At 40.9% G+C, this 144179-nt stretch overlaps 1 protein-coding gene across 1 annotated transcript; it reads right to left on the reverse strand.

Annotated features, from left to right (window-relative positions):
- Positions 1 to 4455: 4455 nt before the first annotated feature.
- Positions 4456 to 62290, reverse strand: nucks1a (nuclear casein kinase and cyclin-dependent kinase substrate 1a). Its single transcript, XM_080461238.1, has 8 exons — positions 62016 to 62290; positions 49631 to 49677; positions 39330 to 39420; positions 12586 to 12632; positions 12347 to 12499; positions 9792 to 9941; positions 7193 to 7345; positions 4456 to 5658 (listed from the first exon to the last, which is right to left on the reverse strand). Exons 1-8 carry the CDS (start codon positions 62030 to 62032, stop codon positions 5393 to 5395), a joined length of 924 nt encoding a protein of 307 aa, XP_080317364.1. The 5' UTR covers positions 62033 to 62290; the 3' UTR covers positions 4456 to 5392.
- Between the last annotated feature and the right edge of the window lie 81889 nt (positions 62291 to 144179).

Here is a 144179-nt window from a genome sequence, read left to right on the forward strand (position 1 = left end):
CTCTATGATTGCATGGGGGCAGTCAGTATCACTGAGGACAAAAGGGGGGAAGGATTTGCATGGGACTGCAGTGTCTGCGGGACCCCCTGCTGGCCGTGAAGCTCAGGCAGATTCCTGAATCAGACTTACATGATATACATGGCTGTTTATCATGACAAATGAAGATTGTCTTTCCTTAGAAAAGATTCACCTTTTCTGTGGTCTTGTGAGATCCCAACATCACATCGTTTTAGGCAGAGAAGTGGACCACAGTCATATGGCTTAGATTTCAGATCTTCCAGAAGATTTGACAAATGAGACACTGCTATTTTCGATATTGTTAGATTCCAGAGTATTTTGCATTAGAAGGTATTTTTAAAACCTTTTCAAACTGCACATTCTTTCTTAAAGGTATCATATTATGCCAAGTTCACTTTCTTATAGTTTTCTAACAATAATCTCTGTCCCAACAGCCTGTATGAAGCCCAGAAGTGAAGAAAGTCTGTCGTCATCCTTCACTCACTCTACTTATTAGTGAACGTGTGCTCATCCAGACAAATCATATAGTCTGCCTTTGTGACATCATGTAGGGAAGTCACTTTGACCCTCCCACATGAGCTCTGCCCTCTAAAATTATGAGTAGGCACCATTTTTTCTCCATGCAAATGCTACAGGAAAACAGACACGGCTCAAGAGCATTTAAAGGTACAGACAGAGAAACAGCCTGTTCTCAGTAGAGACGCGAGAGGGACTTTTACACTGAAATTCAGGATCAAGGATGGAATTTGGGATGTGAAGTCGTTGGACCTCTGACACCCACAGTGTGAGAAACTGTTGAATAACTAACATGGGACCTTCAAAATTTCTAGCTAGTTCAAGAATTGTTCAAAAAGTTGTTGAAAACGCATTTATCATACAGTAACGCCTAGTTTTAGATAAAACAGAAAATAAGCTGATTTCCATTCTGAGCACTGCTGATTGATTATAAAGTATAGAAGTTTGAAACGTATTTTGGAGTTATTAAAAGAGGACGAGAACTACATTTTGATTTTTTTTACAGCTATCAACAACACAATTACTGAACTGAACACTATGTGAGGGTTACAAGATGTACTCATACTTCTTCTGACAAAACAAATCGAAACCACTGTAGTTATCAGGATAAAGCGGCGCGACATTAGCTAGACGTCATGATGTTGAGCATCACAACAATCTAAATTACAAATACAAACATGTAGCTGTTTTGTTTTCTTGTTTGTTCTTCCAAATAACAGTGCTCTTTCTCTTGTCCCAATGATCAGCTTTCTATTGTCATTTTTGTTTATTTATTTAATTGTTCTGTAACAAGCGGCCACCAGATATGAAAGCATTAGCTTTGGCCATGAAAATGTCTTGATTACTTAGTTGTACAATTTTTGTGTTCATATTGTGATTACAGTAAGTTTGTTTTATTGTGCAGCGGTAATAAGTACTAACAGACCATTATGTATGAATTTACTGACAAACACAATTCAACCATTCAAACTTCAAACATTTGTGACCCTGAAATGAAATAAGTTTAACTTAGTTTCGACTACATTTACTATAAATTCTGTCTGGATTTTTCTTGCTCTTCCATTCAAATACAGGAGCAATGGGGGTTGTTCTGTGGAAATGGAGCAATTTTGTCATACAGTGACATCTGGTGGTAACATGGTATTTACCAATATTTTCTTGATATATAAATCACGACCAGCAAAACAACTAAAAAGGTGTGATCTGTGGTCCAGAAAACATGGTAAATAACAGTTTGAATATATTTTTTTAAAACTAATTTGATATTGGTTTGATGTGAAAATGTTTCACACAACAGCCTGATTTGATTCAACAATAGATTGAAGAGGTTACTAGATTTTTAAAGCTCTGTAAGATGTTATGACAATTTTAACTTAACCTATATCTGTAAATCAGAACTTGGCTCCCCTTAGTGGTGGACTATTTCCGCTGTTGCCCCTCAATACCCACACAGAGCTCAACGTCACAAAACACGTAGTTAATCTGTATCAAAAGTAGGTCGCCTTTATTAGAAGCTGGGAAACCAAATCATCATCAACATTGTCGTCGTAAATCCTTTTTTTTTTTCTTTTTTCTTTTTGTAAGACCACAATATTGCCATTACCAGCATCGTCATCATCATCTTCAACAACAGCATCATCGCTTCGCACTTTTCCACAACATGCAAAAGATATTCAAGAGTTCAGCGTTCCTTTTCCACACAACTGAACAAAAGCTTTTCCAATTGGTCTCCTGTAGGAATCACAACTCAGCTTACATTTACATTGCCAGTACAACTGAAGGTAGATAGGAAAAACCAAAAAAAAGGAATCAAACATCAGAAACAGTACAACAGAAGAACTGGGAAAATTGATAAAAGAGAAATTCACGGCCTTGTGCCATGTGCCTCTTGAGGGGTGATGGAGAGGATCATTGTTTAATGTTTACTGATCTGACTGCAGAACGCCTTATTTTGGTCAAGAAACTTTTTGTCTCCTGAACATTTTTGAATCGGAACCAATTGTCTCCAAATGACAGAATAGATTATGTGCCAATTCAGGACCTGAACGTAGAGAAACAAAACATATTAATGAGGACAATCGGAAATTAATCAAATGTGCTTCTGAATCCAGAACATTGGTTCAAATGTGTCAGTCACAACCGACTCCGATTGCAAACTCAGCATGAAACACATTCCCAAGATAACTTTTTTTCTAATTACGTTTTTTTCTTGCTTTGACATCAAACACATCTCACCAAAAAAAAAGGTAATCTTACAAGTGCTGCACCTGATCTCTGAGTCACGAGTTTTGAGATCATTTATGGCTTTGGACGCTCTGCTGATCGTACCAATTGTTGACTCGTCTCAAGTCTGATCGGCTGCTTGGAGCAAAGACCTAAAACGATGACGACAGATTTACATTCCCAGGCCTCCAGTGATATCGTCAAGAGCTACTGCTGACACTCAACTCAATGGAAATTAAGGCATTAACAGACAAATGAACGCCAGTGACGCGTTAGAACAGCTCGGTGCATTGCGTTTCTACCCAACGTCACGTATAAGAATTCAAACGGGGTTTCTAGAGAATAAATACTTTGCTTCAGAGTGAACTTACATGACTCAAGGATTAAAAAGCGACATTGAACTTCTTGATGTAAATACAGAGCACATTCCGACAAGTGAATCGGTGCTACATCCAATTTTTCAAGTGAATGATTAAATGATACAAATTTAGCTAAAGGCTAACCAACAGCAAAACTTGGAAACAATCACATGATACACCCTTGTTGTTGACCAACGCAACTGAAAAGTTGCCACATTTTGTTTTCCAAACATATAGCGACTTTACAGAAAGAGCACTCTGAACCGTATCATAGTCCCAACCTGCAAAAAAACAGCACTCAGGTTTGTTCACACAGAAAAAGCTACGTAGTTATAATGAAAAAAAAATGGTGAGTTAGCCTCGCGAGTCACGCAAGATAGTATAGTCAATGGCTAAGCACAAAAGAAATGGGAAGAGGAAGTGCAATCGATTTTAATGCGTGATGCGTTCACAGTAAAAGAGCATTGATCTATAATCGCGTGACCCAGAGTTTGACCTGATAGCTAACTTAAGAATTGTCCAGCAGCGCAGCAGCGATCGATCCCATCAAGCTTCAGACTGACGGCTGAGCAGCAAAGACCCAAGAATGTCAAACCGTGTGAAAGCTAAAATCAGCTGTAAAGAATAAGACCTCGAGAAAGCAAAGAAAGCCCATTTACTCGTCGTCAATGGGCTTTCCTTGCTTTCTGTGTAAACATGTACAGAGTACGACTTTTAACCAAGTTAGCGCTTTCAGCTGGCGGTCCGGTAACATTGAAGAGCGCGCCATCAGAATATCAAACATTTTCACAGCTACGTGCTACTTTAATGAATAAAAATGCTGTTAAATTTAAACAATATGTACTTCTATTAACTGCTGCGTATAAATTAACTGAGCAGCATTTATAAACCAACCAACCCTTCTTCCGTCATGCTAAGCTAACGCTTCTTTTCAGTCAGAGCGCAGAAGGAAAAATCTGAGCTTCAGGGGAAGTCTTCTCCGCAGCCTGGTTTTTTTCCACTTGTTAGTTCTGGTACTCAACCAGAAGTTGGTACATGGTGTGAGTGAGACCTGCGACACTTTGAGAGTCGCCGAGTTTTGGCGACATGATAAAGAGAGGGAGGGATCGATCGCTGCGTCACTGTCGTGCAATTCGTAAATTGTCGATTTGGTAGTTAAACCGGAAAACACCGAGCTGCCCACGATAAAATATACTGAGTCTCAGTACGGTGGAATTCTGCAATTAAAAACATTTCCACTTGTGCAAGAAGAAAGAAATGGACATGGATACTGACGGTAAACATTAAGCTAACAGAGGCGAGGGGTAGTGTGGGCGGGGTCAAGCAGAACAGATTGGATAGGGTCGATTTTTTTTCTTTAAAATCAAGATACATTTTTATTTCTTTTCTTAAAAAACAAACATTACAAAAAAAATCTGAATAGAGAATTAGAACAATGAACCAACGGGAGAAAAAACATTCATTTTTTTAACTCTCAAAAGAAAAAACAAAAAAGAACACATCTCTTCTTACATTTTCTTAAAAATGAACAGATTTTAGAGGTGCCTGGCACAAGGGACTGGATGCTGAGGGGGGTCACATAGCATGTCGTTAGAAAGCCTCAGAAAAAGAAAAAGAAACCGTTTCACCAAGGCAGTCGAGTGGACGAGGAAGGGCGCAAAAAAACAACAAGACGAGAGGGTCGCCCTGACTAAACGACTAAAACGCGCACGTCTCACTCGGAAATCCCACGTTGCCGCGGTTAATAAAAACATCACTCCGAGAAGTGACAAGCAAACGACCATATGGCTAAAAAACAATAATGTGAAGGGAGCAAAGCAAAAGTAGCGAGGAGGGGATGACAAAGACTGGTGAAATACAGCACTGTGCTCACAGATTCACACCTGCAGCTGGAAAATAAGATGGGAGTGTTCCGTTAGCTCTCGGGACGGATGATCGCAAGGATTTTAACATGACGAGCTGATTAAAGTACGAACTCCATGAGAGCAAGAAGAGCGCAAACAGGAGAGGTGGGAGAGGGGTTTCACAAACAAGCACATCAGAGTCCAAACCGTTGAGCCAGGACACCACAAGGAAAACAAATCAAATGTTAGAAAAACTCTAAACGCAGAACAAAAAAGAAAACATGGGGGGTGGGCAGAGAGAGAGAGAGAGAGAGAGAGAGAGAGAGAGAGAGAGAGAGAGAGAGAGAGAGAGAGAGAGAGAGAGAGAGAGAGAGAGAGAGAGAGAGAGAGAGAGAGACACGAGGTGGGTGGGCTTCAACCGTGTACCATCTTCTAGTCGTCTCCAGAGGGCACCTCCTCTTCCGAGCCATCCTCATCCTCTTCGTCTTCCTCCTCCTCCTCTGCTCCTGCCTCCTTCTTCGTCGTTTTGGGAGTCGGGGAGGTCTCCTTCTTCTCAGCCTCCTCCTCTTCTTCCTCCAGGGGGCTTTCAGGCTCCTCCTCCTCCTCCTCCTCTTCCTCCTCCTCTTTGGGTGAGCTCTTCTCCACGGTCTTGGTGCTGGGACGCCCCTTCCCCTTCCCCTTCATAGGGCTGGGGGTCACTGGGGGGTTAAAAAAGAGGTTCAGGTCTAAACTTATAAAAACAGCTCTCAGGGTGCAACTAGTTGGAAACAACTTTTTGAAAAGCTGCTCCTGGTCTTGCTCACCACTACTGTAGTAACTAGTCATTGTGCACTTGCCCAGTAGCTGACCAATCAGAACAATGCTTTCTCCATGTTGTCATGACTCCCAGTCCAGATTCTCCTGGACTTGGTAGTTTTATTTTGACAGTCACCATAACAATCCAACTTAGTCACCTGTCCACTAGAATGTCCGTGTACTCCCATTGTTAATGTTTAGAGCCCATTGTTCTCTGCTGCATGTGTGTGTGGTTTCATTACTATAACAAACAGCACCAACTAACGACATGCTAACTACATTGTTTTCAGTTTTTGCCATTTTTGTGAAAAAAGACATTGTTCTTAAAAGGCTGCTTTTATAAAAGAAAACATAAAAACAACGTTTTTCCTTTAAACGTTGTTGTGTAAACGGGGTCTAAGATTCCACTCCTTCCTATCCGCTAGATTGTAGATTTTCAAATATAGGATTTGATGCTAATGTAGTTTTACGAGTCAAAAGGGAGTTCTCTTTCATTCTACATCTGGCTATAATCAGTTTGTGTACTTCTAGTTCTCAAAGATCTCAATAGAAAATTCAATAAATCCTGTCAAAGCATCCAGGTCTTATCCAGTTTTCTAATCACCTTTTGGATTCAGGTTTTATGACTGAATTATTGTCCAGTATACACTCACCAGCCACATCATTAGATGACGAGACAAATAAAGTCTTTAATGGATTGAAAAAAGAGGGGCTTCCAGCCAATATATCTTTTTACTCAGGACAATTACAAAAATGGTTTATTGATGATGTTTGTTTGTTGGTTCCGATTCTTTTGTGTTACTAAATGCATTGTTAGAGCGAGTTGGCCTGTGATTGGCTGAGAGTGGAGAAGGGGGCGGGACAGGTGAGTGCGCAGAGACTGCATCCGTGTGTATCCATTTAGAGGAGAACAAAGGAGCGCCCGGTTCTGTTTAATAATAAAGTGGCTTTGCAGACAAGAAAATGGTCCTGCGGGACGCTACAATAGTAACGCACAGTGACTTGGAGAATTAACTTTAATTTGATTATTGGTTTGGAAATAGTAACGCGTTAGATTACTCATTACTGGAAAAAGTGGTCATATGAGAGTAACGTGTCATTAATTAAGGCATTACCGGAATCACTGATGCCGACATCAATATAGACCAAAATATTTCAGAACGTTTTGGGCTCTTTGTGGAATAGATGCCACAAAGACTGAAGAGTGGAGGGGTCCAAGCTGCGGCTGGTGAGGTGTACCTAATGTTTTGGCTGGTGTATCAACGAGAGCGGAGAGAGCTTAGAGTGACAGCTTTTGTTCACCCTCAGATATAACCTGAAATACAGAAAAGAAATGTTCTTTCCTCTAGTTGCAGCTGCATCTTTAATTTGGAGGCTTGGAAGTTTTCAAGTTAAACACTTTTGAGTAGCAGGGGGCAATCTGACGGGACGTCTCACCTGTGGCCTTTAGTCGGGGTTTGGGGCTCTTCTTCTCCTTCTTGTCCGGCCGTCCCCGCCGACTCACCTTCTTGCCTCTCTTCTTGGACTGACCGTAGTCACTGTCATCGTCATCCTCCACCATGAAGTCCTCGTCGCTGCCGGACTCATCAGCTGAAACAGACACCGAACAGGTAAGGAACTTACATAGAGGCGGACCACGTCTGCAGCCTCAGCATTGACGCTACGTCGCCTTCAACAGCCTTAAGCCGCAGTTTCACCCTAAACGCAGTGCCTCCCGCTCCGTCAAGCAGTACGTGACGGAGCGGGAGGCTACGGTACGGCAAAGCGCACCCAGGCCCAACTCTGTCACGTGGTCCCGCCACAGAAATTACAGTTAAAATGTAGGCAGGGTTGTGAAGGACTCTGGGACGCGTCGAGCGAAGAACACGGAAGCGGCCGGCTTTACCCGGCCACAACTCTGTGGTGGTCAGAGTCGTTCTCTGTGACACAGCACAAACATTCTTATTGTGAACAGCAGCATCCAGCTCCCGTTATGGAGAGAAGCATCTGAACCTCGTTGAAAGACCACCATGTTGTGTCACGCGCCGACGTTTCAATAAACCCAGTTAACAAAACAACCAGTGAGTGCAAAGGGCATGTAAACTTTAACTTTTTGTTTTTGCGCTTTGAGCTTGAAAAGTAGGACAAGAACTTTCTTTTTGATGCAGTTCTATGACTATTGACTTCCTAAGCATATCTAGTCATAACTGACCTGCAGGCAGTGTTGTGAACATTGACTTACCAGCTCTTTGTTAGTTAGCTAGTAACTGATTACCTCCATGATTTCAGAGCACCTAAATAGGCAGCCGTTATAACCGAGCGATAAGTGGTTTGGTCGTTTTTCAAAAGTACAATGGGAAATTTAACTGAGTCAAATGAAGGTTATAAAAGTTCTCTTCATTTAAAGATCAATTGAGTCCTCAGCCGATCCTGGAGTGAGAACACACGAGATCAGAGCGATTCCGATGCATCTAAATTCAAATAGTAAAGAAAGACAAATTGACTTTTCACTGTAGTTAAAAGAAACTGTTTAAAATGACAATCTTACAACTGAGCCTTTTTTCTTGAGGAACTTGTTTAAGGTTTGTAAAAATCTGTTTCATCATGTTCTCTTCCCTTGTCTAAGCACTGAAGAATCCTCCAATAGGTTTGAATCTGTAGAAATATTTTATTGAATAGTTCATCCACATTAAACTCCAAGGAATTGATCGCTCAGCATCTCCATCTTTAAAGAAAAATGTGATAAAACATGAAAGGGTTTTTCGTCATTCTGTGGCGGTGAAAACAGTTTCCAAGTGGATACAACAATTTTTGTCTCTGTGTGGACATGATTTAAAATGAAACTTCTAGGATTTATAAGTTATTATGTCTAGGGATGCACTGATCCACATTTTTTCACTTCCAATCCTAATACCTGAATATTTATCTGCCGATACAGATACTATTTCGATACCAGATCTGTTTGCTTTAATATTGTCATTGTTCCTGATTTTACATGAGGTTGTAAAAAACTGCTCTCTACAGGCAAGTATGAAATGTATGCATGTATGTCCCAAAAGGCAACTTGAGGTAAGTATAAGGTCTGAAAAGGAAGCAGCACTAACAGAATATTTTTCGGCACAGACCAGCACTAGCGCAGAACAAACTAACGAGACTATTTTTGTTCAAATTGGCCAATGCTTGGCGTCATGATCTCATCATAAACTTGTTATATTTTAAAAACCAAGAATCAGAATCACTTCATTAATTCCTTAGGAAATTCTTTAGCAAAGCAGCGCAAATGAATTTTTCCAGCACAAACCAGCACTAGGGACTATTTTCACAGTTTTGTGTGTGTGTGTGTGTGTGTGTGTGTGTGTGTGTGTGTGTGTGTGTGTGTGTGTGTGTGTGTGTGTGTGTGTGTGTGTGTGTGTGGCGGGGGGACGACTTCATTGAGGTCTAAATCGCTGCCGGCAGCATAGAGGAGCATGCTTTTCATTGTTTTAATGCCGCTGTCAGTGCTGTTCTCATAGGTGAGCAGGCGTTATAAAACGGTGATGCCTCTCTGTACAACAGTTTTGTAAACATTGCATGTTGCTGTCTTGCTTTGCGGTGTTTCGAGCATCAAATACATCCAAAAATGTCATGAACAGTTGGATAGCCATAGTGCTGCTCAATGCAAACTGTGGACTGGATTTCCTGAACAGAGGCAGGCCTCATTACTCTGTGTCTCGTTGAGACCCGCCTCTGTTCAGGAAACCCATTCCACATTTTGCCGCCAGCGAGCAGAGCAGCTGGCAGGGAATCACTTGTGGAGTAATTTCAACAGACATTAAAGCACAGACGTGGCTCATAGATCAGAAATCTACGCAGGTAAAATCGGAAATTTCCGATCTGTAAATAAAATTGCTATCAGAATCCCACACAGATATCGGATTGAATCCGCTCCATCCCTAAATATGTCATCGCGTTACGGCTTAGTAAACTTAAACCTAGAGTGTTGAACTTTTTACGAGCTGAGTTGTGAGTGATCTTGCAGAGGTTCCAGACATTTCCTGCAGGTGTGTACTGTACGTACGGTCCATGTATGGCTCTTCTGGGTCTTCGTGCTCCTCATCCTCGCTGCCTCCGTCTCCCAGCAAGATCTCTCTCTGTTTGGACACGGCCTTGGAGGCCGCCTGGCGCACTGTACGCTTTCGACTCACTTCCCTGTCGTCATCGCTGTCATCTAAATGAGAAGACGTGCACAGTTATTGCCGACTTTCAGAGATTTGAAACAGTGCCGTGTTGTTCCTGCTGGCAGAGGGATAACTTGAAGGGGTGTGGCCTATTTTAGGTTGCCAAATGATCCGGATGTGGCTGTCATGTGGACAATTGCAGGCTAATTATTCATTTGAGCGTTGATGAGGTAAGAATAGAGGCAGTTATTTTTAATTCTGATAAATCTCAATACTTACTGGCACCAACCAAACGAAACCCCTAATTAAAAACCTTTATTGTTGAATGAAGAAGTTGTTTCGTTCAGACTAAAAGCTGCCTGAGCAGCATGAGTCAGCTGCCACTCAGAGTGTCGCGGTATCGGGAGGAATCGACTCGATCCGTCTCAGTCAGCTTGAGAAACATGGTCAGAGTACGTTAACCTCCGGTTCTGCCGGTTTCCAGTTAGATATCCTCCAGCTGGACTCAAAACATTTAAAAAGACATAGAACAAACCCTCCACCAACAGTGAAACCCTGAGACCTTGTTGACATTTAAACTATTTATTCAACCTTTTAAAGCTCATTAGTCAACACATTACATCTCATCTGATATGTACTGAAGCTGGATTTCACCTGGGTTTACGCTCCAGGCTGTTTTTGTTCAGGCCCAGCTGCCATGCAACCGGAGCTGAGAGTTTGTCAATCTTCTGATCTGATGGATGTTTTGGAATTTTGACCTGCATCTCTGAGAATCCCTTACTGACATTAGAAAGAGTTATAAACCAGCTTTCACACTTAGAGGGCAAAGAAAGTTAAAGAAAGGGAGCTTTTCTTCCTACTGTCGTATCATTTTTTACGATGATGTTAATGTGTGATGACTATAAGTTTACAATGAAGATAGTCGGTGAGGAATTTGATATGAGTGAAGCGTCTTTCTGTTCATCCCGTTTCTGCTGTGAGTTACTCAAGTGCAGCAGCATTGCAAACTAAAACATCCCAAATTTTGGAGCATTTTACACCAAATGTACGAATAAAATGATTTTCAGAGCAGATCTTTGATGTCACATGATCCTACACTCAATGCAGTTGCTTTCTCTGTATATTTCAGCTTCAGCCAGTGATTATCCTGTGACTGTAACAAGAATGTCATCAAATGTTGTCCAGTGAACCAGATTATCCTAATCAGAACAGAACTTTCCAAAGAATGATCCTTTTTTTTACCGTATTACAAAAAGCTGGAGAGATCATTTCTGTGCATTGCTACACCATCATTCACATTAGATTTGCGAGGCCACGAAAGGAATATGAATAAACCGTAACTGACACAAACTTGTGGAGCCGCACCATCCAACAATCAAAAAAGAACAAACCAACACTTTTTTAGATTGAATATGTGTAGAAAATTCTATCAATAATACATGAGGAACTGGGACAGATGGATGTGCAACCCACTGGACTCAAAATCAACACAATTTGTTCGGATTAAGATCGTTCAGACTTTGTACCTTTTACCCTTAAACAATTTCTCCTGTTTGTCTTGTTGAGTGGTTATTGAGGATGGACCTTTTAAAGGACAAGTACAAGTACTAACATTTACTTGCCAATACGAGTACTGATAAGAATACTTTAAAATGCAATCCATCCATCTATCTTCTTGACCACTTATCCATTTCAGGGTTGCGGGGCACTGGAGCCGATCCCAGCCTCGATAGGTTGCCAGTCCATCACATGCCATAAAGCCTAATTCAAACTCCATACGCAAATGACATGGGCTTTGCGTTGCAGCGAACCGCCTCCACACAGCCTCTGTGTCGATGCTACTTCACATCCAACAGTCTTGAAGGTTTCAGTATATGACTATGCTGTGCAGCATAGCATCTACCTATGCAATGCACTATGTGTGGTGTAGACGAGGGACCAAGGTCGCTGTGTGTCACCACACACTCCAGTTCGCTGTTAATGAGTGTATCAGTCAGACTTTAATCACATGTAAGCATCGCTGTTGTGTGACCCCCAAAACTCTTTAGCATGTTTCACGGCTCGGCGTAAAATCCTCCTGATCCACTGAGCAGTCAAACTCCTGAGAAACATTGGGCTAACTCTGCTGGTCCAAACGTCTCTGGTGATGAAGTTGCTGGTGTTGTACGAACTTTCTTTCTCCTCCCCTTAATATTTTGGCAGAATATAATTTACAGCCCGTCTTAATTTTGTCTTTCTGATTAATATTAAAAAATCTCCAAACCGCAGACATTGCTCTTCCTCTGTTGTCTACCTGCTGCTGACAGATGACATCACGTAACACGGGGAGTATGAGTCACGTAATACCCGATACAGGTATTGGTGCATCACTAGTGTGTATGTCTTGTCCTTCATCACTGTCACTTAAAAATGTAAATAAATGGGTGATAGTTAAAAATTTCCAAGTGATAATTACCTGCGGCCCGTTTCCTCTTTGGCCCCCTCTTGCTGGGCTTCTCCACCTTGGCTTTCTTTCCCTTTTTCCCCTTTTTCTCTTCATAGTCGCTACCACCGTCTTCTTCCTCCTCCTCTCCGAAATCATTGTCCTCCTCGTCGCTGCCAAAGTCGTCTGCAGGCGACAGCAAAAACACAACCCAGTGAGTGAGAGCCCGGCGATCCACTAATGCGACTATGTACAAAGGTGGCAGGGCTTACCTGCTGAATCATTTTTGGATTTGGAAAGTTTGTCATCAGAGTCCTCGCTGCAAAAACAAGGATAGGAAATAAATGTCATTACACCATTTGAGATGATTCATTTCAGTCAAACATATTGATCACAAATAATTCAGAATTTCTCACTTTCACACCTTTTCATTGAACTCCGATCAAAGAGTGATTACGTACCATTGAGGACCATCCATACTATTTTCAAATGCAAAAAGCACTCTCAATATGACTAACTCCAAGTGTGAAAACCTGATTACAAGTAGAAGATGCAATGCCAGAACAAGAAAGTGAAACATACCAACAACACCAACGTTCTCAATGTTTAGCAGAAATAATTCAGTCAAGTATTAAATGATTCCGTTCACACATCGCAGGCTTACTCAGGCCAAGGTATTTAATGGCAACATTAGTAAACATCATGAATAACGTATAACAAGGCAAAAGCTAATAAATATTATAAGTAGGCCTGGGCGATTATATGATCGCGATTAATGATTGTGAAACATTTCAGGTCGATTACGGTGATCAGCTGTGACATATTTACTCGATCACAAGTGGTGGAAATGTCCGTGGTTGCAAGACACATATAATCCAGTAGGCGGCGGTAATGCAAAGAAGAAGAAAGTGGCCATGTGCGTGACAATAGCCAATCAGAATTAAACTTTTCCTGCTCCACTTTCGCTTGTAAGTTGCCGGAGTTGTAAACAGAATGAGCGAACGTGGAAATAAACGAGGAGCTGAGAGAAGCGAAACAGATGTCAGCCATGACTTGGACTTATTCTCCGAAGATGAGGCTATTGTTGAGAAGAAAGGTTACTCAAAGTCGGTTGTGTTGTGGTGATTTGGGTATCTCCAAAATGACGTGGATTTGTTGCATTACTTGTATACCTCCAGAAATACTCACGACTGTAAACTAGTGCACTGTTATATTTTTCTACATTTATTGTACTGTTGAGTGAAAATTGTTCTATTTGTTTGAACTGTTTTTTTGCAAAGGCATTTGATTGTTGTTAAAGATTATGCACATTTGCAAGTGGCAATGATGCTTGATTCCATTTTTCCATTGTCCCCGAGGCGGCAATTTGTTTATTTTGGGTCTTGCATACCTGCAAAAATTACCTGGACGGTAACCTAGTTCCTGTTATTTTATATTTTCCTACCTTTGTTATACTGTCGAGTAATTAAAAAAAACCTTTTTTTTTCTATGTTCATGTTATTTAATATGCTTTGTTATTTACTTTGTATGTTAATAAATTGTTGATGTAATCTCTAGTTTCTTTAGTTTTCAGCTTTAAAACTGGCAGTTTGAAAACAAATAAAAAAATCGGGATAATAATCCGGATCGGACGATAGGAAAAAATAAATTGTGATCTTTTTTTTTTTTTGCCATATCGCCCAGCCCTAATTATAACATTAATGTACACAATGTTTGCAATATTGTTGAAGTTACAATTATCTTGGACAAGGGACTCTTTACATCAGTTTGGAATTTTTATTTTTTTCCAGTTTTTTGCTTCTTACTTCCAATACTTTTTATGCCCCCCTCCCCCGTTTTAATAACAATGCATTTTCACTGTTTTAACCACAGGTCATTATACATTAAAACCACTCCATCAGAATCCAACTGTCATGATATCCCACACTCATATCGGCAGACACACTCCCATGGATAAACAGCCAATCAGAACTAAATATCTTAAAAAAACACACTATTGCAAAAAAATGCACTGATCCACGTTTTTTCACTTCCGATCCCGATACCTCTATTTTGATATCTGCCGATACCGATACTATTCCGATACCAGAGCTCTGTTTGCTTTAAAATGATCATTATTGTTGATTTTATATGAGGCTATAATAACCTCCTCTCTACAGGAAAGTATGAAATGTATGAATGTATGCATGTATGCTCCCAAAAGGCAACTAGAGGTTAGTATAAGGTCAAAAAAGGAAACCCATTCAGGAAATCCTTTCCACAGTTTGCAGCCAGCGAGCAGAGCAGCCACCAGAGCAGCCACCAGAGCAGCCAGCAGGGAAATACTTGTGGAGTCATTTCAGCAACAGTGAAGCACAGCCGCTGCTTCAAGGGTTGGAAATCTCTGGAGGTTGGATAAGAAAATTTCCGATCCATGAATTACGTTGGTATCGGAACCCGATATCGCATTGGCCCCATCCCTACATACTATCAGCACACACGCACACAACAAATGAAACACACCAGAACACACAATCACACGCTATTAGCTACACACAGTCTTGAAAGTCAAAGGGCTTAAAATCTACCATATTTTTTATCCTCTCCCCCGATCCTGATGGACACACACACAAACACACACATTGTGTGTGTGTGAGAGTAAATGGCGGTATGACGTTTGTGAGAATAAAAGTTTACTGCAATAGCAATTGCAGACACGGTTGAGTGGTGACAAAGATCTACAGGATGGATTAGAAGATTAAGAAATGTTTTAGCAAAACAAAGGAAATAACAAGGGGGGGGGGGGGTGTGTGATGCAGGTTTTAAAATGCAAAGTCATTGGTAATCTGACCATGACTATTGGTAATTTAATGGAATGTATAATTATTGAAAATGAGGTAGAAAGTTCGAAAGACACGGTAATTGTATTTATAGAAAACCAGGGTTGTGTATTGATCAATTCAAAAACGAGATTTGTGAAATATGATAAAAATTATATCACTATTTTGGTTTGTGGTGACTTCAGCATTGATTTATTAAGAATGAATGATCATATTAAAAAAGCAGTTTGTTAATATTATGTTTAGCTTTAGTTTTCATCTGTTAATTGTAAGATCTAGCAGAATAGCCAAAGATGCTGCAACACTGACAATATTTTTACGAATGTCACGGAGGTGAAAATATTAAGTGGATTATTAGTAACTGATGTAAGTGATCATTTGCCTGTTTTTGCTGTGTTAGAAATGACAAGGGTAAAAGGAGGAACAACGACACAGACCAGTAATTTCATTAGAATAAAATTGACCAGAAGCAATTATGGCATTCAAGCTAGACTTCATAAATCACGATTGGCTGGAAATTTATGTACACGATACTAATCAATCATGTAATGTATTTTTAGATACATTTTTGTTATTTTATGACAGCCATTGCCCATTGAAAGAACTTTGACAAAATCCAAAAGAGAAGGGAAAAACATGGTTCACAGAAGGGTTGAAAAAAAGCTTGGAAAAAAATAGGCTCTATGTGGAATTTATCACACAACGAACAAAGGATATGAAGGACAAGTACAAAAATATAAGAACAAATTGGCATCTATTATGAGATTGCAGAAAAAAGACCATGCTCAATTGCTGTTAAAACATAAAATAAATAAATAAAAGGAACCTGGGCCCTCATCTATAAAACCTTGCGTATGATTCCTACTAAAAATGTACGTGTGCCCAAAAGCTGAAAATGGCGTATGCCCCAAAAAATTGGCACACCTTCACGTACTTTCCTTTTATAGCTCTCAATCCACCTATAAGGTTGTGCAGTTCAAATCCTGACCTCAACATGCCCACCTTCTACCATAAATGGTCAATCCAAAGTGCCTCGTAAATATCTTTGCATCTAATCAGCTGCTGGCATTTGACGCTAAATCCTGACAGAAAAGACAAGGAAAAGGAATTTTACAGAGAGCAAAATAGTCATGGGAGAGGTGAAGATCAGGAATATGATCTTATTTAGTGGTCACAGTAGTGTCTTCACTTATAAAAGAAACAAGTGATCGGCAGCATGTCGTCACCGCTGTAAATAGTGGAGAGCCAGAGAGAGATCAGTGACTCCAGAGTTGGAGAAGAAGTGGTCTGATCTGAAGGTGGAGGTCAGAGGACAGTGACATCATGGAGGCAGCACCTGAGCTGGACACTAAAACAGCCCCAATGGTTGTGACAGCCACCGTGTGTGGCAGAGTGTTGGAGAGGGAAGGAGACATTTTGGTAGAGACCACAGCGGAGAACGATAAAGTTCAGTTTTATCTGTTTATTAAATGCATAAATTAAATATTGGAACTAGGACTTGTAAAAAGGCTCAGTGGACTTTGTGTTTTATCCTCAGTCACTCAAGAGTTGGAAGCAGTGGGTGACCGGTGCGCTCCGCACCAGTGCTTCCAGGGCTCATGGCGGTGCCAGCGCATCCACAGTGCAGCTTAACACACGGCTGTCAACGCGCTATTTATATGCTTATCCTGAAATTAGACTGATTAATATTGACAAGGTGTATAACAATCAATCAGTTCTATCCACCACTCTCTATCATTAGAACATTAAAGTTGGACATATAAACATGGTGCTGCTGATTCAGTAGTAATGTTCCACTAAAGACACATCTTGAACACTGCAGCTTGGATGTTTATGATTACGTGGATCTGTAAGTCTGATATTTGAAGACATTAAATGTATGAGATGAATCTGGCTTCAATTCTCCACCTCACCATCAGCGCTGCCAGTTTTCCCGTCTCCAAAATGTGTGTGTGCAAGTTCCAAAGTTTGCGTACCGGTATGCACATTCTCCCGCAAAGTTTTTATTTTAGATCACAGGTGGCGTACGCATTTTTCAGGACCTGTTTTGTGCGTACGCAACCTTTATAAATGTGGCCCCTGGAGAGTGCTCAATGATATAATAAAAAAATGGAGTGAAAATGACTTTCCAACAAATCATAAATAATAACAATTCAGTTATTGAAAATTCTCAAGAAACTGTGATCATTTTAATGATTTTTTTTTGTATAAATATCAATATGGGTTTAGGAGTAACCGATCAACATCCTTAGCAGTGATGGAATTTGTGGAAAATACACTCACAGGCCACTTTATTAGGTACACCTGTCCAACTGATAGTTAACGCAAATTTCTAATCAGCCAATCACATGGCAGCAACTCAATGCATTTAGGCATGTAGACATGGTCAAGACAATCTACTGCAGTTCAAACCGAGCATCAGAATGGTCAAGAAAGGTGATTTAAGTGACTTTGAACGTGGCATGGTTGTTGGGCTGGTCTGAGTATTTCAGAAACTGCTGATCTACTGGGATTTTCATGCATGGTCCAAAAAAGACAAAATATCCAGTGAGCAGGAGTTCTGTGGGAGCAAATGCCTTGTTGATGCCAGAAGTCAGAGGAGAATGGCCAGATTGGTTCGAGCTGTTAGAAAGGCAACAGTAACTCAAATAACCACTCGTTACAACCGAGGTATGCAGAAGAGCATCTACGAACACACAACACGTAGAACGTTGAGGCGGATGGGCTACAGTAGCAGAAGACCACATCGGGTCAGCTAAGAACAGGAAACTGAGTCTACAATTCACACAGATTCACCAAAATTGGACAATAGAAGATTGGAAAAACGTTGCCTTGTCTGATGAGTCTCGATTTCTGCTGCGACATTCGGATGGTAGGGTCAGAATTTGGCGTCAACAACATGAAAGCATGGATCCATCCTGCTTTGTATCAACGGTTCAGGCTGGTGGTGGTGGTGTAATGGGGTGGGGGATATTTCCTTGGCAAACTTTGGGCCCCTTAGTACCAATTGAGCATCGTGTCAACGCCACAGCCTACCTGAGTATTGTTGCTAACCATGTCCATCCCTTTATGACCACAGCGTACCCATCTTCTGATGGCTACTTCCAGCAGGATAGCGCCATGTCATAAAGCACGAATCATCTCAGACTGGTTTCTTGAACGTGACAATGAGTTCACTATACGCAAATGGCCTCCACAGTCACCAGATCTCAATCCAATAGAGCCCCTTTGGGATGTGGTGGAACGGGAGATTCGCATCATGAATGTGCAGCCGACAAATCTGCAGCAACTGCGTGATGCTATCATGTCAATATGGACCAAACTCTCTGAGGAATGTTTCCAGTGCCTTGTTGAATCTATGCCATGAAGGACTAAGGCAGTTCTGAAGGCAAAAGGGGGTCCAACCCGGTACTAGCAAGGTGTACCTAATAAAGTGGCCGGTGAGTGTATATCTTCAGCAATAGACAAGAAACAATACTCTGAAGCTGTTTTCATTAATCAACGGAAAGCATTCGACACCATTCCTTACTTCTGCAGTAATTGGATCATTATAGCATAAGAAGTATGAAGAAGTTAATTAGACAATAGGCATCACTACATAAAAATTCATAATACACTTAGGGTTGTACCAATCCACATTTTTTCATTTCTGATCCGATCCCGATAACTGAATTTGGATATCTGCCGATACTGATACTTTTTCGATACCAAAGCTCTGTTTGCTTTAATAATTTTATAATTATTGTTGATTTTATATGAGGCGGTAATAAACTCTCTACATGCAAGCATGAAATGTACAAATTTATGCTCCCAAAAGGCAACTTGAGGTAACTATAAGGTCAGAAAAGGAAGCAGTACAACGTATTTTTGTTCAGTTTGGACAGTGTGGGGGTAGGCCTGGGCGACTAACCAAAAATTTACAGATACTAACATTTACGAAAATTACCGACGTCATTTTGCCCATTTCGGTATATTCGGTGTAATATGCCGATATTGGCAAAATATTGTCGGTATTTTTAGACAGCGGCCGGCACTTAAAAGCGTCCCAATCGCATGCCTTGTTTACGATGATGTGGCGTGACAGCGCATGGGCGCTGAGACCATATCTAGTGAGGGCAGACCTGAAGCTTCATGCCAGTCTTGAATCGTGTTGATAGGCCATTTAAAACCAGATTTATGCTGAAAACAAAACGTGATGTTGTCGGCCATGCTCGGTGAGCGGTTGGAGCCGTTAATAACCGGTTTGTTTCATTAAATTGTGCACGATCTATGATCAATCACAGTTTTTATGCATTCTAAAGACGCATTTCCATATCTCTATATGTAGCTCTATGCTCCCCCCTCCCTCGCCAAATCCCATGTGGCCCACAACCGGCCAATCAAAAATTTTTAAATGGCAGGCATTTCAGGAAATCATGTTTTATTTACGGTCTGAGTATTTCCGCCGATATACATTATGAAGCAGATAACGGCTTTAGAAGTGATCGAAGCAACTCCTCTTTGATCGTTCAATTCTTCCATATTTGTAATCAGCGGGCAGAGTCACAGAGCGCAGAGCGCCACATAGCGACTCCCTGTCCTCGAGGCTGGACGTGAAAAGTCCTTTTACACACAAACTATGTAACTTTTTTCATGAGAATTATATAAGATATGCCTTTTTTCATATAACTGTGGTAAAATTCTGTGTTTTCAGGTGCGGTACAGACTAAGCCATGGGTTTACTCCCCCCCGCCCGAGAGAGGCTGCCGTTCGATGCTCGGTGTGTGGGCACAAGACAGCTCCACTGAATAACTGTTTTCAAATAAAAACCTTTTTTTCAAATAAAAACTAGATTGTATATGTCGTTATTCATGGTACAGCTGAGAAATTCTTGTTCATAAATGTCCGGAGCTGTACAGGCAGAGCCACCAACATGAGCCACCGAGCAGTTTGCATTACACAGCCTGCTAATTTGTTCATTTGCTGATCTTGTGAAAAATTCATTTACACACCACATTTGTAACTGTCTAGTTAGAATTCGATTAGATATGCCTTCTTTCATCTTTTATTTCATGTTTGTGTCTGTCAATATAAAAATCTATTCTTTACCTGCTCATATTTTTTTTTTTTTATTTTGCAATTTTAGGTCTAGTATGTCAAAATGAATAAATAATTTTAGAATGAAATAGGTAAGGTTGTGCTGAAAACAATGATACCAAACACTTGAGTTTTAGCAGCTTCAAATAGTGAAATATGAAGGTAAAAGCAAATGTAGTCAAAACGGTGACTTTACACAGTTGTGTATAAATTGTGTTTATTTTGTTATAGTTATATACATTTTTGCATTGGTTTGTGAAATGAACTACTTGAATATGTTTTCTAAGTTGAGAAACTAGTTTGAGAAACATGCTCTTGTCTCCAACAATGGAAAAAATCCCAAAAAATGAATTCCTTTTTTTGTGTGTGTGTGTGTGATTTTATGTCCTGTGTGTTCATCCAGTGTATCAAAATGAAGAAATTGTAGAATCATGTAGGTGAGGTTGTGCTGAAAAAAGGGACACCAAATGTTCAAGATGAACACTTTAAATTGTGAGATATGAACGTAAAATCAACAGGAATAAATAGGTCCAGGGGAGTCATACTATCAATATAACTGAAACATCTCGTGGCCAAACGTTTTTTTTTTGCGCAGGGGGCGCAGTGGAGTAGTTATCGTCCATTTATCGTTATTGGGGTGAACTGCTCAATATATTGTGATACTGAATTGAGGCCATATCGCCCAGCTCTATGTGGGGGTCTGCGTGACGTCATCATCTCATAATAAACTTGTTATATCTTTAAAACCTCAGAATCACTTTATTAATCTCTGGAGAAAGTCTTAAGCAATGCAGCACAAACAGCCATTTTTTTGGCACTAATACAGCACAAACGATTGGGACTATTTTCACAGAGTTTTGCATTGAGTGGGGGACAGCTTCACAGAGGTCTGAATCGCCTGCTCACAGCATGGAGGACCCGCTTTTCATTGCTTTGATGTCGCTGTCAGTGCTGTTCTCCTCGGTGAGCTGGTATATTAAAACGGTGACGCCTGGCTGCAGAGAGGCCGCTTCACTGTACAACGGCTTTGCAAACATTGCATGTTTCAGCAGACAATAAAGCACAGACGTGGCTCATGGATCGGAAATTTTTTGGTATCGGAACCCGATACGGATATGGGATCGGATCGGCACAGTGGCCTCCATAATCCTTAAATGGAAGAATTTTGGGACGACCAGAACTCTTCCGAGACCTGGCCATCCAGCCAAACTGAGCAATCGTGGGAGAAGAGCCTTGGTGAGCAAGGTAAAGAAGAACCCAAAAATCACTGTGGCTGAGCTCCAGGGAGATGGAAGAAACTTCTACAAAGTCAACCATCACTGCAGCCCTCTACCAGTCGGGGCTTTATGGCAGAGTGGTCCGACGGAAGCCTCTCCTCAGTGCAAGACATATGAAAGCCTGCATAGAGTTAACCAAAAAACCCATGAAGGACTCCCAGACTATGAAAAATAAGATTCTCTGGTCTGATGAGACCAAGATTGATCTTTTTGGCATTAATTCTAAGCGGTATGTGTGGAAAAAACCAGGCACTGCTCATCACCTGCCCAATACAATCCCAAAAGTGAAATATGGTGGTGGCAGCATCATGCTATGGGGGTGTTTTTCAGCTGCAGGGACAGGCAACTGGTTGCAATTGAAGGAAAGATAAATACGGCCAAGTACAGAGATATCCTCGAAGAAAACCTCTTCCAGAGTGCTCAGGACCTCAGACTAGGCCGAAGACAACAAGACAATGACCCCACAGCTAAAATAACAAAGGAGTGGTTTCGGAACAACTCTGTGACCATTCTTGACTCGCCCAGCCAGAGCCCTGACCTAAACCCAATTGAGCATCTCTGGAGAGACCTGAAAATGGCTGTCCACCAATGTTCACCATCCAACCAGACAGAAATGGAGAGGATCTGCAAAGAAGAATGGCAGAGGATCCCAAAATCCAGGTGTGAAGCACTTGTTGCATCATTCCCAAGAAGACTCATGGCTGTACTAGCTCAAAAGGGTGCTTCTACTCAAAACTGAGCAAAGGCCAAACTGACCATGTGATATTTCAGTTTTTCTTTTTTAATAAATTTGCAAAACTTTCTACATTTCTGTTTTTTTCCTGTCAAGATGGGGTACTGAATTTATTAATGAGAAATAAAATGAACTTTTTTGATTTTAGTAAATGGCTGCAATGAAACAAAGTGTGAAAAATTTAAAGGGGTCTGAATACTTTCCGTACCCACTGTATATGTGAGCTGAGCCGTCAATGTGGGCAACCCAATTGTCCCATTTTAAGTTGTATGTGTCAACTTTATTCATGAGCCTGAAAGTTAGGTTTTCCAGTGCTGCCTGATGATCGATTAGACGGAACCACTGGTTATACTGAGGGGGCTCTGGGTGTCTTCCAGTCACACATAATTACTTTGCGCCCCAGCATAGCCACTGTTTGAATCCACTCTGCCTCTGAAGGGTTGATATCTTATAGGAGTGAAGGAGTAGGGAAGTTTGTATCTCTGGATACGATCAATCTGGGAGCTAATTCCCACCAAGAATTCTTTTATCTTAGGGCAGTCCCATAGCATATGCATAAGGGTGCCCCCTCCCACCTGGCATTTCCAACATAAAGGGCTGTCGCTTAGTTTAACTTTAAATAGTTTTAATGAGTCTCGTTTTCCGGTCTCTGGACATTTTTTTAAAGTTTCTCAGCAGCCGGCTCCACCACTCCTCCGTAAAGGCTGTGGACAGGTCAGACACCCACACAAGTTTGAGGGCAGAAGAAAAGTTATCAAAGCAGCGTAGGAGCATAGGGTAGTAGTGAAATAATTCATGTCCCAACCCGAATACCTTGAGTATCTGTCAGGATGTCTACAGTGGGAGGTGTTGTGGAGGGGGATCCAAATATTTGAACGAGGAGATGTCCAATTTGCAGATAACACCAGTACTGATGTACTGAACTCATTTAAATTACTGAAAGACGTGATAGTTCCACCCTTGTACAAATCACCTCATCCCGATTCCATGGTCACAATATCCAGAAAACAGGTGAGTGCCCTATACACAACTAGTGGTTTTGCTAAATGGAGGCCAAGAGAAGACTGTGGCAGTCCAATTTACACATTTTTGTGACTCTATTCCACAACCACTGTAAGTGAGACAGAATTGGGTGGGTTTGCTCATCGGCTGTTAGTCTGTTTGTAACAACGTGGATCGGATTAAGATATTTACACAAGAAGTTCTCGATGCAGTACCAAAGAGGGGCTCGGTCTTGGGGTAGAGACCAGTGTTCCATGTGCCAGAGGCAAAAGGCGAGGTGATATAGCAAGAGGTTTGGTGTGCCTAGTCCTCCCTGGTCAACTGGTCTCTGTAACTTTCTTAATTACAATATGGGGCGTTTATTACCACTCCAGAGAAATATATTGCATAGTCTGTCAAATTCTTTAAAATATTTTATTGGAATATTCATGGGTAAAGACTGGAACAGATAATTACATTTTGGTATAAAATTCATTGAGGATGTTGGCTTTCCCGCAAAGAGAGATGGAGAGGGGTCCATCACTCAATATCATTCTTAAATCTTCCCAGGAGGGGTTCAATGTTGGCACATGCAAAATCTGACAACTGTGGAGGAAACGTGAGACCAAGATACTTGATGCCGTTAGTGGGCCATATGAAGTCACCAGGTGTAAACACATCTTTCAGTAAGCTGAAAGAGGAAGTGCCTTAGTTTTTTCCCAATTCACCTTATACCCTGACAATCTAGAAAAATTACTGATAATAGAAAATATGGATGCGAGAGACCGATCAGGTTCCGTTATAAAGACTAATGTATCATCTGCATACATCATTAATTTATGTGTGGCGTCACCTATATTGATACCCGGAAAGTCGGGGTATTTATGTAAGCCTGCTGCCAGGGGCCAAGTTGAGGGGACTTAATGGGCAGCCTTGTCTCCTACGTCTGCCAAGGAATATGGTTGTGAGAGAACGCCATTAGTTAAAACTGATGCCCTAAGGGTGGGCTTACAGTAGTTTAATCCACTCCACAAATATTGAACCAACCCCGAAGGATTCCAGAGTGGAGAACAGATAATGCCACTCCACCCAGTCAAATGCCTTCTCTGCATCCAAGGAGAGAGCGGCTGCAGGGGAGTGTGTATTGCTGGAGGCCCTCATTATATCATTTAAATGTCTAAAGTTATTGGCTGAGCTACGAGATTGCATGAAGCCGACTTCATCTGGGTGCATCACTGCATTAAGCACTGTATTTTATCAGGCTGCAAGGAGTTTGGCTAGGAGTTTTACTAACACCCTATCAGGCTCAAGGGCCTGTAATATTTGCAGTTATGGGAGTCTTCGTCTTTTTTCAGAATTAAAGAGATGACGGCATCAGACAAAGAGGGACGTAAGCTGCCTGTGTCCATAGCCTTGTGGTAAATAACTAGCAGGAGTGGGGAGAGCTCCTCTATGTAGGTCTTATAAAACTCAGCTGTGAATCCGTCCCCAGGCTTTACTGGATGGGAGATTTTGAATAGCTTCAGCTATTTCTTTCAATTTTCGTGGCTGATCTGGTGAAGTCACCCGATCTTCTGATAGAGAAGGAAGAGTGAGGGGAGTCTGGAAAGGATCAATTTCCTCTTTATTAGCACAGGATTCAGAGGACTAAAGGCTGATAAAAAAAAATCCCTAAATGCACAGTTTATCTCCTCTGGGCCTGTTAACAGTACCTCTCCCTGAACTCTTATGGTTGGAATGGAGCTTAGAGCCTATTTTTGCTTTATGTATCTCTTCAAAGATTTTTTGTCGAGCCCCGAATAGAGCAAATTCAGATTTATGAGTTAATATACTATTCATTTAGTATTTCAGTTTAGTTAACATGGTTAAATTGGAAGACGATGTATTTTGTTTGAAAACGATGTCTGCAGCATAACTTTTTTTCTACAGTTCAAGCTCCTTTGTAATATCAACATTTTTTTGAAGTATGCATGCTGTATAATGTGACCCCTGGTGAATGCCTTTAAGGCTTCCCAGATTGTACCAACAGAGGGCGAAGAGGGTAAATTTGTCTCATTAAAAAGGTTAATTTGAGATCTTAAATATTCTTTGAACTCTAAATCCAGTAGGAGGCTTGAGTTGAGTCTCCACCTGGGGGTATGAGCTGTTTTATTGAAGGGGAGCATACTGAGAAATACAGGGACATGATCTGTAATAAGGACATTACCAATAGTAGAAAATGCTACTGAGGAAATAACAGATTTCGAAATCAGAAAGTAGTCTAATCTTGAGAATGTGCCATGAGGGGATGAATAAAAAGTGTAAGCTCTTACAGAGAGATGTAGCAAACGCCAAACCTCAACAAGCGAGGGGGGGTTACGGTCCAAGATTGGATTTAAAACTAGGTTAAAGCCCCCCCGTGATAACTGGATGGTAAACTAAATTGTTTATCTCAGATTCAAGTTTACCGAAAAATGCTGGCTCATCAGTATTTGGAGCATATGTATTGGCCAGTATTATAGTTTAGCCTTGGATATTGGACAGCAGCGAAGAAAAGCTGTGTCCAGCTGTGTCACTGACTTCTTCCTCTCTTTCAAAATAAAAGCCCCCCCCAGTACGAGGACCCGATCAAGGCTGCTTGCAGCTTTAATTATCATTATTGTTCCGCCACGTCAGTAGACCAAAATTTGACCCCCTCCACACGCTCAAAAGCTCACCGAATTTCGCATGCTCATCAGGACTGGCAAAAAATTTAAGAAATTTAAGAAAATGGAGAAAAAAGACGCCCAGAGTGCCAAAATGTGCTCTCCAGCGCCATGAGAAACACTAAAACGGTCACCACAGACCATAGTTGTACAAAAAACAAAACAAACCAAAGCTCACTTGTTTGTCTCATCAAGACAAAAATCTTACAGAAAGTCAGCAATTTGCCTTTCAAAATAACATTTTTTCCCAAAAAAGGCCTCTGCGCAAGCGCTATCTCCTCTGAGAGCGAATACCGTATCGGCTTCAAAACAGGAGACGCTTCTGCTCAAAACTTCAGAACAACTTATTGACTACTGGAGCAATTTAGATTTTATTAGCTGTCAAAGCTCCCAATGCCGAATACTGCCACCTGCCTCCTCTCATTCAAACACATAGGGGTGTAACAATACATCGATTCATTTATTAATGATACAATTACATCGATGCACAATGACAACATCGATTCACATCGTCATCTTTAAGAAACGCCTTTATTTTGAAATTCACATAGCACGTCTGTGCGACGGTGTCACCATTCCCTGCACGCTCTCGCTGCCTTCACACAACGTGCACAGCGGTGTCATGGCTAGTGCCAGCAGCCCAAAAAGGACAACATACACTCACCTCTTGGAAATAAATCGGCGGTGTGGAAGAATTTCGGATTCAGACGGAAAGACGGCCCAACAGACAAAACTCACGCCATATGCAAACAGTGTCAGTGCGAGTTCAAATACTCACACAGTGAACTCGGCCGGGCACCTAAAGAAGAAACACGGGCTCGACCCACATGCTAGCTACGCTGTAACCGTGTCTGATGTTACAGCACCTTTGACCAGTTTTCCAAAAACGCTGAGCAACAACTCAAAAAGAGTGATGAGTATCACAGGTGCCATTTCATATTTCATTTGTAAAGATATGAGACCTTACAGTGTTTTACTGTTAAATCCCTACTGTTTACACTGTTTATTTATTGCCCGATACCTGAAAGACCTTAGAAATAAAATACTCAAATCATATTTCAGTGGTTTTTTGTGAGTTGATATAAATGTAAATGATTGTGTGAGATGGGCATATGATATCGCATCACATCAATCGCAGGCTTGTGAATCAAATCGAATCGGAATCGTATCGTGACAGACTTTGTGACATCGGCAAACATCGTATCGCCATCCAAACATATCGACATTGTATCGTATCGTGATGAAGCTGGTGATTTATACATCCAGTAACACATGGGGCTATAACTCCATAAAACATGAACTTTTTGATGAGATAGAAGAATGCTGTCATCTTTTGTCATCCCATCCCATTCAAGCGACATTTATCATTGAGTAAGATGAAGCAAAATTGTGCATCTGCGTCAAACTGAGCCTCCTAGTGTTTAAAGTTTACGTCCGACTGCTTTGAAACCCACACAGACTGAAGGACAACACATTTTCCTCTTAAGAAATTGTAATTTTATGAAAACATTTGCTTGAAAACTGTGGATTCTGAGTCTTTTCCAAAATATGTAGAAAAAATCTGTCCTCTAATCCACTCTCAGTGACATCACCAACTGCAGCTGTGTCCATCAGTGTTGCATCATTCGAAACAAGAATTACGCAATACCATGTCAATAAAACTGTGACCACTTAACCTGCATGTCCTGACTGACCAACATGCTAACGTATGCTACGTGAATAAGCTAAAATGCTAATGTGTGGTTTGTGGACTAGCTAACGTGCTAACATGTGCAACATAAACTAGCTAACATGCCAACGTGTGGTCTGTGGAATAGCCCACATGCTAATGTGTGCTACATAAATGAGGTAAAATGCTAATGTGTGGTTTATAGACTACCTAACGTGCTAACGTGTAATACGTGTACTAGCTAACATGCTTACATGTGGTTTGTGGAACTGCTAACATGCTAACATGTGGTTTGTCAAACAGCTGACATGCTAACATGTGGTTTGTGGAACAGCTAACATGCTAACGTGTGGATTGTCAAACAGCTAACATGCTAATGTGTCCTACATAAATGAGCTAAAATGCTAATGTACTAGATGGCATCCCCAACTACAGCTACGTCCATCAGTTTTGCATCATTCATCCAAGAATTACACAATACCATGTCAATCAAACAGACTACTTATCCTGCATGTCCTGACTTTGCAAATAAAAGCTCCAAACGCCTTCGAAATACAAGTTCTTGTTTATTAAAATTTTAAAAAGTCATGAAAATGAATGTTACATTGTTAGCCATGATTGGGCCAACCCCGACGGGCCAGATGCCAGAGTGTGAGGTCCCGATCAAGGCTGCTTGCAGCTTTAATGTTTTTTCTGTTTTTTTTCTTCTTATATCACTGGTGTCCTGGGTAACTTATAATAAGTTATAATAATAAACAGGATACAAACTTATAACAATAAACTGGGCCATAACGTGAAAGCTGTATCGTTTCATCCTGTTCCGACATCGGGGCACTACAATCTAGTTACACCATTACAAAGATATATTAGTCCTGAGCTAGATGTCAAAAGTTCTCCATTTGTAATCCCGCAGTTTTCTTGAAATCAGTGTTTAAAGTCGGTACTACTTTCTTTACTTGCTTAATGATATTGTCATGTGCGCTGCGTTTGAGTCATATGTAAACCTGCTGGTTCAACAAGAGGGCGTAACACATCCAAGATGACCTATATACGATCTTCCAGCAGTTCAGAGGAGAAAAACATGACTAAACCTTTAAAAATCCATCAAGAAATATGCTGTATGGTCCTGATATCGGTAAAAAAAGGAAAAAAAAACATAAGTTTTGGGTAAAATGATGTGAAACGTTCTGAAACTGTGACAAAGGATTGCTTTGTTTGAGAGGTGAGAGCAAGACCATAGCTGAAATTCCTAAACACTGCATCAATATGTACTTTGGCAATGTTCCAGAAGATGCTGGGTTTCATGCAACATGCTACAGACGATTGAAGCACTTGGACTTCGCAGAGAAACATAAAAGAGACCATCCAGATGTTAATGAAACACAGGGAGGCGAAACTTCTGAAACTCTGTGAAGAAACCCTGGTCCACGATGGACCAAGATATTGTTTCCAATGGTCCTGGTCTGCCTGCCTTGTGCATTGTCTGTAAGAAAGTGGATAAATACACCACCGTGTCTGGAAAACGCACAAAGGATCATCTTTCACTGACACGGACCATCAGCAGGTGTGTAAAAAATAATCTGTCTCTAACTCTCTCTTACAATCACACGCAAACACTATAAGTATGTAAGTTTATTCTATTTTGTTTGGAGTTGTGATGATTTTGAATTTATTTCTTTGGGCCATGTTGTAATGGTTATAATATAGGGTACTTGTATATTGTGTTTTCATAGGGTTGTAATTTTGTACGTTATACTTGATGTAAAGCCCACACAAATACAGACAGACACCATGTAATTATCTTCCTTCATTAAAGGTTTGTTGCTGGAAGCTGCTGAGATGAAAGAAGACTCTGGGAAGATAAAAACTGCGTGGTCATGGAAGTTCAATCCCAGAAGTCCTGTTACTGTCAGTTAGGGCTGCCACAAACGATTATTTTGATAGTCGCCAAATCACCGATTATTTTTTAGATTAGTCGACTAATCGGATCATACGTAAATTGAGAGTAAAACATACAGCTTATCGCACCAGCATGAAGCTGCTCTTATATAACCATCATTAGTTTTCAACAATGAGGTAGGCACCTGTAACTAAGGAATTATTAAAGTTTTGGTCTCACTGATTCAAATATAACAAAAGTGCATTTAGTGCTCAGAATAGTTCATGTTTACAGCTATATGAGTAAGTAGTAAGTTAGCTCTCTGTTTACGCTAATATTAGCAGCTAACTAGCCAGTTAGCTAAGCGAGGCAATGGTCCCTCTTCATCATTGTCACAAGCCACAACGTGCTTCCTGTTCAGGTGCTCGTGCATCACAGTTGTGCAGCCGTGGAAGGCAAGTTCTGTCTTGCAGATACTGCATTGCACACCTTTTTCTTTTGTTTTCTTAAAATGCTTCGACACTTTTGAGCTCAGTTGCCGCCGGGTCGCCATGATACCACAGCTCGTCTGGTAAAACTTCCGGTGACATCACGGCTGACCCCGATTACCACTACTGCGCAGGTGTGTCAAGGACAGAAAGGCAAACAGTGGAAGATGCCGCGTCAGTTTTGAGAGGGAAAAAAAAATATTAAAAAAAAAGCAAAAAAAAAAGACGTCAACTATTAAATTAGTTGTCGACAATTTTAATAGTCGACATAATCGTGACTAGTCCACTAATCATGGCAGCCCTAATGTTAGTACACCAGGTTATTGGCCAAGTCCAAAGCAGCTGTTACTGGGACCACAGAAGAAGAAACATAAGACATATTATCTAGTCAGACTGCACATACCTGGAATAATTGTACATACATACGATGCTTGTTGCACAACTTTCTGCATTATTTAAGTCTGTGTTTGTGTGTTTCAGAAATCAAACCTTTGATGTAAGCTACAAGATCTTCTGTGAGCAGATTATCAGGCAAATAATTGTTGTAAACCAAGAGGTGCTGAGGATGAATCAGCTAAGAAGAAAGTTCATCATTATAGTGAAAGAGCATGAGGACGTTGATGTTTCAAACTACAGATAATGGAACTGAAATACCAACATTATCTTTGTCAGCTTTGGAGAGAAAACATTGCAGCAATTCTGAATGATGTATAAATCATTCTCGATAATTTTGAAACAATGTCCTGGCTCATAGTGTTTTTGCCTCTTTAACTATAATGACTGCTTAAATACAGATGCCACGGTGGTAACTATTTCTCCCCAAAAAGTCTGTGATGGTAAATTATCTTGTACTGGTGAAGATATGTATTCCTACTGTAATGAAATATCATTGTATTGATATGTTGCAGGATGGATAGATTGAAGAGGAAACTGACCCTTGATTCCCCTCACCTAGTGTTTCACTCCCCAAGCAAGTCAATATAGGTGATCTGATTTTTGTTGGGCCACATTTCTGCAGAAAAGCTCAGACAGAGGCTACCTCAGCCACCAGGTACAGAATCCACAGGGTGAAGAACAGAGGGAAGACAAGCACAAAGTGACTCTGAAACCAGAGACAGTACAAAAGCTGCTTGGCAAACTAAAGAGGACACGGGAATACTTTATTGTGCAGCACTGATGGCGAGATGCTGAACTTACTATTGTGGGCAAGAAGTTGAGCTTATACATTGCTCATGGAGAAAGGCATCACTGTGCGACTGTAAGAGAGGGTTTGCAGACTGTTAATGCTATTGAAGATCTGACATATGATCATGAGGAATTTGACACCAGGGTGTTTTTACATGCACAACATGTTGCACAGGAACATCACACTGTTATCATGAAGAGCCCTGATACTGATGTGGCAGTCATTGCTTAAATTCTGGAGAAAGATCTACCATGTAGGTTGTACTTTCACACAGGAGTTTCCAACAAGAATCATTGACTTAAGCCAATTTGACCTCACTGCATTTACATATCTGAGTCGAACTTTTTACCTGAACCAGTCTGTCTTTGAAGTACTATGCAAATATGTGTGCCACCTGTCTGGTGAGTCATCTGCTGAAAATGTGAACGATGAAAGATACAAAGCATTCTACATGGCATCTTCAGCTTTGCCAGAACTATCCGTGCTTCCAACATGTGACGCTCTACACCAGGGGTGTCCAAACTCGGTCCTGGAGGGCCGGTGTCCTGCATGTTTTAGTTCTCTCCCTGCTTCAGCATACCTGAATCTAATGATGATGTCATCACCAAGGTTGTGAAAAAGCCAAATAACGAGCCCTTCATTGCAATCAGGTGTGTTGCAACAGGGGGACAGAGATAAATCCTGCAGGACGCCGGCCCTCCAGGACTGAGCTTGGACACCTCTGCTCTACACCAACACTGCAAAAGGACAAACTACCAAGAAGCAATAATGAAACGTTGTCTGAAAGGTATTATGTGTTCACCCTCACCCATTAGTGGTGGATAGCACATTGAAAGTGGGGAGTGAACAGTGACCTGGATGAATACAACTCCCGCTCCTCAAAATGTGTTGCAGTTAATCCACTGCACCTTTCAGCAAGTCAAATGCGATCCAGATAGATGTTCATGTATGTCAACAAGACTGATTTGCACTGATTTGTTGGGTGCCAGCTCTGTGTGAATGTTCTGAAGGAAAGAGAAGACATAGTGACATGAGATGATATTTCTGGCAGTGATGGAGATGAACCATAAAACATCCTCTAAAAAAGTGTCCATTGAACAGAAATAAAAGCTTACGAGGTCTATTAAAACAACATGTAGAGGGGCACTAGTGACCAATCTTTGGCGTAGACGTGCTTTGCAAAGATCTCCGGAACAATCCTACTAAAAAGCGATAAAACAGCACCAACTGGAGGAAACTTTTATTTTTTTATGTTCATTTAAATTGAGTTAAACATTTTTATTGAGTTATCATGGCTGGCAAAGCGCCAAAGACCCGCAGTACCGTGTCTTCTAAACCGAGGCCCAGCACTCCCGGCTCGTCCCCGCGTGGTGGAGACGACACCGTCAGTGCTTGCTACCGACAACTTCAGGTAGGAGTTGCTGGCGTCGCTACGCCAAGACATTGGATACATTGTCGGACAAGAAATAATTGAGGTGCTGGAGAAAGAGATGGCGGGGTTCAGAAATGATGTCCAAGGGTTAGGGTTAGGGTCATCTCCGTCTACCCGGATTACACGACACAAGTGGTCAGCCTACTGTTAGGAGAGGCTGGAGCAACCTGGGACCTACAACAGGTCAGCTCAGGGTTACAAGGCCTTTTTATTTGTTGTTGTTGTATCCTTTTATATAAAGAAAAACACTCACAAGCTTACACTTTTCATTTAACTACTGTAATGGTATTGAGAACATACATCCTGCCTGAGCCAATCCAGCTAGTCACACAGGTACACTCTCATTCATCATGATAGGAACAAATAGAGCTTAGGCTAAATAAGATTCATCAGTTGGAACATCAAAGGGATCCAGCATCCTATGAAGTGCAACAGGGTTCTAATGCGCCTGAAATAATTGGGCTCAGATATCATGTACCTTCAAAAAATTCATCTTCGACACACGGAACATAATAAACTGAAAAAAGGCTGGATTGGGAAAATTTTCCATTCAGAATATGGAGATAGAGCTAGAGGGGCTGCAATTTTAATAAGGAGAGGTATCCCCTTCACACCAATCACTATTACGTCAGACAATCAAGGTCGGTTCATCATAGTGACAGGACAGCTTTATGGTAATTTGGTGGCTCTTGTTAATCTCTATGGTCCCAAATGGGATAACCCTCAGTTCTTCTCTCACCTGATAAAAAAATTACCTGTCTTAAATACACATCTGCTCATACTAGGGGGAGACTTCAACTGTACCTTACAGCCAGCATTAGCAAAATCCAATCCTAAGCAAACCAAGAACGTGTCAAAATCAAGTGCACTAATTCTCTCCTTTATGCAATCTTAGAAACTGTATGACCCTTGGAGACACAACCCTCCACCAAACAGTTTTCATTCTTTTTGCCTGTCCATCTCTCATATACACGAATTGATTTCTTTTTGAATGATCACAGAACACTGTCCTATATGACAGACAGTAGATACCATAGTATAACAATTTCTGACCATTGTCCAGTTCAGTTGGATATGTCATTTCCAAACAGCTACATTCTATGAGCATGGGAGAGGGCAGGAAAGTTATTGTGTCATCAGCTTAAACAAAGAACTATGCAAAATGAATCTCAGAAATCCACACCTCATCTGATTCAACTTCTTCACATCCACAAATCATAAATGACTGTTTCAAAGCATACTACACTGAACTTTATACATCACAGGCCCCTGCAAATACTGCAGATATAACAACGTTTCTAACTGACCTAACACTACCGCAAGTTACTAAAGAGGACAAAAACATGCTTGATGAACCAATAATAACTGAAGACATAGTACAGGCAAAAAGCTCAATGCAAAATGGAAAAAGCCCTCGTCATGATGGATTTCCCATAAAATTTTATAAAACATTTGCAACCAGGTTGGCACCATTCCTATATTTACTGTTAAAGGAAATTACTTCAAACAAAATATTGCCTCCCACTATGACACAGGCATCAATATCTGTCTTTCTTAAAAAAAATGGAGGGACCCTTTGGACTGTGGTTCATATCGTCCAATCAGCCTACTTTTTTTTTGACTACAAAATACTTACAAAAATCCTATCACACCTCTTAGAAATAGCAATCCCCAAGACAATTAATCCAGAACAAACAGGGTTTATACCAGGGAGACAGTCATTCTACAATATGAAACGTCTGTTCAATGTGCTCTATTCTGACTCCTCAACCATACAGGCGGAGGTCGTAATTTCACTTGATGCAGAGAAAGCATTCGACCCAGTCGAGTGGGAGTACTTGTTCATGGTGCTTGACAAATTTGGCTTTGGCCCCTCTTTCACCTCACTTGTTAGGATACTATAACAGGGTATATGCAGGAATCCTGAGGTTAATTTCAAAACCTTTTTAAGACTTTTTAAAAAACCTTTCAAAAGAAATTAAGACCTCATCGCCACTTTAAGTTGTTGTTAGCGACACCTCTTTAACAGTTGTAGTTTACAATTTAACAGAAATGAGGCAAGCTGAGAAGGAATAAAACTTGAAAGAATGAATTAAACTTAAGGCAGGTTTATTGACGTTCCCCTCAGTCACAACAAGTAATAACAGTTACTCAATGCCAACTGGTGGAAAATAAGAACTTATTACAAGACTCGTCGAACAGCAACACAAACGGGTCAGCTTTGTTGGTGCTGTCAATAAGCTGCTGCTTAAAGTACAGTGCTAACCCCAATCTTATGACGTATCCAGTTTTGTCCTTGCCACAGGTGAACGTCTTAGCAATGTCCGAATCCGGAAACATCGACTTAAAAATGTCCGCAATTCCTCCGTTTGAGTTCAATAAGTGGTGATTTGCTACTGTGTTGACACAACAGATAACCTCTGCACACAGCGTTGGTATGCCGCCCATAGCAACCCTTATGTCAGCAGACGATGAAGCAGAGGTCGTGGTCGTAGCTGTGTTGGCTAGCCCACCTGTCACGTTACCAGGTGGTCGTGTTGCTGGTGGACCACAGAAAGATGCTGCCAACACAGTCTTGTGGCTAGTACCTTGCATATGGGACTTTGGGCAAGTGCTTTCAACTTTTTACTTGCCCGGACAACTTTTTACTTGCCCGAAGTTTAATGGAAATCTATAAGCTTGGGTAATGTATGAACATTGTACTATGTTTCTGTAATTGTTTTTTGAATAAACTTGAGGTATATTTGACTCCAATTAAAAATGACGAGAGAGACATAATAGGATTTCACAAATTACTTTTGCAATTTAACTTCTTTCCATAAGAGTATCAATGCAGATTCTGACATAGTACTGAAACATTTAGGCATTTACCCTATCAGAGTTCATTTACATATTTAATTTATTTACACATTAACAGAGTCATTTCAATTAGAATAGTTGAAAACAACTGTCTGTATTATGTATAAGTATGCATTAATGATTTAAAGGGAATAATTAAATTCTTGTGCATACTAGAGAATTATTGACTAGTTTGACAAAAAATGAATAGTAGTATCATACATTAAATTATATTATTCAGTGATTAGAGTACACCAATAAAAAGACACAAAACTGATGCATGACAGAGTACAGTAATGTAGAACACAAACTGACTAAATGTGGATCCAGTTTGTCACTAAAATATTTTGAAAAACAAGTATTGAAGCACAATTCATGAACATTCAAATGTTCTTATTTCAGGTTTCTGATCGAGGGACAGCTTCACGAACTTGCTCAGCTACATTGCAGTAGGGATGCACCGATCCATGTTTTTTCACTTCCGATCCGATCCCGATACCCAAATTTGTATATCTGGTGATACGATTCTGATACCAGAGCTCTGTTTGCTTTAAAATTATTATCATTATTGTTGACTTTATATGAGGCTGTAATAAACGCTCTACAGGCAAGTATGAAATGTACAAATGTATACATGTATTCTCTCAAAAGGCAACTTGAGGTTAGTATAAGGTCAGAAAAGGAAGCAGTACAGACAATTTTTGTTCCATTTGGACAATGTGGGGGTCTGCGTGACGTCATCATCTCATAATAAACTAGTTATATCTTTAAAACCTCAGAATCACTTTATTAATCCCTGGAGAAATTCTTTAGCAACGCAGCACAAACAGAATGTTTACAGCTCTAACGCAGCTCCAACCTTGTGGACCACTTTCAGGGAGTTTTGCGCGAAGTAGGACCCAGCTTCACGGAGGCGTGAATCGCCTGCTCCGGCGAAGGAGCTGCTGTGCATTGTTTTGATGCCGCGGTCAGTACTGTTCTCCTCAAGGAGCTGGCATTGACGTCTGGCGGCAGAGCGACCGCCTCACTGTACAACGGCTTTGCAAACATCCACGTCGATGCTTTGAGCGTACAATAGGTCCAAACAGCAACATGTTGTCATGAAAAGTTGGATAGCACAGTGCTACTTCCATAGCCTGCTCGCTGGCTGCAAACTGTGGAATGGATTTCCTGACTCATTACTCATCTCCCTTCAGGAAATCCAGTCCACAGTTTGCAGGCAGCGAGCAGAGCAGCTGCAGGGAAACACTTGTGGCAAAACATTTACATTTCAATGTGAATTATATACACTTAATTTCACTTCAAAGTGTTAAAACCTGTTTGACAAAAGTAGTCTCAACATAGTTCTCTCAGAAACTTATTCAGAATATCCCAGTCTCCCTTCAAACTAGCGTAACCTTCTGGGTTATTTTTTTCGCCATATCGCTCCCCTGTTAGTTATCCTTTTTTTTTTTTTTTTTTTAAATCCTTTATTTTAAAGCCACACCGAGTTTGCTGCTTCAGTGTGGCTGAACTGAGGGTACATCCACACAATGAAAAAACTCTTTTTTTCTCCCTGGCCTTCTCCCAAAAAACCGCCCACACCTCACTATGAACACGGCTCCACACAAGGCTTCAGGGCATGTAGTACACATGCCAGGCCTTTTAGGGGCGCTGTGACTCACCAAACACAACAAAAATGCAGAAGAAGACAGACCACATAGAAATTTAGAAGTAGACTTCTTCACATAAATACATAAACCACTATATATAACTCTAGTTTTATAGGTCTATGACCCCGCTCCGCCTGCTTCTAGCTTCTGCAGCTCGACCGGAGCTTGTAGTCCGTGATTGTTGTGGTTATTAGGTGATTAGGTGGTTATTTGTGGACCGCGATAGGGGGAAGAGGGGGCAGATTACGTCATCTTTTTTCCACGGATGAACGTCTTTGCTGAGCTTACTCCGCCGCATGTTTACTTTTTAGATGTCTTATCAAATTAGTTGTGTTAAACGAAGCTCTGGTGCTCCACCTCTCGGGACTGTGACGAAGCAAATAGTACAACTGGCTGCTGGACTGGTTTCGTTGTCAACCTTAAAATACCTCCAGACTGCTGACATTTTATCCACTAAATGGCTTTAGGCTGCTAACGTCAGTTTACAGCAGGTCGCAAACGGGGCTCGCTTTACGGCAGCTGATGTGAAAAAGTTTTTTTTTTGTTTTTTTTTAGGATCGGCTGGAGTTGCAGATTCCCGATCACTCACAAATCACCAATATCGGCCCTGATCCGATATCTACCGATCTGATAGGGACATCCCTATGAAAAACAGTAAATAAAGTTCTTAAAAAAAACAAAAAAAACAACATGTACTGTAAAATGACAAACGCAACTATTGATAAAAGAAGAAATTAAACCCTGCACCTGTAAACACTGTAAATTACAAGCAATGCTGTCACAGTGATGTGTGTGTTTGTGTGGCAAGGCTCTCAGTGGTTTAATATATGGCATTTGTTGGAGCGTTTTTCCAAACATTTACAAGAATTCATGGTCTGAATTCACATTTCATGGCAATAATTCATCAAGACTTTTCTAAAATGTTATAAATATGTAACTGTTAATTTGTGAGAGGTTTTGTGTTGCTAAAGTGAAATTTGATAAATAAAAAAAGTATAACAAGTATATCAAGTATAACAGAATTTTCATTTTTTAAATGTATACTTATATAGATTTATGGCTTGTGACAGAGAAAGCTTTTAACCAAAAGTGCATAAGGGTATAGTCTACACAAATATGCATTTAAAAAGTAGTGCCCAGACATGGGAATGAAAAACATTTTCTCGGCACTTTTTCATGGTTCACCTTATGGCCTATTATGGGTTTTTAGGGGATAGGCAAAAATAAACCTCAACTTCAGGCTATATCCATTTCGGCTACAGAAATTAAAAAAAAAAAAGAAAAAACAATACAAAACAAAAAACATGGGTGCGTGATCTTTTAAGCACTATAAACTGAATGCACAAAAGTAAATTTCTGCATTGCAACTGTAACAGAAATAAACCATTCATTCACCATTTCTACCAACATGAGTGAAAGAAGTGAGAGAATGTGTCGCTCTCAGGAGTCCAGTAAATTCCAGCGTGGTGCAGTGTAGGACGCCACCTGTGTAATTAGTCCAGCCGTGAAGTTTCCTCATAATAAACTGTTAGTTGTACTGTAACAAGTGGACGCAGTTGGCGATAACTGCAATTCAGCCACTAAAGCCTTGTTTCCACTGTGCGATATAGCAAAGTGCACCCAGACCCAATTCTGTTGCGTGGTTCCACGGCAGAGTATGGTTAAAATGTAGGTGGGATTGTAAACGGTCGCACAACAACGCATGTATGTGCTATCACGAATCGACAGGAAATGCATGACGATCACATTTGGCGCACCTCTGCTCAGGCATGTTAACATAAATGTCCAAACTTTTAATTGAAATCTGCACGTCTGCCCACAAGATATTTCCCAACTTTTTGTTTCGCGTCTGCTTCTTTGGATTTGCGCTGTTAGCTTTGTTTACTACCCAAAATGCACTGCGCTCTACATCACGTGCTCTCGCCCGGTCCACCGAAAGTCCCTGACGCGTTCACACTGTCCGCAGATCAGACCTCAGTTCACCTGCAACTGATGCGAGACCCACATTTTCAAGTGGACCAGAGTTCATCTCTTTCGTCTGGACCAGAGTCTGGGGGAGTTTTGACACCGGCCCGAACGGCGCGGACTTTCCCTGAAATGAACTCTGGTCCGGACCAAACAGTACTAGTGTGAAAGCACCCTGAGTTGCACTTTTTCAGTCAAGTCGTTTATGACGATAGGTTTTTCCTATGGTGCTGTAGGTTTGCGGTTACCGTGATGAAGACAACAAAGGCGGCTAATCAAGGACTACAAGCGGAGTTGAGTTACATTGCGTGTTATCCATTCTCCATTCAGAACTCACCTGTCTTCTTGTGAGTTCTTTGAGCGCTTGTGCTTGGGCTCACGAGGGGCTGCGCGCACCTTCTTAGGCTTGTTGTCGCCATACTCCTCTTCTGCAGGAAGAGAAAAGACCACCTTTAAAGTCTTTCATGCTTAACAGGCATAAAACAGGAATGAAGACAGTTAGAAAGGTTAGCGGGTTAGTTTTTACTGGTCAGTGTTGAATTAAATTCAATGTCGTCCTTAATGCTTTGACGTGAAATAAACATTTGGAGTTGTGGTTATCTATAGATCACTATGGTGCCATTTTCTTCATCCGGCCCACTTGATGCTGCATCGGTTTTTTTCTTCTTCATGTGAACGTCTTTCAGAAACGTTTTGCGATTACACTGCGCCACTTTGATAACAATGTCCATTTACACAGAAATGACAGAAACACTGCAAAGGACATAGTGAGCATCTCAGGCAGGCGTGGGCAAACTTTTTTGCACAGCTTCCACACTGACTTTTAAAATGTGACAGACAAGCCGGGTCAGAACCAGATGCATGTACAGAGAAGAAAATAAGTATTTGAACACCCTGCTATTTTGCAAGTTCTCCCACTTAGAAATCATGGAGGGGTCTGAAATTTTCATGGTAGGTGCATGTCCACTGTATGAGAGATAACCTAAAAAGAAAAATCCAGAAATCACAATCTCTGATTTTTTAACAATTTATTCGTGTGATACAGCTGAAAATAAGTATTTGAACACCTGTCTATCAGCTAGAATTCTGACCCTCAAAGACCTGTTAGTCCGCCTTTAAATGTCCTCCTCCACTCCACTGTATTATCCTGAATCAGATGCACCTGTGTGAGGTCGTTAGCTGCATAAAGACACCTGTCCACCCCATACAATCAGTAAGACCCAAACATTCAGCATGGCTAAGAGCAAAGAGCTGTCCAAAGACACCAGAGACAAAATTGTACAACTCCACAAGGCTGGAAAGGGCTACGGAGAAATTGCAAAGCAGCTTGGTGAAAAAAGGTCCACTGTTGGAGCAATCATTAGAAAATGGAAGAAGCTAAACATGACGGACAATCTCAATCAGAGTGGAGCCCCATGCAAGATATCACCTCGTGGGGTCTCAATGATGCTAAGAAAGGTGAGGAATCAGCCCAGGACTACACGGCAGGACTTGGTCAATGACCTGAAAAGAGCTGGGACCACTGTTTCCATGGTCACTGTTGGTAATACACTAAGACGTCATGGTTTGAAATCATGCATGGCACGGAAGGTTCCCCTGCTTAAACCAGCACATGTTAAGGCCCGTCTTAAGTTTGCCAATGACCATTTGGATGATCCAGAGGAGTCATGGGAGAAAGTTTTGTGATCAGATGAGACCAAGATTGACCATTTTGGTCATAATTCCACTATGCGTGTTTGGAGGAAGAAGAATGATGCGTACCATCCCAAGAACACCATCCCTACTGTGAAGCATGGGGGTGGTAGCATCATGCTTTGGGGGTGTTTTTCTGCTCATGGGACAGGACGACTGTACTGTATTAAGGAGAGGATGACTGCAGCCATGTATTGTGAGATTTTGGCCAAAAACCTCCTTCCCTCAGTCAGATCATTGAAGATGAGTCGTGGCTGGATCTTCCAACATGACAATGACCCAAAGCACACAGCCAGGAAAAGCAAGGAGTGGCTTCGTAAAAAGCATATCAAGGTTCTGGAGTGGCCTAGCCAGTCTCCAGACCTAAATCCAATTGAAAATCTTTGGAGGGAGCTGAAAGTCCGTGTTACTCAGCGACAGTCCAGAAACCTGACTGATCTAGAGAAGATCTGTGTGGAGGAGTGGGCCAAAATCCCTCCTGCAGTCTGTGCAAACCTGGTGAAGAACTACAGGAAATGTTTGACCTCTGTAATTGCAAACAAAGGCTACTCTACCAAATATTAACGTTGGTGTTCAAATACTTATTTTCAGCTGTATCACACGAATAAATTGTTAAAAAAATCATAGATTGTGATTTCTGGATTTTTCTTTTTAGGTTATCTCTCATACAGTGGGCATGCACCTACCATGAAATTTTCAGACCCCTCCATGATTTCTAAGTGGGAGAACTTGCAAAATAGCAGGGTGTTCAAATACTTATTTTCTTCACTGTATATATCAAACGCAGTGACGGGCCGTCAGGGCCTGCAAGGCCTTCTCTGCAGGCCTAAGAAAATTATCTGACTCAGACTGATTTTGATTATATTTTGTCCATGAATACTTCGGAAAGGTCTGTCCGCTTCCTCGCATAGCTTCTCCCCTGGCTGCGCTGCTTCCAGACATGAATTTCCATATCAAAGCTATTAATCAATCACATTACAACCATCACCTCTTGCCAGGTTAAAGAAATCTGCCTGAGGCCCTCACGTTCAATTATGCAGTCCTCTGCAGTGTATTATAAGTGTCGGTCACCCTGACGCATCAACCAAGATTTTGAGTTGGTGATTCAGGGCCTGCTAGTAAGCCTAGGGCAGGGGTCCTCAATAGGCGGGAGGCAACTGTCTGGTCCGCACCGGCCCATGAGCTTTACACCAACGTGAAATAAAGTGCAATTTGTGGAGGGAAAATGCACTGCTCTAACTTGTTTGGACCTCATCCCACACCGTAGTCGAAGCTGGAGTCCGTGTACGTCTGACGTAATTATGTCAGAGCACGCTCTCCACGGATTTCAATTTCACGACCTGCGAAGTAAGTCAAAATTAAACAGAGAAACAACATTAGCTGCAGCGTGAAAAAAGCGCGGAAAGTCGATCAGGAAAAGCGTCAGTTCAACTCTGACTGGACTGAACAGGTTAGTTTTATATTACCGGCCCATGCTTGATATGCACACAGACCAGAGCTGTGCACTGCGGCGGGCTGCTGTGCGCCGTTGCATATTATATTTTTCTATCAATCTGTCAAGAATGTGGTGAATCGGGAGAATTTGCTATATTCAGCTGGGGATTCTGCTGTGAGAGATGTGCCCAGCCGGCCAGAGCGCACCGCACACGAGAAGAAATGAGAATCACCCCATCGCAGGTGCGTCTTGTGGAGGCCGGGTGTTCACCCAGGGCGTAACACAAGCCAGGTCTGCAACTGGGTATAAAAATGTATGACTTCACACACCCCAGTTATTCTACCAACAGCTAGTGAGCAGTTCACATCCTCCAGATTGCTCAGCATTCAGAGAAATTCCATCAGAGAGGATGCTACAGGGAGCGAATGCTGTAACGCTGTATAACACATCAACACACATCACAACTAATCCACATGCTCAGTTACAAACGTCAGGATTAAAGATTCTTGATTATCTTGGAAGATTAATTGGCAGCCAAAAAGATGTTCCAGGAATATCAGGAATGTATTTGAGAACCATATTCAGGTGCATTACGTCACATAAAGAATGTCAGGAATGTGGCAGGAATGACAGGAAAATTATATTGGTAACTGTTGGATAATACTGCGACAAGAAGAGTGAAGGATTTACCGGAGGAGTGTTCTTCCCCTCTGATCAGTGACTTAAAGAAACAGAATACATACATACATCAAAGGAATTTCCTCATCCCATTGCTGTAACTGATTGGTGAGTGAATTCAATCATTTTTGTTTATTTGACAATCTAACTGGTGTATTATAACAAAAATTACATCAATAGTAATAATAAGTTAATTTATAAAGCAGTTTTTATACTTCAAATGCAAAAGACCACAATTAAAAACAAATGGATGAAATGAGAGAACAGAAACAAATGCAGCACAACAATTATGGAATTTAAAAAGTAACAAACTGGAAATCTCAGTCTGTATTTGTGTATCTGTCTCTCTCAGTGTGTAAATAATTAGATGGTTGGTTTTGCAAGTCCTATTTTGGTTTTACACTTACTGTTTTCAAGAGTGCTTTTTTATGTGACCCGCAACAAAAACTTTGAAAATGCCAGGCTTAAATTATTACTACAACCACCTTGACTACTACTACTATACTAATAATGATGATAACAACAATAATAATAGTAATAATGGTAACATCAGAATAATTGAGGACCCCTGGCCTAGGGTAATGTCAGCGTTTTCATACTTTCTGATTGGATCATCAGAGAGTTCAGTCTCCAGTGCTAGATGACTGCATCTGTAGCAAGCTGCACGAACAAAAATATAGTTGTTTATTTAATAGTGGTTTTGTCAACCTACAATGACTAAAGGAGGAGATAAAGAGATTTGGTTGCAGGTTTATTGTCAAAACCATTTTCAAGATGGACATTTCCAAGAGGCCTTTGAATGCACCGCAGCACTCCAAGAGCACGGAGGTCCGGTGCAATTTACTTGTGCTCACTTCAACTTCCATGGCAGGATTCAGGATTATATTATTTGCCATTATATTGCTTTCAAGATCACGAAAAGCTGACATTCGTCACACTCGACCCCCAGAAGCTTTGATAATAGCATTCGCTTTTTTTATTGCTCTATACTGCATTTCTGCATGACAACATGGTTTTTGTAGACATAAAAAGGTTATTGAGGGGTAGATTGACTCAGACCAAGCACTAGTGAAGGCTTAGGTCTGAAATGCACAGCAGGCCACTGATCAAACATAAACAAAAAAAAAAGCCTTATGGTGTGTTACACGGCTGTATGGCCTCAGTTCCACCTCTGTGTGTGTGTTTAAATGAGCTGTTTGACAGGAGGCGCCCTCACCAACTTCCTCCTCCTCCTGTCCTCACGTGGAGCACTTGGATAGGAGGATGACGGCTGATTGGCTCAGGTCCACCCACAAGCTAATGCTGTTTACAGCTTCAGCAGACTCCTCATGGCGGCTGATGTGGGAAGTGTCCCCTCAGTCTGCCTCAAGAACCTTGGTGTGTGTTTAGAGTAGGAAAATCTGCCTTTTTGTTATATTTAATACACCGTTGTATAGTTAGCCATCAGGTAATGCCCCACCCCTTTCACTTTTTGTTGGGCAGTACTCGTTTTGCCCTCCTTTGTTGTATTGCTGTTGTTGTTGTTGTTGTTGTTGTATGTGTCCTGGGATTCTGTATTGTAAACCTAAGAACTACCAATAAAAGCCTCACCCAAATGCACCAGATGGTTGTTCCTTCCCACACCCACACCTTCTCCTAGCAGAGCCGGGTCGTAAAAGGGTGTTAAAGGTTATGTTTACTTTTAGTGGGAACAGCATTGTTGATCCCACTTTTTTCCAGTACATCAAAGTCTGGTATTACTTTTGTTGTGGCAGTTCTCAGAACAGATCTCAGGCGTTCACTCGTCAAGGATCTGTGGGATAAGTTCTTCCATTAGGGTCTGAGCACTGTCAAAGCATATGACCATACTGAAATCGTTGCGATTATTATTAGGGTCCGATCACTGACAGTACAAAAGCCGTGTTGTTTTCGTCAACGACAACAATGATGAAATTATTTCGTTGACGCCCCTTTTTATCATGACGATAACGAGACCGTGACGAGCTAAACACGTCTCTTTTATGACTAAAACATGACGTTATACACGTGTGAGTTTTCGTTGAAACGACGCGATGGGACTAAAACCTTAGTGTATGGCCTGTCAGACGTTCAAAATGCATGACATTTCCTCCTATTGTTTGTGAAATCTGTCTGTCAAAAGCCTGCAATGCCGCTGCGGCTACTTCGTTGTTTGGTCGAGCCCACCACCTAGCAAGGCAGCACACATTTTCACAACACCACTGAGTTGATTAACGTTAACCTGTTGATGGACCATGGCCGCAGCCTCATCGAAGGGGCCTAGTGGTAGGAGGATACACTTTGGATACACTTCCATTACCATCCATCGGAAATAAAGAGCGAGTGCATTGTAGAGGGAGACGATGGTAAATGTGGCGACAAACTAGGTGGAAAGAACACCACCAATTTGAAGCGGCATCTGAAGGCTTTCCACGCTGATATTTTTTCGAAGGTAAGTTACAACTAGCCCTCTTTACAAAGCATACATAATACATTCTTAATTGCACTGGCAAGTCGACCATCGAAACTGCGGAAAAAAGCGCTCCAGTTTATTTATTTATTTTTTATTGCGCTCTGGTTTCCGAGAGGTGTGAAAAAAACAACCGAGACTGGGTGCACGCGCACTCCGACCCAAGATCCGTAATTGCGCTTCATCCATCCATTTTCTCCCACTTATCCGTTTCGGTGGCAGTGCTCAGACTTCGGTGGCAGCCTGAGCACTGCCACCCAGATCAGATTGCACCGATTAAGAACCTTTCCTGCGGGTGGTGAGCCCACAGGAAGGTGGCGCCTGGCGTGGGACATGAACCCACTACCTTGAAATTGCAAGTCTCATGCTCTATCAACTGAGCTAGCCAGGGGCTTAAATTGTGCTTCATACTTGACCTTATTTACCAACAACATTCCTGGACACAACTTCAAAATAAAAGTCAAACAACGTATTTTCAAAACAATCTTCTCCCAACAGAGCTTGTACTTTGAAAAGAATACCGGATGCGCATGCGTAAATGACATGGCTTTTGCGTCCATGTGAGAGTGCGCATGCGTAACTGACTCAAACAACCCGTGGAAACTCTGTAAAAAGAAATCGAGTGCATCACTAATGGAGCAGCAAAGATCAAGAGTCTGGCAAAATTAGAGGAATACGAGAGAGAGAGATAGAGAGAGATAGAAGGGAAACAATGGCTGCGGCTACATGCACAAGGCCGCAACTGTGTTCTCTTTTTATTTGGGAAAGTATTGAAATACGTAGTGGTATCGGTACCACCGGTAATCTGGTTACGTGAAAACTAGGAATGCCACGATTACACTCTTTTGCCCCCGATACGATCCGATTTTTCCAGAATTGAGTATCGGCCGATATCGATACTTTCCCGATCCGATACTCACATTGCTATTGCAAAGATACTCAATAGTGTATTTTTGGAGCAACTAAGATGCCTGAAGCTAAAAGCACTATTGGCAGAAGCTTTGTTTAGCTAGAAATTATTGTAAAACTCACTTATTGAATCAAAATTCTTCTTTCTCTTTAGTTGTTGTAAACTGAGGGTACATCCACACGACGGAAAAACAATATTTTTTCTCCCTGGCCTTCTCCCAAAAAACCATCCACACCTCACTATGAACACGGCTCAACACGAGGCTTCAGAGCATGTACTACACATGCCAGGCCTTTAGGGGCGCTGTGACTCACCAAACACAATAAAAAAGCAGAAGAAGACAGACCACATAGAAATTTAGAAGTAGACTTTTGCACATAAACACATAAATCACTATATATCACTCTAGTTTTATAGGTCTATGGCCCCGCTCCGCCTGCATCTAGCTTCTGCAGCTCGACCGGAGCTTGTCGTCCGTGATTGTTGTGGTTATTAGGAGAAGTTGTGGACCACGTTCTTTTTTTTTTTTTTTTTTTAAGATCGGCGGGGTGATCGGCTGGATTTGCCGATCCCCGATCACTCACAAATCACTAATATCGGCCCCAATCCGATATCTACCGATCGGATCGGAACATCCCTAGTCAAAACTTTATGGTTCACTGTTGGTTTTCTGAATTGCAACACCTCATACAACCTGTCAACCTTGACTCCAATTTCGAACATTTATTCAAATTAAATTAATGTTAAAAAACAAATACACTAAAAAAAAAAACCTGACTGAAGTTAGACTAAAACCGCTTTGAGTTTTCGTCGACTAAAACTATCACATTTTGAAATAACTAAAATATGACTAAAACTAATAGGCATTTTCGCCCATAAGACTAAGACTAAGACTAAAACTAAGATGGCTGCCAAAAACAACACTGTACAAAAGACTATTGAAACAGTAGGGATTTTTATTATTATTATTATACCGAACGGATGCGTTTTTGAGGGCCTTAGCATACACAACTTTTTGCGGAACTTTGCACACTCGTCAGGTCCTGCGAAAATTTCAATAATTTGGGAGAGTTATACATGTGACTTGATCAACAGCGCCACTTGTAAAATTGGGAAAAAAATAGCCACAAAATTCCATTCCACAGAGGGCTACGAAAATCAGCACACATATGTAACAGGCCAAGATGAACAAAAAACTTTTATTTTATTTTGATTTGATTTGAGATCTTTTCACAATGCACTCAAAAATGACTACAGATTCATATAGATTGTCAAAAGTGTAACTTTATTGCTGTAATTGTACTCAGAGTTAAAATGGATATAAACAATCCAGTGTTTCCTCTAGGGTTTTTTTCAGCAACGGGTTCAGGCTCCTTAAATGGTGCATTCTAATGCAATGTGTACTGCTTAATACTACATTGTGACACGTGATAAATTGTAGGACTAGTTGATATTGAACATGGAAGAAACATTCCTATTTAAAAGCACATAACTGAACCAAAATAAAGATTTATAAACAATATACATATATATATATATATGTGTGTGTGTATATATTTATGTGTGTGTGTATATATTATATATATATATATATATATATATATATATATATATATACATATACACACAATGAGGTATACTAAATAAATATTAAATAAAATGTAACTTCGGAAGCCACATACAGTGCAGTTTCATCTCGAGTGGGCTGGACTGGTAAAGTCACGCTATAAAAACTTTGAATTCACACTTAGTACTATAAATGACAACAATCTCAACATAAAGTACATTTTAATCAAACATTCTGCTGCAAAATACTGTGAAATGTTAAAAAAAAATTTTTTTTATAAATTCTATATAACCACTTGCTTTTTGGTTTCTGGGGCTTTATTTGAGCTTTTTGCGGTCGGTTTTGGTCCACGGGCCTTATGTTTGATTGAAGTAAACTTCACAGCAGCTCCATGCTGCGGGAGGCTGTCCGCTCATTAAGGTAGGTTAACAGTTCAAACCTCTCAGTGCTCGACTATTTGTCCGCTTTTAAGGGGTCCATAGTCCGAGACACATAACAATTTTTTGGGCCGTCTTTTTAGAAGATTGACTGTCCAAATGACATCTGGAGGCTTGCTGACTTAAACTGTGCAGTGAAATGGAGTGGCTGCTACTTAAACTGGCTTTAGCAGACAAAATACTGCCTGTGTTCAGTCTGTTTCACCAAGCGCACCCCACCATCCTATCCTAAGACGAGCTACCGGACCCAGCTTAGGACTGTTGTGAAGGTGGAGAGACTTGCAGTGGTGGTGGATTTGTGTCAATTAAAAAATAATAAAAAAAGATTCAAGATTTAACCCAGGTTTAAGCAAAAGTGCAACGACGGAAACCCTCAAGGATTGGTAGAACAGAATTATGAAAAATGCCTAAAAACGGTAGTGGGTGAGTGGGGTGGGGGGTGCTCAAATTTGCATAATGAAAATCGATTTTAGCTACAAATTCAATAAATCAATTAAATAAATTTTTTTGCCCAGCCCACCAGGTAATTGGATATTTTTAGGGATATGGCTTATTTCTCTGAATCTTTGCCCAAATTCACAAACTTTCTAGAGCAAACTCGTCTCAGGGGGAAACGCCAATCTACTTCAACTTGGGCTCTTTTGATAGAGAAGGGGTTGAAGAGCAAAAGTTATCAAATTCTCTCGCAAAAGTTTTAGTTTAAACTTCGCAAAAGTTTAGTGAGCGTGATTGCGCCACAAAGTTTGTTTTGCCATGGAACAGGAAATACAATGTAAATAGACCGAACGTGATCAGATTGACCTCAAACTTGATACGTTGCATCATAGCCCGGCCATCATCACAATCATCATCATTATATAATGACTCTTAATCGTAACGCCATTCGAGGGCGTGGCTTTGACAACCTTCACCATGGAACAGGAAGTGCAACGTAAATAGATTGAACGGGATCAGGTTGACCTAAAACTTGACAAGCTGCACCAGAGTCCGGCCCTCTTCACAACCAAACAACAATTATGACCATTAGCCATGGCACCACCTGCTGGAAACAGGAAGTGGGGTGTACATGCTCGGATCTGGCTGTAACTTTACACGTTGCTTGAGAGTCCACGTCTGATCACAGCCATGAGATGTTTACATCAATTGGGAATAACGCCACCTGCTGTAACAGGAAGTGGGGAGATGTACACAAAACCTCGACATGCAACACATTCCCACATGCATAGGGGTGCGAGGACCAGTTCAACACTGCTTGCAGGTTTAATTTTATTTATTTTTGGAAACTTTACTTAGTATTAGCTATTTATCTGTACATACTCAGTTCCTTCTTTCTTTTTTATATTTTAGTTAATTATAAGTTGAGGAATCAGCAAAGTAAGCCTGACATTGTAGTGTAAATGTCTATTTATATGTACATCTATATTTTTGTCACGAAGATTAGAAACCTCTTACCTCCATCAGACTCGTTGAATTGTGAGTAATTCACCACTTTCCTGTTCCTGTGAAGAAGAAACACAGAATTACTTCAACGTTTTCATGATATTAAACAAGCCGCCTGGAACTGAAAAGAGCAACACTTCTGATACGTTATGGTCGCTAATGTGAAGAGAAGCTGTAATATTTGACTTTGAATGTATCCTTTGTTACTTGACATTATTTGATTTAGGCAGTGTTGTGAGATATATCTCCTTTCATTTGTTTGATTTTCTGCACTATAGTTCAGAAAATGCACAAAGAAGAAGAAAGAAATACCATTTGCTGTATCCATCTAAGGTACATTGTGATAATGTTAACGCTATGTGTTAATATCATGTCCTGCATTGTCAGGCTTAAAAATATGTTGTCGCTTTAATCTCTGTGTTAATAGCTGTAAAGAAGTGAAGCACAGAAGACGAGAGAGGGGAAGACGAGAGCATGGAGAGAAGAGGGAGTCACTGATGCAGCTGAGAGAGAAAGGAGAAGATTCCAGTGATCTGTTGATCTCCGGTATGAATGGAACAATGTAAGACCTAGTTAGGCTCATGCACAGTATCCCTTCCGACTATATAAATCCCCCCCTCCCATGTGACGCAGGCGAGGGGGTTAAATCCTTAACCCGCCGTTAGCTAACCGACCGTTAATAATGCGTTGTTTAAAACATGGTTAGTCATCCCGTTAGTTGACGTCGCCGTCAAAGTTAACTGTGAGGTTAACAACAGTGGTTAGCATCCGTGACGCCACTCCGCCCACTTTCAAGTCTCAGTGCTTCCATGTTTTGTCTTAAACATTGTGGTGGACACACACACGCGCAGTGTTTTTATCTCGTCTGTAAAACTACCATGAAACATGACAAACAATGCTGCTACCAAAATATTAAAGTGGAACATGAAAACTGAGCTTGGATGATCAGATGAGGCATCATGTTGCCTCATCGTTTTTCAATTTTGACCCGAGAAAACAATATAGAAAGTTAACTGTACATGGCCATAGAGAAAAATAATAACGCGTGGGAACGAGATAATTTAATCTCAGGCCACGAGATCCACGAAGAGAGATGTCTGTACGAGGATGCGTTGCTCCGCTATGAGACGCTCCACAGCACTTCTTTAGAATAAAGCCATACTTTTGGTTCATCAGTAACTACTAAACAAACTACATACTACTGCAAATGAAAGCTTGGATTTTTTGCCATAAAATGTGACTTTTAATGGCGCTTCATGTGAAAGAGAACTTTTGTCGATCAGCATGTGTTTATGTAGGTTGCTATTGGAAACGGCTGTAGAGCTGTGTTCCATCATTGTACACCTCCATTCCTCCTGATGTTGAAGCATTTGATAAGACACATCCAGAAATAAAGTGAAAAGGGCAGAAATTCACCATGCAATGCTCAAATGCTGAAAAATAAGCCCAAAGCTCATTTATTTATGGTAAAGAGAGAATATGTCATTCGAAGCTACTGAGAAATAGAGGCTCTCTTTTTGGAACAAGATGAGTTTAACGTGTCTGTATTTCACATGCTTTAGTTAGAGAACACCAATATCTACTGTGGTCCGCATTACTTGATCTCAAAGCTCCATAATAGCAAATATGACGGATGGAAGCATTGGTGAAAAAATATAATAGGAGGGAACGAGATAGATACTTGGTGTTATTAATTTGAGATAACTAATTATTATCTAATTTCTATAGCTCTGGAAACAATTACGAGACCACTGCAAAATTATCAGTTACTCTGATTTTACTACTTATAGGTATGTGGTTGAGTAAAATGAACATTTTGTATCATTCTATAAACTACTGACAACATTTCTCCCAAATTCCAAATAACAATATTGTCATTTAGAGCATTTATTTGCAGAAAATGGTAAATGGTCAAAATAACAAAAAAGATGCAATGTTTTCAGACTTCAAATAATGCGAAGAAAGCAAGATCATATTCATTTTAAAACAACACAATACTAATGTTGTAACTTGGGAAGAGTTCAGAAATCAATATTTGGTGGAATAGCCCCGATTTTTGATCACAGCTGTCATACGTCTTGACATGCTCTCCACCAGTCTTTCACATTGTTCTTGGTTGACTTTATTCCACTCCTGGCGCAAGAATTCAAGTAGCTCAGCTTTGTTTGATGGCTTGTGACCATCCATCTTCCTCTTGATTACATTCCAGAGGTTTGCAATTGGGTTCAGGTCTGGAGATTGGGCTGGCCATGACAGGGTCTTGATATGGTGGTCCTTCATCCACACCTTAATTGACCTAGCTCTGTGGCATGGAGCATTGTCCTGCTGGCAAGTTTTCTTCCAAGATAACTTTGTGTGTGGCTTGATTCATGCGTCCTTTGCAAAGACGAATCTGCCCAATGCTGAAGCCCCCCCAGATCATCACCGATCCTCCAGAAACTGATAATTTTGCATTGGTCTCCTAATTTTTTCGAGAGCTGTATATATCTATATATATATATATAGATATATACAGCTCTCGAAAAAAACAAACTATAATTAATCATATATATATATATATGATTAATTATAGTTTGTTTTTTTCTATGGCCACTCCGGGGCTCCATAAAGGTGTAACTCTTCATTACAGTATTGACCTATATCATAGTTAAGTCCACGGTACACTTTATCATGAATGCAGCGCTGCCAGTGAACGGCATAGTGAGAGTTAACCACCCTGTTAAAAAGTTAGCGGAGGTCTGGAGGTGCGTTAACTTTAATGTCAAGATAAAACCCGGCTAAAGTTAACCGAGTTTTGAACAACAAGATAACAGTGCTGTTAAAGTTAACGGTCGGTTAAATGCATTTAACGGCTGGTTAAACGATAACCAAGTTTTGAACAGCCGAGTCCTGAAGGACAAGCACCCAGTCCTGCATAAGGAGTTCAAAGAACGACAGGTAATAACTTATATACCAATGAAAAACTAGCTCTGGAAAAAGCTATTATAAATATTAGTATTATAAATATAAAAGAATAGAATATGAAAATATTTTATTTTAGCCATTTAATGTTATAAAGATTACTGCATAGCAACATGCCATTTAAAGACATTGGTCCTTCTTAAAACAGGCTGTATCTAATGACATATTTTGTGTTCTCTTTTTATTTGGAAAAGTATCAAAACGTTTTGAAAGTATCGAAGTACATGGTGGTATTGGTATCGACTCCAAAATGCCAAAATGTTGGTATTGTGACAACACTAATGTCAACATAAGATGGGCATGGTGTAGGTAGAGACTGACAGAGCATATTCTCAATACAGCTTGATTTGATTGACTTTATAAATGGCTGAAAATCAAAGAAACACTGGATTTGGGGCAATAAACTTTGAAGACAACGTTTTTGGACATAAGAATATGAAATAGTTGAAAAACTGTACAATATGAGAGCTTTAAGAAAATATATACACTACCGTTTAAAAGTTTGGGGTCACTTAGAAATGTCCTTATTTTTGAAAGAAAAGCACTGGTTTTTTTTAATGAAGATAACTTTAAACTAATCAGAAATACACTCTGTGCATTGTTAATGTGGTAAATGACTATTCTATCTTCAAATGTCTGGTTTTTGGTGTAATATCTACATGGGTGTATCGAGGCCCATTTCCAGCAACTATCACTCTAGTGTTCTAATGGTACAATGTGTTTGCTCATTGTGTCAGAAGGCTAATGGATGATTAGAAAACCCTTGTGCAATCATGTTAGCACAGCTGAAAACAGTTTAGCTGGTTAGAGAAGCTATGAAACTGACCTTCCTTTGAGCAGGTTGAGTATCTGGAGCATCACATTTGTGGGGTCGATTCAACGCTCAAAATGAGAAAAAGAGAACTTTCATGTGAAACTTGACGGTCTATTCTTGTTCTTAGAAATTAAGGTTATTCCATGCGAGAAATTGCCAAGAAACTGAAGATCTCCTACAACGGTCTGTGCTACTCCCTTGAGAGAACAGCACAAACAGGCTCGTACCAAAGTAGAAAGAGAAGTGGGAGGCCCTGCTGCAAAACTGAGCAAGAAGATAGGTACATTAGAGTCTCTAGTTTGAGAAATAGATGCCTCACAGGTCCTCAACTGGCAGCTTCATTAAATAGTACCCGCAAAACACCAGTGTCAAAATCTACAGTGAAGAGGCGACTCTGGGATGCTGGCCTTCGGGGCAGATGGCAAAGAAAAAGCCATATCTGAGATTGGCCAATAAAAGAAAAAGATTAATATGGACAAAAGAACACTGACATTGGACAGAGGAATCGAAGTTTGATGTGTTGGGATCACACAGAAGAACATTTGTGAGACGCAGAACAACTGAAAAGATGCTGGAAGAGTGCCTGACGCCATCTGTCAAGCAAGGTGGGGGTAACGTGATGGTCTGGGGTTGCTTTGGTGCTGGTAAGGTGGGACATTTGTTCAGGGGAAAAGGGATGTTGAATAAGGAAGGCCATCACTCCATTTTGCAACGCCATGCCATGCCATACCCTGTGGACAGCGCTTGATTGGAGCCAATTTCATCCTCCAACAGGACAATGACCCAAAACCACACCTCCAAATTGTGCAAGAAGTATTGAGAGAAGAAGCTGTCATGGAGTGGCCAGCGCAGTCACCTGATCTATACCCCATTGAGCTGTTGTTGGAGCAGCTTGACTATTGATACGCAGGAAGTGCCCATCCAGCCAATCCAATTTGTGGGAGGAGCTTCTAGAAGTGTGGGGTGAAATTTCTCCAGATTACCTCAACAAATTGACAGCTAGAAGGCCAAAGGTCTGCAATGCTGTAATTGCGGCAAATGTAGGATTCTTTGATGAAAGCCAAGTTTGAAGGAAATTTTTTTTTCAAATAAATATTATTTCTAACCTTGTCAATTCTATTGTCAATCTTCCATTTTCTATTCATTTTACAACTCGTGTGGTAAATAAAAGTGTGACTTTTCATGGAAAACACAAAATTGTCTGGGTGACCCCAAACCTTTGAACGGTAGTGTACACTGAACAAAAATATAAATGTAACACTTTTGTTTTTTCTCCCATTTTTCATGAGCTGAACTCAAACATCCAAGACTTTTTCTATGTATGCAAAAGGCCTATTTTTCCCAAATGTTGTTGACAGATTTGTCTAAATCTGTGTTAGTAAGCACTTCTTTGCCAAGATAATCCATCCCACCTTACAGGTATGGCATATCAAGATGCTGATTAGACAGCATGAATATTGCTCAGGTGTGCCTTAGGGTGGCCACAATAAAAGGCTACTCTGAATTGTGCAGTTTTGCTTTATTGGGGGGTATGGGGTGTGATCACCATTTGCCTCACACAGTGCAACCCATCTCCCTCGCATAGAGTTGAACAGGTTGTCAGCAAAAGTGTTGCATTTATATTTTTGTTCAGTATGTCAATCGCATTGTAATATTTTTTTCCCATATTCTTGTATAGTTGCTTTTCCTACACCTTTACACACAGAATGTCATATAATATTGATAATTAAAATATTCAGGAACTTACATTATGTTCTTATAACATCGCTTTCCTAATCGTGTTGAACAGTAATTACTGTTACTACTACAAAATACTGTATGTTCATTACACCATTTCTGCTGTCTATGCTACTGTAATGCAGTTTCCTACAGGGGATCAAGAAAGTACATCTGTCAATGTATTATCTGGGTTGTGTTGGTCATATTTTGCTCAAATAATTTCACATTGCATCGTCACAAGAATTACGGAAAAAGTAAAAAAGCCAAACAACCGCTCCGGTTTCAATAAAACAACAAACATTCAAAACAACAAAATAAAAAACATGTAGGGATGTCCCGATCCGATCGGTAGATATCGATCGGGGCCAATATTGGTGATTTGTGAGTGATCGGGAATCGGCAAATCCAGCCGATCACCCCGCCGATCTAAAAAAAACAACAACAAAAAAACCACTTTTTCACGTCAGCTGCCATAAAGCGAGCCCCGTTTGCGACCTTCCGTAAACTGAGGTTAGCAGCCTGAAGCCATTGAGTGGATAAAATGTCAGCAGTCTGGAGGTATTTTAAGGTTGACAACAAAACCAGTCCAGTGGTCATTTGTACTATTTGCTTTGCCACAGTCCCGAGAGGTGGAGCACCAGAGCTTCGTTCAACACAACTAATGTGATAAGACATCTAAAAAGTAAACATGCGGCGGGGTACGCTCAGCAAAGACGTTCATCCGTGGACAAAAGATCCCGTAATCGCCCCCCTCCTCCCCCCACCGCGGTCCGCAACGTCACCTAATAACCATAACAATCACGGACTACAAGCTCCGATCGAGCTGCAGAAGCTAGAAGCAGGCGGAGAGGTGCCATAGACCTATAAAACTAGAGTTATAAAAGTAGTTTATGTGTTTATATGCAGAAGTCTACTTCTAAGTTTCTATGTGGTCTGTCTTCTTCTGTGTTTTTGTTGTGTTTGGTGAGTCACAGCACCCCTAAAAGGCAATTGGGAATTGGGTTCTTCTGATTGGTTTTACTGAATACTGTTTATGTTGTAGTTTTTTTATAGTCAAAGTGATTCACTGGGTTTCATTTTTATTTATTTTTTTATTTGCCACAAAATCCAGGTGAAGTTGTTTAAGACTGCAGAGTGTAATTGTTTTTTTGTTGTTGTTATGACTGAATAAAGTTTAAATAAGTTCTTAAGTCATTCTGAGAAGAATTTTGATTCAATAAGTGAGTTTTACAATAATTTCTAGCTAAACAAAGCTTCTGCCAATAGTGCTTTTAGCTTCAGACTCAGTGTGCGCACGCACGCGCACACACACACTATACAAAATAATTGTTAAATAAGATTTAATTTACTCCTGGGACCACAAACAGTCCCGTTTCAGTTTCATCTTGAGCGGACCAGACTGGTCAAATATTGCTATAACTACCTTTAAATTTACACGTGAAAGTTTTTCTTTGTTGTGGTCACAGTGTATGTAATGAAATTGTCTATATTTTTGCAAGCTCAAACAGATTGTACTGAAAATGATTACAATCTCAACATAGTTAGATTTTACCTTTTTTTGTGGGGATTTTCAACACAGAAGAATCTAATACATAAACATATAGTAGTAGACTTCTACTAGATTGTGTATGTTTACAGTAGAAATACTCTAGTAGATCGTCGACTATATGCTGTAGACTGGAGTCTCAGACATATAGTGAAGGATCTACTAGCATATGTCTACACTGTAGGCTCGTTGAAGCAGACGTTCACTACACAGGACAGATTGACAGCAGAGTTAATTGATTAAAAGTCCCTCAGTCCAATGACGGAAGATTTCTTCACCAATTGGACCGTCTTCAGCAGCCACACAGCGTGGCGCTCTGATGGAGGTCGCTCAGCTCAGGGAGTCACGGTGCAGGTTGTTTGGACTATCAGAGTAAACCGGAGTACCGGAGGAAAACCACACAGGGAGAGAACATGAAAACTTCCCACAGAAAGGCTCCTTCCAGGATTTGCCTGGGACCTCCTGGCTGTGAGACGAGAGCCTGTGGACTCCCTGTGGAGTCAAAACGTGGTGAGTGGAACATGTATTATCACATCAGATCTAAAGTCTTTATTCTGCCGTCTCCCACAGTAACCGATATGGACTCAATCACGTCGCCTTGACGCTCGTTGGTGTCTTCAGATTGTCAGAATCTGTGCCAAAATACAATGAAATGTCAAAACAAAAACTTGTATAAATTATATAGCCACCTTGCTTGGTGAGTTTGTGGGACCAGATTGGAGCCTCTTGGTCTGTTTTGGCCCACGTGCCTTATGTTTTCTGCTGTTAACGTGAAACTTTCGTGTGCAGAGTACACGAGGCTTCAAAATCGTCATCCACCCTGTGCGCTAGGGTCCGCTCCGACCCTCTGCGTTTTACCGTGCAGCCCAAATGTTATGACCACACGACCTGTGCGTGCCAAACCCCCCATGTGTCAGAGCCTACTGGCCGCTTGTGTGAAGAGATCCTCCGTCTCCCTGTTTGAACGATTACAATTTAAAAGCAAATAAAGAGCCAGACGGCTCAGAACTCCTGAAGTGAAACATAAACTACTTTAGGAAAGGTGGAGAACGCAGAAGTGGATATAGTTTCGGGATCGTTACGTTACGGAACGCCCACAGAAGTGAGCCAAGAGTGTAGTATGGATACAATCATGTGCGCCAGGGGTGGGAATTGATAAGATTTTATCAATATCAATGCCATTGTCAATTCTGCTTTTCAATCCAATTCCTTATCAATTCTTCTAACGATTGAGTATTTTTTTGAGGGGGGGGAAAAAGTAGTTTACACAGTCTTCTGCGCCGAAAGGAACAATTTTATCTTTTCCAAACTTGAAACTCGAATTATAATTTTTCCCTTAAAAAAGAACAGTCAAATGTGTATTTGCCTTCGTTGGATGCACCCTGGAATTTTCCCTTTTTCAAATTTTGCGCTCTTGACAAGCTAACCCTCTCTGGGAGGTCGGAGACTGGAGAGGAATCTAATACATAGTCATACAGTAGTACACTTCTACTAGATTGTATATGTCTAAACAGTAGACATAGTCTAGTAGATTGTTTACTAGATGGTGTGAAAACTAGAGGCTCACACATACAGTGAAGGACTACTAGAATATGTCTACGCTGTTGGCTCGTTGGAGCAGACATTCACTATACGGGACAGATTGACAGCAGAGTTAATTTATTAAAAGTCCCTCATTAGTCCTCCGACAGGAAATTTCTTCACCATAATGGACCGTCTTTGGCAGCCACACAGCGTGGTGCTCTGGGTTGGTGATAGAGGCCGGGGGTGTAGCTCAGGGAGTAACGATACAGATTGTTTAGACTATCGGAGTAAACTGGAGTACTGGAGGAAAACCAGCACAGCACAGAGAACATGCAAACTCCACACAGAAAGACTCCTGCAGGGATTTGCACTGATTTTTTAACTGTGAACTTCTGGCTGTGAGGCGAGAGGTTGTAGACTCTGGATTCAGGACGTGGTGAGTAGACCATGTATTAACGTATCGTATTATTTTGTTGTTTATCGTGTCCCACTTTAGACCGCTTCTTCCTCTCCATGTTTTCTCCTGGTTGAAGGAGGTCTGCGTCGCAGAGTGTGTGACGTAATGCAACGTACCGTAACGCGACTTAACGTCGTGTTGCGAAATCAATCATCAAGAAGAATTCACATTTAAGGTGTACAATTCTGATGGAATTGATCAATTGGAACCAGTTCTAAGTCAGAACCAGTTTTCGATTCCCATCCCTAATGTGCGCACCCGCGGCCCGTGCACAATCTGCAGAAGCACATTGTGGAGAGCACATAGGGGCTGACGGAGGGGATCTTCACAGAGCAGCATCATACTGCGGGGAAGCAAAACTCAAAACTAATCTCCTGACACCACCACAACGTCTGAATATTCCAATAATCGGGTCCAGCCAAAGTATTTGGGCCGTTTTAGTGTCCGCTCAGCTTGAAATTTGCCAGGAAAACCTGTCCGTTGTCCACATTCTGCAGGTTGTCCACTCATTAAGGTGTGTTAACAGTAAACATTCAACCACAAGACCTCATTCAACCACGAGAAAACATGGAGGTGAAGAGGTCTAAAGTGAACAAAATAATATGATCCGTTAATACATGTTCCACTCACCACGTCCTGAATTCACAGAGTCCACAGCCTCTCGCCTCACAGCCAGAAGACTTCTGTGTTAGAAAATAATATTGGAGCGTCTCGGACGAGAGCGCAATGCAGCCGCACACTGCATTGCGCAGCGGCTGCAGCACCTCGGCCTGCGGTCAGAACGCGAAACAAGACCTGGACGTGAAGTTAGTTACAATGATGTTACCATGAAAAATGTGAAAAAAAAAACGACAATGGAAAACTGCTTCTAAATTATATCCGACGTAGCTGACTGACAGCGGAGGAGCTCTCCAGTATATAATCCCATTCCCTCGCATTATTAACTTCAGGGAGCGACTTATATCGTTCCCACGCGTTATTTTTACGCGTGGGCCAGCATAGCACCAGTTTAGCCCCCGTTTGGCCAGGGCTTTGGCAGTGGAAAGACAAAAAACTGGTGCAAAGTCTGGCCCTGGCTCTGAACTAGCACCTGGTTCTTTCCGGTGGAAAGAACCCCTCTGTGTGTGCTCGTTTTCCTCTGGTACACCGGTTTACTCTGATAGTCAAAACAACGTGCACTGTGACTCTCCGAGCTAAACCCCTGGTCTCCCATCACCTCCTGAGCTACACCCTCAGCCTCCCATCACCTCCCCAGAGCGCTGCACTGTGTGGCTGCTGAAGACGGTCCATTTGGTGAAGAAATGTCCTGTCGGAGGACTAATGAGGGACTTTTAATAAATAAATAAAATTGACGGCCGTCAATCTGTCCCATGCAGTGAACGTCTGCTTCAACGAGCCTACAGTGTAGACATATGCTAGTAGATCCTTCACTTTATGTATGAGCCTCCAGTTTCACACCATATAGTAAACGATCTACTAGGCTATGTCTACTGTGTAGACATACACAATCAAGTAGAGGATAACTACTGTATGTCTATGTATTAGATCATTCTGTGTTGAAAATCCCCTCAAAAAAAGCTCCAACACATATAAAAACACAGCATTCCCTGCAGACCGAGAGGAGTTCCTCCTCCTACGTCACTTCCACATTCCTCTCCAGTCTCCGACCTTCCAGAGAGGGTTAGCTTGTCAACAGCGCAAAATTCGAAAAAGTATTAATTCCAGGGGGCATCTAATAAAGGCAAATACATATTTGACTGTTCTTTTTTAAGGGAAAAATTATAATTCAACTTTGGAAAAAATTAAATTGTTCCTTTTGGTGCAGAAAACTGTGTAAAACTACATTTCCCCCTAAAAAAACCCTCAGGAATTGTTAGGAGAATTGATAAGTATTTGGATTGAGAGGCAGAATTGACAATGGCATTGATATTGATAAGATCTTATCAATTCCCACCCCTAGTTCTATTAAAGTCTCAAGATAAAACGCACAATTTGGAGTACATTATTACATTAAGCAAATGTGCGATTACCGCACATTTACCTAATATCGTGCTGCTTTATGAACAACGTCTTGCAATAAACTGCAAGTTTTTGGTAGTAGAATAGCCCGATATTAGGCAAACGTGTAATATCTTATGTTATATAGAATATTGTTATTCTATTATCAAAGTACTATGAAAAACTGCAAGATTTTGATAGAACAACACAATATTAGGTAAACATGACATATTGCACATTTACCTAATATCCCATTTTCATTTTGTTCAATCAAACTGCTAGACATTGATGGTACAACAGCCCAATATTACATCAGGCAAAGTTTCACAATTACCCGCGAGCTCTGGAAAAACATGTGCTTAAATGTTGCTCTCAGAGGTCAATCGAGTCTGGGACAAAAAGGGGCCAGAAGACAAGGTGCTATTCTATCAAAGTCTCAAAATTAGCTTCAAGATTTTGATTGTACTAGACAATATTACAATACTAAGTAACCTGCTGTTCTATTTAAGTACCAAGCAGAACAGCATGTTATTAAAATATGAGGTAAACAAGTGATTATTGCATGTTAGCCTAAAAGCCTAATCAAATCAAATCTCGCGATAAACTGCGTCATGAGCGATCTTCCTGGGCCCTGTGTGTGTGCGTGTGCGTGTGTGCGTGTGTGTGTGTGTGTGTGTGTGTGTGTGTGTGTGGGGGGGGGGCTCTGGGGCCGGAGGAGGGTGTGTGTGTGGCGGCTCTCCGCCTCCCTCTGACATCAGTCAGCCGTTTTAATTTACTGCCAGGCGCTTGAAATGTGGGCACAAACCGCGATTTTTCCCCATTTTGGTTTACGAATATCATCTTAAATGCGTGTAACGGAGTGAAAATATGATGCAATGGCGACGAGCCTCAGTCTGCGCGGTAACAAGCCAACTCCCCCACCCCCAGTTTTTTTCCCCCACATTTTCGGGCGAGGGGTATTAGCGTGTCGGAGCCTCCCCTGGATGAATGGGGTAGCCATATTCTCATTCGCAGCCAACCCTGTTCCCAGGCCCGGTTGGAGCGAGCCGTGGACTCGCTGGTTAAAACACACTGACTCCATTTTCGCTCGGCCTCCATGAAGCCGCTAACAAAGCCCATCACGTTTGAAATGAGACACGCGGCGGACATCGAGCAGACATGGCGAGCCGTCCACGCCGCTGGGATCCATGTTAGAGAGCGACTCTGCACACACGAGAATGGGACGCGCGCGCTCTCTCTCGCTCGCTCTCACACGCACACATTATTTTTTCATGAAATAAACATTCGTCTGCTCATAAAAGACAACGTGGTAGAGGGATACGCTGCGTGTTATGTGCTAAGTGAAGCGGCGGTGAGAGGACGGGTTTAGCACACCTACCTCACGGGTCTGGACATTTTGCAGGAATACTGAGGAGGTTAAGGATGGATAAGAAAAAAAGAAAGTGTAGATTCCCGCTCTGCAAAATACCCAGGGGGGAGCGAGGGTGACGCACAACTCCAACGTCCCAGCTCAAGCGTGAAAATAAAAGTGCGGCCGCGGCTCGTGCTCCAAACGCAAATATTCTTTATTTTTTACCTTCAGCTTCAAAATGGTGAATAAAACAAACTGAAACTGCAGCCTGTGTGCAGCCAAACACCGCGGCCTGGAAGGCTGGGTCTGCGCCGAAAAGCCCCGCCCCCGCCTAACCCTGACAGGCGCAGCCCGCGGCCCCGGCCCCGCCATTGGTCGTTTTGAACCTCAACTCTGTCTCCCATTGGCTTAGGCAGCTGCTCGTCGCAGCGTCTCCAGCCCACAGGTCCCCGCCTTCGTTACCAGGCTCGGTTGAAATAGCAATATTAAGAAAACAAAAAGAGACCCTCAGGTTGGATGCAAACATTACATTTCTGTGTGGCTACCAAAACACCAACATGCGAGGGTGCGCTGCATGACTGACAGCTGCCTTTCTCCCACCTCACCTGCTGCAGCAGGAGCTGCAGGTAGCACTTTTCATAGACTTTGCAGGTCATGTTGAAGCCTGCAACATTGCAGCTGCAGGCCATGAATTGGTTTTTTGACAGATTCAGAGTGACCAATCATCCCCTGTTGCCCAAACGTGTCCACAGTTGACCTTTTGTCCAGCTTTTTCTGTAAAAAGAAAATCACAAGAAAATCCAGTTTTTCTTGTTTTTCTCACAAATACTTACATAGACCAGAAGTTTGCATATAATACTATAGTATTTAGGCTCCATTTACACAATAACGTTTCAATCAAAAACACATAATTTTTCCATCTTCGTTTCAGAGAGGTTTTGCGTTTACACTGTTAAGTTTTGAAAACGATGTATCAGTGGTGTCTGGTCGGTGCTCGGACTTCGTCCCCCTGGTGGAAGCAAGTGGAATGGGTTTTTTTTTAGATATAAAATATATGAATAAACTCTACTCTCTTGTTTAAGCCAACAAACCAACAATGGACCCTGAACTGTATTTGCTTCATTTTCTACAGATAATCTTCAAGAAAAGAGTGGATTTCTTGATTTCTCTCTCTCTAGTAGTCTCTGTGTGTGTGAGCAGCCTGGGGCGATGAGGAAAGCTGCCCTGAGGAGGCGGGGCTTAGTACCAATCACACCAACTACTGATTAACACCAGAGTGACTGACATAAAATTAAACTAATCAGCATCCTTTCATGTCCAGAGATGGGGCGCTTTTGAAATCACCCCTGGCTCAGTGATTGGCTTAAAGTCAGTTCTGGGTTGTTCGGGGCGTGGTTATGGCTCTGAGCTGAGTGCACGTGTTTTCGTGAGCTCCTGGTCAAAGTGGCTTAAACTCCTTTAAAATATCCTTTTCGAAATTAAAACCCCCGAATCCAACGACTGGAACATAGTATTCTTGTAGGCTACTACATCAACATGGTAAAAGAACGACAGAACAACAAGAACTCAAATCAAACTCCTGAGGACAATGAACTGGCTAGCATCAGTAGCCCGGCTAGCTCACAGAAGAGTGTTAGCCATGTGAGTTGTGTATAGCTCTGCTAACAACGCTAACGCTGTAAGTACCAGTCCCCGACAGACTCGTCTGCTTTCAAAAATTCTCAAAATATGGACATTATCCAGAGACTCGACCCAATGAATACCGCTTTTGCTTCAAAGTTTGATGGAGGCCTGCAGGCGATTCATGAGGTTAAAGCTGACGTGCAGGGCTTTGCGAGCCGTTTGGACGAGGCGGAACAACGCATAGGCGACGTGGAGGACACGGTTGTTTCGGAGAAGAGCAAAATCACCACACTGACTAAATAAATGGATATCCTGACGAACAAAATTGACGAAATTGAAAATAGATCAAGGAGATGCAATCTAAGATTAGTGAATTTACCGACTGGGGTGGAGTCTGATGACCCTATTGGGTTTATTACTAAATGGCTACTCGAACTTCTAGGAGCTACAACTTTTTCAACTCTGTTGATTGTTGAAGCGGCACACAGACTCCCCGGTTGTACTGGGACTTCCAACCGATCTCAGCCACCAAGAGTCTTCATCATAAAGTTTCTCAACTTCCAAGATAAAGTCAGAGTAAGGAGAGCATTTAGAACCAAGGGAAAGGTGATGTATGGCGAAAAGCAATTGATGTTTTTCCCTGATCTGTCGGTTGAACTTCACCGTCGGAGGAGAAGATTTGATCCACTAAAAGAACTGCTAAAATCCCTCGATCTCCGCTACAGTCTCATCTTCCCTGCCAAGCTTCGTTTGTGGATACAGGGACAAACCCATGACTTCCAAACGCCGGAGGACGCAGAGAAGTTCGTTAGAGACATCCAACCTGCAGAGAAACACCTAGGAGATGCTGAACAAGCTGAGAAAAACCCGGAGGACTATGAAACTCAAGAGGAACCCAGACATCGAAGGAATCTTTTTGCTGTCTTGGCTTCATAGAAAAAAAAAGAGCAATGACATGTGAAGTGTTAATCTCTCTCTCTCTCTCCATCTCTCTCTTTCTCTCTCTCTCTCTCTCTCTCTCTCTACTTTATATCCTACTTTGACTTCATATCCTCTGTATAGGCCCCTTCATACTACCTTTTTGAGCCCACAAGAAGAAAATTCGGCAGTGACATCAGCCAGCTGTTGGAATAAAAGCTTTTTCGGCAGGACTGTTCATACTCCGATAAGAAGCTGCCGAACTCGCTGGCCAGGCCCCCTCACAGCAGCCACATGTCTGTCACGCGGCGTTTAAACCTTTCAACTGCACAGTTTATTTCTCGCTTCCAGTGCTTTTAACATTTCTCTGAACTGTTTCAGTAATAAAAGAGAGAGTTTTTGTCCGAGCGCGATGTTGGTCAGGTATTTAACTACAGGAGCTGACTGGTGTTTGTGATGCGTTCAGGTGCATCACGTAAGCCTGCACTCCGACATTTTAACGAGCTGCGCTGCTCGTACAGTAGCGATGTTACAAGCTAAATATGATTAAAAGCCGAAGGGTTCTTGCAATGGCAGATCTTTATTATGTTTTGTTTTGTAGATGTACTTGTCTTTTGTTTGGAGTTACAATGCAGATCCAAGAATGAATACACCATTACCTTAACATTTAAGCTGAAGCAGAAAGCATTCTGTATAGAGTTGCCATTACTATACAAAACTCTGTTTCATAATTTTATTGGATGAAACCAACTGGAGATCTAAAGGTGACTTCGTGGAATATTACTAAATTAAAGCAAGTTTTCACTAGACTCAAACAATTTCACTCCTCTACAGTTTTTATTCGGGAGTCACATTTACTTAGTGCGGATGTAATTAAGATACGAAGGAGGTGGCCCGGCCAAGTTATGGCTTCTTGTTTTCCTTCACGGTAAACAAGGGTCCTGACACTGATTCATAAAAATGTCCCTTTCCAAGTAACGAATACTACTACAAACACAACTAGTAGATATTTGATAGTGCAGGGCACTCTATTAAGTGAAAATATTAATCTGGTGAACGCCTATTGCCCAAATGTGTTACTCAGCATCACATAAGACATACAGTCGAATGGATTTTTTCTTCATCTCCAATTCCTTATTACCCAATGTTGGAAATTGTACTTATGACAGTATTGTTTTATCAGATCATGCCCCCACTTCCCTAACTTATAAAGACTCGAAGTTCACTAAAAGGTCCACAAGATGGCGGTTACAACCTAGCTGGCTACTGGACTCTGATTTTATAAAATTTATTGAAGGCCACATCGATAATTACTTTATTACAAATACAAATCAAACCTCTGCAAATATTAGGTGGGGGGCCTTCAAAGCATATATTAGAGGCTAAATGATAAGTTACACTAGCTCTAAATTTAATCAATTTAAACAACAAATGAAACAACTGGAATCTAAAATGAATAAATTATAAAGGGCTATTGATGTAGATAATTCAACACAAATAAAACAAGAACTGCTGGCTCTTAAAACAAGATACGAGGGGCTATCTATGGCGAAAGCAGAAAATAGTCTGTTAAGGCTTAGGCAAACGTTTTATGACCAAGGGGAGAAACCTGGTAGGTTGCTGGCTTGGCAAATTAAGAAACTAGACTCTCAAAGAGCTATTAGCATAATTAGAAATGAACAGGGTGGGTTAACATCAAATCCTACAGAAATAAATTAAACTTTTTCCTCCTTCTATAAGGCTGTTTATTCCTCTAACCAACCTACAAATACAGTACACAAGACAGTCTTCTTAGATGGATTGGATATTCCATGTATGTCTGAAGAGGATAAAAATGCCCGAGACAAGGAATTGGGACCAGAAGAAGTGTCTAATGCAATTCTTAACATGAAAGGTGGTCCTGACGGGATCCCAATTGATATTTATAAAATATTTCGAGAAAAATTAACTACCCCTTTATTAGATATGTACAGAGAGTCCTTTGAGCAAGGCTGTCTTCCCCCTTCGCTTCAGAGTGCCCTGATAACCCTAATTCTGAAGCCAGAGAAGTCACCAACTGAATGTGGGTTGTATAGACCAATTTCCCTGTTAAACTCTGATGCCAAGATTATAGCTAAGGCCTTGGCAATGAGACTGGATGGTGTTTTGAGTTCTATAATACACCATGACCAAAATGACTTTGTCATAAATTGTCAAGGATTCCACAATGTTAGAAGAGTCCTAAACATAATTGTTTTGAATGAAGGGTCCTCAGATAAGGCTATATTATCACTTGATGCACAACGGGCATTTGACCAAGTTTCGTGGACTTATCTGCTTGAGGTTCTTAAGCGGTTTGGATTTGGAGAGTATTTTTGCAAATGGATTGATATCATTAATACTGACTCCTGTGCATCTGTGTGTTTGTACGAATGATCTGATCTCTTTACCATTTAAGTTATTTCGTGGAGTTAGACAAGGTTCTTCAATTTCACTACTTCTCTATGTAATTTCTATGGAACCCCTTGCAATAGCAATAAGACCACACCCATTGGTCAGTGGAATCAGAATAAATGAGCAGGAACATCGTCTTGTATTAAATGCGGACGATGCTATCTTGTTCTTATCAGACCTTGCAAAATTAATGCCAGCTCTTTTAGAGCTGATTAATCTGGTGAGGGGCTTCTCTGATTTTGAGGTGAATATGAATAAGTCCCATATTATGTTTTTAAATGAACAAGAGAGAAGGAATCCGAAGGTAGTTCATCCATTTGCAAATGCAGTAGATGGCTTTGTCAACCTTGGTATCAAAATAACTCTGTTGATAAAACAGCTCAGTTCAATTAACTACAAGCCTATGCTGACTAAGATATTGGAAGACATCACTAGATGGTCAACCCTACCTCTTTCTATAATTGGATGAATAAACACAATCAAAATGAATATACTTCCCAAATTCCTATATCTTTTTCAGTCAATTCCTTTAGTTGCCCCTCTAAAGTTCTTCAAAAGAATAAAAAAGTTAATCATGAATTTTATTTGGAATAACAGGAAGCCCAGACTTGGACGCTCTCTTTTATATTTGCCATACGACAGAGGGGGGTTACACCTTTCATTGGGCTGCTCAAATGAGAGCAGCAATGTTTTGGTTTGCGGGAGAACATAAACCATCCTGGGTCTATATTGAGCTCTCATCTTCAAAGGGGGAACTCTCTCTGGATTCCCCTTTATACTCGGCTCCGGTTAAAAAGCTAAAGAAAAATGTAACTAATCCCGTTGTCATGAACACCATTAGTATCTGGTTTGAGGTTCATGAATATATAGGTGATACCCCTGAGTTGTCCTGTTATGCGCCGATATGGAGAAACTGCAATTTTAGTCCAGCGAAAAAAGACCTGGGATTTAAATTATGGTTTAATAAGGGTATACAGAAAATTTTGGATCTATATGAAGATGGCAATCTAATGTCCTTTGAGGAGCTGAAGAAGAAATATGACATTCCACAAAATCGCTTCTTCAAATACCCCAATTTAGAAGTTTTATTTATTCGCACTTGAAGAACACAAAACAACCACCTTTTTCTGAACTTGAGAAATTTGCCACACAGAACTACTTAGGGAAAGAGCTGGTCTCTCAAATGTACCGCATGTTGGAAGAAAATCATCAAGAGAATGCCGACAGCACAAGACAGAAGTGGATGCAAGACCTGCAGGAAGATATATCAGATGTTGATTGGGGTATAATATGTTCCAAGACACAAACACAGACTATTAACATGAGATTAAGATTAATTCAATATAAATGGATTAAAAGGATTTACATAACTCCTGAGAAACTAAATAAATTCATCCCTAACATCCCTGACACATGCTTTAAATGTGAGGACCATAAAGGTACTTTATTACATTGTTGTATTACGTTATCCAACCCGCCCCACCGGGGGAGGGGGCCAGAGGGAGGACCCACCCCCAGCGCCGCAGCGGGCACCCCCACCAGAAAGAGGGAGGCCCCGCACCCCCAGGGCCCGGACGCCCCACCCCCAGCCGACAGCCCAGCCGGGGCCCGACGCCCAGCCACCCCACCCCACCCCAGCGGGAGCACCCCCGGCCCAGAGCAGAGCCCCCCCCCACACACACCCGCCAGGACTCCCCAGGCCAGGCCGCAGAACCCCAGTATAGATGCTAGGACCCCCCCCCCGAGCCCGCAGAGCTGCCAACCACCCAAGCCACGACGCCCCAACCACTGACGGTCCCCAGAGCCCCGGGGTGGAGCCACCGCCCCCCCACAGAGCTACATGGTGTATTTAATTATTGGGGACCATGTGGACTCAAATTGTGTCAAATGATTTTTCCTATAAGCAGACATTCTCTCCAATGTTATGTGGTCTAGAAGTAAGTTTTTAAATAACTTTATTTTCAGATTACTTTTGGATTTCCAGTTCATGAGGATCGCCTTTTTTGCAACGCTTAGGGAAACCAGGAGCATGCGGGACTCATTTTTTTCTTTTTTAATTTCTGTGAGATCTCCTAACAAGCAAAGGGAAGGTGAGACTGGAATAGGGTGGCCCAGGCATAACGATAAATCTTCACAAATCTTTTGCCAGAACGTTTGGACTGGCGTACAAAGCCAAAGTGCGTGTAAATAGGTATCGGGGAGATCACCTGTGCAGTTTGAACATATGTTAGTGGGAGTAAGCCCCATCTTGAACATCCTTTGTCCTGTGTAATGAACTCTGTGAAGGACCTTGTATTGTATGAGCTGTATATTGGGGTTTTTGCTCATTTTGAATTAATTGTACAGATTTCTGACCAAAACGTTGGGTCTCTGTTGATGTTGAGATCTTCTTCCCATTTGAAGGTGGGAAGGGATATTGAGATATTTGAACCTGACAGGATTGAGATCATTTTAGCAAGAGGTTTAGGTGCTGAGATCTTCATTGTCACTATCTGAGGTAAGTTCAGGTCAATCTGTTCTAGTTTGAACTTAGTTTGTATTATTGACTTAAGCTGAAGATACTCCAGATAGTTGTTTTGACTGATACCATATGTTTCTATTAGCTCATTAAATGGAATAAAAGAGTTATTGGAGATAAGTTGTTCTAGGTGTCTTATTCCTTTATTTTGCCATCTTGGGAAGTTTATTGGTTTCTTTCTTTGCAGGATGTCGGGATTGTTCCAGATGGGTGTGAGTTTGCAGGGAATGAGTGAAGATCCATTCATTTTAAGAAATTCCCACCAAGCTGTCAGCAATGTGTTTATAGTGATGCTTTTAAAGCAGCTGTGTTTTTTGATGATAGGACCTAAGAAGGGAAGATCTCTGACTTGGAGATCTTCACAGAATGTTTTTTCAACGTCTAGCCAGCCTTCATCTAAGGGTTTCTGATTAATCCATTTTACAACATAAAGTAGTTTATTGGCCAGATAATAATTATAAAAGTTTGGGAGTTCTAAGCCTCCTTGGTCCTTGGTGTTATGTAGTGTTTTTAAACTTATACGTGATGGTTTGTTTTTCCATAAGAATTTTGAGACATGAGAATCAAGAGTGTTAAACCAGGTTTTTGGTGGTTTTGTTGGGATCATTGAGGAGATGTAGTTAATTTTAGGCAGGACCATCATTTTGATGATTGCTACTCTCCCCATAAGTGAAATTGGGAGTGTCCTCCATCGAGCGAGGTCCTCCTCTATTGCTTTAATAAGGGGGGTGTAGTTTATTAAGTGTACCAAGTCTGAGAGTTTGGCTGAGACGTTAATGCCGAGGTATTTGATGTTCCCTGGGTTTAGTGGGGTGTTTGGTGTGTGCTGAAATGTAGAGTTGATAGGCAAGACGACTGATTTGTTCCAATTTATAGAATATTCTGAGATTGAGGAGAACCTGTCTATTAACCCTATTGTTTCTAGAAGAGAGGTCTGTGTGTTTTGCAGGAAAATTAGCACATCATCTGCATAGAGACATATTTTATGTGTTACATTTGCTGTTCGTGTTCCTTTTATGTTATTGTTCTGTCTGATGGCTGCTGCTAGTGGTTCGATAAAAATTGCAAAGAGAGATGGTGAGAGTGGACACCCCTGTCTGGTGCCTCTCTCATGATTGAACCTTGAGGACATTTGGTCATTGGTTTTAACACAGGCACTGGATGAGGTATACAGTATTTTTATCCAGGAGAGGTAATTTTCTCTAAATCCAAATTCCCGTAGTGTAGCAAGTAGAAATTTCCAATTTACCCTACCAAAGGCTTTTTCTGCATCTAAGGAGGTGATAATGGCTTTTTGTTTATTGTGGTGGCAGTGGTCTATAAGATTAATTAATCTACGTGTATTGTTATTGGAGTGTTGTCCTTTGATAAACCCAGTTTGGTCTGGGTGTATGATGTGGGTTGTGATTGCTAATGTTTTACTAATTATTTTAAGATCTACATTGATTAGTGATATCGACCGATAGCTAGATGGTAGTGTGGGATCTTTATCCGGTTTTAGAAGAAGACTGATATTTGCACAGTTCATATGTTGGGGGAGAGTTGAAGATTCTTTAATTTCCTCAATTATTCTGAAAAAAATAGGTGAGAGTAAAGACCATAATTCTTTGTAAAATTCAGTGGGGTATCCATCAGGACCTGGTGCTTTACCATCAGGCATGTGCTGGAGAGCTTCCTGCAGTTCTTCAACTGAGATGGGAGCTTCTAGACCTTGGATCTGTTCTTCTTTTAATTTTGGCAGGTCAACTGTGCTCAGAAAGCTCTCTATTTCAGATTGTGAAGGGACAATTTGTGAAGAGTAAAGTTTTTTGTAGGCTTTTGGTTGAGAAATTTTAATTCCTGTCGAGCATATGAGAAGCTAACTTATGTAATTAGGAAAAAAACTACTGAATTCTATAAGATATTGGAAAATCTATTGGAGTTCATTCATAATGGTGATCTAGAAGAAACTCTAGTTGAAGGATAAGCTGGACCTTTAGTTATGTAGTGAAGTTGGAATGGATGTTTTCTGCATGTTGTACTTCTCTGTTTAAAAGCTTTTAAGTGTCTATGAGGGTATTATATCCTCAATTACTCTTGTCTTTCCTTTTTGTTATTATTGATTTGTCTTGCTGTAATTTTTTTAATTCTTCTTATTATTTATTTATTATAAAAAAATTTTAATGTTTGTGTTATTTGTACTGCCATTTGCATGTATAGGTGGGGGGGAGGGGAAAAACAAAAAAGAAATCTGAGAGCATATCTGTATTAATACTTCTGCCAACGGATAATCAATAATTATATGTTTAAAAAAAAAAAGTTCTGAGTTGTTCTCGCGTGTTTCTACGAGATGTTGAGATGAAGACAACAAGCTGTGAGTCTCTGATTATTATCTCTGTCACATCTGTTCTAATTTAGAGGTTTGAAAGAAGAAATGTGGGTGAATACCTGCAGGTCTGGTTCAACTTTCTCCAGTGTGGTTATTTTTTTTAGGTTCCTTTCAAAGCATTATAAAATGCTTTGAAAGATGAATTAATGTGTTGTTTGAAAATATACCTGATATACCTTTTGTTTTTCTTAAACTCAGACTAACTGTCATTTCAAGTAAACCAGCCCCAAAGCACATTCATTTTCTAAAAAGGACTTAATGAAGCATCTGCTTGTATTTGTTTACAAGTATGTTAACAAAAGAGTCTTAATAAGTGTTCTCCATTCACTAGTCGTTTCAACGAACTATAATGTAGTGCCGTAGTATTCATACAGGGACCAGGAGACTCAGGAATGCTCAGGAATGTCTTTATTTGAATCACACATAACATGCCCTGCTCCGAGGGGCATGCTCACCTGACACCTCACCTTGGCTCAGGGTGTTACACACAATGCACATAAATCCCACGGAAGAAAAGACACACAAATACACAAACTGTAACTGACTGTAAGAAAGAACACACATACACAAAAAGTTACGAGGAGTATTTCCCATCATCCTTTGCGCCGCCCCCCCTCACTCCACAGTGGTCACTACAATAATGTATCATTGGGGAGGTGGGGCGGGGGGGGGGGGGGTATTAATGAAGAGCCCTACCTAAGAAATATTTACATGGCAACTGCAGAAACACTGAAACAGTTTTCATGTAAGGGCACTAGTGGGTGTTGTTGTTTGTTTTTGTAATGAAACCACACATTAGGCGTGTTTCTACCGCACAAAAAGTGCGGGAATGGACTGGTATAGTCTGTTATGGTTTCCACCGCAAGAATTTGGGATTTTCGAAATTACCGCTCCAATGGTGGATGCTTTCCCGCTACCCCTCCATCAGGGTACACAGGACCATGGAGCAGGTCCGGTTCTGAGGAGCAGTTTGCTGAATGGTCAGTGATTTTGTACACACCCTCAATATTTTAATATGTCAGCTGTATGAATCCTCTGTTGAGTGCGCACCGGTGTCACAAAGCCCGGGCAACGTGCGCACTCTCGGAACCAACACGGAAGTTGCAGCTGCAGCTCTGTGGCTGCAAAAAATAGAGATAAAATAACTAAACAACTAGTGCAAAGCGGAGTATGTAGACAACAACAGAGGATTCATAAGATCCAGATCTGTCGCCCTGGCTGAGATTACTGATGCAACATCACATATCTGCGGAGCTCTAAACCCCGCCTACATTTTAACGCTCCCCTCTGATGAAAACGCGACCCAAATTTCAGTCGGGGTCTGCTTTTTGATTTTTTGTGCGGTCGAAACATGGCAATAGAGAACAATGGGCTCTAAACATTAACAATAGGAGAACACAGACATTCTCGTGGACAGACGACCAAGTTGAATTATTATTACGGTGACAGTCAAAATAAAACTACCAAGTCAATGAGAATATGGACTGGGAGTCATGACACCACGAAGGAAACATTGTTCTGATTGCCCATCTACTGAGCATGTGCAGAACTACTTGTTACTACGACCGTGGTGACCAGAACCTGAAGCAGCGTTTTACAAAAGTTGCATTTACCCCTATTTCCATGGAGATCAGTTGGACTGTTTTCAAAAAGTTGTGTTTTCAGTGGCCCCAAGCACCATGGTCGTGTAACCCCCAAAAAAGCTAAAGTTTTGTGTTTTCATTTGAAAACTTTGTCATGGAAACGGTGCCAAAATAAGTCAACCTGTATTTAAACCAGACCTCATGATCTGGGTCTCATATTGGTCTCATACTTTTCCCCTTTAGGAATAAACAAGGTGTTTATCAGTATCAAAACATGCATCTTGTGACACAAACTGCATATAATATACAGTACATCACTTCTTCCACATGGTGTCACTCCAGTGTAAAGTGGTTATGAGCCTTTCAAGATGCATCTCACCTCCAGTTAAACCTTCAGAGCCATGATTGGTTTAGAGTTGTATTGAAATCCTTAGGCGAGAGAAATTGTTCATCTTGCTAACTCTCTTGTTCAAATTCAGTAACTTCAAACAGAATAAATGGAACAACTAATCAACAATATGAATGTGGGTTATTCCTATTTGAGGTGCAGCAAATGCTCCTTTTCGCTCTCAGCTATTAGTTTGGTTCATGAGTCCTTTTGAAAATACATCTGATCTGAAATTATCCCACACCTTTTTGTTTTTATCATAATTCCATCTTGAGGATTACATGGAAGAGTGTTTTCCTTTAAAATATCAGTCTTTTTCTCCAAGCAATTCTGATTTCTTCAGACGTCCAAATATCTAGTTTCTGAATGTAACTTGCACATATATCTTAAATTAATGTGTAATCACCACAACACTGTTGTAGGAGCCGTATCCTGCAATGTTTTTGTTTGTTTTTTCGCTGATGTCACTTGTGGGTTGTCACACGGGTGTTGCCGGTGTGGGCAGATTGAATGGGTTTATATTCACCTGTGCGGCAGGGTCAGGGGAGAAGGAGAGGGGGTGAGTTGGAATCGCGTATTTTTGTTGACCGTATATCCGTATGACCGTATATTCGTATGATCGTATAGTCAGAATTTAGACTTCATTAGACTTCATAGAGAAAGAGACGGTTTTCCTGCCTGTCTGCCTGACGAGCCAAATAAATCTGAACACGGGAAAAAATGCAAGTCAGCGGTGCATAATTCCATCTTCAGCCTCTCAGTGACTTTTTGGTTAAAAGTCAACAAAAAAAATGAAAAGGCATCGGTGGGCACGGATCACACCATGAGATGCGCAGCTGCAACATCAAGCGCCGATCAGAGAGCAGACGTCAGAGCGGTAGGACTGTCAATCATTCAATCATCCCATCTTGTGGGACTGATGGCGTGCTCTATTGGGGACCGCTGCATGAGTGTGGAAGTCCGCTGTCTCACTCATTGGGAGTGAACATCTGTGATCGAATTCCAATGGTGATGATTGATGTGACATAAAACTATTTGAGGAGATTGAAAGTCATGCTGACGTTTCATTGAATCACTGCAAATACGGATTTCAAAGGGAAACATGAGTGCTTTAAATAAACAAACTGGAAATGATGGGTTTGAAGTGGTCAAACATGAAGTCAAACTTACTGCAAAGACTTTGGAAAATAAGATTGACAGTTTGCAAAAAACATACAACACATGTGAATAAAAATAAAACGTTTAATACCAACAATGAAAGAACTCATTAAACGGAAGGAAAATGCACAAGAAGTGAAATCCAACTTGGAAACTCTTTCTCAACTCTATACAACTTTTGTGAACCTGCATCTAACATTAATTCCACTGCTACATGGATGAACAGGTAAAACAAAATGATCGGTTATCAAGCATTGGAAGCTACAGTGATACGTTCAATGACAATATGACTCACTGGCTGGAAATAAACACACTTGCTCCCAATCCTGTGGAAGATATAATGGTCACAACAATGGATGCCTGTCATTTTCATATGAGGAATGATTCAAAAACATCAGCACAGAACACAGAGCTTGTTATACATCATGGAGGCTCACAGGACCTCAGTGCAACCAAGTGACAGCATTTCAAATGTGCAAAACAGAAAATCAGCACAAACCTCTGGAAGGGGGAAAAGGTCCTGTATCAGGCACTTCATCTGCTTGCATTAAAGCAGAGGCTGATTTGGCTGCATTGATGGCTCGGCAGAACCTGATGGATGAAAAACATGCATTGGAAGAGGAGGAGCAGCAAATATGGAAACGAAAAGAAAAACTCAAGTTTGATGAAGAGATTGCTGCACAACTGGCTAAAAGTGAAGGTACTACGAGCTGCTAGCACATCTGGCTCCAGAACTACTGCAACCGATCAAATGCAATGAATGATTAGGAATGATTATCTGAAAAAAGAACAAGAAAAAGCAACCAAATTCAATATTGATGCTGACTCATTCATTCCTCAGAAGTTGGAACCAATGAAACAACAACCAAAGTTCATGATCAGTGATACTGACACAAAACCTAAAGTAAAAACAATAACCTATGCTGTCCATTCTCAGCTGCCTACACTTCAAATCATCACTCATCTGAGCCCAAACTTCAATCCAATGCTCAGAATGAACAAAGGTCACATAAAGTCACTCACAACATTGAATGTGTTTCAGGCAATGGGAATCAAAGCAATATTTTTGAAATCATGAAAAGGCAAAATTAAATAACAATGCTACTAATCCAACAACAGCAACGAACATCTTTGCCAAAACGAAACATTCCGTTTTTTGTTGGTGACCCATTGCAGTACCACACATTCATGAGAGCTTTTGAAAATGCTGTGGAAAGCAAGTCTAACAATTACAGTGACTGGCTGTACTTCCTCGAACAATTTACTAGAGGTCGCTCAAAGGATCTTGTGAGAAGCTGCCAACACATAGACCCAGAGAGGGGTTGTGGTCAAGCTAAAACTCTACTACAAAAGCATTTTGGTGATGATCAATGGATTGTGACTGCTTATATGAATAAAACATTGTCATGGACCTCCATTAAATTAGAGGATGCAAAGGCGCTTCAGGACATCAGTTTGTTTCTGAGAGGTTGTTCCAATGCAAGGAATGATGTGCAATACATGTTTCAACTGAATATGCCTGTTAACATGATGGCAATGTTGGGATTTATGGTTGGTTATTAGCATCAAATTACTGTCAGTAATAGATTACTGAAAGTAATAAATCACTGGAAGTAATTTATGAAAAATTGAAATTATTAAAGGAAGTAAACGGTCATTTACTCATTAACAACTCCTAAAGTAATTGAGTAACTACTTAAAAGTTAATAAATTATCAAAAATAATTTATTAATAAAAATGATTAATTTGCATAAATTTGTTATTTATTAATAATAAAAAGGGGGCACCACCAGATAAACTGGAAATAGCTAATACCAAAATATCAATCTCGTTTGTAAAAGGTTTATTTAAGTTAGTTAATATTTCTGCGTAAAATATAACAACCTTAAATAAAAGGGAAGGTGTGAGATCCGAGCACAGACTGTTACAAACCAGTGAACTGTCAGCAATAAATACACAATAATCACCAAGAATCGTTCGATTCAGCTAACAGGTGTTTATTAACAAAAATGTATTAATCCATCGATAATTTACAAATCATTCCATAAATCAACACACTTAAGTATCAAACGTCATCTAACACAGAGATCTAATCTATTAAACAGCAAACACTATGTACAAAGAGTGTGTGTGTGTGTGTGTGTGTGTGTGTGTGTGTGTGTGTGTGTGGTCTGGAGTGATGAGGGTGATGGGCATAATGACCCCGAACTTCCACCAGGTGGAGGCAGACTTTGGCACCTCGAACGTCCACCAGGTGGAGGCAGACGTTGGCAGGTCAGTGTGGTGACTGAAGACCACTAGGGGCGGGCGGCGGCGCACAGAGGGAGAGCGCAATGACTTGATGCGTCCACCAGGTGAACGTCAAGAGGGATTGCGATGACACACGCGACCACTAGAGGCGTTTGACTCGCTCTTTCTTGGGGATGTGGTGGTTGCTTCGCGACCAGATAAACAAGACGTCCGTCGTCCGCGCATGCACGAGGGCGGTCTCGGAGCGAGGCGGTCTACCAAGGGCTTAACGAACGGGCGGTTCCGTTGGCCCGGTACTAAGCGCAAGACTTCTAAGTGTTTGTCGGGACATGCAGTTAGAACTCTGGTGATCGAGGCAGAGGTGGTCTTGCAGCATCAGATAGCAGTTGGTTGCTACATGTAGTGTGTGTCTGTGAGCTTATCTGATCAGATAACACGAGCACAGGGGCTGCGCAGACTCGGGTTAGTGAAAGGGGGGGGACGAGAAGAGAAAGACAGAGAATTCTGGTGAGGCTTGGTTCTGAACCCTGGTTCCTCCACACAGAGCTCCCAGTGGGCCTGGAACTCACTTGGACCTCTGGTTCTGAGGTGGAAAACCCGAGTCACGCGTGAACGCGCATACACAAACATATGAGATGCTGCGGCCTTATCAGCGGCACATTGAAACACATTGCATGTTAGCTTCAAGCTAATCTAACAATTTCTGCCCAGACAAAAGCTCTTACTGTCCGGTTGCTGTGTTGGAGCACCGTTCGTGGTGCTGTGCGGTTCTGTGAGGCTGCGGTAATTGGTTGTTACCAGGTCTGAATTCAGCGTCCTGAATTCAGAGGGCTGGCTTCAGCTGCTCTCTTGCGACTGAAAGGGGGGGAAATGACGTTGGCTCGAGTCTCCAGAATCCCCCAAAAAAGGAAAATGGAAAGAGAAAAAGTAGTCCAAACTGTGTCCTGCTTGTCCAGCAGGCTGGCGTTGGTTCTGTCCCTTGGACCTACTTGGTGCTCTCTTTACCATCCCGAGGCAGCAGAGACGTGTGTCCCTCTCGGTGGTCAGATTGAGAAGCCAGGAAAGTTGGTAGGAAAAGCTTCACCAAGCTTGAATTTCGGACCCCTGTAGTGTCCGGGTTGGGTTCGACCATCCCCATTGGTTGCCAACCTGGGGGGTTGGAGACTTCCTGGGGTCTTTGGCCTCTTCCCTGCTTTTTTATGGCCTGTTCATTGTTCTTGGTGTTTCTCCTCTGTCACAGAAAATGCTTGGAGGAGTTCAATGGAATCTTCAGCCCAACAGCAATAATAAAAAAAAACGGCCTTACAAACTCAGGGATCGTTGGAGAACAACTGCTTGTGAAATACAAGAAGGGGTAACCAAAGGGCAACATTTAAAGACATTGTAGACTTCATTGAAAAACAAACAAAAATTCTGTCAGACCCAGTGTTCAGCAACATTCAAGATGCAGCGCGATCAAGTAGAGGTACAACTCAAACCATCCTGAAACCCAGATCGAGGCCCAAAGAAAGTTACTTTGTAACGACTGTAACAACTGCTGAAAATAAGATTACCAAAAAAAAAATGAAAAGGAAATAAAATGGACGGAATTGCATCAGGCAAGAAATGCTGTCTGTTTTGTGAAGGTGAACACATCTTGGAGTTTTGCCCTGAACTGGAGAAGAGAGCTCACACTGAAAAGATCACCTTTTTGGCTGTTTGTGTACAGGACACATCAGCAGGGATTATCGAAAGCGCCTATTATGCAAGGTATGCAGTTTGAAACATCCCACAGTGCTTCATACGCACTCAAAGGAAAAGGAGAAAGAAAAACCAGGCACTGCAGTAGGCTGCGCTCTGGTATCCAATGATCTTACTGGGGCTGGTGGTCAAGAATGCAAGCTTCCAATTGTTCCGGTGCAGATTATATTCAAGAAAAGTAATCACACAATTGTGACTTATGCCTTCTTAGATCAAGGTGGCACGGCTGTTTTCTGCACAAATAACCTAATGAAGAAGCTCAACTTCTCAGGAAAAAGCCCATTGAGTGAAGAGAAGGTTGTTAACAGCTGTGTGGTCACCGACCTGGAAGTGGCAGCCCTGGATGGTCAGACTTACTGTGACTTGCCAAATACCTACACCCAGGAACGCATGCCAAGGGACAAGGGAAATGTTCCATGTAAAACATATCTTCCAACAGTGCCTTACTTAAAGAATGTTAATTTTCCAGAGATTGACTCAGAGGTTGAGCTGTTGATTGCGACAAATCTGCCAAGGGTTTGGAACCACTACAAATCATCAGTAGTGTGGATATGCCATTTTTTTTTATGCCATTAGGACTCTTCTGGACTGGATGTTGCTTCTGTTAACCGAATATCAGTTGTGAACCTGGAGGAGCTTTGGCAGCGACAGTTCAAAACAGATTTCCCAGAATGCAGCCATGATGAACAACCTTTTTTGTCTAGGTAAGACCAAAGGTTCATGAAGATGGTTCAAGATTCTGCGAAACTTGTAAATGGCCACGATCAAAATGCATTGCCACTGAGGAAAGGTGTTATTAGCATGGCACATAACAGGAAGATTGCAGAGCTGCGTGCCCCCAACCTCATGAGGAAATTTGAACGAGACACAGGATTCCAACAACAGTACACAGAATTTGTGAATGATATGGTCACCAAGGGTTATTTAGAGCAAGTACTTTCTGGCGAGTTGGAATGTAATAATGGGAGACTGTGGTATATTCCCCACCATGGTGTTTACCAAATAGAGCAAATAGACATAATAAAGAGTAGACGCCTCATCGACTGGGGAGCGACACGTCAACGTCTTGGACCGGTGGTGGTGGAGGCAGGGGTGAATGAACATCGACGATGGAAAGAGGTACCCCTCAATCTCTAAGTAGAATTATAAGTTGAATTTTGAACTGATTGCCAAACTATTTGATTTTTTAAAAACGTGTAGCTACTTTTTTTAGTGTGTGTTAATGTGCAGTATACACTTTGTTTTACTGGGCTGTCATTCATGTGAAATTGATTGCCAATGTTTTGTAATTCCTGTGAAATGAGTGCAATCAAACAGATATCGTGATGTATTGTGGATGAAATTTCCAGCGATATACCTAGCGGAATTGCTGTATTGTGATAATACTGTTACCGTGGGCAAGCAGGTTACTAGCTATACTCAGCTGTAGTAATGGTTATAATAATAATATCAATAATAATATAAGAATCCAGTAACTATAATACAATAATAAAAACTACAATAATAATAATAAACACCATTAGATAATTGTAATAGAATGAAATAGAATAGAATACCATTAAATATAAAATAAAATAATATTATGAGAATATAAAAAAGTAAGAATAGCAATAACAATTATAACTGCAAGCAGCGTTGGACGGGACCTCGCCCCCTGGCCCGTCGGGGTCGGCCCAATCGCAGCCTCCAGCCCCTTAAATGTTATGTACTTGAAAATCACACAGGTTACCCTCCCAGGTGTCCCTGACCTGGAATCTGGTCTTATCTCACATGCTAATCTGCTAAGCTAACTAGCCTGGCATGAGCATTAAAAAGCATGCCACCTCCTGCTCCTCCTGCTCCTCTTGCTCTGTTCTCCTCCTCCTGCTCTTCCTCCCCAACCTGTTCCTGCTCCTTCTACCCCTCCTGCTCCTCCTCCCCATCCTGCTCCTGCTCCTGTTCCTCCTGCCCCTCCTGCTCCTCCTCCCCCTCCTGATCCTCTTTCTCTTGCTCTGTTCTCCTTCCTCTCCTCCTCCCCTTTCTCCTCCCCCTCCTGTTCCCCTTCCTCCTGCTCCTCCTCCTCTCCCTCCTCCTCCTGTTCCTCCTCCCCCTCCTGCTCTTCCTCCTCCTGCTCCTCCTCCCCCTCCTGTTCCTCTTTCTCTTGCTCTATTCTCCTTCCTCTCCTCCTCCCCCTTCTCCTCCCCCTTCTGTTCCCCTTCCTCCTGCTCCCCCTCCTCCCCTTCTCCCTCATCCTCCTGTTCCTCCTCCCCCTCCTGCTCTTCCTGCTCCTGGTCCTCCTTCTTGTCCTGCTCCTGCACTTCCTCCCTCTCCTGCTCCTCCTACCCCTCCTGCTCTTCTTGCTCTGTTCTCCTCCTCCTGCTCTTCCTCCGCAACCTGTTCCTGCTCCTCCTACCTCTCCTGCTCCTCCTCCCCATCCTGCTCCTGCGCCTGTTCCTCCTGCCCCTCCTGCTCCTCCTCCTCCTCCTCCCCCTCCTGATCCTCTTTCTCTTGCTCTGTTCTCCTTCCTCTCCTCCTCCCCCTTATTCTCCCCCTCCTGTTCCCCTTCCCCATGTCTTCCGGTGCGCTACCCAAGTGGATGCACGGTACAACAGCTCCTGGGTTTTTCCTACTTTTTTCCTACTTTCTCCTACTAACTGTTCTTTTAGTGGATTTTGTTTTGTACGACAATCATCCTGCCACAAGATGGATATAACTCTGGCCAAGTCTGTTCTGGTTTTTCTCATTTTAATAACTTTACTGGCTACACCTGTGACCGCGGAGGTGAGGTGCTGCAGCGGTCCTATTATTTACACCAAGGATCAGCTGTTAGCCCTCGGTAACGCAGCTAAGCTAACCGGCGAAAGACCTGATGTTCCCAACGGGCTGAAGAGAAGGCGATGGGGAGGCCGTGCCGGGGTAAAACACCGCAACAGGAAGCGACGCTACAAACCCGTCCTACCATCACCGGGAACGTAAGATCCCTTACAAACAAGATGGACGAGCTCGCGGCGCTAACCCGGCATCAGAGGGAATATCGGGAATGTAGCCTGATGCTATTCATGGAGACCTGGCTAACGGAGCTAACACCGGATTCGAACGTTACGCTGGATGGTTTCCAACTGACACGGGCAGACAGGACAAAGGAGAGTGGTAAGAGGAAAGGAGGAGGGCTGGCAGTGTTTGTGAACGATAGATGGTGCAATCCCGGGCACATCACTGTTAAAGAACAACTCTGCTGTAAGGACATTGAACTGTTAGCGGTTAGCATGAGGCCGTACTACCTGCCGCGGGAATTCTCGCACGTTATCGTGATAACGGCGTACGTTCCCCCCTCTGCTAACGTGATGTCCTGCACTCGCTCACAAACAGGCTGCAGACACAACACCCACAGGCTCTCCTCCTCATCACCGGGGACTTTAATCATGCCTCTCCTTCTTCTACTCTGCCCACCTTCAAACAATATGTCACCTGCTGCACCAGAGACAATAAAATACTGGACCTTTTCTATGCCAACACCAAGGGGGCATACACCTCATCTCCTCTCCCTCCCCTTGGCCAATCAGATCACAACCTTGTGCACCTCCTGCCGGTGTACAAACCTCTGGTACACAGACAACCAGCTGTGACACGCACCATTAAAATCTGGCCCGATGAGGCAGAAGAGGCTCTCAAAGACTGTTTTGAGACAACTGCATGGGAAGTGTTCTATGAGGACCACAGGGAGGACATCGACGGCCTCACAAACTGCATCACAGACTACATAAACTTCTGTGTGGATTACACGGTTCCCACCAAGACCATACGCTGTTTTCCCAACAGCAAACCGTGGATCACTCCTGAGATAAGGGCCCTCCTCAAGGACAAAAGGAGGGCCTTTGAAACAAAAGACAGGGAGGAGATGAGGACTGTGCAGAGAGAGCTGAGGAGTAAGATCAGGGAGGGGAAAAGCAGCTACAGGAGGAAGATGGAGGAACAGCTGCAGCAGCGGAATGTCAGCGGAGTCTGGAAGGACCTGAAAGCGATCTCGGGTCACAAGGACTCCAACATTGAGTTGGTTCGGGACCAGGAGTGGGTGAATGATCTGAACATTTTCTTCAACAGATTTGAACAGACATCCACCCCTCCCCCGACCAATTCCATTCCGCTGCAATCATCACCACCAGCTGTCCCCACCCCCATACTACCCCCCCTGCACACCGCTCTCTGCTTCCCTCAGTGTCAGCCACACCCTCACTCCCACAACTACCAACACACAGCCCCCCTGCTCCAGCCTGTCCTTCACAACAGCCCAGGTGAACAGAGAGCTGAGGAGGCTAAAGGTCAGGAAGGCAACCGGTCCGGATGGCATCAGCTCCAGACTCCTCAGAACCTGTGCAGACCAGCTCTGTGGGGTCATGGGGCACATGTTCAATCTGAGCCTTCAACTGGGGAGAGTACCACAGCTCTGGAAGACGACCTGTGTGGTACCGGTGCCGAAGATCTTCCACCCCAAGGACTTCAACCACTTCAGGCCGGTGGCGTTGACATCACACTTGATGAAGACCTTGGAGAGGTTAGTCCTTCTCCATCTGCGCCCCCTGGTGAGCTCATCAATGGACCAGCTGCAGTTCGCCTACCAGCCAGGCATCGGGGTGGAGGACGCCGTCCTCTACCTCATGGAGAGATCTCTCTCTCACCTGGAGAGGGCTGGGAGCACTGTGAGGATCATGTTCTATGATTTCTCCAGTACTTTCAACACCATCCAGCCCACGCTTCTGGGGGACAAGCTGCAGCACACTGGAGTCGACGCACACCTCACATCCTGGCTCCTGGACTACCTGACCAACCGGCCACAGTTTGTGAGGACACGGGACTGTGTGTCTGACCTGGTCATCTGCAGTACGGGGGCTCCACAGGGGACGGTCCTGGCTCCCTTCCTCTTCACCATCTACACTGCAGACTTCTCCCACAACACATCCACCTGTCACATGCAGAAGTTCTCTGATGACTCCGCCATCGTCGGCCTCATCACCAACGACGACGAGGCAGAGTACAGAGAACTCAACCTGGACTTTGTGGACTGGTGCCAGCGGAACCACCTCCTGATCAATGCGGGTAAAACCAAAGAGCTGGTGGTGGACTTCCGCAGGCAGAGACCCACCCCCCCCACACCGGTGAACATTCAGGGAAAGGACATTGAGATAGTGGACTCTTATAAGTACCTGGGTGTTCACCTGAACAATAAACTGGACTGGTCTGACAACACACAAGCTCTCTACAAGAAGGGCCAGAGCAGACTCCATCTGCTGCGGAGACTCAGGTCCTTTGGAGTGCAGGGAGCACTCCTGAGGACCTTTTATGACTCAGTGGTGGCATCAGCCATCTTCTATGGAGTGGTCTGCTGGAGCAGCAGCACTACGGCTGCAGACAGGAACAAACTGAACAAACTGGTGAGGAAGGCCAGCTCTGTCCTGGGCTGCCCCCTGGACCCTGTGGAGGTGGTGGGAGACAGGAGGATGTTGAGGAAGCTTTCATCCCTGATGGAGACCGTCTCCCACCCCCTACATGGTACCGTCACATCACTGGGCAGCTCCTTCAGTGACAGGCTTCTCCACCCGCGGTGTCTGAAGGAGAGATACCGCCGGTCCTTCCTCCCTGCTGCAGTCAGACTCTTCAACCAAGCCTGCTCCCAGTAGACCACTGCACACCACAACCGGACAATATCACTCCACTCCTACTGGGCAATAAGTGGTGCTATAACTATAGTAATCTATAAGAACGTATTTACTATGTAAAATACATCCACCCCCATATTCTGTACATGTCCACACTGCATATTGTTTCTATTATATTGTATTTTTATCTGCTTTTTTTTAGTTCCTGCTATGTGGGCTTCTTTCTCTGTACTATCCTGCTGTACCACTGCAAATTTCTCCACATGCGAGATAAATAAAGGGATATCTTATCTTATATCTTATCTTACATAGTTCCTGCTTCTGGTTCTCCTTCTTGTCCTGCTTCTGCTCCTGCACTTCCTCCCTCTCCTGCTCCTCCTACCCCTCCTCCTCTTGCTCTGTTCTCCTCTCCATTGCTATAATAACTTTGGAATTTTCACTTTTACACGTTTTTCTTTGTTGTGTTCAGTGTATGTCATAAAATTCTCTATGTTTTTACAAGATCAAACAGTTCCTGAAAATGAAGTCAATTTTAATGAAACATTCTGGTGCAAAATACAATGAAATGACAAAACAAACTTGTATAAATCCTTTAAAACCTCCTTGCTTGGTGGGACCAGGTTGGAGCCTCTTGGTCGGTTTTTGTGATGTTCTGTGTTTCCTGTGTGGTGCACCTCTCCTCTCTCTCTCTTAGTGCTGCACACACACCTGAGGCTGATCATGATCAGCGTGGTACTTACAGTTTTTTTCAGTCGCTAACAAGCGTTTGTCCAAACAGTTGTCACATTTTCAAAACTCTAAATACAATTAGCACAGCATTGGTCTTCTGTGGCCATACCATTCACACATTTCATGTCGTTTTCACACAATATGCAGTCAGTGAACACATTTCCATAATGCTTACATTTTCTTAACAGACAAGCTATACCTCCCAACAAAACTATGGATTGTTTTTGTAGTATTTGCGAATGTTGACACACAACATCCCACAATAGCAAAAACAATATTCCAAACCTTAAATACAGTAGAAAAACCTCTGCTTCTGCAATGATGAGTTCAAAAACAATATATCTCAGTTGATAATAAACAAACAATTGAATAATTTACACAATTGGGCCAACCACAGCTGATTCCATTCTGGCTTAGACTCAGTGGCAGGTGTTATTTGTTATATTACATTCACACTACAATAAAAGGAGGACTGGCCGAACCCTGAAGATCACAGAGATTAGCTACAGTAATTTTGTGCTTTTTTTTTTTTAGTTCTCCCTTTTTTATCTGGGCTTTTTGCAGTTGTTTTTTTGGTCAGAATGCTCTTATTTGTTTCATGGATATTTTGTTCACTGTAAGCAATACTGTAACTTTTCCTGTTCTATCATATTGTACAGTATTTCTACTGTACCTCCTGAAGTAAAAAGTAAAGGAAAAACATGATTTGCTTCTTACTGGAATGCTTTGAAATGTGAACATTATATGTGGACATACAGTTCCCAACCAAGAAATTTAGTGTAAAAACGGTGGATTGCATGTTCCATCCATCCATTATCTGTACCACTTATCCAATGCAGGGTCGCGGGGGGGCTGGAGCCTATCCCAGCTATTAGTGTACACCCCTGGACACGACGCCAGACTGTCGCAGGGATTGCATGTTTTGCATGTTTTGCATGCAAATACCTGTAAAACTGAAACATAAAACTCCATGCAGTTTTTGTAATGGCAACAATAGCAAGTATTTTGAAACCTGGTGTACTTTGATTGACTGAATGTACCTTGTGAAGTGAAAACAAGTGTTATTCGTTGACAGAGTTATTTAATGGAGTCAGATTTCCAGTGTTTTGGTAAAGGTAGTGTGTTCAGAGAAAGATATGTTCTATTTTGAAATGAAGAGTTAGTATATATCTAACAAAATGTGTTTTTGAGAAGAAAATTATCCATTTGACCAATTGTGTTTTGTAGGTGTGAATCTGTGTTAAGAGTTTAGAAAAAGTATCTGAAATATAGGTAAGCGCTTGTTAGCGACTGAAAAAAACTGTAAGCCGGCAGCTGATCAAAGGGCGCTGCCGGATTATTGTCCATCGCCTGAGTGGTCCTGGTGTCGCCTCCCATCTCGTCTCCGACGCTTTCTGCTTGCGCTCCTGTTTTTGGTTTTTCAGCCGTTCTCTGGCTCGCTTTGTGTTTTGCGGAGAGAGTAAAACTGTTCCGTTTTACCTCCGATTACCCGTCTCTGCTTTTGGGTGCTTCGCCATCACAGAATAATCTGGCTAAAGAAAGGAATGGATCCTGCGGAGGTTGAGCAGATGCGATCTGCGCTACAGATCCAGGGCGCACGGGTTGGGCAACACGAGCAAGCACTGCAGGGCGTCGCCAATGTGGTTCGTGAGTTGGCGTCCTCAGTCGACCGGCTCACGACGCGGGTGGAACAAGTCTGTCCCCAGTGCCTGGACACCTACGCCATTGGCTCTGATGATGTCACCGCCGCACATGCCGCTGCACCTCTCGCTGCCGCCAACAGCGCCGTTGGAGCGGCGCCACCTGCTGCGCAGTCCCGTCAGTTCCGCGAGCCATTCATCCCTACTCCCGCCAGGTACTCAGGTGATCTAGGGGCATGCAGCCAGTTTATTCACCAGTGTTACTTAGTTTTTCAGCAGCAGCCGCACACTTATTTTTCTGATGGATCCAGGTTAGCCTTTTTGATGAGCTTATTGGAGGGGAAAGCTTCGGCTTGGGCAGCAGCCCTGGTTAACTCCGGTTCCACTGTGTGTAATACACTGGACTCTTTTGTTTCTGAGATGAGGAGAGTTTTTGATCATCCCGTTGGTGGTAGAGAGGCTGGTAAGCGACTCCTCTCTCTGCAGCAGGGCGCCTCCTCAGTCGCTGAATTTGCTATAGAGTTTCGTATTCTTGGAGCAGAGTGCAGTTGGGGTTCTCAAGCCCTACAAACAGTTTTTATGCAGGGGCTAAATGAGGACCTTAAGGATGAGCTAGCAGCCCGTGATGAAACAGCTTGTCTGGAGGAGTTAATTTTCCTCACCATCAGGTTAGACAATAGGCTTTAGGGAGAGACGAAGGGAGAGGTTAGCCAGGAGAGCTCCCCCTCACGCAGCACCTTGGTCCCGACCTTCTTCTCCGCCTCCAGTCCCGTCTCAGCAGACGTTTCCCTCTGTGGGTTCTACTGACCCTCCATGTGGACCCGTTTCTTCTCTTCCTCCTGAGGAACCCATGCAACTGGGAAGAGCACGGCTTGACCCAGCTGAACGTCGTCGCCGAATGGACCAACGTCTGTGTGTTTATTGTGGCCAGGCTGGCCACTTCATTGCCAAGTGTTCTGAGGTGCCAAAAGAATGGGCTCATCAGCCCATAGGGGGGCGCTGATGAGCCAGATATCCATATCGGACCCCCCCTGTGAGCATCTCACCCTAAAAGGTACTATGAACCACTCCGGAGCCTGTCACCCTGTCCTGGCGTTGGTAGACTCTGGTGCTGATGAAAGTTTTATTGACTCTGATTTTGTGAACCGTAACAAGATTCCCGTTGAGCCTCTTCCTGTTCCCAAGAGGATTTCTGCTCTGGATGGCAGATTACTAGCCCAGGTAACCCAACGCACTACCCCCATGTCCTTAATACTTTCGGGCAACCATTGTGAACTCTTTTCTCTCTACGTTATCCCCTCCCCCTCGTTGCCGTTAGTTTTGGGCCTCCCTTGGTTAAAATTACATAATCCTCAAATTGACTGGTCCACCTTTTCCATCACGATCTGGAGTCTTTTCTGTCACACTCACTGTCTTCACTCTGCGAACCCCTGTGCCACTTCGAGTCCTCCTACCCCTAAGCCTGTTGATCTCTCCGCCGTCCCTCCTGAGTATCATGGGTTGGCGGAGGTCTTTAGTAAGGACCGAGCCCTTTCCCTCCCACCTCACAGACCTTATGACTGTCCCATTGATTTGCTTCCCGAGGCCAAGCTACCCACCAGCAAGCTGTACAAGTTATCCAAGCCTGAGAGGGAGGCCATGGAATCCTACCTCTCCGAGTCCCTGGCAGCAGGTATTATTCGCCCGTCATCCTCCCCGGTGGGGGCTGGGTTTTTCTTCGTGGACAAGAAGGACAAGTCCCTGCGGCCGTGAATAGACTATCGGGGTCTGAATGAGATAACTGTTCGTAATAGTTACCCCCTGCCTCTCATTGACTCTGCTTTTGGCCCTCTCCACAAGGCAACTATCTTCTCCAAGCTGGACCTACGCAATGCATATCACCTGGTGCGTATCAAGGAGAATAATGAGTGGAAGACTGCGTTCAACACCCCCACAGGACACTTCGAGTATTTGGTGATGCCGTTCGGACTCATGAATGCCCCAGCGGTTTTTCAAGCGCTAATGAACGATGTACTCAGAGACATGTTAAATCAATTTGTTTTTGTATATCTGGACGATATTTAAATTTTTTCTCAGACTCTCCAGGAACATGTGCAGCATGTGAAGCTTGTTCTCCAGAGGCTATTAGAGAACCGGTTATTCGTGAAAGCAGAGAAGTGCCAGTTCCATACCCCCTCAGTGCCGTTCCTGGGCTTTGTGATTGAGAGGGGGCAACTGCGTGCTGACCCGGCCAAGATTCAGGCTGTGGCGGAGTGGCCTGTCAAGAAGGCAGTTACAACAGTTTTTGGGGTTTGCAAACTTTTACAGGAGGTTTATTAGGGACTACAGCAAGGTAGCCAGCCCTTTACTAAGGCTGACATCTGTGAAAGTACCCTTTTCCTGGACTGTGGATGCACAAGGTGCCTTTGACCGGTTAAAGACTCTCTTTTGCACTGCCCCGGTACTGTCGCATCCTGACCCAGACTGTCCGTTCGTCCTGGAGGTTGACGCTTCAGACACTGGGGTGGGGGCGGTTCTCTCCCAACGCACTGCTCCAAATGAAAAACTGCTCCCATGTGCCTTCTTCTCCCGGCGACTATCACCCGCAGAGAGGAACTATGATGTGGGCAACCGAGAGCTGTTGGCGGTACCACAGGTACCCCTGAAGTTTGTCCTGTGGAATGCCTATTTGTTTCCCCGGCTCTTAGGACACATGTTCTACAGTGGGGGCATGATTCCAAGCTGGCCTGCCACCCTGGGTTCCACCAGACCCTGGCCCTCCTGCGTCAGCGATTCTGGTGGCCCTCCATCTCCGCTGATACCAGAGCCTACGTCGCTGCCTGCTCGGTTTGCGCCCCAAGTAAGGCCAGCCACAAAGCTCCAGCACGTCACCTCCGACCCCGACCAGTCCCGCATTGCCCCTGGTCCCACATCGCAGTGGATTTTGTGACCGGCCTCCCTCCGTCAGATGGTAACACAGATCCGACGCACCAAATTACCAATCGGGTCAAAGGGTGTGGCTGTCCACCAAGGACCTTCCCCTTCAGGTCGAGTCACGAAAACTCGCCCCAAGGTTCAAAGTACACCCTACGTTTCATGTGTCTCTACTCAAGCCTGTCTCCACGAGCCCTCTGAGCCGTCCTTCCGACCCCCCTCCGACCCCCCGTGTTGTGGGTGGCCACCGTGAATTCAGTCAGTCAGTCGCCTCCTGGATGTTCGCCGTCGTGGACGTAGTTTCCAGTTCTTGGTGGACTGGGAGGGATATAGACCTGAGGACCGGTCCTGGATCTCCCGATCCCTCATCTTGCACGACACATTGCTCACAGACTTTTACACAAAGTACCCGGACAAGCCTGGTAGAACGCCAGGTGGCGTTCATTGAGGGGGGGGGAGGTACTGTGATGTTCTGTGTTTTCTGTGGTGCACCTCTCCTCTCTCTCTCCCCTTCTTAGTGCTGCACACACACCTGAGGCTGATCATGATCAGCGTGGTACTTAAGCTGGCAGCAGATCGAAGGGCGCTGCCGGATTATTGTCGATTGTCCTGAGTGGTCCTGGTGTCGCCTCCCGTCTCGTCTCCGACGCTTGCTGCTTGCGCTCCTGTTTTTGGTTTTTCAGCCGTTCTCTGGCTCGCTTTGTGTTTTGCGGAGAGAATAAAACTGTTCCCTTTTACCTCCGATTACCCGTCTCTGCTTTTGGGTGCTTCGCCATCACAGGTTTTGGCCCACGGGCCTTATATTCTCTGCTGTTATGTGAAAGTCAACACACATTATTTGTTCTATGATGTCAAACTCGTTATCCACCCTGTGCTCTCGGCTCCGACCCTCTGCGGGGATTTTTGGGATCGTTACATTACGTTTCTGGCATGGACGTGAACCCAGAGTGTATTACAGAAGTAATCATGTAACATAATTGTAACTAACTTCACTTCCAGGTCTTGTATGGCGTTATGACCACAGGCTGAGGTCTGCATGAGGCTGCATTGTGCTCCGTTACTAGACGCATCATTAATATTTTCTACCCACAGAACTTCTTTATAATGAAGCCAGACTTTTGGTTCATCAGTAACTACTAAACAAATTACATAGTACTGTAAATATAAGCTTGGATTTTTAGCCATTAAATGAGCCTTTCATTTGAAAGAAAACTTTAATCAGCGTGTGTTTACGTAAGTTGTCATTGTCCCCTCGTCACGATGTGTTAACAGTTAAAACCTCAGAGGTTCAACTGTAGTCAGAAAAATTTAAAGGCGCATGGAGCGGTGACGTCCACGTGAACAGGGCAGCACGGAGGGGCATGGCGACTAAAATTGTGTAATTTGGCCACACGGAGCCATACAGAGCTCGCAGATGTGTCAAGAATAAAACAGGCTTTAAGGATCAGTGGCGCCACCAGCCGGAATCCTATACTCACCGTGCGTACAATTTTTTTGAAGGTGTGAAAAAAAAATAACGTTAAAGCCTTTGGCTGATGTTTCTGTACGACCCCCCAGGGGGATGAGTTCTCCGTTAACTCCCCTCCACCCCCATCCACCCGCCGGCGAGCACTCTGGAACAGGGTGGTGGTGGTAGTGGCAGTACAAGGCACAGCTGAACTCGGGTTTTATTTCCACTATTACTCTACAATTGTGGGATACGAATCCCTGTGAGTGGGCTAGCTCTGATTGGGTCGCTAACAACAGCACACAGAACTTTAGACTTAGAGCGATAGACACAGAACTACTTCATAGAGCTACACACAAATTAATCTTCCCTGAGCACACCTCTCTCCAATGCCACAGTTGCATGTTTTCCAGCTCGTCATAAGAGGGTAGTATTGCAACATAAGTCCGTGTAGGTGTGTGTGTGCGTGCGTGCGTTGGTGTTGGTGTGTGTGGGCTCTCCGGCCGAAGGAGGGGATGTGTGGCGGCTCTCCATCCAGGCTGGAGGAGGGTGTGTGTGTGGCGTGTAGTGAGGACCTTGGATTTGAGGGGTAGTGAGGACCCATGATTGAGGGATAGTGAGGACCTTTTCTTGATGATGATTATGGAAATGAGGTCATATGATGACACTGGACCAAAGAACCACCAGGACTGCTAAGTCAGGATCAATAATGACATAACATGACATAATAAATATTGATGCTAACATAGGTAACTGGTTCTTTTACCTCAGTGAATGAAGTTATGAATGTTCACCAGAGTAAATTATGAAGTGAATTAATCAAAGTCAAAGTGAGCTTTATTATCAATTACTACTGCAATTACTACATGCAAGACACCTAAAAAATATCAAAAAACCGTCTTGTCCTTCCACGGTGTAAACATGTATTCACTCAAAACCAAAATTAATCACTTTACATGGCTGATTGTGAGTGGCGTACTGTATCAAGATGTGCTCCTCTGTCTTCACGCATTTGAAAATAACTATATGTAACACATGTATTGTGCCCACAGTGCATCTTAACGTGAACTGACAAATACGGCTGCTTGATTGCATTGATTGAGTATAGTAAATCAAATTCTCCAGTTAAATGAATCTGAGATGTCTGAAAAGACATATGAATGCTGCAGCAGTCTTTTGTTGAGTAGTGCAGCAGAAATTTTTGGAGGCTCCAGGCTTAAGTACCCTTTGTGTTTTTTTGGCGTATCAAATTTCAGGTCTACCCACACATGTGGTGAGTTTGAGGAGAATCTGTTAAATTATGGGATGGGCTGAAGGCTTGTGTGGAATGTGGGTTACTCTCCTTGTCAATGTGCTGCTTACATGTGCCTTTTGAGTTGGTGTCGTTGGATACGATGTAAAGTCGGGTTTTGGGAGACAGGCTTCAGAATTCTGACGAGCATTTTGCAGGCAATGTTAAAGCTCTTAAAATGCATGCCTCGCCTGTCTCCTCCCCATCTGAAGGACTTCTGCCTCCTGGTTCAGAGATGATGTTTGAGTGAGGAGCAGGTATGTTTCCATGGCAACCCAGCGATTTGACTCCAGCCTCTCCTTCCCTGTGTTTGTGACTTCCAGGATAAATAAGCAATCTGGGGTCTGCCTTCAGCTGGCAACTCGAGCAAAAGTCCTTGAACTTTACTGCTATGTTCATATATTTCCCCCAGGTTTGCTGACTAATATAGACCATCATCCTCCCGCCCTGCAGCTAAAAAAGGAAATTACACACCGCAACATTTGTGCAGCTCATCTATTCTCATCCACATCTCACTCATGACCTGTTTAGGTTTGAAAATGTTGATTTACACTCTGAAAAAAATGTCAGGCTGAAGTTGAAGGCATTAGGATCAGTTCTTCACCTGTTTAAGACTGACGTCATGTGAACCAAAGGGTCAGCTGTAATGCAGCAGGAAAGATGATAATGTATGCTATGCTTCTGTCCAACTGTTTATCCATCCATCCATTTTCTATACTGCGTAATCCTCACTATCCCTCGTGACCCTAATCAGGGTCACTGGGCACTGGAGCCAATCCAGTTTACAATGGGCAAAGGCCGGATACACCCTGGAGAGGTCAACCAGTCCCTCACAGGGCAAACACACAGAGACAATCACAACTATGGACAATTTAGATTCACCAATTGATTGATTGATTGATTGATTGATTGGTTGGTTGGTTGGTTGGTTGGTTGATTGATTGATTGATTGATTGATTGATTGATTGATTGATTGATTGATTGATTGATTGATTGATTGATTGATTGATTGATTGATTGATTGATTGATTGATTGATTGATTGACATCTCTTTATTTCAAACATGTAAAGAAAGAAACAGAAAAAAGGAAAATGATTTACTTGTAAGTGAACTGATAACTGACCACAGCGTTGATGTTTTGAACCTCACTGAAACCTGGTTAAAGGGGTATGAATATCTGAGCCTTATTGAAGCAACCCCAACCACTCATATTAATGATCACATTCCTGGAAAACTTGGCTGAGGAGGAGGAGTATTCCATTTGCAACTCTAATATTCTTATCATTCCAACACTAACCAGAAATTGTTTGAAAGTCTCAATCTGAAACTCATGATTCTCACTGGAAAACACAGCGGCCAGTTCTATTTGTCGTAGTTCTCCTGGTCCATACTCCAGATTTTGATCTGAATTCTCAGGCTTGTTCTCCAATTTAGTCCTGAGTTCAATTAAAGTCATTTAGTGGAAGACTTTTACATTCATGTAGATGTTGACATTGAGCCTCAATGTTGCATTTAGTTCATTACGGGACACAATTCGATTTTCACAGAAGGTGAATGAACCCACTCATTATTTAATTCACTCCCTTGATCTTTTGGAATTGACATTGATCAATTAACAGTTTGCCCCACAAACCTGTGTTGTCAGATCACTTCCTGATCATTTGAATTAACATTAACTGGCTTTTTAGCATACAAGTATAGGAGATGTCTATCAGAAAATGCTGCGGCCAAATTCCAAAGGACATAATTCTATAGATCTGGAGAATGATCGGCGTGGGTTCAGAGACTGGTTCATCCATAGAAAAATGACGGGACTGAGCGTCAGGCTTGATGTTGTGGGATCCTGGTTGTGAGGGTGAACTGGAAATTAAAAATAAGGTCCAGCGAGCCTGACGGGAGTTTGAGCCTTTTGGCAGAACGGATGTATTTCTAAGTTCTTGTGGTCCGTCCCAAAAATTAACAGTTTTACTGCCCCTTGAAGCCAGTGTCTCCATTCTTCCAGCGCTAACTTGAAGAAGAAGAAGAAGAAGAATGCCTTTTATTGTCACTTGAACTATGTACAGTGAGATTAAAAACAACTCCAGTGACAGTGCAGCAGCTAAAAAGAGCAGAATATAGTGCGAGAAGGAGGGTGGGGGGTGTAGGGGGTAAGGTGCCTGTGAACAGTACACAGTGTATTTACAGGAAATAAATAAAAAACTATAAAAATTATATTGCACATTATGGGGTAATCTGTAAAGTCGGTGCATAAGAGAGTACACAGTGGTTATGGCTTTGGGAAAAAACAGTTTTTGAATCTGTTTGTTTTTGATCTCATGACCCTGTAGCGCCTTCCCGAGGGCAGCAGGTCCAACAGGTCAGAGCCAGGGTGGGAGCTGTCCTTGATAATATTCGTAGCTCTGCTGAGGCAGCGGGAGGTGTAAATGTCCATCAGGGAGGGGAGAGAGCTGCCGATGATCCTCTGTGCTGCCTTTACCACTCTCTGGAGCCTCTCCCTGTCTGCAACGGTGCAGCTGCCGTACCATACACAATGCCAGCAGGCTATCAATAGATGAGCGGTAGAAGGTCAGCAGTAGGTTGGAGTCCAGGTTGTACTTCTTGAGAACTCTCAGGAAGTGCAGCCGCTGCTGAGCCTTCTTGGTGATTGCAGTGATGTTCTCTGTCCAGGAGATGTTGTTGGAGATGAGGACGCCAAGAAACCGGAAGGAGTGGAGTGGACCCTCTCCACACACACGCCGTTGATGTAGAGGGGGGCTGGGTCTGTGCTGTGTTTCCTGAAGTCGACCATGATCTCTTTAGTTTTCTTGGTGTTCAGAGCAAGGTTGTTCTCTGAGCACCAGTCTGCCAGCTTCTGGACCTCCTTTCTGTAAGGCTGCCTCATCCCCCTTCAAGATGAGTCCGACCACCGTAGTGTCGTCCGCGAACTTCACTATGAGGTTGTTGTTGTGGGTCGGACTGCAGTCGTAGGTGTAGAGGCAGTACAGGAGAGGGCTCAGCACACAGCCTTGTGGGGAGCCGGTACTCAGCGTGCGGGTGTAGGAGAGGTGGGGGCCGTGTCTCACTGTCTGAGGCCAGTTGGAGAGAAAGTCCTTAATCCAAACACATGTGAGGGGGGGGAGGCCAAGAGTGTCCAGTTTTGGAATGAGGATATCCAGTATAATTGTATTAAAGGCAGAACTGTAGTCCACAAAGAGCATCCTGACGTAGTTCTGCTGTTGTTCCAGGTGGTGCAGAGCATGGTGGAGAGCTGCAGTGATGGCATCTTCAGTGGATCTGTTCGCCCGGTATGCGAACTGGTAGGGGTCAAGATCTTTGGGGAGATGGTCCTTAATGCAGTCAGTGGAGTGGTGGGGGAGCCTGGAGGGGGTGGAGGCAGGGCTGGAACAGATGAGTGCTGCTGTGGTGTCTCGAAGCGAGCAAAGAATCTATTTAGCTCTTCTGCTAGCAGCGCACTCAGGTCTGCTGTTGTTACATCACAGCCTCTGAAGTTGGTGATGTGATGTATGCCCCGCCACACCTCTCGTGGGTTGTTGCTGGACAGGTGGGACTCTATTCTCATCCTGTGGTCCGCTTTAGCTTTTTTGATTCCTTTCTTCAGGTCAGCTCGAGCAGCCCTGTACAGAGCTCTGTCACCTGACCTGAAAAGGCAGCGTCGCGGGCCCTGAGGAGTGAGCGGACCTGGCTGGTCATCCAGGGTTTGTGGTTTGGGAAAACCCGGATGGTTTTGTCGACAGTCACATTCCCGATGCAGAACTTGATGTAGTCCAGTACCGTTCCTCTGTAAGTCTCCAGTTCCTGGTGTTCAAATAAATCCCAGTCTGTTCGGGTGAAGCAGTCCTGTAGGTCTGAAAGTGCATTTTCAGGCCAGGTTGGAACTGTCTTCATGGAGGGTCTGTCTCTGCGTCTGAGGGGGGTGTAGGCTGGAGAGAGCAGGAGGGAAAGATGGTCTGACTGTCCGAGGTGGGGGAGGGGTGTGGCTCTGTTGGCTCTCTGCTTGATATTGGTGTAAACATGATCCAGAGTGTTCTCTCCCCTAGTACAACACTTGACATGTTGGTAAAACTTTGGCAGTACAGTCTTCAAGTTGGCCTTATCAAAGTCCCCTGCAATAATGTGAACACCATCCGGGTGGACCCGCTGCTGTTTGTTTATGGTGTTCAGCAGGAGAGAGAGGCCGGCATCTTACAGACATGTACTCGAGGTCTGGGGAACAGTGCTGGTCTATGATTGTCCCGTTGTTACACCAGTTATCATGCACGTGCACACAGAGACCCCCTCCTCTGCTATTACCGGAGTACACAGTCCTGTCCCAGCGGAGCAAAGTGCGACCTGCTAGCTGCATGCTAGCATCAGGGATCCCCGGGTGAAGCCAAGTTTCAGTGATCACCAGAACACGGCAGTCCCGAACATAGCGATTTCCAGCGAGTTGTAGATCCAGGTCGTCCACTTTATGTACCAGGGATCTGGCATTGCAGAGAAACAGGCTTGGTAGAGGTGGCTTGTGTGGATGTTTCTTTAGCCGTAGCATAACACCGGACCTGCAGCCCCGTTCCTGCTTCCTCTCCTTTCGCCGTCTGCGCCGCCTCCCAGACCCGATAACAATCCACGGAGAGCCCGGTGGTCTCGCTATATCCTCTGGGATGTTGTGCTTGTGGTGAAAGTCGCTGGAGACCGATATCTGGCGATGGAAGCCGGTATCCAAAAGTGTCTGGCGGGTGTACCGAATGTTCGCCGATTGGTAGTGCACACATACGTAAGAAAGAAGTAAAAAAACAACAGAGAATAGCACTGAGGAGGAGAGCCGCTAGCCGCCGTAACCGTGCGCGCCGCCATCTTGGTATAACTAATACCAATTACTAATTGACAGCCAAGATTTCACGGTTCCCGATGTTATAGTTGCGTTCAGTGGCGGAGAGAAGGTGAGAAGAGAAAACACATGTGTAACATCCCCGAATGGACCCTGGACTCTTGCACTGATGGTTCACAACATTTTATTTAAAAACAAAAACCTTTCCTTTCCATGAACAGTGAACACACTATCAAAGCTAAAAGAAATTAATAAATCAATATACTGTTAAATAACAGTATATTTATATATACTATTGTTTAACATCAAATACAATCATCCCAAAAGAGTTCTCCAACCAACATTAATCAACACAAAAAAGACATATTAAATTGTTCCTTCAAACCAAATACATTTCTGATTATTAGCTTTCAGCATGACTGTGGTAACTACATAAACACCCTGACATAAACCCAAAGAGACTAAAAACAGAACTACAAACTAAATCTACATAGTACCCGAAATAAGTATAAACCTTTTGCCTCTATCAACCAGGTGCTTTGTGAACTCTAAATAATCTGTAAAACAGAACTTATTTGCCGTCCTTGGGCAGTTTCTGCTTCGTTGCACAGTACTTCCGGTTTTATAACCCTTCAAAATAAAACATCTACAAATATAACTTCTGGAAAACAATTTACACAAGTCTAAACACACCTTCAAAATATAACTAAAAACAATAATGAGCTATTTGAGTCCTTTACAACATGGATGGAGTTTATTATCAGAGGCAGAGCACTGAGAGAGGACCACACCAACTCCGGAATCCGAGGCATTCACCTCAACCACAAACTGGAGACTTGGGGTCTGGTTGGATGAGAATGGGTGAAGAGGTAAAGCAGTCCTTGAGCTCCTGGAAGTCCCGGGAGGCCTCCAGATTCCAGACAAATAGATGGGAAGTCAAGGTGAGGGCAGTGAGCAGAGCCGCTCTCCTGCTGTAGTCCTTGATGAAACCGTGGTAAAAGTGTGCAAACCCAAGGAGCTGGATCCATCCTGATTTCATCAAGGGAGATGATGTAGTTGAGGAAGTGTTGGGATTTACGGTTGGTTATTAGCACTAAATTACTGTAAGTAATAGATTACTGAAAGTAATAAATCACTGGAAGTAATTTATGAAAAATTGAAATTATTAATTGAAGTAAACGGTCATTTACTCATTAACAACTCCTAAAGTAATTGAGTAACTACTTAAAAGTTAATAAATTATCAAAAAAAAATTATCAAAAAAAAATTATTAATGAAAAATTATTAATTTGCATAAATTTGTTATTTACTTAATAATAACAAAGGGGGAGCACCACCAGATAAACTGGAAATAGCTAATACCAAAATATCAGTCTCGTTTGTAAAAAGGTTTATTTAAGTTAGTTAATATTTCTGCATAAAATATAACAATCTTAAATGAAAGGGAAGGTGTGACATCCGATTACAGACTGTTACAAACCAGTGAATTGTCAACAATAAATACACAATAATCACCAAGAAGCGTTCAATTCAGCTAACAGGCATTTATTAACAAAATGTATATTTCATAATTAATTCTGAAATCATTCCATAAATCAACACATTCAAGTGTGTGTGTGTGTGTGTGTGTGTGTGTGTGTGTGTGTGTGTGTGTGTGTGTGTGTGTGTGTGTGTGTGTGTGTGTGTGTGTGTGTGTGTGTGGTCTGGAATGATGAGTGTGAGTTGGTGTAATGACCTCGAACGTCCACCAGGAGGAGGCAGACATTGGAGGGTCAGTGTGGTGACCGTGATGACCACTAGGGGCGTGCGGCGGCGTGCAGAGGGAGAGCGCAATGGCTTGTTGCGTCCACCAGGTGGACGTCAAGAGGGATTGCGATGACCCACGCGACCACTAGAGGCATTTGACTCGCTCTTTCTGGGGACGCGGTGGTTGCGATCAGGTGCAAGGGCGGTCTCGGAGCGAGGCAGTCTACCGAGGGCGTAACGAACGGGCGGTTCCGTTGGCCCGGTTCTGAGCGCTGGAGTTCTAAGTGGATGTCGGGACATGCAGTTAGAACTCTGGTGTTGGTGTTTCTTTTGGACCTACTGGGTGCTCTCTTTACCATCCTGAGGCAGAGACGTGTGTCTCTCTCGATGGTCAGATTCAGAAGCAGAGAGAGTTGGTAGGAAAAGCTTCACCAGGCTTGAATTTCGGACCCTGTGGTGTTCGGGTCGGGTTCAACCATCCTCATTGGTAGTCAACCTTGGGGGTTGCAAAACTTCCTCGGGTCTCTGGCTTGCTCCCCTGCTGTTTTATGGCCTGTTCGTTGTTGCTGGTGTTTCTCCTCGGTCACAGAAAATGCTTGGTTCAATGGAATCTTCAGCCCAACAGAAGGATACTGTGATCTGGTTAAACTTGCACTTCTCCAACAAACAGGCGATTCTTCTGAAGTCGTTCCAGGACCTGGTAGACATGTCAGATGTGTTCCTCAGGGAACAACAGTGTTAACACTGAGCATAAGTAGTGACTCAGGCAGTTGGTAATCCAAGAACTAATCTCTTTCTTGAATTTATTAATCCTGAGGTTATGAGTTTGAAGCTAGGTGTAACCTTAGGGGTAGCAACGACTGGGAATGCAGGAATCAGGTCCTGGGTCTCCCCCACAACATCTGTACTTGGGTTATGGACTTCCTGACAGTAGGACACCAGCTATCCTCAGCACTGAGCACCAGCACCGGTTCCCCACGGGGAAGTGTGCTAAGCCTCCTACACTACACCTATGACTGCACCCCCACCCACCCGAGCAACACCATCATTAAGTTCGTGGGTGATACCATGGTTTTGGGGCTCATCTCAGGAGGAGATGAGACTGCTTACAGGGTGGAGGTGGAGAGTCTGTCAGGCTGATGCACCACCAACAACCTCATCCTTGAACACCTCCAAGAGAAAGGAACTGATCGTCGACTTCAGGAGTTGTAAACCGGACATTCAGCCAATCACCATAAGTGGGGAAGGGGTGGAGATGGTGTCAGACTTTCGGTTCCTGGGCATCCACATCAGCGACCTGGACTGTTAACTCCACGGTAATCCTGAAGAAGGCACAACAGAGACTCTACTCTGTGAAGATCCTCAGGAAGAACAACTTAAACCGAAGCTCTTGTTGTGCTTCCACCGTTGCTCAGTGAGTCCATGCTGAGCTATAGCATCTCGCTGTGGTTCGCCAGCTGCACCACAGCAGACAGGAAGAGACTCCAGAGAGTCATCATCACCGCCCAAAAACTGTTTGGCTGCCCTTTCCCTTCCCTGGAAGACATTTACAAAACAACATCCTTCTCACATCCTGGTCATCACCTCTTTGAACTTTTGCCATCAGGGAGGCGTTTCAGCACAATAAAGACAAAAACAAGCAGACTAAAAAACTGTTTCTTCCCAAGAGCTGTTGTTGCCCTGAACACCTCAAACACCAACACCAACAAATGCTGAACTGCTGTTTTATCCCCCCTGTCCTGTAAATACCCCATTGGGACTGTAACGTTTTTATGTGTGCACTATTTTATTTATTTTTTGCAGTTTTTAATAACCTTCTGCTATTTACACTGTTTTTTTCTTACGAGAGCTGCTTATTTTTATTTCGTTGTGCTTCAGAGAACAATGACAATAAAAGGAATTCTGATTCTGATTCTGGTCTCCCATGGTGATGGCGTCGCTCCTGAAAGGTGAGCTGGGTTTTGTCCAATCTGCGTGGATGACGAAACCTCCTCGGCTGGTGGGGATAAGCGCAAGGGTGCCCAGTGAAGTGATTTCTCTTGTTGACGCTCACAGAGCCGGTTGCCAATCCAGATGTTGAGGTCGATCCACCTGATCTCGGTAGACCTAGCTGTCTTGGTCTGGAGTACAGTCTTGGGTGTCAATCTCATCTTGGAGACCATGGTAGAATGTGGAGTTTAGGGATTTGTTGTTCCATCCCCTCCAGACATGGGGGTTCGAAAATCGATGGCGAACTTTGGCTACGTTGCGAGTACCCTGGCGGAATAGATTATTGGTGGTCCCTCTCCCTCCGACTGGGTGATCTTCCGCATTTTGTATATAAAAGCCTGCTTCCTACCAGTATGGTATTCCAGGGATTGGCTCTTCCACACAGCAGACCCCCCATCTCTGGTGGCTCCAAATAGGAGCCCAATGAGGGAGGCCATGCAGGCTCGATCTGTAGGAATGTGGGCGGAGTTCAAAAACCAGGCCCATCTGGGTCAGGAAGGCCTGGCAAAATCCCAGGTCTCCCGAGTACAGGGGATTTGTTGCAAACGAGGAGTAATTAACGGGCAGCACAGCATTTAGCCCATCTCCTCAGACAACAGCAATGTGAACAACAAGCAGTTGTGGATTAAGGAAAAGCAACTCAACACTGCAAAGACATAAACAACCTTCTGATAGGGCTTTTGTCAAGATAATAACATTGGTTTCACTGGAAAATATAGTTACGAACTTACGAATGAGTCTTGTTATCTGAAATGGAGTTAAAAAGCATTATCAGTATCAGTCAGTGAAATCTGCAGATTCTTGCTGGCTTAATACCAAAACCGGCTAGGACGCCTCCCCGCTGCCTCACCCACACCGACTCTCTTTGGTGGTAACGCCTTTATCAGCACCATGGATCTCACATTGGGGTTCTACCATATACCCCTTTATGATCTGACAGGCGGTACACGGCCTTTACAATACCCTTAGGCCTGTCAGAGTCCAACAGACTTCCCCAGGACTTGTGTAACAGTCCCATATCATTCATGCAGATGATGATCAGTGTCCTGAACTTTTCAAGACCCCTCTGCTATCTGGACCACCGACTGAAGCTGAAACGACTGGTGATTGTCTTGAAGTGGTTAAAATCTCTTTGAAAACATGAATGATTGAACATGTTGATTGAAATATTGCAGTGGTTAAAACTCTTCTGATTCAAATTGTTGAATTGGTTAAAGCATTTCAAAATCAAAGGGTTGAAGGGTTGAATTGGTTAAAATTGAATTGTTAAAACTCTTACCAACGATGTAGATTCCAAATCTTGAAATGATTAAATCTCGTTAAAACATGCAGATTCAAAGTGTTGAAATCACTAGAATTCTTGAAAACATAAATTTAAAAGGGTTGAAATGGTTATAAGACTCTTCTGATTCACGTTGTTGAAATGTTTAAAACTTAGCAACATGTAGCTTCAAAGAATCTTGGGATACAAGTTGGGGTCTGATCAGCACCTGCTGGGTCCGCCTGAAGGAGGGTGTCTGATGTTGAGAGACCCGAAACACCCAATGATATCAGGACACTTCACTAATGATGTGTCCCAGAGCATCCACGGATGAAGAGTAAAGTGTTGAAATGGTTAGGAATCTTGAAATAGATTCAAAATGTTGAAATAGCTTAAAACGTTTCACATTCAGAAAGTGTTGAAATGGTAAAATCTCTTGAAAACATCTAGAGTCAAATTGTTGAAATGATTACAACTCTTCAAAACACTAACATCAACGTGTTGAAATTGTTGAAACTCTTTTGATTCAAAGGGTTGAATCTCTTTCAAATTATTGACTCCAGACGAGATATTGAGTGTGATTTTTGAATATAGTTTCACAAATAAGAAAGTTGTACTTTCACCGTTCAAGCATAAACATGATGGATTCAGCATTGTCAGTTAGTTTCAAATTCTTTCTGTTTTTGGATTAATGTTGATTTTTCACTTACATCTGTTTTGGTCCAAAATGTACTCCAGACGAAATACTGATTGCAATTTTGGAATGAAGATTTTAATTCATTACAAACAGCTTGTACTTTCACTGTTTCAGTTTTAACTTGATAGATGTAAAGATTTCGAGCAGTTTCAAATTGTTCTATATGTTGGATTGACTGCTATTGTCAATCTCATCAGTTTTGGCCAAAATGTGCTCCAGAAGTGAGTGCGATTTTGGAATGAAGTTTGTATTAAATTAGAAACAGCTTGTATCTTGACCGTTCAGGTTTTAACATCATGGATTTTGCAGTTCCAAGCACTTTCAACATGTTTTAGTCATTGGATTGACTGCTATAGTCACTTTCATTAGTTGTGGCCGAAAACGCACTGTAGACGAGATACTGAGTGCGATTGTGAAATAAATCTTGTATATTATTACAAACAGCTTGTACTTTCATTGTATCAGTTTAAACTTGATGGATGTAGCAGTTTTGAGCAGTTTCAAATTGTTCTTTCTATTGGATTGACTGCTATTGTCAATCTCATCAGTCGTGCCTAAAAACATGCTCCAGTTTGAATGGAATTCTGGAATATAGTTTTTATTTCATTCGAAGAAACTTGTACTTATACTGTCAAACATATACAGAATGAAATGGATTCAACATCTTTAATCAGTTTTAACTTCTTTTATTCACTGGATTCACTTTTTTTAAAAATTTTCATCAGTTTTGGCCCAAAATGTGCTCCAGATGAAATACTGAGTGCGATTTTGGAATGACGTTTGTATATAATTACAAACAGCTTGTACTTTCACCGTATCAGTTTAAACTTGATGGATGTAACAATTTCGAGCAGTTTCAAATTGTTCTATCTGTTGGATTGACTGCTATTGTCAATCTCATCAGTTTTGGCCAAAATGTGCTCCAGAAGTGAGTGCGATTTTGGAATGAAGTTTGTATTTAATTAGAAACAGCTTGTATCTTGACCTTTTAGGGTTTAACATCATGGATTTAGCAGTTCCAAGCACTTTCAACATGTTTTCGTCATTGGATTGACTGCTATAGTCACTTTCATAAGTTGTGGCCGAAAACTCGCTACAGATAAGATACTGAGTGCGATTGTGAAATAAATCTTGTATATAATTACAAACAGCTTGTACTTTCACTGTTAGGCTATTTTATTTGATATATATTTGTTACTACCTGACAGGTTTGGCAGGTAGTGGGGCCCAGCCCTCTCCCTGGCCAGGCCACAGTAATTGGACTTTACGTGAAGCTGGCATTTGCTTGGCAGGGTGTTTTCCTGAGCGCTGGGAGTTAGTGTGGCGTTTACTGACTGGGGGGTATTTTCTTCATTCACACTGCTTTGTCAGATTACCCAGACTCAGATTACCCAGACCCCAAGCCCAGACGTCACATCTCTTGATGATTTTAGACATGATTGCTGACCTGGCGAAACAGATTGGATGAAATATCTCAGCCAGCTCTGCACTAGTCAATCACACAGCAATTTTGATCTGTCAAAAGTTGACGGTTGTTGTGCAAGTCAGACACCAAAGCAGAGGTTATCATGCTCATGTTTTTACTGTTGGGAGGACCTGATCAGTATGACAATGACTCTCGTGCTGAGATTTTTGACCGGCTGATGTCAAGATTGACAAGCAAAATTAGGAACACACTCTGACAAAACACTCATAGTGGGAAGAGACCTAAACAATTCACATAGACAGAGCAGCAAATACCTGACACTGGGAATCCACAGACATATCTGGCCCAAGCACTGGCAGGGAAGGCGGTGCAAATGCTCCTCGACCTCACCCCGGCAGAACAGCGAGACCTCCATCACCTGACGACAGTGCTGCAGAGGCAAACGCCGTTCCACTGAGAGCAGCTGGCCAGTCGCTGCAGACAGGAGGGAGAGAGCCGGGGCACCTTCGCCACAGATGTGCAACTGTACGCCCAACAAGGTTACCCTCACTTTGAAGCAGCCGTTCAGGAGGAGTCCGTTCAGGAGGAGCTGGCCCTCCATGACTTCTTATGAGGGCTTCGACCTGAGCAGTTACAAGCAGACTGGACTGGTTCAGCACAGCATTGAGCCCTCTCTAAATGGCAGGCGGCAGAACGAAAGATCCAGGAGCTACTTTCTGGTGGGTGATTGAGCCATAAGATAGCCCATGAGCAGCCCCAGTTGTCTTGGTGAAGAAGATGAATGGCACTTGGCGGTTCTGTGTGGATTATCATCACCTCAATGCTGTCACCAAAAAGGACTCCGACCCCTCCCACACATTGACGATCCCCTTGACGACATTGCTAGTTCCAGCTGATTTAGTTAGCTACCTTGACCTCCGCAGTGGAAACTGGCAGGTGGAACTAGACCCCAAGGCGAGTCCAAAGACTGCTTTTACTCTTGGGCAAAGGACTGTGGCAGTTCTGTGTCATGGCATTTGCACCAGCCACATTGGAGCGGTTGATAGAGAGGGCACTTGCTGATGTACATCAGAGCCGTTATGTGGTCTACCTTGACAACTTGCTTGTACATGCTGCAGACTTTGACGGAGCTCTCTGCAATCTGGGGGAGGTCTTCACTGCCATCTGCCAAGCTGGGTTACGGTTGAATCCTGCAATGTGTCATCTGCTTATCACGGGAGACGAAGTTTCTTGGCCATCTTGTCAGTGCTTGTTGTGTCGCCACTAACCCTGCAAAGGAGGCTGCAGTCCGAGATTGGCCGACCCCTGAAAATGTTGGTGAGCTGTGGGTTTGGCCTTCTATTACCAGAGGTTTGTCCAAGGCTTCGCTATCATTGCCAGCCCATTGCTCCGCCTCACAGACAAAAGCCAGCCATTCAACTGGGACAACAACTGTGCAGCAGCCTTCACAGAACTCAGACAGCTCTCACTGAAGCACCAGTATTGGCGTACCCCGACGGTCAGCAGCCCTTCCTTGTGGAGACAGATGCTAGGTATTGGGGCTGTCCTCTCCCAGCAGGGGGAAAACGGTGTGCGTGTGGTTGCCTCCTTCAGCCGGGCACTGAGCAGGGCAGAAAATAATTACTGTGTCACCCGCCGTGGGCTACTGGCAGTTGTCCTGGCCCTGCACCAGTTTCGGCCATACCTGCATGGGAGACACTTCAAGAACCCTGAAGGCTCGCTGGCTGGAGGCTCTCAGGTGTATGACATTGAGATCCAGCATCACCCTGGAAGGCTTCACCGCAATGCTGATGCCCTCTCACGTCGTCCATGCGTAGCAGTAGAGTGTCTGCGCTAGGAAGAATGGAATCAGGGTGCATAGGGTGGCAGCCGCACACCCGATCGATGGTGCGGATGGATGGACCACACTGACTACTGGGCAGTGGAAGCAACAGTAGGAGGCTGATGGGCAAGAGTGGGCAAAAGTGTCACTCCCAGTGAGGCAACTTTGAGGTCCATGACGGTGTAATGTACCGGCGGTGGCAGGCACCTGGACGAGGAACTGACCTCCTGCAGCTGCTGGTGCCCCAGGCCCTGCGTCCCCAAGTTCTTTAGGTTGTCCATGGCTCGGTGGGGGTGGGGCACTACAGGAATGCAAAGTCCCTCCACCGGCTCCGTGGGCGGTTCTATTGGCCGGGCTGCCGACGAGGTGTGGAGCTACATGTCCGTTGTTGCGATGCCTGCACTGCCCAGAAAGGACCAACCCAGCGCTCCCATGCACCACTGCAATAGTACTTGGCGGGGGCCGTGATGGAGCAGATAGGAGTGGACATCCTTTGGACCCTTCCCAGTGACTTAGGCAACCGCTATGTTCTGATGGCCATGGACTTTTTCAACAAGTGGCCAGAGGCATATGCGTTTCAGGATCAAAGCGCAACCAACACGGCGGAGAAGGTGGTGGAGGAGATGTTTGCTCGATTTGGGGTTCCTGAAGAGCTCTATCGTGACCAGGGGTGGAACTTCGAGTCCCAGGTCTTTTGTGAGGTCTGCCGACAGCTGGGAGTGAGCAAGACCAGGATAACTCCGCTCCACCCGCAGAGTGACGGGCTGGTGGAGCGATTTAACCACACCCTTGCCACCCAGCTTGCCATTCTCACCAGTCAACATCAGAGAGACTGGGACTGCCACCTGCCCCTTGTCCCGTGGTCCTAAAGGTCAGCCGTTCAGGAGTCCAGCCAGTGCACACCTGCAGCTCTCATGTTTGGGAGAGAGCTCCGGACACCACTGGACTTGGTCTTTGGTGCACCACCGGAACCTGAGATTGCCGGATGAAAGGAGATGGACTACTTCCGCAGACTGAGGGAGCACTTGCATGTGGTGTATAACTACGCCCACCAAGCCCAGGCACGCGCTGCAGATTTCCATCTTGCCTGGAAGACAAGGTAAGGGTGTACTGTCCAGTCCGCAAAAAAGGGGATTTCCGCCAAACTTCAGAGCCATTGGCAAGGGCCCGGGGAAGTGGTGTGCCGCTTGTCCGAAGTGGTTTACTGAGTGTGGATGCCTGGCAGAGGTCGCATGGTGGTGCTGCACCAGGACAGACTCAACTGCCACTGAGCCCAGACAAACCGACTCTTTATCTGGGGCGACTCCTGACAGTCCTGGGCGGTCAGTTTGGAAGCAGCCAGGTCGCCAACGGCGAGGGCCCCAACACCTGCAGGGCATTGTTTTGGGTGATGAGATCGCAGAGGACGGCTGACCCCTAAGGTGGGGGTTATGTAGCGATCACGGAGCTGGTTGCTGTAATTCATCATGGGAGTTTCTGTTTGTCGTGTTTTAGATGTTATTATTAGGGATTATATTAGGTTTGTAGTGCGTGTATAACCATACACGCACTACTGTTCTGTTGTGAATTTGTTCCTTAGTTCATGTGGTTAATTAATTCATCTGGTTGAGGTTGGTTTATTAGTTGTGGGTGGGCAACCAGGAGTGATGAGGGTTTTGTGTGGGGTGTCCTTTTGCCTTGCTGGTCAGCTGACATAGAAGACAAGTTCAAGGTTTTTTATTTGTCATTTAAATTGTACTGAGTATAAGAAACGAAATAGTGTACCCCTTGGATAAAAACATTGTAAAAACAGGGAATAAATATATAAAATATATTAATGAGTACAGGCAGATGAGAAAAAATTTGAAGTAAAAATAGTGTACTCGTCAGTAAGACCAATATAAAAACAGGACATAAAAGAAGGAAAAATACTGCAGGTAATCAGACAGGCATTCCACATGATAAAAAGCAAAGTGCAGTCAAGGTGCAGATGGTTCTTAGTAGTCATTTTTCATTTTCCATTCAGTGCTCTCACTGCCTGGGGAAAGAAACATTGTAGGAACCTGCTGGTCCTGCACCGGATGCTCAGGTATGTTTTTCCGGAAGGGAAGCAGGGAAAACAGTCCATGAGAAGGGTGGTGAGTGTCCCTTATTATTGCTGCTGCCCTGGTGATGCAGCGTATCTTATACGTGTCCAGCTCCACTGTGAGGGTCCCTCCACTTTGAGAGTCCTTCCACTGTAAGGCTCAATCCACTGTGAGCCTCCCTCACAGTGGAGGCTCCACTGGGAGACTCACAGTGGAAGGAGATAGCCTCACAGTGGAGGGAAGGAGCCTGAGAGAATAGGGAGTCTCACAGTGGGGGGAAGGAGTCTCAGAGTGGAAGGAGGGTGTTACACGGTGGAGGGAGGGAGTCTCACAGTGGTGGGAAGGAGTAACACAGTGGAGGGAGGGATCTATATACTGGAGGAAGCCTCAGAGTGGAGGGAGCGAGTCTCACAATGGAGGGAGCCTCACAGTGGAGGGAGGGTGTTTCACAGTGGATGGAGGGGGTCGCAGAGGTGATGGAGGGACGCTCACAGTGGAAGGAGGGTGTTTCACGGTGGAGGGAGGGAGTCGCACAGGGGGGGATCCTCAAATTTGAGGGAGGGAGCCTCATAGTGGAGGGAGCCTTACAATGGAAGGAGTCTGAAAGTGGAGGGAGCCTCACAGTGGAGGGAAGGGAGTCTCACAGTGGAGGGAGATTTACAGTGGAGGTAGGGAGTCTCACAGTGGAAGGAATGAGCCTCAAATGTAGGGAGTCTGACAGATGAGGGAATCTCCCAGTGGAGGGAGGGAGTCTCTCAGTAGAGGGAGGTTGTCTCATAGCGGAAGGAGGGAGTCAGAAAGCAGGGAGGGAGTCTCACAGTGGAGTAAGGTAGTCTCAGAGTGGAGGAAGGGAGTCTCAGAGTGGAGGGAGGGAGACTCAGTTGATGGAGGGAGTCTCACAGTGGAGGGAGCCTTACAATGGAAGGAGTCTGAAAGTGGATGGAGCCTCAAAGTGGAGGGAGGCAGTCTCAGTGCAGGGAGGGAGCCTCACCGTGAAGGAGGGAATCTTATAGTGGAGGGAGGGAGTCTCAGAGTGGAAGGAGGGTGTTTCACGGTGGAGGGAAGGAGTCGCACAGGGAGGGAGGGAGGCTCACACGGGATGGAGGTTCACATTGGAGGGAGGGAGTCTCAGAGTGGAGGGAGGGTGTTTCACAGTGGAGGGAGGGGGTCGCAAAGGGAGGGAGCCTCATAGTGGAGGGAGCCTTACAATGGAAGGAGTCTCAAAGTGGAGGGAGCCTCACAGTCGAGGGAGTGAGTTTCACAGTGGAGGGAGATTTACAGTGGAAGGAGGGAGTCTCACAGGGGAGGGAGGTAGCCTAAAGTGGAGGAAGGGAGTCTCAGATTGGAGGGAGGGAGTTCATAGTTTATGGAGGGAGTCTCACAGTGGAGGGAGCCTCACAGTAGAGGTAGGGAGTCTCAGAGTGGGGGGACGGTGACTCACAGTGGAGGGAGGGAGTCTCAATGTGGAGGGAACCTCACAGTGGAGGGAGACTAACAGTGGAGGGAGCATTACAGTGGAAGGAGTCTTAAAGTGGAGGGAGACTCACAGTGGAGGGAAGGGAGTCTCACAGTGGAGGGAGATTTACAGTGGAAGGAGGGAGTCTCCCAGTGGAAGGAATGAGTCTCAAATGTAGGGAGTCTGACAGTGGAGGGAACCTCACATTGGAGGGAGCATTACAGTGGTAGGAGCCTCACAGTGCAGGGAGGGAGCCTCACCGTGAAGGAGGGAATCCTATAGTGGAGGGAGGGAGTCTTATAGTGGAGGCAGGGAGGCAAATATTTGAGGGAAGAAGCCTTAAGTGGAGTAAGGGAGTCTCAGAGTGGAGGGAGGGAGTCTCACAGTGGAGGGAGGTCACTTTTGAGGGAGGGAGCCTCAGAGTGGAGGGAGCATTACAATCGAAGGAGTCTGAAAGTGGAGGGAGCCTCACAGTGGAGAGAGGGAGTCTCACAGTGGAAAGAGATTCAAAGTGGAAGGAGGGAGTCTCACAGTGGAGGGAGGTAGCCTAAAGTGGAGGAAGGGAATCTCAGAGTGGAAGGAGGGTGTTCATTGTATGTGGTTGATCAGTAAAAGTACGGGTTTGTTCTCGAGAAAATTAAACATTTTTGCAAAATCACGCTCAGTACCTCGTCTGGAGCACGTTTTTGGACACAAATGATGAAAATGTCAATTACACATTAAATCCAATGAAAAAACATGTTGCAACTGCTTGAATATGCTGAATCCATATTGTATGTGGTTGATCAGTGAAAGTAAAAGTTTGATCTCGTGAAATATAAGCATTTTTCCAAAATCACCCTCAGTATCTCGTCTGGAACACGTTTTAGGCCACAACTGTTGAAAATGAAAATTACACATTAAATCCAATGAAAAAATATGTTGAAACTGCTTGAACATGCTGAATCCATATTGTGGCCAAAACGTGCTCCAGACGAGATCCTGTACGTGATTTTGGATTGCCGATTTTATTTCAATAGAAACAGTTTGTACTGTCACTCTTCTAGTTTACCAATGATAGATTTAGCAGTTTCAACTTGTTTTATTTATTGGATTGAAATTAATTTCACTTTCATTGGACCAAAACGTTCTCCACACGAGATGCTGACAGCAAATTTGGATTGACGATTGTATCTCAAAAGAAACAGTTTGTACTTTCACTGTTCAAGTTCAGACATGATGGATTCAGCATTTTCAAGCAGTTTAAAAATTGTTCATTGGGTTAACTTGTGCAATAGTCATTTTCATAATTTCTGGCCAAAAACTTGATCCAGACGAGATGCTGAGGGTGATTTTAGAAAAATGTTTAAATTTCTCGAGAACAAACCCGTACTTTCACTGATCAGCCACATTCAAGTAGTTTCAAGCTGTTTATTCATTGGATTTAATGTCTAATTTTCATTTTCATCAGTTGTGTCCAAAAACGTGTTCCAGACGAGTTACTGAGGGTGATTTTGGAAAAATGGTTGTATTTAACGAGATCAAACTTTTACTTTCACTGATCAACAACATACAATATGGATTCAGCATATTCAAGCAGTTTCAACATATTTTTTCATTGGATTTAATGTGTAATAGTCAGTTTCATCATTTTTGGCCGAAAACGTGTTCCAGACAAGTTACTGAGGTTTATTTTAGAAGAATGCTTATATTTCACAAGAACAAACTCGTACTTTTACTGATCAACCACATACAAGTAGTTTCAAACTGTTTATTCATTGGATTTAATGTGTAATTGACATTTTCATCATTTGTGGCCAAAAACGTGTTCCAGACGAGATACTGAGCGTGATTTTGGAAAAATGTTTATATTTCACGAGAACAAACTCTTACTTTCACTGATCAACCACATTCAAGTAGTTTCAAACTGTTTATTCATTGGATTTAATGTGCAATAGTCATTTTCATAATTTCTGGCCAAAAACGTGATCCAGACGAGATACTGACCGTGATTTTGGGAAAATGCTTGTATTTCACAAGAACAAAGTTGTACTTTCACTGATCAACCACATTCAAGTAGTTTCAAACTGTTTATTCATTGAATTTAATGTGTAATTGACATTTTCATCATTTGTGGCCAAAAACGTGTTCCAGACGCGGTACTGAGCGTGATTTTGGAAAAATGTTTATATTTCACGAGAACAAACTCGTACTTTCACTGATCAACAACATACAATATGGACTCAGCATGTTCAACCAGTTTAAACCTGTTTTTTTATTGGATTTAATGTGCAATAGTAATTTTCATAATTTCTGGCCAAAAACGTGATCCAGACGAGATACTGAGGGTGATTTTGGAAAAATGCTTATATTTCACCAGATCAAACTTTTGCTTTCACTGATCAACCACATACAATATGGATTCAGCATGTTCACTTACTTTAAACATGTTTTTTCATTGGATTTAATGTGAAATCGTCATTTTCATCATTTTTGGCCAAAAACATGTTCCAGGCTGGATACTGACCGTGATTTCTGAAAAATGCTTGTATTTCACGAGAACAACCTCATACTTTCACTGATAAACCACATACAATATGGACTTAAGCATATTCAAGCTGTTTCAACATATTTTTTCATTGGATTTAATGTGTAATAGTCATTTTCATCATTTTTGGCCAAAAACGTGTTCCAGACGAGATACTGAGGGTGATTTTTGAAAAATGCTTATATTTCACGAGATCAAACTTTTGCTTTCACTGATCAACCACATACAATATGGATTAAGCATGTTCACGTACTTTAAACATGTTTTTAAATTGGATTTAATGTGCAATTGTCATTTTCATCATTTTTGGCCAAAAACGTGTTCCAGACGAGATACTGAGGGTGATTTTGGAAAAATGCTTATATTTCACGAGATCAAACTTTTGCTTTCACTGATCAACCACATACAATATGGATTCAGCATGTTCACGTACTTTAAACATGTTTTTTCATTGGATTTAATGTGAAATCGTCATTTTCATCATTTTTGGCCAAAAACATGTTCCAGGCTGGATACTGACCGTGATTTCGGAAAAATGCTTGTATTTCACGAGAACAACCTCATACTTTCACTGACAAACCACATACAATATGGACTTAAGCATATTCAAGCTGTTTCAAAATATTTTTTCATTGGATTTAATGTGTAATAGTCATTTTCATCATTTTTGGCCAAAAACGTGTTCCAGACGAGATACTGAGGGTGATTTTGGAAAAATGCTTATATTTCAAGAGATCAAACTTTTGCTTTTATTGATCAACCACATACAATATGGATTCAGCATGTTCACGTACTTTAAACATGTTTTTAAATTGGATTTAATGTGCAATTGTCATTTTCATCATTTTTGGCCAAAAACGTGATCCAGACGAGATACTGACCGTGATTTCTGAAAAATGCTTGTATTTCACAAGAACAAAGTTGTACTTTCACTGATCAACCACATTCAAGTAGTTTCAAACTGTTTATTCATTGGATTTAATGTGTAATTGACATTTTCATCATTTGTGGCCAAAAACGTGTTCCAGACGAGGTACTGAGCGTGATTTTGGAAAAATGTTTATATTTCACGAGAACAAACTCGTACTTTCACTGATCAACCACATACAATATGGACTCAGCATGTTCAACCAGTTTAAACCTGTTTTTTTATTGGATTTAATGTGCAATTGTCATTTTCATCATTTTTGGCCAAAAACGTGTTCCAGACGAGACACTGAGGGTGATTTTGGAAAAATGCTTATATTTCACGAGATCAAACTTTTGCTTTCACTGATCAATCACATACAATATGGATTCAGCATGTTCACGTACTTTAAACATGTTTTTTCATTGGATTTAATGTGAAATCGTCATTTTCATCATTTTTGGCCAAAAACATGTTCCAGGCTCGATACTGACCGTGATTTCGGAAAAATGCTTGTATTTCACGAGAACAACCTCATACTTTCACTGATAAACCACATACAATATGGACTTAAGCATATTCAAGCTGTTTCAACATATTTTTTCATTGGATTTAATGTGTAATAGTCATTTTCATCATTTTTGGCCAAAAACGTGTTCCAGACGAGATACTGAGGGTGATTTTGGAAAAATGCTTGTATTTCACAAGAACAAAGTTGTACTTTCACTGATCAACCACATTCAAGTAGTTTAAACCTGTTTATTCATTGGATTTAATGTGCAAATGTCATTTTCATCATTTTTGGCCAAAAACGTGTTCCAGACGAGATACTGAGGGTGATTTTGGAAAAATGCTTATATTTCACGAGATCAAACTTTTGCTTTTATTGATCAACCACATACAATATGGATTCAGCATGTTCACGTACTTTAAACATGTTTTTTCATTGGATTTAATGTGCAATAGTCATTTTCATAATTTCTGGCCAAAAACGTGATCCAGACGAGATACTGAGGGTGATTTTGGAAAAATGCTTATATTTCACGAGATCAAACTTTTGCTTTCACTGATAAACCACATACAATATGGATTAAGCATGTTCACGTACTTTAAAAAAAAAAATTTCATTGGATTTAATGTGAAATTGTCATTTTCATCATTTTTGGCCAAAAACGTGTTCCAGACGAGATACTGAGGGTGATTTTGGAAAAATGCTTATATTTCACGAGATCAAACTTTTGCTTTCACTGATCAACCACATACAATATGGATTCAGCATGTTCACGTACTTTAAACATGTTTTTTCATTGGATTTAATGTGAAATTGTCATTTTCATCATTTTTGGCCAAAAACGTCTTCCAGACGAGATACTGAGGGTGATTTTGGAAAAATGCTTATATTTCACGAGATCAAACTTTTGCTTTCACTGATCAACCACATACAATATGGACTCAGCATGTTCAACCAGTTTAAACCTGTTTTTTCATTGGATTTAATGTGAAATCGTCATTTTCATCATTTTTGGCCAAAAACATGTTCCAGACGAGATACTGACCGTGATTTTGGAAAAATGCTTATAATTCCCAAGAACAAAGTTGTACTTTCACTGATCAACCACATCAAGTAGTTTCAAACTGTTTATTCATTGAATTTAATGTGTAATTGACATTTTCATCATTTGTGGCCAAAAACGTGTTCCAGACGCGGTACTGAGCGTGATTTTGGAAAAATGTTTATATTTCACGAGAACAAACTCGTACTTTCACTGATCAGCCACATACAATATGGACTCAGCATGTTCACGTACTTTAAACATCTTTTTTCATTGGATTTAATGAGAAATCGTCATTTTCATCATTTTTGGCCAAAAACATGTTCCAGGCTGGATACTGACCGTGATTTTGGAAAAATGCTTGTATTTCACGAGAACAACCTCATACTTTCACTGATAAACCACATACAATATGGACTTAAGCATATTCAAGCTGTTTCAACATATTTTTTCATTGGATTTAATGTGTAATAGTCATTTTCATAATTTTTGGCCAAAAACGTGTTCCAGACGAGATACTGAGGGTGATTTTGGAAAAATGCTTATATTTCACGAGATCAAACTTTTGCTTTTATTGATCAACCACATACAATATGGATTCAGCATGTTCACGTACTTTAAACATGTTTTTTCATTGGATTTAATGTGCAATAGTCATTTTCATAATTTCTGGCCAAAAACGTGATCCAGACGAAATACTGACCGTGATTTTGGGAAAATGCTTGTATTTCACAAGAACAAAGTTGTACTTTCACTGATCAACCACATACAATATGGACTCAGCATGTTCAACCAGTTTAAATCTGTTGTTTTATTGGATTTAATGTGCAATTGTCATTTTCATCATTTTTGGCCAAAAACGTGATCCAGACGAGATACTGACCGTTATTTTGGGAAAATGCTTGTATTTCACAAGAACAAAGTTGTACTTTCACTGATCAACCACATTCAAGTAGTTTCAAACTGTTTATTCATTGAATTTAATGTGTAATTGACATTTTCATCATTTGTGGCCAAAAACGTGTTCCAGACGCGGTACTGAGCGTGATTTTGGAAAAATGTTTATATTTCACGAGAACAAACTCGTACTTTCACTGATCAACCACATACAATATGGACTCAACATGTTCAACCAGTTTAAACCTGTTTTTTTATTGGATTTAATGTGCAATAATCATTTTCATAATTTCTGGCCAAAAACGTGATCCAGACGAGATACTGAGGGTGATTATGGAAAAATGCTTATATTTCACGATATCAAACTTTTGCTTTCACTGATCGACCACATACAATATGGATTCAGCATGTTCACGTACTTTAAAAAAAATTTTTCATTGGATTTAATGTGCAATAGTCATTTTCATCATTTTTGGCAAAAAACGTGTTCCAGACGAGATACTGAGGGTGATTTCGGAAAAATGCTTATATTTCACCAGATCAAACTTTTGCTTTCACTGATCAACCACATACAATATGGATTCAGCATGTTCACGTACTTTAAACATGTTTTTTCATTGGATTTAATGTGAAATCGTCATTTTCATCATTTTTGGCCAAAAACATGTTCCAGGCTGGATACTGACCGTGATTTCGGAAAAATGCTTGTATTTCACGAGAACAACCTCATACTTTCACTGACAAACCACATACAATATGGACTTAAGCATATTCAAGCTGTTTCAAAATATTTTTTCATTGGATTTAATGTGTAATAGTCATTTTCATCATTTTTGGCCAAAAACGTGTTCCAGACGAGATACTGAGGGTGATTTTGGAAAAATGCTTATATTTCAAGAGATCAAACTTTTGCTTTTATTGATCAACCACATACAATATGGATTCAGCATGTTCACGTACTTTAAACATGTTTTTAAATTGGATTTAATGTGCAATTGTCATTTTCATCATTTTTGGCCAAAAACGTGATCCAGACGAGATACTGACCGTGATTTCTGAAAAATGCTTGTATTTCACAAGAACAAAGTTGTACTTTCACTGATCAACCACATTCAAGTAGTTTCAAACTGTTTATTCATTGGATTTAATGTGTAATTGACATTTTCATCATTTGTGGCCAAAAACGTGTTCCAGACGAGGTACTGAGCGTGATTTTGGAAAAATGTTTATATTTCACGAGAACAAACTCGTACTTTCACTGATCAACCACATACAATATGGACTCAGCATGTTCAACCAGTTTAAACCTGTTTTTTTATTGGATTTAATGTGCAATTGTCATTTTCATCATTTTTGGCCAAAAACGTGTTCCAGACGAGACACTGAGGGTGATTTTGGAAAAATGCTTATATTTCACGAGATCAAACTTTTGCTTTCACTGATCAATCACATACAATATGGATTCAGCATGTTCACGTACTTTAAACATGTTTTTTCATTGGATTTAATGTGAAATCGTCATTTTCATCATTTTTGGCCAAAAACATGTTCCAGGCTCGATACTGACCGTGATTTCGGAAAAATGCTTGTATTTCACGAGAACAACCTCATACTTTCACTGATAAACCACATACAATATGGACTTAAGCATATTCAAGCTGTTTCAACATATTTTTTCATTGGATTTAATGTGTAATAGTCATTTTCATCATTTTTGGCCAAAAACGTGTTCCAGACGAGATACTGAGGGTGATTTTGGAAAAATGCTTGTATTTCACAAGAACAAAGTTGTACTTTCACTGATCAACCACATTCAAGTAGTTTAAACCTGTTTATTCATTGGATTTAATGTGCAAATGTCATTTTCATCATTTTTGGCCAAAAACGTGTTCCAGACGAGATACTGAGGGTGATTTTGGAAAAATGCTTATATTTCACGAGATCAAACTTTTGCTTTTATTGATCAACCACATACAATATGGATTCAGCATGTTCACGTACTTTAAACATGTTTTTTCATTGGATTTAATGTGCAATAGTCATTTTCATAATTTCTGGCCAAAAACGTGATCCAGACGAGATACTGAGGGTGATTTTGGAAAAATGCTTATATTTCACGAGATCAAACTTTTGCTTTCACTGATAAACCACATACAATATGGATTAAGCATGTTCACGTACTTTAAAAAAAAAAATTTCATTGGATTTAATTTGAAATTGTCATTTTCATCATTTTTGGCCAAAAACGTGTTCCAGACGAGATACTGAGGGTGATTTTGGAAAAATGCTTATATTTCACGAGATCAAACTTTTGCTTTCACTGATCAACCACATACAATATGGATTCAGCATGTTCACGTACTTTAAACATGTTTTTTCATTGGATTTAATGTGAAATTGTCATTTTCATCATTTTTGGCCAAAAACGTCTTCCAGACGAGATACTGAGGGTGATTTTGGAAAAATGCTTATATTTCACGAGATCAAACTTTTGCTTTCACTGATCAACCACATACAATATGGACTCAGCATGTTCAACCAGTTTAAACCTGTTTTTTCATTGGATTTAATGTGAAATCGTCATTTTCATCATTTTTGGCCAAAAACATGTTCCAGACGAGATACTGACCGTGATTTTGGAAAAATGCTTATAATTCCCAAGAACAAAGTTGTACTTTCACTGATCAACCACATCAAGTAGTTTCAAACTGTTTATTCATTGAATTTAATGTGTAATTGACATTTTCATCATTTGTGGCCAAAAACGTGTTCCAGACGCGGTACTGAGCGTGATTTTGGAAAAATGTTTATATTTCACGAGAACAAACTCGTACTTTCACTGATCAGCCACATACAATATGGACTCAGCATGTTCACGTACTTTAAACATCTTTTTTCATTGGATTTAATGAGAAATCGTCATTTTCATCATTTTTGGCCAAAAACATGTTCCAGGCTGGATACTGACCGTGATTTTGGAAAAATGCTTGTATTTCACGAGAACAACCTCATACTTTCACTGATAAACCACATACAATATGGACTTAAGCATATTCAAGCTGTTTCAACATATTTTTTCATTGGATTTAATGTGTAATAGTCATTTTCATAATTTTTGGCCAAAAACGTGTTCCAGACGAGATACTGAGGGTGATTTTGGAAAAATGCTTATATTTCACGAGATCAAACTTTTGCTTTTATTGATCAACCACATACAATATGGATTCAGCATGTTCACGTACTTTAAACATGTTTTTTCATTGGATTTAATGTGCAATAGTCATTTTCATAATTTCTGGCCAAAAACGTGATCCAGACGAAATACTGACCGTGATTTTGGGAAAATGCTTGTATTTCACAAGAACAAAGTTGTACTTTCACTGATCAACCACATACAATATGGACTCAGCATGTTCAACCAGTTTAAATCTGTTGTTTTATTGGATTTAATGTGCAATTGTCATTTTCATCATTTTTGGCCAAAAACGTGATCCAGACGAGATACTGACCGTTATTTTGGGAAAATGCTTGTATTTCACAAGAACAAAGTTGTACTTTCACTGATCAACCACATTCAAGTAGTTTCAAACTGTTTATTCATTGAATTTAATGTGTAATTGACATTTTCATCATTTGTGGCCAAAAACGTGTTCCAGACGCGGTACTGAGCGTGATTTTGGAAAAATGTTTATATTTCACGAGAACAAACTCGTACTTTCACTGATCAACCACATACAATATGGACTCAACATGTTCAACCAGTTTAAACCTGTTTTTTTATTGGATTTAATGTGCAATAATCATTTTCATAATTTCTGGCCAAAAACGTGATCCAGACGAGATACTGAGGGTGATTATGGAAAAATGCTTATATTTCACGATATCAAACTTTTGCTTTCACTGATCGACCACATACAATATGGATTCAGCATGTTCACGTACTTTAAAAAAAATTTTTCATTGGATTTAATGTGCAATAGTCATTTTCATCATTTTTGGCAAAAAACGTGTTCCAGACGAGATACTGAGGGTGATTTCGGAAAAATGCTTATATTTCACCAGATCAAACTTTTGCTTTCACTGATCAACCACATACAATATGGATTCAGCATGTTCACGTACTTTAAACATGTTTTTTCATTGGATTTAATGTGAAATCGTCATTTTCATCATTTTTGGCCAAAAACATGTTCCAGGCTGGATACTGACCGTGATTTCGGAAAAATGCTTGTATTTCACGAGAACAACCTCATACTTTCACTGACAAACCACATACAATATGGACTTAAGCATATTCAAGCTGTTTCAAAATATTTTTTCATTGGATTTAATGTGTAATAGTCATTTTCATCATTTTTGGCCAAAAACGTGTTCCAGACGAGATACTGAGGGTGATTTTGGAAAAATGCTTATATTTCACGAGATCAAACTTTTGCTTTCACTGATCAACCACATACAATATGGATTCAGCATGTTCATGTACTTTAAACATGTTTTTTCATTGGATTTAATGTGCAATAGTCATTTTCATAATTTCTGGCCAAAAACGTGATCCAGACGAGATACTGACTGTGATTTTGGGAAAATGCTTGTATTTCACAAGAAGTAAGTTGTACTTTCACTGATCAACCACATTCAAGTAGTTTCAAACTGTTTATTCATTGAATTTAATGTGTAATTGACATTTTCATCATTTGTGGCCAAAAACGTGTTCCAGACGCGGTACTGAGCGTGATTTTGGAAAAATGTTTATATTTCACGAGAACAAACTCGTACTTTCACTGATCAACCACATACAATATGGACTCAGCATATTCAACCAGTTTAAACCCTCTTTTTTTATTGGATTTAATGTGCAATAGTCATTTTCATAATTTCTGGCCTAAAACGTGATCCAGACGAGATACTGAGAGTGATTATGGAAAAATGCTTATATTTCACGAGATCAAACTTTTGCTTTCACTGATCAACCACATACAATATGGATTCAGCATGTTCACGTACTTTAAAAAATTTTTTTCATTGGATTTAATGTGCAATAGTCATTTTCATCATTTTTGGCCTAAAACGTGATCCAGACGAGATACTGAGGGTGATTATGGAAAAATGCTTATATTTCACGAGATCAAACTTTATCTTTCACTGATCAACCACATACAATATGGATTCAGCATGTTCACGTACTTTAAAAAATTTTTTTCATTGGATTTAATGTGCAATTGTCATTTTCATCATTTTTGGCCAAAAACGTGTTCCAGACGAGATACTGAGGGTGATTTCTGAAAAATGCTTGTATTTCACAAGAACAAAGTTGTACTTTCACTGATCAACCACATTCAAGTAGTTTCAAACTGTTTATTCATTGGATTTAATGTGTAATTGACATTTTCATCATTTGTGGCCAAAAACGTGTTCCAGACGAGATACTGAGGGTGATTTTGGAAAAATGCTTATATTTCACGAGATCAAACTTTTGCTTTCACTGATCAACCACATACAATATGGATTAAGCATGTTCACGTACTTTAAACATGTTTTTTCATTGGATTTAATGTGAAATTGTCATTTTCATCATTTTTGGCCAAAAACGTGTTCCAGACGAGATACTGAGGGTGATTTTGGAAAAATGCTTATATTTCACGAGATCAAACTTTTGCTTTTATTGATCAACCACATACAATATGGATTCAGCATGTTCACGTACTTTAAAAAAAAAATTTCATTGGATTTAAGGTGAAATTGTCTTTTTCATCATTTTTGGCCAAAAACGTGTTCCAGAAAAGATACTGAGGGTGATTTTGGAAAAATGCTTATATTTCACGAGATCAAACTTTTGCTTTCACTGATCAACCACATACAATATGGACTCAGCATGTTCAACCAGTTTAAACCTGTTTTTTCATTGGATTTAATGTGAAATCGTCATTTTCATCATTTTTGGCCAAAAACATTTTCCAGACGAGATACTGACCGTGATTTTGGAAAAATGCTTATAATTCCCAAGAACAAAGTTGTACTTTCACTGATCAACCACATTCAAGTAGTTTCAAACTGTTTATTCATTGAATTTAATGTGTAATTGACATTTTCATCATTTGTGGCCAAAAACGTGTTCCAGAAGCGGTACTGAGCGTGATTTTGGAAAAATGTTTATATTTCACGAGAACATACTCGTACTTTCACTGATAAACCACATACATTATGGTCTCAGCATGTTCAACCAGTTTAAACCTGTTTTTTTATTGGATTTAATGTGCAATTGTCATTTTCATCATTTTTGTCCAAAAACGTGTTCCAGACGAGATACTGAGGGTGATTTTGGAAAAATGCTTATATTTCACGAGATCAAACTTTTGCTTTCACTGATCAACCACATACAATATGGATTCAGCATGTTCATGTACTTTAAACATGTTTTTTCATTGGATTTAATGTGCAATAGTCATTTTCATAATTTCTGGCCAAAAACGTGATCCAGACGAGATACTGACTGTGATTTTGGGAAAATGCTTGTATTTCACAAGAAGTAAGTTGTACTTTCACTGATCAACAACATTCAAGTAGTTTCAAACTGTTTATTCATTGAATTTAATGTGTAATTGACATTTTCATCATTTGTGGCCAAAAACGTGTTCCAGACGCGGCACTGAGCGTGATTTTGGAAAAATGTTTATATTTCACGAGAACAAACTCGTACTTTCACTGATCAGCCACATACAATATGGACTCAGCATGTTCACGTACTTTAAACATCTTTTTTCATTGGATTTAATGAGAAATCGTCATTTTCATCATTTTTGGCCAAAAACATGTTCCAGGCTGGATACTGACCGTGATTTTGGAAAAATGCTTGTATTTCACGAGAACAACCTCATACTTTCACTGATAAACCACATACAATATGGACTTAAGCATATTCAAGCTGTTTCAACATATTTTTTCATTGGATTTAATGTGTAATAGTCATTTTCATCATTTTTGGCCAAAAACGTGTTCCAGACGAGATACTGAGGGTGATTTTGGAAAAATGCTTATATTTCACGAGATCAAACTTTTGCTTTCACTGATCAACCACATACAATATGGATTAAGCATGTTCACGTACTTTAAACATGTTTTTTCATTGGATTTAATGTGCAATAGTCATTTTCATAATTTCTGGCCAAAAACGTGATCCAGACGAAATACTGACCGTGATTTTGGGAAAATGCTTGTATTTCACAAGAACAAAGTTGTACTTTCACTGATCAACCACATACAATATGGACTCAGCATGTTCAACCAGTTTAAATCTGTTGTTTTATTGGATGTAATGTGCAATTGTCATTTTCATCATTTTTGGCCAAAAACGTGTTCCAGACGAGATACTGAGGGTGATTTTGGAAAAATGCTTATAATTCACGAGATCAAACTTTTGCTTTCACTGATCAACCACATACAATATGGATTCAGCATGTTCACGTACTTTAAACATGTTTTTTCATTGGATTTAATGTGAAATCGTCATTTTCATCATTTTTGGCCAAAAACATGTTCCAGACGAGATACTGAGGGTGATTTCTGAAAAATGCTTGTATTTCACAAGAACAAAGTTGTACTTTCACTGATCAACCACATTCAAGTAGTTTCAAACTGTTTATTCATTGGATTTAATGTGTAATTGACATTTTCATCATTTGTGGCCAAAAACGTGTTCCAGACGAGATACTGAGGGTGATTTTGGAAAAATGCTTATATTTCACGAGATCAAACTTTTGCTTTCACTGATCAACCACATACAATATGGATTAAGCATGTTCACGTACTTTAAACATGTTTTTTCATTGGATTTAATGTGAAATCGTCATTTTCATCATTTTTGGCCAAAAACGTGTTCCAGACGAGATACTGAGGGTGATTTTGGAAAAATGCTTATATTTCACGAGATCAAACTTTTGCTTTTATTGATCAACCACATACAATATGGATTCAGCATGTTCACGTACTTTAAAAAAAAATTTTCATTGGATTTAATGTGAAATTGTCTTTTTCATCATTTTTGGCCAAAAACGTGTTCCAGACGAGATACTGAGGGTGATTTTGGAAAAATGCTTATATTTCACGAGATCAAACTTTTGCTTTCACTGATCAACCACATACAATATGGACTCAGCATGTTCAACCAGTTTAAACCTGTTTTTTCATTGGATTTAATGTGAAATCGTCATTTTCATCATTTTTGGCCAAAAACATGTTCCAGACGAGATACTGACCGTGATTTTAGAAAAATGCTTATAATTCCCAAGAACAAAGTTGTACTTTCACTGATCAACCACATTCAAGTAGTTTCAAACTGTTTATTCATTGAATTTAATGTGTAATTGACATTTTCATCATTTGTGGCCAAAAACGTGTTCCAGACGCGGTACTGAGCGTGATTTTGGAAAAATGTTTATTTTTCACGAGAACATACTCGTACTTTCACTGATCAACCACATACATTATGGTCTCAGCATGTTCAACCAGTTTAAACCTGTTTTTTTATTGGATTTAATGTGCAATTGTCATTTTCATCATTTTTGTCCAAAAACGTGTTCCAGACGAGATACTGAGGGTGATTTTGGAAAAATGCTTATATTTCACGAGATCAAACTTTTGCTTTCACTGATCAACCACATACAATATGGATTCAGCATGTTCATGTACTTTAAACATGTTTTTTCATTGGATTTAATGTGCAATAGTCATTTTCATAATTTCTGAACAAAAACGTGATCCAGACGAGATACTGACTGTGATTTTGGGAAAATGCTTGTATTTCACAAGAAGTAAGTTGTACTTTCACTGATCAACCACATTCAAGTAGTTTCAAACTGTTTATTCATTGAATTTAATGTGTAATTGACATTTTCATCATTTGTGGCCAAAAACGTGTTCCAGACGCGGTACTGAGCGTGATTTTGGAAAAATGTTTATATTTCACGAGAACAAACTCGTACTTTCACTGATCAGCCACATACAATATGGACTCAGCATGTTTACGTACTTTAAACATCTTTTTTCATTGGATTTAATGAGAAATCGTCATTTTCATCATTTTTGGCCAAAAACATGTTCCAGGCTGGATACTGACCGTGATTTTGGAAAAATGCTTGTATTTCACGAGAACAACCTCATACTTTCACTGATAAACCACATACAATATGGACTTAAGCATATTCAAGCTGTTTCAACATATTTTTTCATTGGATTTAATGTGTAATAGTCATTTTCATCATTTTTGGCCAAAAACGTGTTCCAGACGAGATACTGAGGGTGATTTTGGAAAAATGCTTATATTTCACGAGATCAAACTTTTGCTTTCACTGATCAACCACATACAATATGGATTCAGCATGTTCACGTACTTTAAACATGTTTTTTCATTGGATTTAATGTGAAATCGTCATTTTCATCATTTTTGGCCAAAAACATGTTCCAGACGAGATACTGAGGGTGATTTCTGAAAAATGCTTGTATTTCACAAGAACAAAGTTGTACTTTCACTGATCAACCACATTGAAGTAGTTTCAAACTGTTTATTCATTGGATTTAATGTGTAATTGACATTTTCATCATTTGTGGCCAAAAACGTGTTCCAGACGAGGTACTGAGCGTGATTTTGGAAAAAATTTTATATTTCACGAGAACAAACTCGTACTTTCACTGATCAACCACATACAATATGGACTCAGCATGTTCAACCAGTTTAAACCTGTTGTTTTATTGGATTTAATGTGCAATTGTCATTTTCATCATTTTTGGCCAAAAACGTGTTCCAGACGAGATACTGAGGGTGATTTTGGAAAAATGCTTATATTTCACGAAATCAAACTTTTGCTTTCACTGATCAACCACATACAATATGGACTCAGAATGTTCAACCAGTTTAAACCTGTTGTTTTATTGGATTTAATGTGCAATTGTCATTTTCATCATTTTTGGCCAAAAACGTGTTCCAGACGAGATACTGAGGGTGATTTTGGAAAAATGCTTATATTTCACGAGATCAGACTTTTGCTTTCACTGATAAACCACATACAATATGGATTCAGCATGTTCACGTACTTTAAAAAAAATTTTTCATTGGATTTAATGTGAAATTGTCATTTTCATCATTTTTGGCCAAAAACGTGTTCCAGACGAGATACTGAGGGTGATTTTGGAAAAATGCTTATATTTCACGAGATCAAACTTTTGCTTTCACTGATCAACCACATACAATATGGATTCAGCATGTTCACGTACTTTAAAAAAAAATTTTCATTGGATTTAATGTGAAATTGTCATTTTCATCATTTTTGGCCAAAAACGTGTTCCAGACGAGATACTGAGGGTGATTTTGGAAAAATGCTTATATTTCACGAGATCAAACTTTTGCTTTCACTGATCAACCACATACAATATGGATTCAGCATGTTCACGTACTTTAAACATGTTTTTTCATTGGATTTAATGTGAAATCGTCATTTTCATCATTTTTGGCCAAAAACATGTTCCAGACGAGATACTGACCGTGATTTTGGAAAAATGCTTGTATTTCCCAAGAACAAAGTTGTACTTTCACTGATCAACCACATTCAAGTAGTTTCAAACTGTTTATTCATTGAATTTAATGTGTAATTGACATTTTCATCATTTGTGGCCAAAAACGTGTTCCAGACGAGGTACTGAGCGTGATTTTGGAAAAATGTTTATATTTCACGAGAACAAACTCGTACTTTCACTGATCAACCACATACAATATGGACTCAGCATGTTCAACCAGTTTAAACCTGTTTTTTTATTGGATTTAATGTGCAATAGTCATTTTCATAATTTCTGGCCAAAAACGTGATCCAGACGAGATACTGACCGTGATTTTGGGAAAATGCTTGTATTTCACAAGAACAAAGTTGTACTTTCACTGATCAACCACATTCAAGTAGTTTCAAACTGTTTATTCATTGAATTTAATGTGTAATTGACATTTTCATCATTTGTGGCCAAAAACGTGTTCCAGACGCGGTACTGAGCGTGATTTTGGAAAAATGTTTATATTTCACGAGAACAAACTCGTACTTTCACTGATCAACCACATACAATATGGACTCAACATGTTCAACCAGTTTCAAACTGTTTATTCATTGAATTTAATGTGCAATAGTCATTTTCATAATTTCTGGCCAAAAACGTGATCCAGACGAGATACTGAGGGTGATTTTGGAAAAATGCTTATATTTCACGAGATCAAACTTTTGCTTTCACTGATCAACCACATACAATATGGATTCAACATGTTCACGTACTTTAAACATGTTTTTTCATTGGATTTAATGTGAAATCGTCATTTTCATCATTTTTGGCCAAAAACATGTTCCAGTCTGGATACTGACCGTGATTTCGGAAAAATGCTTGTATTTCACGAGAACAACCTCATACTTTCACTGATAAACCACATACAATATGGACTTAAGCATATTCAAGCTGTTTCAACATATTTTTTCATTGGATTTAATGTGTAATAGTCATTTTCATCATTTTTGGCCAAAAACGTGTTCCAGACGAGATACTGAGGGTGATTTTGGAAAAATGCTTATATTTCACGAGATCAAACTTTTGCTTTTATTGATCAACCACATACAATATGGATTCAGCATGTTCACGTACTTTAAACATGTTTTTTCATTGGATTTAATGTGCAATTGTAATTTTCATCATTTTTGGCCAAAAACGTGTTCCAGACGAGATACTGAGGGTGATTTCTGAAAAATGCTTGTATTTCACAAGAACAAAGTTGTACTTTCACTGATCAACCACATTCAAGTAGTTTCAAACTGTTTATTCATTGGATTTAATGTGTAATTGACATTTTCATCATTTGTGGCCAAAAACGTGTTCCAGACGAGATACTGAGGGTGATTTTTGAAAAATGCTTATATTTCACGAGATCAAACTTTTGCTTTCACTGATCAACCACATACAATATGGATTAAGCATGGTCACGTACTTTAAACATGTTTTTTCATTGGATTTAATGTGAAATCGTCATTTTCATCATTTTTTGCCAAAAACGTGTTCCAGACGAGATACTGAGGGTGATTTTGGAAAAATGCTTATATTTCACGAGAACATACTCGTACTTTCACTGATCAACCACATACAATATGGTCTCAGCATGTTCAACCAGTTTAAACCTGTTTTTTTATTGGATTTAATGTGCAATTGTCATTTTCATAATTTCTGGCCAAAAACGTGATCCAGACGAGATACTGACTGTGATTTTGGGAAAATGCTTGTATTTCACAAGAAGTAAGTTGTACTTTCACTGATCAACCACATTCAAGTAGTTTCAAACTGTTTATTCATTGAATTTAATGTGTAATTGACATTTTCATCATTTGTGGCCAAAAACGTGTTCCAGACGCGGTACTGAGCGTGATTTTGGAAAAATGTTTATATTTCACGAGAACAAACTCGTACTTTCACTGATCAGCCACATACAATATGGACTCAGCATGTTCACGTACTTTAAACATCTTTTTTCATTGGATTTAATGAGAAATCGTCATTTTCATCATTTTTGGCCAAAAACATGTTCCAGGCTGGATACTGACCGTGATTTTGGAAAAATGCTTGTATTTCACGAGAACAACCTCATACTTTCACTGATAAACCACATACAATATGGACTTAAGCATATTCAAGCTGTTTCAACATATTTTTTCATTGGATTTAATGTGTAATAGTCATTTTCATCATTTTTGGCCAAAAACGTGTTCCAGACGAGATACTGAGGGTGATTTTGGAAAAATGCTTATATTTCACGAGATCAAACTTTTGCTTTTATTGATCAACCACATACAATATGGATTCAGCATGTTCACGTACTTTAAACATGTTTTTTCATTGGATTTAATGTGCAATAGTCATTTTCATAATTTCTGGCCAAAAACGTGATCCAGACGAAATACTGACCGTGATTTTGGGAAAATGCTTGTATTTCACAAGAACAAAGTTGTACTTTCACTGATCAACCACATACAATATGGACTCAGCATGTTCAACCAGTTTAAATCTGTTGTTTTATTGGATGTAATGTGCAATTGTCATTTTCATCATTTTTTGCCAAAAACGTGTTCCAGACGAGATACTGAGGGTGATTTTGGAAAAATGCTTATATTTCACGAGATCAAACTTTTGCTTTCACTGATCAACCACATACAATATGGATTCAGCATGTTCACGTACTTTAAACATGTTTTTTCATTGGATTTAATGTGAAATCGTCATTTTCATCATTTTTGGCCAAAAACATGTTCCAGACGAGATACTGAGGGTGATTTCTGAAAAATGCTTGTATTTCACAAGAACAAAGTTGTACTTTCACTGATCAACCACATTCAAGTAGTTTCAAACTGTTTATTCATTGGATTTAATGTGTAATTGACATTTTCATCATTTGTGGCCAAAAACGTGTTCCAGACGAGGTACTGAGCGTGATTTTGGAAAAATTTTTATATTTCACGAGAACAAACTCGTACTTTCACTGATCAACCACATACAATATGGACTCAGCATGTTCAACCAGTTTAAACCTGTTGTTTTATTGGATTTAATGTGCAATTGTCATTTTCATCATTTTTGGCCAAAAACGTGTTCCAGACGAGATACTGAGGGTGATTTTGGAAAAATGCTTATATTTCACGAGAACATACTCGTACTTTCACTGATCAACCACATACATTATGGTCTCAGCATGTTCAACCAGTTTAAACCTGTTTTTTTATTGGATTTAATGTGCAATTGTCATTTTCATCATTTTTGGCCAAAAACGTGTTCCAGACGAGATACTGAGGGTGATTTTGGAAAAATGCTTATATTTCACGAGATCAAACTTTTGCTTTCACTGATCAACCACATACAATATGGATTCAGCATGTTCACGTACTTTAAAACATGTTTTTTCATTGGATTTAATGTGAAATCGTCATTTTCATCATTTTTGGCCAAAAACATGTTCCAGACGAGATACTGACCGTGATTTTGGAAAAATGTTTATATTTCACGAGAACAAACTCGTACTTTCACTGATCAACCACATACAATATGGACTCAACATGTTCAACCAGTTTCAAACTGTTTATTCATTGAATTTAATGTGCAATAGTCATTTTCATAATTTCTGGCCAAAAACGTGATCCAGACGAGATACTGAGGGTGATTTTGGAAAAATGCTTGTATTTCCCAAGAACAAAGTTGTACTTTCACTGATCAACCACATTCAATATGGACTCAACATGTTCAACCAGTTTCAAACTGTTTATTCATTGAATTTAATGTGCAATAGTCATTTTCATAATTTCTGGCCAAAAACGTGATCCAGACGAGATACTGAGGGTGATTTTGGAAAAATGCTTATATTTCACGAGATCAAACTTTTGCTTTCACTGATCAACCACATACATTATGGTCTCAGCATGTTCAACCAGTTTAAACCTGTTTTTTTATTGGATTTAATGTGCAATTGTCATTTTCATCATTTTTGGCCAAAAACGTGTTCCAGACGAGATACTGAGGGTGATTTTGGAAAAATGCTTATATTTCACGAGATCAAACTTTTGCTTTTATTGATCAACCACATACAATATGGATTCAGCATGTTCACGTACTTTAAACATGTTTTTTCATTGGATTTAATGTGCAATAGTCATTTTCATAATTTCTGGCCAAAAACGTGATCCAGACGAAATACTGACCGTGATTTTGGGAAAATGCTTGTATTTCACAAGAACAAAGTTGTACTTTCACTGATCAACCACATACAATATGGACTCAGCATGTTCAACCAGTTTAAATCTGTTGTTTTATTGGATGTAATGTGCAATTGTCATTTTCATCATTTTTTGCCAAAAACGTGTTCCAGACGAGATACTGAGGGTGATTTTGGAAAAATGCTTATATTTCACGAGATCAAACTTTTGCTTTCACTGATCAACCACATACAATATGGATTCAGCATGTTCACGTACTTTAAACATGTTTTTTCATTGGATTTAATGTGAAATCGTCATTTTCATCATTTTTGGCCAAAAACATGTTCCAGACGAGATACTGAGGGTGATTTCTGAAAAATGCTTGTATTTCACAAGAACAAAGTTGTACTTTCACTGATCAACCACATTCAAGTAGTTTCAAACTGTTTATTCATTGGATTTAATGTGTAATTGACATTTTCATCATTTGTGGCCAAAAACGTGTTCCAGACGAGGTACTGAGCGTGATTTTGGAAAAATTTTTATATTTCACGAGAACAAACTCGTACTTTCACTGATCAACCACATACAATATGGACTCAGCATGTTCAACCAGTTTAAACCTGTTGTTTTATTGGATTTAATGTGCAATTGTCATTTTCATCATTTTTGGCCAAAAACGTGTTCCAGACGAGATACTGAGGGTGATTTTGGAAAAATGCTTATATTTCACGAGAACATACTCGTACTTTCACTGATCAACCACATACATTATGGTCTCAGCATGTTCAACCAGTTTAAACCTGTTTTTTTATTGGATTTAATGTGCAATTGTCATTTTCATCATTTTTGGCCAAAAACGTGTTCCAGACGAGATACTGAGGGTGATTTTGGAAAAATGCTTATATTTCACGAGATCAAACTTTTGCTTTCACTGATCAACCACATACAATATGGATTCAGCATGTTCACGTACTTTAAAACATGTTTTTTCATTGGATTTAATGTGAAATCGTCATTTTCATCATTTTTGGCCAAAAACATGTTCCAGACGAGATACTGACCGTGATTTTGGAAAAATGTTTATATTTCACGAGAACAAACTCGTACTTTCACTGATCAACCACATACAATATGGACTCAACATGTTCAACCAGTTTCAAACTGTTTATTCATTGAATTTAATGTGCAATAGTCATTTTCATAATTTCTGGCCAAAAACGTGATCCAGACGAGATACTGAGGGTGATTTTGGAAAAATGCTTGTATTTCCCAAGAACAAAGTTGTACTTTCACTGATCAACCACATTCAATATGGACTCAACATGTTCAACCAGTTTCAAACTGTTTATTCATTGAATTTAATGTGCAATAGTCATTTTCATAATTTCTGGCCAAAAACGTGATCCAGACGAGATACTGAGGGTGATTTTGGAAAAATGCTTATATTTCACGAGATCAAACTTTTGCTTTCACTGATCAACCACATACATTATGGTCTCAGCATGTTCAACCAGTTTAAACCTGTTTTTTTATTGGATTTAATGTGCAATTGTCATTTTCATCATTTTTGGCCAAAAACGTGTTCCAGACGAGATACTGAGGGTGATTTTGGAAAAATGCTTATATTTCACGAGATCAAACTTTTGCTTTTATTGATCAACCACATACAATATGGATTCAGCATGTTCACGTACTTTAAACATGTTTTTTCATTGGATTTAATGTGCAATAGTCATTTTCATAATTTCTGGCCAAAAACGTGATCCAGACGAAATACTGACCGTGATTTTGGGAAAATGCTTGTATTTCACAAGAACAAAGTTGTACTTTCACTGATCAACCACATACAATATGGACTCAGCATGTTCAACCAGTTTAAATCTGTTGTTTCATTGGATTTAATGTGTAATAGTCATTTTCATCATTTTTGGCCAAAAACGTGTTCCAGACGAGATACTGAGGGTGATTTTGGAAAAATGCTTATATTTCACGAGATCAAACTTTTGCTTTTATTGATCAACCACATACAATATGGATTCAGCATGTTCACGTACTTTAAACATGTTTTTTCATTGGATTTAATGTGCAATAGTCATTTTCATAATTTCTGGCCAAAAACGTGATCCAGACGAAATACTGACCGTGATTTTGGGAAAATGCTTGTATTTCACAAGAACAAAGTTGTACTTTCACTGATCAACCACATTCAAGTAGTTTCAAACTGTTTATTCATTGAATTTAATGTGTAATTGACATTTTCATCATTTGTGGCCAAAAACGTGTTCCAGACGCGGTACTGAGCGTGATTTTGGAAAGATGTTTATATTTCACGAGAACAAACTCGTACTTTCATTGATCAACCACATACAATATGGACTCAGCATGTTCAACCAGTTTAAACCTGTTTTTTTATTGGATTTAATGTGCAATTGTTATTTTCATCATTTTTGGCCAAAAACGTGTTCCAGACGAGATACTGAGGGTGATTTTGGAAAAATGCTTATATTTCACGAGATCAAACTTTTGCTTTCACTGATCAACCACATACAATATGGATTCAGCATGTTCACGTACTTTAAACATGTTTTTTCATTGGATTTAATGTGCAATAGTCATTTTCATAATTTCTGGCCAAAAACGTGATCCAGACGAGATACTGACCGTGATTTTGGGAAAATGCTTGTATTTCACAAGAACAAAGTTGTACTTTCACTGATCAACCACATTCAAGTAGTTTCAAACTGTTTATTCATTGGATTTAATGTGTAATTGACATTTTCATCATTTGTGGCCAAAAACGTGTTCCAGACGAGATACTGAGGGTGATTTTGGAAAAACTTTTATATTTCACGAGAACAAACTCGTACTTTCACTGATCAACCACATACAATATGGACTCAGCATGTTCAACCAGTTTAAACCTGTTGTTTTATTGGATTTAATGTGCAATTGTCATTTTCATCATTTTTGGCCAAAAACGTGTTCCAGACGAGATACTGAGGGTGATTTCTGAAAAATGCTTGTATTTCACAAGAACAAAGTTGTACTTTCACTGATCAACCATATTCAAGTAGTTTAAACCTGTTTATTCATTGGATTTAATGTGCAATTGTCATTTTCATCATTTTTTGCCAAAAACGTGTTCCAGACGAGATACTGAGGGTGATTTTGGAAAAATGCTTATATTTCACGAGATCAAACTTTTGCTTTTATTGATCAACCACATACAATATGGATTCAGCATGTTCACGTACTTTAAACCTGTTGTTTTATTGGATTTAATGTGCAATTGTCATTTTCATCATTTTTGGCCAAAAACGTGTTCCAGACGAGATACTGAGGGTGATTTTGGAAAAATGCTTATATTTCACGAGATCAAACTTTTGCTTTCACTGATCAACCACATACAATATGGATTCAGCATGTTCACGTACTTTAAACATGTTTTTTCATTGGATTTAATGTGCAATAGTCATTTTCATAATTTCTGGCCAAAAACGTGATCCAGACGAGATACTGACCGTGATTTTGGGAAAATGCATGTATTTCACAAGAACAAAGTTGTACTTTCACTGATCAACCACATTCAAGTAGTTTCAAACTGTTTATTCATTGGATTTAATGTGTAATTGACATTTTCATCATTTGTGGCCAAAAACGTGTTCCAGACGAGATACTGAGGGTGATTTTGGAAAAATGCTTATATTTCACGAGATCAAACTTTTGCTTTCACTGATCAACCACATACAATATGGATTCAGCATGTTCACGTACTTTAAACCTGTTTTTTCATTGGATTTAATGTGAAATCGTCATTTTCATCATTTTTGGCAAAAAACGTGTTCCAGACGAGATACTGAGGGTGATTTCTGAAAAATGCTTGTATTTCACAAGAACAAAGTTGTACTTTCACTGATCAACCATATTCAAGTAGTTTAAACCTGTTTATGTATTGGCTTTAATGTGCAATAGTCATTTTCATCATTTTTTGCCAAAAACGTGTTCCAGACGAGATACTGAGGGTGATTTTGGAAAAATGCTTATATTTCACGAGATCAAACTTTTGCTTTTATTGATCAACCACATACAATATGGATTCAGCATGTTCACGTACTTTAAACATGTTTTTTCATTGGATTTAATGTGCAATAGTCATTTTCATAATTTCTGGCAAAAACGTGATCCAGACGAGATACTGACCGTGATTTTGGGAAAATGCTTGTATTTCACAAGAAGTAAGTTGTACTTTCACTGATCAACCACATTCAAGTAGTTTCAAACTGTTTATTCATTGAATTTAATGTGTAATTGACATTTTCATCATTTGTGGCCAAAAACGTGTTCCAGACGCGGTACTGAGCGTGATTTTGGAAAAATGTTTATATTTCACGAGAACAAACTCGTACTTTCACTGATCAACCACATACAATATGGACTCAGCATGTTCAACCAGTTTAAACCTGTTTTTTTATTGGATTTAATGTGCAATAGTCATTTTCATAATTTTTGGCAAAAAACGTGTTCCAGACGAGATACTGAGGGTGATTTTGGAAAAATGCTTATTTTTCACGAGATCAAACTTTTGCTTTCACTGATCAACCACATACAATATGGATTCAGCATGTTCACGTACTTTAAACATGTTTTTTCATTGGATTTAATGTGAAATCGTCATTTTCATCATTTCTGGCCAAAAACATGTTCCAGGCTGGATACTGACCGTGATTTCGGAAAAATGCTTGTATTTCACGAGAACAACCTCATACTTTTACTGATAAACCACATACAATATGGACTTAAGCATATTCAAGCTGTTTCAACATATTTTTTCATTGGATTTAATGTGCAATAGTCATTTTCATAATTTCTGGCCAAAAACGTGATCCAGACGAGATACTGACCGTGATTTTGGGAAAATGCTTGTATTTCACAAGAACAAAGTTGTACTTTCACTGATCAACCACATTCAAGTAGTTTCAAACTGTTTATTCATTGAATTTAATGTGAAATTGTCATTTTCATCATTTTTGGCCAAAAACGTGTTCCAGACGAGATACTGAGGGTGATTTTGGAAAAATGCATATATTTCACGAGATCAAACTCGTACTTTCACTGATCAACCACATACAATATGGACTCAGCATGTTCAACCAGTTTAAACCTGTTGTTTTATTGGATTTAATGTGCAATTGTCATTTTCATCATTTTTGGCCAAAAACGTGTTCCAGACGAGATACTGAGGGTGATTTTGGAAAAATGCTTATATTTCACGAGATCAAACTTTTGCTTTTATTGATCAACCACATACAATATGGATTCAGCATGTTCACGTTCTTTAAACATGTTTTTTCATTGGATTTAATGTGCAATAGTCATTTTCATAATTTCTGGCCAAAAACGTGATCCAGACGAGATACTGACCGTGATTTTGGGAAAATGCTTGTATTTCACAAGAACAAAGTTGTACTTTCACTGATCAACCACATTCAAGTAGTTTCAAACTGTTTATTCATTGGATTTAATGTGTAATTGACATTTTCATCATTTGTTGCCAAAAACGTGATCCAGACGAGATACTGACCGTGATTTTGGGAAAATGCTTGTATTTCACAAGAACAAAGTTGTACTTTCACTGATCAACCACATTCAAGTAGTTTCAAACTGTTTTAATGTGTAATTGACATTTTCATCATTTGTGGCCAAAAACGTGTTCCAGACGAGGTACTGAGCGTGATTTTGGAAAAATGTTTATATTTCACGAGAACAAACTCGTACTTTCACTGATCAACCACATACAATATGGACTCAGCTTGTTCAACCAGTTTAAACCTGTTGTTTTATTGGATTTAAGGTGCTATTGTCATTTTCATCATTTTTGGCCAAAAATGTGTTCCAGACGAGGTACTGAGCGTGATTTTGGAAAAAATTTTATATTTCACGAGAACAAACTCGTACTGTCACTGATCAACCACATACAATATGGACTCAGCATGTTCAACCAGTTTAAACCTGTTGTTTTATTGGATTTAATGTGCAATTGTCATTTTCATCATTTTTGGCAAAAAACGTGTTCCAGACGAGATACTAAGGGTGATTTTGGAAAAATGCTTATATTTCACGAGATCAAACTTTTGCTTTCACTGATCAACCACATACAATATGGATTCAGCATGTTCACGTACTTTAAACATGTTTTTTCATTGGATTTAATGTGAAATCGTCATTTTCATCATTTCTGGCCAAAAACATGTTCCAGGCTGGATACTGACCGTGATTTCGGAAAAATGCTTGTATTTCACGAGAACAACCTCATACTTTCACTGATAAACCACATACAATATGAACTTAAGCATATTCAAGCTGTTTCAACATATTTTTTCATTGGATTTAATGTGCAATAGTCATTTTCATAATTTCTGGCCAAAAACGTGATCCAGACGAGATACTGACCGTGATTTTGGGAAAATGCTTGTATTTCACAAGAACAAAGTTGTACTTTCACTGATCAACCACATTCAAGTAGTTTCAAACTGTTTATTCATTGAATTTAATGTGAAATTGTCATTTTCATCATTTTTGGCCAAAAACGTGTTCCAGACGAGATACTGAGGGTGATTTTGGAAAAATGCATATATTTCACGAGATCAAACTTTTGCTTTCACTGATCAACCACATACAATATGGATTCAGCATGTTCAACCAGTTTAAACCTGTTGTTTTATTGGATTTAAGGTGCAATTGTCATTTTCATCATTTTTGGCCAAAAACGTGTTCCAGACGAGATACTGAGGGTGATTTTGGAAAAATGCTTATATTTCACGAGATCAAACTTTTGCTTTCACTGATCAACCACATACAATATGGATTCAGCATGTTCACGTACTTTAAACATGTTTTTTCATTGGATTTAATGTGCAATAGTCATTTTCATAATTTCTGGCCAAAAACGTGATCCAGACGAGATACTGACCGTGATTTTGGGAAAATGCATGTATTTCACAAGAACAAAGTTGTACATTCACTGATCAACCACATTCAAGTAGTTTCAAACTGTTTATTCATTGGATTTAATGTGTAATTGACATTTTCATCATTTCTGGCCAAAAACGTGATCCAGACGAGATACTGAGGGTGATTTTGGAAAAATGCATATATTTCACGAGATCAAACTTTTGCTTTCACTGATCAACCACATACAATATGGATTCAGCATGTTCAACCAGTTTAAACCTGTTGTTTTATTGGATTTAAGGTGCAATTGTCATTTTCATCATTTTTGGCCAAAAACGTGTTCCAGACGAGATACTGAGGGTGATTTTGGAAAAATGCTTATATTTCACGAGATCAAACTTTTGCTTTCACTGATCAACCACATACAATATGGATTCAGCATGTTCACGTACTTTAAACATGTTTTTTCATTGGATTTAATGTGCAATAGTCATTTTCATAATTTCTGGCCAAAAACGTGATCCAGACGAGATACTGACCGTGATTTTGGGAAAATGCATGTATTTCACAAGAACAAAGTTGTACATTCACTGATCAACCACATTCAAGTAGTTTCAAACTGTTTATTCATTGGATTTAATGTGTAATTGACATTTTCATCATTTGTGGCCAAAAACGTGATCCAGACGAGATACTGAGGGTGATTTTGGAAAAATGCATATATTTCACGAGATCAAACTTTTGCTTTCACTGATCAACCACATACAATATGGATTCAGCATGTTCAACCAGTTTAAACCTGTTGTTTTATTGGATTTAAGGTGCAATTGTCATTTTCATCATTTTTGGCCAAAAACGTGTTCCAGACGAGATACTGAGGGTGATTTTGGAAAAATGCTTATATTTCACGAGATCAAACTTTTGCTTTCACTGATCAACCACATACAATATGGATTCAGCATGTTCACGTACTTTAAACATGTTTTTTCATTGGATTTAATGTGCAATAGTCATTTTCATAATTTCTGGCCAAAAACGTGATCCAGACGAGATACTGACCGTGATTTTGGGAAAATGCATGTATTTCACAAGAACAAAGTTGTACATTCACTGATCAACCACATTCAAGTAGTTTCAAACTGTTTATTCATTGGATTTAATGTGTAATTGACATTTTCATCATTTGTGGCCAAAAACGTGTTCCAGACGAGGTACTGAGCGTGATTTTTGAAAAAATTTTATATTTCACGAGAACAAACTCGTACTTTCACTGATCAACCACATACAATATGGACTCAGCATGTTCAACCAGTTTAAACCTGTTGTTTTATTGGATTTAATGTGCAATTGTCATTTTCATCATTTTTGGCCAAAAACGTGTTCCAGACGAGATACTGAGGGTGATTTTGGAAAAATGCTTGTATTTCACGAGAACAAACTCGTACTTTCACTGATCAACCACATACAATATGGATTCAGCATGTTCACGTACTTTAAACCTGTTTTTTCATTGGATTTAATGTGAAATCGTCATTTTCATCATTTTTGGCAAAAAACGTGTTCCAGACGAGATACTGAGGGTGATTTCTGATAAATGCTTGTATTTCACGAGAACAACCTCATACTTTCACTGATAAACCACATACAATATGGACTTAAGCATATTCAAGCTGTTTCAACATATTTTTTCATTGGATTTAATGTGCAATAGTCATTTTCATAATTTCTGGCCAAAAACGTGATCCAGACGAGATACTGACTGTGATTTTGGAAAAATGCTTGTATTTCACAAGAACAAAGTTGTACTTTCACTGATCAACCACATTCAAGTAGTTTCAAACTGTTTATTCATTGAATTTAATGTGAAATTGTCATTTTCATCATTTTTGGCCAAAAACGTGTTCCAGACGAGATACTGAGGGTGATTTTGGAAAAATGCATATATTTCACGAGATCAAACTTTTGCTTTCACTGATCAACCACATACAATATGGATTCAGCATGTTCACGTACTTTAAACATGTTTTTTCATTGGATTTAATGTGAAATCGTCATTTTCATCATTTTTGGCCAAAAACATGTTCCAGACGAGATACTGACCGTGATTTTGGAAAAATGCTTGTATTTCCCAAGAACAAAGTTGTACTGTCACTGATCAACCGCATTCAAGTAGTTTCAAACTGTTTATTCATTGAATTTAATGTGTAATTGACATTTTCATCATTTGTGGCCAAAAACGTGTTCCAGACGCGGTACTGAGCGTGATTTTGGGAAAATGCTTGTATTTCACAAGAACAAAGTTGTACTTTCACTGATCAACCACATTCAAGTAGTTTCAAACTGTTTATTCATTGAATTTAATGTGTAATTGACATTTTCATCATTTGTGGCCAAAAACGTGTTCCAGACGCGGTACTGAGCGTGATTTTGGAAAAATGTTTATATTTCACGAGAACAAACTCGTACTTTCACTGATCAACCACATACAATATGGACTCAGCTTGTTCAACCAGTTTAAACCTGTTGTTTTATTGGATTTAAGGTGCAATTGTCATTTTCATCATTTTTGGCCAAAAATGTGTTCCAGACGAGGTACTGAGCGTGATTTTGGAAAACATTTTATATTTCACGAGAACAAACTCGTACTGTCACTGATCAACCACATACAATATGGACTCAGCATGTTCAACCAGTTTAAACCTGTTGTTTTATTGGATTTAATGTGCAATTGTCATTTTCATCATTTTTGGCAAAAAACGTGTTCCAGACGAGATACTAAGGGTGATTTTGGAAAAATGCTTATATTTCACGAGATCAAACTTTTGCTTTCACTGATCAACCACATACAATATGGATTCAGCATGTTCAACCAGTTTAAACCTGTTGTTTTATTGGATTTAAGGTGCAATTGTCACTTTCATCATTTTTGGCCAAAAATGTGTTCCAGACGAGATACTGAGCGTGATTTTGGGAAAATGCTTGTATTTCACAAGAACAAAGTTGTACTTTCACTGATCAACCACATTCAAGTAGTTTCAAACTGTTTATTCATTGAATTTAATGTGAAATTGTCATTTTCATCATTTTTGGCCAAAAAAGTGTTCCAGACGAGATACTGAGGGTGATTTTGGAAAAATGCTTATATTTCACGAGATCAAACTTTTGCTTTCACTGATCAACCACATACAATATGGATTCAGCATGTTCACGTACTTTAAACATGTTTTTTCATTGGATTTAATGTGTCATTGACATTTTCATCATTTGTGGCCAAAAACGTGTTCCAGACGCGGTACTGAGCGTGATTTTGGAAAAATGTTTATATTTCACGAGAACAAACTCGTACTTTCACTGATCAACCACATACAATATGGATTCAGCATGTTCACGTACTTTAAACATGTTTTTTCATTGGATTTAATGTGCAATAGTCATTTTCATCATTTCTGGCCAAAAACATGTTCCAGGCTGGATACTGACCGTGATTTCGGAAAAATGCTTGTATTTCACGAGAACAACCTCATACTTTCACTGATAAACCACATACAATATGGACTTAAGCATATTCAAGCTGTTTCAACATATTTTTTCATTGGATTTAATGTGCAATAGTCATTTTCATAATTTCTGGCCAAAAACGTGATCCAGACGAGATACTGACCGTGATTTTGGGAAAATGCTTGTATTTCACAAGAACAAAGTTGTACTTTCACTGATCAACCACATTCAAGTAGTTTCAAACTGTTTATTCATTGGATTTAATGTGTAATTGACATTTTCATCATTTCTGGCCAAAAACGTGATCCAGACGAGATACTGACCGTGATTTTGGGAAAATGCTTGTATTTCACAAGAACAAAGTTGTACTTTCACTGATCAACCACATTCAAGTAGTTTCAAACTGTTTTAATGTGTAATTGACATTTTCATCATTTGTGGCCAAAAACGTGTTCCAGACGCGGTACTGAGCGTGATTTTGGAAAAATGTTTATATTTCACGAGAACAAACTCGTACTTTCACTGATCAACCACATACAATATGGACTCAGCATATTCAACCAGTTTAAACCCTCTTTTTTTATTGGATTTAATGTGCAATAGTCATTTTCATAATTTCTGGCCTAAAACGTGATCCAGACGAGATACTGAGGGTGATTATGGAAAAATGCTTATATTTCACGAGATCAAACTTTTGCTTTCACTGATCAACCACATACAATATGGATTCAGCATGTTCACGTACTTTAAAAAAAAATTTTCATTGGATTTAATGTGCAATAGTCATTTTCATCATTTTTGGCCTAAAACGTGATCCAGACGAGATACTGAGGGTGATTATGGAAAAATGCTTATATTTCACGAGATCAAACTTTTGCTTTCACTGATCAACCACATACAATATGGATTCAGCATTTTCACGTACTTTAAAAAAAAATTTTCATTGGACTTAATGTGCAATTGTCATTTTCATCATTTTTGGCCAAAAACGTGTTCCAGACGAGATACTGAGGGTGATTTCTGAAAAATGCTTGTATTTCAAGAAGAACAAAGTTGTACTTTCACTGATCAACCACATTCAAGTAGTTTCAAACTGTTTATTCATTGGATTTAATGTGTAATTGACATTTTCATCATTTGTGGCCAAAAACGTGTTCCAGACGAGGTACTGAGCGTGATTTTGGAAAAAGTTTTATATTTCACGAGAACAAACTCGTACTTTCACTGATCAACCACATACAATATGGACTCAGCATGTTCAACCAGTTTAAACCTGTTGTTTTATTGGATTTAATGTGCAATTGTCATTTTCATCATTTTTGGCAAAAAACGTGTTCCAGACGAGATACTAAGGGTGATTTTGGAAAAATGCTTATATTTAACGAGATCAAACTTTTGCTTTCACTGATCAACCACATACAATATGGATTCAGCATGTTCACGTACTTTAAACATGTTTTTTCATTGGATTTAATGTGAAATCGTCATTTTCATCATTTCTGGCCAAAAACATGTTCCAGGCTGGATACTGACCGTGATTTTGGGAAAATGCTTGTATTTCACAAGAACGAAGTTGTACTTTCACTGATCAACCACATACAATATGGATTCAGCATGTTCACGTACTTTAAACATGTTTTTTCATTGGATTTAATGTGCAATAGTCATTTTCATAATTTCTGGCCAAAAACGTGATCCAGACGAGATACTGACCGTGATTTTGGGAAAATGCTTGTATTTCACAAGAACAAAGTTGTACTTTCACTGATCAACCACATTCAAGTAGTTTCAAACTGTTTATTCATTGGATTTAATGTGTAATTGACATTTTCATAATTTCTGGCCAAAAACGTGATCCAGACGAGATACTGACCGTGATTTTGGGAAAATGCTTGTATTTCACAAGAACAAAGTTGTACTTTCACTGATCAACCACATTCAAGTAGTTTCAAACTGTTTATTCATTGGATTTAATGTGCAATTGACATTTTCATCATTTCTGGCCAAAAACGTGTTCCAGACGCGGTACTGAGCGTGATTTTGGAAAAATGTTTATATTTCACGAGAACAAACTCGTACTTTCACTGATCAACCACATACAATATCGACTCAGCATGTTCAACCAGTTTAAACCTGTTTTTTTATTGGATTTAATGTGCAATAGTCATTTTCATAATTTCTGGCCTAAAACGTGATCCAGACGAGATACTGAGGGTGATTATGGAAAAATGCTTATATTTCACGAGATCAAACTTTTGCTTTCACTGATCAACCACATACAATATGGATTCAGCATGTTCACGTACTTTAAAAAATTTTTTTCATTGGATTTAATGTGCAATTGTCATTTTCATCATTTTTGGCCAAAAACGTGTTCCAGACGAGATACTGAGGGTGATTTCTGAAAAATGCTTGTATTTCACAAGAACAAAGTTGTACTTTCACTGATCAACCACATTCAAGTAGTTTCAAACTGTTTATTCATTGGATTTAATGTGTAATTGACATTTTCATCATTTGTGGCCAAAAACGTGATCCAGACGAGGTACTGAGCGTGATTTTGGAAAAAATTTTATATTTCACGAGAACAAACTCGTACTTTCACTGATCAACCACATACAATATGGACTCAGCATGTTCAACCAGTTTAAACCTGTTGTTTTATTGGATTTAATGTGCAATTGTCATTTTCATCATTTTTGGCAAAAAACGTGTTCCAGACGAGATACTGAGGGTGATTTTGGAAAAATGCTTATATTTCACGAGATCAAACTTTTGCTTTCACTGATCAACCACATACAATATGGATTCAGCATGTTCACGTACTTTAAACATGTTTTTTCATTGGATTTAATGTGAAATCGTCATTTTCATCATTTTGGCCAAAAACATGTTCCAGGCTGGATACTGACCGTGATTTCGGAAAAATGCTCGTATTTCACGAGAACAACCTCATACTTTCACTGATAAACCACATACAATATGGACTTAAGCATATTCAAGCTGTTTCAACATATTTTTTCATTGGATTTAATGTGCAATAGCCATTTTCATAATTTCTGGCCAAAAACGTGATCCAGACGAGATACTGACCGTGATTTTGGGAAAATGCTTGTATTTCACAAGAACAAAGTTGTACTTTCACTGATCAACCACATTCAAGTAGTTTCAAACTGTTTATTCATTGAATTTAATGTGA

Source organism: Lipophrys pholis, assembly GCF_963383615.2.
Source record: "Lipophrys pholis genome assembly, chromosome: 4".
Classification (NCBI taxonomy): Eukaryota; Metazoa; Chordata; class Actinopteri; order Blenniiformes; family Blenniidae; genus Lipophrys; species Lipophrys pholis.

What these genes read in the sequence shown, in the direction of transcription:
- nucks1a (XM_080461238.1), bottom strand. An exon ending in ATTCAACGAGTCTGATGGAG is followed by an intron (nt 39,421 to 49,630) that starts GTAAGAGGTTTC and finishes CTCTTCCTGCAG; the next exon opens with AAGAGGAGTATGGCGACAAC. An exon ending in ACCCCGACTAAAGGCCACAG is followed by an intron (nt 5,659 to 7,192) that starts GTGAGACGTCCC and finishes TTAACCCCCCAG; the next exon opens with TGACCCCCAGCCCTATGAAG.